The 122,403-nt window shown below is 47.6% G+C and overlaps 1 long non-coding RNA gene across 1 annotated transcript; it reads right to left on the reverse strand.

Annotated features, from left to right (window-relative positions):
• Nucleotides 1-16,532: 16,532 nt before the first annotated feature.
• Nucleotides 16,533-113,032, reverse strand: LOC146870341 (uncharacterized). The gene is made up of 3 exons (XR_014959379.1): nucleotides 112,881-113,032; nucleotides 19,474-19,744; nucleotides 16,533-18,710 (listed from the first exon to the last, which is right to left on the reverse strand). It is a non-coding gene; the product is annotated as an uncharacterized LOC146870341 (long non-coding RNA).
• Nucleotides 113,033-122,403: the final 9,371 nt, after the last annotated feature.

Genomic DNA, 122,403 nt, shown 5'->3' on the forward strand with positions numbered 1-122,403 from the left:
TTTCTAATTCTAATCACTATGGTTGCGTCTCATGTTAAGCTTATTTTGCACATGAATTCTCAGCGACATTCCAGCGAGCGCCACAGATATGCTAATTCATGCAGGCACCTGTTAGGGAAGGTTTGACTATGCAAGGGTGGGCCTGATCCGCATGCTAATTCTGATAAAAGAAGTTAGGCAATAATAAAGGCTGCTCCGGCCAAACAAGCACCGGTGGTGGATTTTATATGCTCAAATCTGCCTGTATGTTGTTAATTCATGTAAACCTGATCGTCGCTTTATTTGTAGATGCACTTGGAATCAAGCATTGGCAAAACCAATAGGTTTATATAAACCTGTTAGTTATACCGGCAATGGCTTTTGCTGTTGCTGTTCAACATTGGCAAAAAAAGAAAAAAAAATCCGATGTTTTGCAATATCAGTAATAAAAAAGCACGATGATGCATGTACTTGCTTGCGTTTGTGCACATATGCAGCATCTCGCAAATACAGCCAAATGGATGTATGACATTACAACGCGTGTCATTACAACGCGTGCAGTTACATCGCATGCGTTACAACGCATGCGATGTTACAACGCTATGCCATTACAACGCAAGTCTTTACATCGACTTGCACTAGATGGCGTGCTAACATTAGAGAAGTGTAATTTACTAGTCCAACTCCAGTCCACGTAACAGTAGGGAAGGTGTTGGGATAGTAAACTACACTATTCGTAATGTTAGCACGCCATCTAGCGCAAGTCGATGTAAAGACTTGCGTTGTAATGGCATTGCGTTGTAACATCGCATGCGTTGTAACGCATGCGATGTAAAAGCTGCGCGTGGTAAAAACCGCGTTGTAATGGCTGTTCCCCCAGCCAAATATCGTCACACAGGCATCAAAATGTTTTCTTGCTCATGCATCATGAAACAGCAGCCATTTTGTTCTTTTGTTTTAATTTTCTGTTCCTAACTGGCAGATGCGCGTCTTGGAGCTGTAAATGTAAATATATATAAAAAGTGCACTTAAACAAATAATTCTTATTTTTTTGGGCCTGGAGCTGCCTGACATCAAATTGCTGATGCTATGCGCTCCCCAAAATATTTCTTTTCTTTAAATAAAAGATCAAGACAGGGAGCGATGGGCAACGGTGGAAAGAGGGAGTCTGGGAATCCAAAGAAAGGGCCAACATGTGGCAGGAGCCGAGATAGGGGGAAGCAATGATGGGGGAGGGCAGATATTTGTGATTTTAACGAAAGCATCAGCGATCAGCGGGAGCAGCAATGAAGGGACGCAATGAAAGAGCTGAGCGGGGAGAATAAATGAAAATAAAAAACAGACAAAACGGCAAGTAGGGTGTGTTAGGGGCGCATTAGGGAGAATGTAGAGTATTTGAGAGGGAAAGCAGCACACAAAAGAGAGCGAAAGAAAGCACGTGCACTCACTATGAGTGCTTACATAAAAATATAAAGTAGCTCCCAGAATGTCAGCAGTGGAAGATACGTGTTGTCCAATGCAAAGGAAGGTAAAGATGCTATGCTCTCAGGTAGTGACAATCAAAAGAAGCAGAAGGAAAGTCATTGAACAAGGAGCAAGCAAATGAGATTAACAAAACTCAACCGATGATAAGCAATGAGCTATCCCAAGGTATACTGTAAGTCTACAGTAAGTCTACAACAACAGAGCTAAAAGGTAACAAGCATTTTCAATGCAATAGGACTCGCATTTGCGAGAGTTTAAGCTATCGGCATTGTAAATGATAATGCCTTTTATTTATGTTTTAAAAACCAACACATAAAAAAAGGCATTGTCATTTACAATGCCAAGAGCTCAAAGTGCTCCAAATGCGAGACCTATTGCATTGCAAATGCTTGTTTTCCTAATAGGCACCAACTAAGAACAGAAAGGCACATGTAACCTAGTAAAGTAAAAGCACTATAACAATATAAAAAGTATACACCCCAAATAAAGCGTTGCGGGCTAGTAAACTGTATGCGCTAAGCAGTTGTAAGACGTACGTACGAAAACAAGTTTGTAAATGTATTAATGAAAGAGTGCGCAAAATTGTAAAAAGGTATACACTACATAATTAAGTGCCACGAGTTGCACGTTGCGGTATCCTTCCCACGAGTTTATTTTTTAGCCTGTAAATATGGTAAGCATAAGAATATCTCGTTAAACTAAAGTTAAAGTGTACTGCAGATGGAAGCAGACGTATAACAAACAGCGTTTGAAGTATGATGCCGAGGCTGTGGCTACACGTGCACACGCCAGTGGGCTGAAGCGCTTCCCCAAACAGATTGCATGGCGGCATGATGCATGTAATTGTGCGCGTGCTCACCATGCAATCCACTTTTGGGAGCACTTTGAAATGCCCCTCTTACTAGAGTCTCGCATAGCGATTGCGTAAACCTAATAGCTAGGCGAGACCTAAAAACGAGTGAGAAAATGTGTGTGAAAGAGGGAAATGGAAATAAACTGGGATGCCAAGAGAGCACAGGTATCGCTAGAGGTGGGAAGAACCTGGGAAGAGCTATTAAGAATGCTGATGGCAGACGAAGAGCTATAGGTGGCTGGTTGTCCCTGGTTTAAACAAGCAGCACTTGTGGTTCCATATTGATGGGACTGGAACATGTCCACCCTGGACCAACCACCTAAAGCTTCACAAAGAGACAGACACCACACGGAGCGAATACAACGTACAACTTTAAATTGCGAGGTTACATAAGTAGATATGAACAACTAATGGCAGGGGCATTACAACAATACACAAATGTAAAAACATAAGACATTTGTGGACCTTGGGGGGAGGGGGCTGAGTTGGGGAGATGTTATGCAAAGGTTTAAAAGCAATTCTATGCAATGTTTGAAAATGTATGTCATGATCTTCTCACATAATCTGGACCTTTAAAGCATCCTGGCCAACTGTATGCATGAAAAGCAAAATGCTAGTTGCATGTATAATTTGATGAATACAGATATTTCTTGTTGACGAATAACTGATGATACATGCAATATGTGTGTGTTGTATATATGTTGCATCATTACATTTCAACTAAAATATGTTTGAGAAAAGAAAGGGAAATAAATAAAAATAAGAAACAAAAAACAAGAGTTTTGAGAGGGGATAGAGGAGAAAATGGAGAAAGATTGTTTGATGGTACATGAAAAACAAAATAAGAGGAAAAGGAAGAGAGGGTAAAACTCAAAAGTCGTTTTCATCTCTCTCCAAATCATTTTCACCGACCTACTTCTGCATGTGATTGGTTTAAGAAAAGCAAGAATTACTACATAATGTGGTTTAGCCAGTTGTAAGGCATATAGACTGGAAATATGCACGTAGGCTCCGAAAGAGCTGGGACATTGCAACAAAAGAAAATGGTCAGATGTATTGTTAACATTTTGAGCATATGCTTTACTGAGCGAACGCCACATTAAAGCCACGATATCAAATGCTGAATAGAAAGAGCAGTGCATTGTGTCAAATCAACCAATCAAAATACAGTTTATGTGTTAATTAGCATATATAACAACTATCGGTACTCTGTTTTGTTTCTAAGTTGAGAAATGAGTTGCCATTGAAACAGAACTCCCTCAGCTCTCAAACCTGTTCATGAAGAGCATGGTTTCAAAACCTTCATGAAGTGGTGGAAAGATGCTTGCAATGAGAGAGACCTTGCTGTACACATTGTTCTTTGGAAAATATAGAAATACTTTATTCTTGTGCTTAGAACCACACTGATGCTATTCTTGAGTAATGACACCCACGTGTTCTTTTACAGTGTTTAAGTAAGTGAATCTCTGGGGAGTCCTACTTACTACACATATGTGTGGTACTAGAAACCCGTCTCTGAACTCCTCCTGGAAAAGTCATCTTTCAAAGTGTTCCAAAAGTTACCAGAGACGTAATACAACCCCTACTCCAGTACCCAAATATGTGTTCTCCCACAAACACTCACCATCACCCTCTGCTTGCCCCCGCAATTAGACAGTGCCCGACAGTTGATGCCACAGATAAACGAGCTCACGGCCTTAAGGAGCAAGAGCGATGGGGGCATCACCTCCTCCCCAGAACTCTGTGTACTTTGTGGACTTCCCCCAGCCTGCTGCACATGAATGGAAGCCATGTGTAAATCTCCAAGGATTAAGTTCATGCTGGGGGAAAAGAGGAACTGTCTCTAGTTCCGAGCTCACAGGCCCCATCCCATCCCACCACCATCCAGCCTTTGATTCCATGGGATCATGTCAACGTTTAGTAGTGAATACCGCTACCGAAACCTGACATGGCTGGAGTTTATTGGGCCACTCGCTGTGACATAGGAGGCAAATAATGCATGTTTGAAATGCCTTTTATGGCACTTCAGTGATGGCTTTAATTCCCAACAAACCTGTAATGGCTTCTCTTGATTACGCATTTTTGAATCAGCGTTATTGTCTTAGAATTTGTAAAATGTCATCAAAGGTAGGGAAACTTTGCATAAATCCAATGTATCATTTTTGGTAATTAATTTCCTGCCAGAGTAAGTTAATAAATTCAAGAAACAAAATAAAAGTAAGCGTATTATGTAATCCTGGATTACTTTTCTTTTCTCAAGATGATTTTCCATGAAAAGTAAGATGTATACGGCCGAGGCACATTCAGAAGGTCCAATGTGACTCACTATTGCCACAGTGGTTTCCGTGTTTCTGGATAGCTCTGCAGGGTTCCCAGACACATAGTGGACAGAACCAGTTCAATGAATTCCATGCTTATTGATGACGATTCGTTAAGGAAAATTATACAAAATACATACAAATCTAGATTAATTCTAATGAATGGAGTGGCACAGAAGGACAAAAATCCATCCATTTTAGATGTCGAGCCTAAAAGAAAAAATTAATTGACTCTTGCTTTATGCTGACTTCCACATTTTCTATGCCTCTCACCCTACTTGCTGGTCCAGTACCACACGAGGAAGTGGCAAACTTGTAGATCCTGTTCTTTCTTTGAGTTCGGTGAAAGTTACAAGCATGATCTGAAATTACAAAAGATAAGCTAGGTCCCTGGGTGCCGAGTTCTGTCGAAGGATCACTGAAAGGGGTTGGGCTTTCGTTGCGTCCATCGTCGATGTCTACTCAGTGACTGAGACAAGCGCTCAGTCCCTTGCTCAAATGACACCACTTTTATTTAATTCTGTCATCAGGAGACTAATTCCAAAACGTCATAGTAATAGCATTGTTCTGGGACACTAGAGGCCATCTCTTACGATTATTCCCCTTCTTTACTTCGTCTAATGGTCTTCCTTAAAGGAAATGCTAGCATTTGCCTGAACAGATGTGCTGCAGCCAATGTGTAATGCCATTGAGGTGGCAATGTAAAGAGTAAGCTTGCAGATAATAACAAGATTAGTTGGATTGTCCTGTGCCGCACAATCAAAAATGGCAGCCAGGTGAGGAAGCAGTCAGTATTTTTGCTGTTCGACCAGTGCAACCATTAGTTGGACAGGATCATGGCCCCACTACCAGTAAGGCCATCTAACCTCAGTTGCATCTCAACTGAGATGCCAGCTTTCTTAATTTGCTCACTTACTTGCAAAGTACTACAATTAGGGGAGGTAAAACAGCAATGAATCTCTATTTAAACAACCCTCGGAAAATACTGGCCCTCTTGGCTGCGACATAGCAGGGGTGTAACGCAGGCCCCTGTAGCCCCTGCTATACAGGAGGGGTCCCAAAGTTTAGGGGGTCCCAAACCTTGAGAGGGCCCCCATTCAGCCCAAGGGCAATGCATATCTGTGAGATGTGGGAGACTCAGGGGCCCCATCATTTTGTGTTACACCACTGCCACGTGGAGATTTGTGCCCTGAATCAGGGAACATTTGAAGAAAGTCAGGGAATCCATTTTGCATAAAGAATCCTATGGACCTGGCGCTGTTTGTTGCATAGTTCAATGAGATATGACAGACAGAGCAGGGTGTAACTCCTACAGCATTACAGGACCAATGTGTCGTGAGCAGTTGACCACTGTGTGTGGCTCCTCCAGTCTTCAGTTCCATAAACATTACTTTGTTCATGCTCAACCACACTCAACACCAAAGCTCCCATTCAATATGCCATCTGCCAGTGCCAAATGTCACAGAAATTCAAAAACGGTTTCTCTGCCATTTCAATAAGTGTCAGTCGATGATTTGTAGCACTTTCTTACTACACTGGTGTAGAACTACACGATAAAAGAGAGGAGGGCTCTCATCCTGTTGTGATAGGTTTAGCACTGGAAACATATAATGAGAACCTACCTCTTGCTTCCACCAATCAATTTTAATGTAGCAGGCGTAAAGCAATCCAAAATTGTTGTGACAATTATAAATCTTCCGCGTACAGCAACCTAGGAGTTCTTATGCTTTTTTGGTTGAATACTGAGATTATACCCTATAAACTCTCAAGCCTCTAATATGAAGAAAGGAACTGAAAAAGAGCAAAGCAGGTGTCAGAGGCACTGACCTTATCCCACGCCTTATAATGCACATGTCTTTCCTTGCATGGATGCTTTCCTTTCAGCCCATGTCTCCTGCTAGGCAAGTTCTCATAGCCACACACAGAAGTATTCTCCTTTGAACAGGATTCTATGCAGCATGACAGGAACCTTGCAGTCCATCTTACTGAACAGCCCAATGGTGATTGGTAGACCTGGCATCCTTGGTGCGTTTCTCGATAACTTTTTGCCTTCAGACCTGTTTTTGCTGACTTTGTTTTTGCTGGCCTTAGAACTCTACACATCTTATCACTGCTAATCAGTGCTAAAGTGCGTGTGATCTCTCCATAAAATGCGCTAAGTTGGCTCATACCCAATTGGAATAATTTATTGACTTGTAAGTCCCCAGGAAAGTTACACTACCTGTGCCCGGGGCCTGTAAAGTAAATGCTACTAGTAGGTCTGCAGCACTGATTGTGCCATCCACTTAAGTAGAACTTTAAACATGTCTCAGGCAGCCATTTCAGCCTGTGTGTGTGCAGTTTTAACCTGCCATTTCGACCTGGCAAAGTAAGCCTTTTGCCAGGCTCAAACCTTCGGTTTTAATACATTTAAGTCACCCGTAGGGTAGGCCCTGGACTGCCCATAATGCATGCTCTTTTAAGTTGTACATGTCCTGGTAGTGGAAAACTCTTACATTCGTTTTTCACTACCTCAAGGCCTAACCCTTCTATAGGATAACATTGGAGTTACCTTATAATATTTTATACTTTTAATTTCTGTTGGGAACTGGGAACCAGTTATGTTTGGTGTCTCTGGAATTGGAATTACATTCTAATTTTTGTTGAAGTAGGATTTTAAATTACAATTTTGAAAATGCCACTTTTAGAAAGTTGGCATTTATTGCCATATCCATTTGGTGCCTGCAGTCTGTCTCTGAGACATGTGACTGCGTGTGGAGGACATTTGGGCTTTGTGAACTCCTCCTAGACAGCCACATAAAATGGGGAGCTTAGGTGTAACTGAATGGGTCATCACTTGCAGGATGGGAGGGAGTAGCTGCGCCCAGCTATACTTACATTTCAATAGACTGTGTCCTGTCTCCTCACAAAGTGCTGCATACTGCCTGTAGTTAGTCTGGAGCCACGGCCAGGAAGTCAGGGCACATGTGCACTTCAAAGGTATGCCTCTAGAAGCTTCTCCTCTTTTCAAAGGCACAACTGGGTAGACATACTGGACATCACAAACCAACTCTTCAGTACACTTCTGGCCCTGTGGATACTCTGCCAGGAAGAAGAAATACTGTGCTGCTGAAATGACTGGCACTCTGCTGGACTGATGCTCTGAAGGAACTGTTGCCCATCTGTGCTGACCTGCTGCTTGCTGCCTCTTGCCTGGGTAAGGAGATAACTGGGCCTGCAACTTCACCTTTGAACCCAGAGCACCAGAGTGAGAACAAGAGCTAGTCTGCTGGCCTCCTGCTCCGAACCTTAGGCTCATAAAAGGTTACCCAATATCCTGCACAGTCCCTTGACACAGCTGCAGCAGGTTCCTGACCCCCAAGTGGTGCCCATCAGGTCCTAGACCCTTGGTGTGTCTCACTGTAGCTGAATTCAAGCTTTTGCACTCTTCATGAGCGCAAATGGGCCAGTTTGCATCAAGACATCATTGTTTGCACCGCGAATCAATGTATAGCTCCGGAAGCCGCAACTTTGCGATACAGCTTCAACCTCTAGTGGGAGACTACCAGTTTGAAGCTTCAGCAACACCAACCCATGATGCCGTACGACTCTTCGTGCTCACCAACTGAATCCTGCAATGCTCTTACTGCTCCTTGCAGCCCTCTCCAAAGCGAACAAGACTCTTGGCACGAACTTGAGAGGGTAAACTTTAGTGCACCTAACCTAGTGACTGTAGCCAACCAGTGCTCCATCCGGGTGAGACCTTAAGTGTGACTTTGACCTAATCCAGCACAACCAGCTATCCCTAGTTGGCGCTTTGTGCTTTTTGGCAATATTTTCAGAAAAATCTTTACAAATTCATAACTCCAGTTCTACTAATTGTTTTTTTGCCACTTTTGTCTTATTTTATTCATTAAGGTCTGCTCTATTTTTTTTATTTGGTGCTTGATCCTTTTGGTGTGTGGTATTTTGTGGTATTTATATTACTGTTTGAACTGTTTCACAAATACTTCACACATTGCCACTACGTTCAGCTTGACTGCGCTGTGCCAAGGTACCAGGGGGTTGAGCACAGGTTTATTTAGGGTTGGCTTGTGCCTCATACTGTCAAGGATTGTGGTTGTTGCTTGACCAGGGCCCACACCGTAGTGAACCAGTTGCAAAATTTCTCACAGTGATGAAGAATGGTCCAACAGTGATGCGTTTGGTGTGCACACAACAGACATGCCATGTCAGTGTGGATTCCAATTCTGGAGTTTTCTTGCAAGAAAGAAATCTCAGCAGCTGGTTTCTCCTCACCCTGCTTTCCTGAAACAGAAGGGAAGTGCCACTGAGTTTCAAGCAGGTGAATTAGCAACCTTAGGGCAAGTCTTTCAAACAGGTGCCTCCAGTCAGGTCAGATGTCTTAGAGATAGTATCAAGTAGATCAACAATCTGGGAGACTTTGCCTGAATACCTCAAACCTTTTTTTATATTGTTAAAAAAGTTTGTTTTTTCCGTGGAGGTGAGTATAATTTACAATTTAAAAAGTCATATTTCATGAGCTTAACATCTTATGGAACAAGAGGACATTCATGTCACTGTCATTTGCCACGATGCAAGTATTAGAATAAGTTGGCATCTTATTTGAAAGTTCTTGTTGAGATCTTCAGTAGTTGAAGAGTGAGACTATACATAAGACTTATGATTTTGTGTTATATGCGGGGTACAATACTTAAAGATAATGCTTTCTTTTAATTTAATTTAACAGTTGACTTTATTTCCATAGAAAAATAATTTTGATGAAGGTGTATTTTGTCCTCAACCTTTGAATTTCAAACCTTGGTTTAGGGTTTCTAGCAGCTGCTTGATATAATTTTTAAATAAGGATGTTGTGAGAATGCATCCTTTTTCTTACAAAACGTTTATAACATTTGTATATTGTCCACAAGCAAATTAGCAAGCCCCTTCTTTCTCAGAACCTTACAAAGGACATTAAACACAAACGCTGTCACGTGCATTGTTGGTATCCTCTCTTGCTATGTCTACTGGAGTGTCCTATGTCTGACCCGTATGTCTGACCCGTATCCATCACGTGCTCAAAAAGTGGATCTGTCAATAAAGATCCTTAGGTCTTAGCCCCAAAATGGTAGTATTTACAGTTATAAATGGTTATACAGTATTACTACTTGCATTTTAGTATTAACATTTAAGACATAAATCAAGTGTATTTAAATGTATAGTTTAGTAGGTTATGGTTTCACAAACCCTCATGATGGCGGCCCACAGAGCTGAGGTTCTATGAGAACTATAGCTGCCTTCTTAGTTCAGCGCAAAGAGTCCAGCTTGTGGTGGAGGGTGGCACAAGGAGCAGGAAAGCGCTCTGGACAGTCGGCATTGTACGCGAAGTGCAGGCTGGGCGTCACAGACAATCGTCGCTGTTGTCATCATGGGCAGTCAGGCCAGATCTTCATGATGGCACTCACCACTAGTGGTCGATGCTGTAGTGTAAAGGGTTGGGTTGACAGAACTTTGTTTTAGAGGGCATTGTGAGCGCCAAGATTTTGCACCAACAAGCCTGTTTGCAGTTGCAAAAACTTCAATTCAGCTTCACTGGGCCACACCAAGGGACCAGGACCTGAGGGGCACCAATTGGGGATCCACCTGGATCTGAGTGCTGGTTCAGGTGGTTGGAAGCCTGTTATGTCATGTTGCTCTGAAGAAGAGGCCAGCAGACTAATGCATGGAGTCACTTTGGAAGTCCAGGGTTCGTGTGCAGGTCCAATCCCTGTGACTCAGGCAGGAGGGCAGCAGTGCAGCAGGACAGCAATCCAGCTGTCCAGCAAAGCAGTAGTCTAACAGGGCTGTGTCGAGCAGAGTGGCAGTCCTTCAGCAGCACAGCAGTCCATTTTCCTGGCAGAGTCTCCACAGAACTATTAGTGAAATTCAAAATACCGTTGGGTTTTATATCAAAACTAAATCAATATTTCACATTCAACCCCGATAACATCAAGATTCAACACCACACTTTATGTTTTTCTATATAAAAAGGAATATCCCTTTATTCATATATCCAGTATTATCTGAAAATAATTTAAAAATCCAAATGATACAATATCAAAGGTCACAATTGTTAAAACACATAAAACACAAACATTTAGAAATCCATCATATTGTGTTCCTTTCTGCTAAAGGAAAGGAATTATAGTCTACAAAACAGTACAATTCATTATATAAGCATATAAACATAGACAAGGAGAGAACAGTAGACCATTGCATATGTCTTTACAGTCATCAATCTTTCTAGATCATTGGTTATGCCACAGAGTATCATCAACTCTTTAATATTTACTGTGTTCTTCAATGTCTTCCAGATTTGATGTTAATTATGCATCAACGCGTTTTGGTGGGTACCCTGTGTTCAAGGCCACCTTCTTCAGGATAAATCAATTTCTCCCATAGTCTAATTAAAATCAGATTTACTAATCAACTTTTTGTGCAACACATGCAATCTTGTCACGTGTTCATATGTTCGCAAGAAGTCTCAGTCGGAGATAGGCCCGAAGGGGTATCTTCAAATTATCCGTAAAAGCGGAGGAGCAGGTACTAATCTGTGATATAAATAGGGGGTGTTGTTTCTTTTTTTATATAGGACCTATGTTTCCTAAGTTTGCCTGATGACAAAGTCCTTCCATTTATAAGTGTAGGAACCTGCCAGTTATTGGACACAATAGTCATCCTCCTCTTCCTACTTCTATCAATAAGAACCTTTTGAAAAAACGGGATGCGTCAGTCATCCTCCTCTCAGCCTCATCTTGGGGCAGTCTCCCCAGGTACAGAAGTGTACTTATGTGTTGGTGTCCAAGGTACAATATTTATACCAGGTGTCTCCTTTGAAGTGGCAGAAGCTTCAAGAGGTTTTATTTTAAAGTGTACAGTTTTTCTACCTCCCTCGCCATAGCTCTAGACTAACTACAGGGGGCTATGTAGTTTTTTGTGTGGCGACAGGATACAGCCCATTCAAGTGTAAGTAGGTTTGTGCTCAGCTCCACCCTCGCATCCAATAAATGATGGCCCATCCAGGCACCGTGGTTCGGCACTCAGAACAGGATTGAGAGGCTTTGCATGTTCCTCACCAGGCTATGTAATGCAACCTTATGGGGAACATTTAAAGTGTGCATGACTGTTTGGCCGGCTCAAAAGGGCCAGCCAAGGAGTAATGCACACTCCCTCCTGCTCTGGCCAGCCCAGCCCCACCCAAGAGCCAATGACTTCAACAGGAAAAATAGAATGATGATAATGATACGTTATTATCATTTTATTTTTTATTTTGAGCAGTGAGGTGACAGTCCTCTGCCTTAGCGGAGGCACCACCACTGCTTTTCTCCTGTTACTGGAGAAGCAAAAAAAACAAAGAGCCCATAAAACTGAAGCATGCGTGGAAGAACTCTAACAGTTCTTTTTCAAATGCATGTTTTCCTTTGGGTACAGCACTTTTTAGTAGTGGCTCTTTCTTTCAAGTGAGCATCCTTAGCTGAACTTTTTCCGCTCAGTTTCTAGATCAACCCTACAAAGATGCAAACATGTCAGCTTCAAGTTTTTACTTGAAGTTCAAAGCTAACCTGGGTCCACACAGCTAGAGTATTTGACCTTGCAGACACTGAACATTTCACCCTTCAACAATGTTTCTCAATACAAACAGAAATATTTCCTGATTACCAATAATCAGTTTTTACAAGTACAAGGAAACGCTCATCTGCATAGAAGATACTTTCATTTGATAACCTTAGACTTATTTTCCTTCTTTTTAACTAATTATATGAACACACCTATAAACAATGATTTGTAGGTCTAAAGTTCATGATTAGAATCAGTGGGACATATTTTCAAGCCCCTTGCATCACCGGAGCATCACTTTTTTTGATGCTTTGGTGGTGCACAGTGCAGGCCCATATACACAAGGCTACACAAATTCACCATGCATGGCTTTTTATGGCCTTGTAGATAAGGTGTAAGACCATGCAGCCCAAGTCGCTTCTTTGCTTTACATTGCGGCAGAGAGGTGTGCCATGGGTTTTGCTGAGAGTGTTCCCAGGCAACACCCATGAATTTTGACACTGCCCCAAATTTACAACATAGCTTGAATCTGGGACAGCATTAAAAACTTACTTCTCTCCAGAGTAGGCGTAACAAGGCAAAATGTTTACATTTCTCCTAGTTTTTTCCTCATTCTGCCGCACACATAGAAGACGGAAAAATGCCTCTTGTGATCGCTTTTGTGCAGGAAGGTGCCCCCTTCTGCACAAAAGCAATCATGCCTATAACACAGACACCCTTGCAACATGGTACAAGAGTGCCTGCATTGGCACACAACTGCAATTCCTGCGCCAATGCTGGCTGAAAGGGCAGGAATGCACCATATTTTGTAAAGGCAGTGCATGTCTATCCGTTTGAATTGGTGCAGGGCAGCACAGCAAAATTACTTGCGGTGCTGCCTTCCGCCAATTCTTTTTAAAGATGCCCCTGTATTCATAATAAACTGGAGTGAGGTGGTCACTCTAGTGTAAATCCTCCGGGTAAAACCACAGCAGTTGATGTGGACAGCGTCTGGAAAATATTCACACTAAGGGGTCCATTAGGATGTAGGGCGGTGGGACCACCGCTGCGCCGGCGGTGCGGAAAAATGCCTTTTTCCGCCCGCTAGCAGCGGACATCACGCCTGCCATATTAGTATGGTCAAACATAGGCCAATTTCCGACCGCCGCGGTGCGACGCGCAAGGCCATCAAAGTGCGCCCCACACCGCGGCAGTGGGAGCAAATGGATGACTCAAGCAAGCAGACACACCGCAGCGGAGACACCGCTCAAGCAGAGACGGCGGAAACTTGACAGCGGAGCAAGAAACCAGAGTCCTGGTCCACACAACCCGGACACGACCGCAATGGACCCAGCTCTACACGTCTTTCCGGTGCTGTGCCTGCTACATCACCAGGAACTCATGGCCCGCTGGGAACGATGCCGCAGGTACGCAATAATACAACACACAACCCACGGCCTGACACAGGGTCCAAATCCACATTAGACACTCTAGGGGGGACAGAGACACATCCAAAAAGGCACCATCACCCACCAGCCACAAAGTCACCCCGCTGCATCCTGGACACACAGCTACTGCCACCATGCAGCAATGTCCCGGTCACGTCACCGCAGGGGCGAACACAAGCAAATACATGCGCACAATGCAGAAGGCAGGGCCAGTGCCAGGCATGGGCAGGGGACAAAGACCACAGGGACACACCCACTCCCACCACACACTAGCACACCCCATGAAGGCACATGACATGTGCCCCACCTGTGCACCCCATGCAAAACAACAAGCCAGGGCAATACATACCCTGCACCACACAACAAACAATCATGGAGACACACAATGCAGGAGTGGCTGCACAGGAACACACAACACACAGCACAGTAGCACAGGGCCAGGGAAACACACACTACACCACACTCAGGGAAAAAGCAATGAGGACAAGCAACAAATGAACACACACAAGGAATCAACATCCAAATGGACACACAGCCTGCACAGTCACACATACATATCACAGACTGACACACATATACACACCCCGCATGCCAACAGCAATGAAGCACAACAAATAGGGAAACCAAAGTGGGCTGCACACAAATGGAAGGCCATGGAGACACACAACAAGCATGTGTACATCACATTAACACAAGGAAAAGTGCACAAATCCCTCACACCATCAAAGTACACATGGCTGGCACAGTCAGTTAAATCAAACCACAGACAGCTCAGTGCAACAACACAGGGAGACAGCAAGGCAAACTATGTAGAGGCACAAGGATGAAAGGATGAAAGGAAGTCCCTGAAGTCAAACTGGAAACAGCCACACATCCATACAACTACTTCACAGGAGTACTCCAGCAGCACTACACACAGGGACCATCTACACACCTCAGGACTGACAAACACCAGTAAGAATCTACACACATACCCCCCTCACACCAGCAGTACACAACACCAGTGCCAGACACACTGAAGGCTGCCAATACTTGACAGGCAATACACACACAAACAAACACACACCCTGGGCTCAGCCACAAACATCACACACACACACAGGGATGCCACCACAAATGTGGAAACAAATACAACAGACAAACACATAACCCAACAGAAACACACACAGAGCCACAACAACAGACATGCCCTGTGCAGCTAAACTGTGGAAAGGCAATGGGAGCAGAGACACAACAGGAGTGCACAACCTCATCACTCAGGAACAATGCACAGACAACATACCACAACACACCCAAGAAGTGCACCATCACAGAACAACACAGCCACAGCAAACAAACAACAGATGCACAGGCAGAACAATCACATAGCAAACATAGCCTGACATCAGGGGACGCACACCAGGAAATCACAAGGCAACATACACACACAGCACTGTATGCACAACAAGCTGTGTGTGCACACCAAGCATACCAGACACACACAGACATCAGTGACAGAACAGCAACCCACACAACACCATACAGCATAGCACAAAGACAACAGCACACCCAGGAAGTGAAGCAATAACACAAACAACACACCTACATCCAACACAACACCCAATAGATGCACAAGTCTGGGACACCAAGGTGGAAACAACTTGACCACGGGACTGGGCAGCACACACAGTTGAACTGCATAGCAGCAACCATGACTGACAAACAGCACCAGAACATCACACATGACCCTCTGGGGAAATGCACTGAGTGACACATTGACCCTGGCCAAAGAACTGCACCACAAAGCACAGTGGCACAAATAAAGTCATGGGGATGCACACACACATACAAACCAAGGGGACAGCTCACAGCAAAGTGAAGTGTACTGCATGTCAGTAGGGGACATGGCAGGAGTGTAACATACACAAAGAGAGGGAGTGCAGACTCACCATGGGTAGGCAGCTGAAGCACAGATAGGGGATGGCATGACAACACACACAACATGCCACACTGGAGGCAAGAAGGCACCATGGGACAGCAAGGCATGAGAAAACACAACCACAATGGCAGTGTGGAGCAGCAGGTCTGCACAGACCCCACAAACAGCCACCAGACACACGGATGTGCAACAAAACACAACACTGAATTGCCAGTAACACCCTCTGCATACTCACAAGTGACAAAAACAACACGTAGGAGTCAGACAGAACTGCAAGGACACACCAACACACTGCACAGTGCACAACATACAACTCACACATGGGCATACAACCACATCCACAGGGATGAACAATCAAAACAACAGGCACACAACTCCAGAGTGACATGGGTGTAGTTGACATTGCATAGGCATGCACAAATCAACACTCCCCACAAACTCACCCCCTTCACACTGCACACTACCTTGCAATCCAAGAGCACACATTGAAAGTAAGCCATGGGACTAGGGTGACAGGCCATCACAAGATGACCACACACATAAACCACTGGGCTCACATATAGGAAGAACACACACATGATGACCCTGGACAGCCTGCCTGCAATACTGTGTGCAGAAACCCACCCTGTGCTGACAGTCCCCCCCAACCTGACATGTATACAATAGAGCCAACATGAACTAATCAAGTAAATGACAACTACAAACCATTCGAAATTGACACAGTTGCCACCACAAGCATCTGTGCCAAGAAGAACTGAAGATCCTGTCACCCCTGAAAAAAAGAGAGCAAGTGAGCCCAAACATTGACCATGTTGAAGTGCCACACAGACCATGTGGCACAGTAAACCATTTACACACAGCAAAATAACTTTATTGAGTAAGGACACTGACAAAATAGACAAATGGAGCAACTGTCTTTATTCATAAATTGCACAGATAGTCACCATGAGAAGAGAAGAGTAAGGCACAAAATGCAGAGTATGTCCATGAGAAGCTGCACAGGCAAGGGCAAACCGCAGTGAACAACAAGGCCAGTGGCCAGGGCAGAGTGCAGAGCATGTCCATGAGAAGCTGCACAGGGAAGGGTCCAACAGAGCAGTGAACGGCAAGGCCAGTGGGCATGACAAACTGCAGACTGAGTCCATGAAAAGCTGCACAGGGAATGTGTGAGACTGTACCTTTCCATGGCCAGCAACACAGTCAGGGGGCAACAATGTGCAATACAGGCCCACCTGTGTGAGACACAGGTGTGTGAGGGTGACTAACACTCAGACTTGGCTGTCAGGCGGACTGGGAGCTGGCTGTGTCTCGGGGACTGTCGGGGCACTTAAAGGGGGAGAGAGCGGAAAAGCTAAGGTAGAGCTATCAGTGGCTTGGCAAGCTGGAGGGCTGTTTGGACCGGGTGGTGTAGTGGCACGTGGAGGTGGAGTCATGCAGACGAGAGTCACGGTGTGGCTGGGAGATTGTGGAGGGGTGCCCTTCCACTTCTTGGGGATCCTAAATGGCTTGCCTGACTTGGGATCAATGGGAAGTGGTGTGGGCACAACAGGCATGCACACCACCACTGCTACAGCAGGTGCAGTCGCTGGCAGCCCCTCTGGTGATGTGCTGGACCCAGCGGAACGCTTTGCCTTGCTTCACCTCTGTCCCCCTGTAGTGGAGGCCGCGTTTTAGATACATACATTGCTATGTTAGCATAAGCGCGTTAGATGTTAGAAACGCCATCTTGCCTCTTTTGCTGCTTTTGCACACGACACTGCAGAGACATGTTATTATTTGATAACTGCTTGCTTGCCTTTTCTTCACATGAGAACTGTCTGTTGTTCACATTCTTAGACATGCACTGCGACCTTGGTCTGAACATTGAGTGCAGAAACAGTCTGAGCCACCAAACAATGTATTTTTTTGAGTTCAGGTTGATCGGCCCACTCTCTAGCCATAACACGCACACAGCTGCAAATACCTGAAAGTCGAGAGCCTTTAATATTGCAGTTTGCATGCATTACACACACATTCTGGAGAAGAACTTTTCCAGGCGCAGAGCAAAGCTGATCCTGTGATGTGATTCACCTAAGCTGATCTTTACGGATTGGGGTTCTGAGGTGCGTTTTTGGTACACCACAATTCCCTGCAACACCCCCTTCCCCTGTTTACTAGGTATTACCCCTACAGTGCCCTCCGGCCCCTGCATCACTGGGCTTGGAATGGGAGTCAAGGTGGTTGGTGATACTGCCTTAGAGCCCTTCCTAGGTGTACCCTTGGCATGCACCACCTCCTTGGTGGGCACAGACACTGTACGATTATCTTTGCGCGATGCTTTAGGTGCAGTAGAGTCCTTGGATGGGGATGTCACTGAGGCATGTGTGCCTGAGGTCTGCTGCTTTGCTAATTGTCCACAAGTGTCGCCTGACGGGCTTTTCTCCCTGCGCTCTGGGGTGCCTTTGGTCTTCTGTGGGTATGGTGTCTGCGCACGGGACCGCTTGGGTTGCTGCTGCTGTGTGCTTTGTGTACTGTATCGTGATGTATGTGGACCGTGGTCACTATCGTCAGACGTGGCCACTGCCCGGGGGGGGGACAAAGGGACTGGAGCTGGACTTTGAGAATGTGCCTGTTGCAGGGCAGACATCACTGTTGATGGCAAAGCCTGGACTGTCTGGTGCAGCCCACCCACGTCGGAATGTATGCCCTCCATGAAAGCAACCACCTGGGCCAATTTCTTGTCGTGGTCAATGAAGGCATTGATGAGAGCTGTCTGGCCTACACACAGCTGGCACAAAAGGTCCACAGACTCAGCACTGATGGCAGCTGGAGGACAGGGGCAGGGGCAGCGGTGCCAGGGGTGAAGGACATCCTTTCCCTCTTACTGAGGCGGACACAGGCAGCACCAGAGGAAGTGGCTGGGAGGGTGGGCAATGGCCGCTGTGTGGTGGAAGTTGATGCAGAGTCCCCGTTCCCTGTGCCCTCCAACATGGACACATCCCAGCTGGCATCGGATGATGTGGTGCTTTGCGTCTCAGGCTGGGACTCCTCCAGCAGACTCCTGTCCCCTTCTGATGCGCTGGTGACATCTGTGTCACTGGGCTACTGGGCAGCTGTGGTGCTAGTTTCACCCCCACTGGTGTCCATCTCCTGTCCCTCCGTAATCACATGTGATGCTGCATGGGAGAGAGAGATGTAGGTTCAGGTCAGACGCAAAAACAGAACAAACATATGCAAGCAATGCATGACAAAAGTAGAGCAAATCTACATGTTGCACACCACACTGTGCAATCACATTGTGCCAACTCACTACATAGACTCAAGCAGTGCGTGGAAACTGGAAACTCAGGCATGAGTGAGCCATGTGATGACCACACAGCACAACACCCTGCTTGTGGCTCTGTTCAAACAGACACACAACTAGTTCTGAGCAAATCTAGGGACATGATGGGGGCACAGTACTTGTTGCCAATGACAGCACTGGATGGAACAGGAGGGGACAACACAGACCCAGACTACAACATGACAGTCCACAATGGACATTAGTCCATGCCACACACCATGTCGTACCTTGGGGACAATAGAATGCTGCACATTGCTGTAAGATGTCTAGCCCTCCCCAATATGGGCGCATGCAATGGACGCATTGATGTACGCACAGTCAGATTGGGCACACTGCTGTTCCCTCCCATGGGATTCCCAAGACTACACCAATGCAGAAGAAACCTGAAGAGCACGACTAAGGATGTAATGTGAAGGCACAGCATCCAAATCTACTTTGCAAGTACAGGTAGGGCAAATGCATGCCACAGGCACCCAGGCCAGCAGCCACTTACATGCCACAGCATCACACTACCAACATCACAGAGGCCAGCGCTGGCACAGGCTCTGTACACATGCAGCCACTCCCATCCAAAGTCAGACTTCCCAAATGCTCACCCCTGGCTTGCTGCTGATGCTCCTTCAAATGTGCATCCAGCTCAGGCTGTGTCACTGCCAAGATGCGCCCCATTAGTGGTGTCATGCTGCGCCATGCCAGATGGCCAGTGCGAGGAAGCAGCCCCAGGGTCATCTCCGCCACATTCTTTGCCAGCCGGCTGATGTCGTCCCATCTCTTGTGGCTGTGGATGCGCAGTTGGTTTGAGACCCCCAGGGCTCGCACCTTCGCTGCAATGGCCCTCCACACGGCCTTACGCTGGTGTACCTTGAGCTGCAGGCATGGGAGACGAGAGGGAGAAATGATCAGGGACACAGTGCCATGTACAGACATCTATCAGTATGGCAGCAAGATACAACATCATCACATATCCAACGATAGGTCAATCAGAGACTATATTACAACCCACATGGGACCCCTGCATGGGAAAAGCTGATGTTAAAGCATGCAGGTGTGAGGGGGAACACAGTCCCTGCACATCTCACACACATGCAGGATGCCAGCAATGAAACACCCACATAGCCTGCCCACATCTCCAGTCCATTGTTTGCTTGAGCAACACATACATCACATGTCAACCTGTGTTTGTGGGTGGACTCACTGTGTCCAAGACTGCGCAGCCATCAATGTCCCTGTCTTGTGAATATTTGAATGTGTCATGGTGAACACATGGATGGACATAAGATCACAAATCCAAGATGGACCATAGCTGGAGTGATATGTGACAAGACTGATGTCATACTCTGTAAGTTGAGTGAGTTGTCCTTGTCTTTGTAGGCGGGGACTGTGCAGGCCAGCTGGGCTCACACTGAGATGGATTACAGGGGCACACACAGACATCCAGCCAAGCAATCACTGTCCTGACTACAGCATGAACAACCTCCTGTGCCACTGTTTGGTTGACAACACAACACAGGTCACTCATACATACATGTGCAGGGAGGGAAAGCTGTGGCATTGGGTACACAAACCCTCCCACTGGAGACAGCATGTCAGGCAGTGCATGACACTACCCCACACTCCCAGGCACATACTGCATCAGTCCACTACATGTGTGGCCCCCTGCCATACCACACAACTGTTGAAGACTTACCATGACATTTGGGGCACCATATAGCCTTGGGTACTGTGTGAGCACCTCGTCCACCAGGACCTACAGCTCCTCGCTCGTGAAGGGACTGGCACGGATCTTCTCTATGCTTGCCATCACTGTGGACGTGAGACAACAGCAGGGGATTTTGGTGGCAAGGGTTCCCAGGCAGCAGTCCCTGGAGGCAGCAGCAGGTGAGGGGTCTCAGGCAGGAGGCTCTGTGAGCAGTGGCAATATGAGGCTCACTCCCACATATATGGCTCCTGGGGTCGTTTCAAAGGTGCCAAGCTGCAGCAATTGGTGGTCCAGGTCTGACTCTTTCAAATGCATCCAATGTTCGCCTCCGCGGTGGCGGAGCACGCCTACCGCGATCTTCAAAATTGCATTATGTCACCACAATCATGGCTCCCATTGGCTGTAAGGGCATGCTCCATGGCGGTGCTACAATGCTGGGGCCTGGGCTGCGCTACCGCGATGGTGCATCTTTCAAATGCAGCCAGTGACCACCTCCGCGGTGGCGGAGCACGCCTACCGCGAGCTTCAAAATTGCATTATGTCACCACAATCATGGCTCCCATTGGCTGTAAGGGCATGCTCCATGGCGGTGATACAAAGCTGGGGCCCGGGGTGCGCTACCGCGATGGTGCATCTTTCAAATGCAGCCAATGACCGCCTCCGCGGTGGCGGAGCACGCCTACCACGATCTTCAAAATTGCATCATGCCACCGCTATCGAGCTTCGCATTGGCTCTAAGGCGAGCTCCATGGCGGTGTAACACCGCAGGGGCCCGGTGTGTGCTACTGCGATTTTAGTGGCGGAGCCTGCCAACCGCCATTTCCACATGTCTCCATGCCTATGACTATTGCACTTGTGTGAATAGGGGTGCTGGTGACACATCGCCGGTGCCAGGCAGTAGCTACCGCGATATGAGTGCTGTAGGAGAGTAGGATCTGCACTTATGTTGCCCCCACTTTTTTTCTGATGTTTACACTGGTTTCTGGCTATAGTCTGGCTGGGTCCCTGCTAATCAGGGCCCCAGCCTCTCTGTTCTCTCTAAACAACTTGGAGTGCACATTAGATGCACTAGTGATTGGATACTGTGGTACCTTATGAGCCCCTAGTATATGGTACCTTAGGTACCAAGGGCATATGTACTTTACAGGCCTACCAGGGGCTGAAGCATGTATTATGCCACCCCTGGGAAGCAGACTAAATCTGACACCACAGGCCTGCTACTGCAGCCTGGGTGAGGTAGTGTTAGCACTCCTCTCTCCTTACACACACATATAAACCTATCAGTCACCCCTAAGGCAGGCCCTATCAATCCTGAGGGCAGGGTGTTGGGTTCCATGTGAGGGGGTGTCTCTGCCTGAGCAGGGCCCCTCAGCAGCTCTCAGAGTCCATCCTCTGTGGCTGTTTGTGGATGCGGTTAAACCATATACTCTTAAGTGCATTATAACCTAGCGGTAAATGCTAACTTTGGAATGGCTGCATCAAAACATGTCGTGTTTGGTGTCAAACGCTTTGGAATCATACCCCCACACCAGTAACTGGTGTGGGAGTATGATCCCACCTTACTAGAGGGATAGACATGTACCCACTGTGGAAACACAGTAGAATCCTGAAGAGCCCTGGCATCACAAAATGGATGCCACCAGTCACAGACACTGGGCTGGCCTCCTGCTGCTGACTGAAACTCGCAGTGGAGGAGGCCCAACAATAGGCATCCTGTCACAGGGAGGTGTGGTCACCTCCCAGACAGGGTTTAGTGTATTGGGGCTGGGTGGGTGCACTCCTAGAGTGCTTTGAAGTCCTGCACTGGGGGAGCAGTAGGCTCCTCTGTGCATATGCCAGCTCAAACCGGTTCGGGGCTACCAGCCCCTGCTCGGGTGCGAAACTGGACAAAGGGAAGTGGGTGTAGCCACACACTCCCCTGACCCTCTCATAGGTGGGGTCATAGAGCTAGTCCCTCACTTCCTTGTAGCATAAGTTAGGGAACCCTTGCCATTGCAAACTAGATGTCCCTGGGTGACGCTCTGAAGAAGAATCCTGGACCTTCGACCTTCCACTACCTCTGGAGTCAAGGAGTGACTCCCCTGCTTGGCAGGCACCCAATCTTTGAATCAACAGTCGCAAAGTTTCCCGCTCCCGCCAGAGTCCGAAGTCCCTGCAGCCCCAGAAGTGGATTTCCTGACTTTTCCAAGGCCATCGTGAATCCCCAGTGACGCTGAGGCAAGTGGACCCCACGAGTGACGAGGAACCGCAATACCTGGGTAGCAGGCACTATTTTCAAGTGCAACCCCTTCACGACGTTCTATGAACCTGTACTTTGGACAACATGTGGCCCAAGTCTCCAGCAGGATTTCCACCAAAGATCCGAAGCCTACCCCGTCCCGAGTGACCGTGGGCCTCTCTTCAGTGAATCCTCCAGAGGCATCTTTGCGATCCCTTGCCGATTGGCTTGTGGGTCCCCTGAAGACTTTTCTACAAAACCAAAGGACTCCCCTGATTGCTCCAGGCCTGCCCTGACTTACCCTCACTGGGTGAGTCCCTCAGATCTTGCTGGTCTGCACCGCTGACTTTTTACACTTTCCAGGAGACTTATTGTTGCAAAGGCTTGTTGACTCTAATCTGGTTGCCAACACCTCAGTAAGCTGCAAACTTTGTGGGACACGCTGAATCCAGCTCCTGGTCATCGTCAATGCCTCCTGGACCTCGTGGCTGAAGAGTCAAGACACCTGTGATCACCTGAAATCACCCGACGACTGTGGGCATCCATCTTCCTTGCTCCGGGTCACTGCCAAGTGACTTTGAACACTGTCCCCTCTGCTTTCAGGTCTTCCTTTTGCTGAATCCAGCCTTGGATTCCACCGGACACTTCTCCTGTCTTCACAAGCAGCAAGTCTTCTTTGGCTCCCATTAAAAACGACGCCGCAACCCGACACCAAAAGACACCTATGCACCCGGCTTCCCTGGGTGAGGTAACTCCAGCACTACGGTGCTCCTATGTGTGTTGGCTCTAGAACTTCTTAGCCTGTAAGTGACTTGCTTGTAGACTCTCCCGAAGTATCCTAAAACTTTCAAATTCCAACTGCGACTTGCTCCATTGAAGTCAATTGGGATCCGCGGCTGTGTTCTCACACTGCATGCGTCTCCCGTGGGTCCTTTACTTACCTGCCTTGGGTGGATTAGTGAGGCTCCAGCGCTTCTGAAGGCCCTAGGCCTTGTCCCCTCGCAAGTGGATATTCCTAAGTCTCTTTTTTAATATATGGTCTGGTACGCCCCTAGGGCCCCAGCCATATTTGTTCTTAACTTGTTGCGAAATGTTGATTTGTGCATATTTCCTTGACTTCTAATCTCATAAAGAGATTAGTAGAGTGTGTCTAGCAATAAATACATATATATTTTATATATATACCTGTGTGGTGTCCTTTCATTTAGTAATTCAAGAGATTATAAGGTAAAACAAGCTGCTTTACATTCCTCAGAGACTTAGCCTGAAGGCTGCTCTCCACAGCTACCACTAGGATAGCTTTCTTTAAAAGCTTGTCTTAAACCTATCTACCATAAGAGTCGAATTGTACTGGTGCAAGGTGGCCACTTTAGTGACCAGCATATACCAGGCCAACTTCTCACAGTACACCAAACATCACATAAAATATGATACCGTTTTTTTAACATTTGGAAGCTTTGGCATTAATATGTCACGGTATAGCACTGCACTGAGAAGTACTTATTAATAGTGATAGTTTTTAAGCATGAACTTAAAACCATTCCTGACCCCATCCCCGCACGGGGACAGTGAGAAGAGAGAACAAGAGGCAAGACAGTTGTCATGTGAGCCCAGTATGTGGCCCAGATTATTACAGAACAATGTTTTAGTCTATTAAATTGAACACAAATAGATTTTGTAAAGCAGGTAATCTGAACTCGTGCATTTAAAAGTGCTTTCATACATGATTATAAAGAAAAAAGAGCTTTGGTTCAATAAAGTATTTGCCTAAGATCACACAATTTAAGTGGGAAGCTATATTTGTCCAGGGTTTCTGGTTTCCCTTATTATAGACCTATTTTTCTCTCCTTTTTATGTTAATGCTTTGCTTTTACGTTTTTGTGCATTTTTCTGCAATCCATAAATAGCGCAAACTCGACCCATAGGTATTGGAGCACTGTACATGAGCACCGGTTATGTCACACAAACTCACATTCATTTGTAAGACACTGGGAGATTAAATGATAAGGCACAATCACAGGTTGTTCAGCTGACGCCAACCCTCGAACCTGGTGCCACATCCTGAGTCGAGCACATGTGGCAGGCAGAAGCCTCATGAAAGCTCGGCTCGCCTTGGGCTTGAGGTTCTACCAGGACCCTGAGCTGAGCCAATCAGACTTCAGCCTGGCTCGAGCGTTAAATTGCTCGCACACTTTTTGCAGGACGTGGCAAACCCAGTATAATTTTTTTTTTAAATCATGTGCTCATGTTCAGCAAAAGGGCGATTTCCTGCGCATACAGTGTGTAACAGACTAAAAAAGGCAGGGATTTCAGAAAATGTAATCTTCACTTATAAGCACAAACAATGACACTTCTAACAATTGTGACAAAAATGAGAAACTGAGATTTTGTTCTTTAGCCTCTTGTCATTTTGAGGACACTTTGCCAGTAATGTCATGTTAGAGGGGGCGTTTATTACTGCACTGCAGATGTGCACAATGACACCTGAGAGCACAGGTCTAGGGCGCGAAATAAACCAGTTTGAAAATGGAATGTCAACGCAGAAGTTCTGAACCACTACTGTGTGTGCTCCCAAATCCTTCTTGGAACGCTTCCACGTTGTGTAGTTCAGCGACTGCCCGTATAGGGCGTGTTAACGGGGCGGTGACGTGGGGCAGAAGAGGGGTAGGGTGGGGGCATGCAAAATTTGGCATACGGCCGATTGCAGGTAAGTTACGAAACAAATAAAGAAAACGAATTTCGTTGCGCGCGCAGCATCGCCAAATGCGCACAACAAAATTTGTTTTCTTTATTTTCTTCGTAACTTACCTGTGATGCAGCGCGGAGTGCAAAATCCCTCCCTACTGTCACGGACTAAAAGATCTCACACACGCACACTATCCATACATTCGCTGGTGGGGCCCATAACACCAACACACACTCAGCATTAGTCCGTGCGAGAGGCGATTATCCTTCTAAGCGCTGAATAATGAGGGAGGAAGATACCACTTTACCCTAATGAGCATCCAACCTACAAACCCTTCTTATACTCATTAGGCCCTAGATTCCACATTTGGTATTCCCCTCATAACCGGGACGGATCTGTTAGTTGTAGATTTAAGTGAATTTCTAATACTCTAATTAACCTTTTCATTAACACATTTCAATGAATAAACAACCCAACTCATTTCTGTAGATATTCAAATCCAAATTTATATTAATATTGCAGATTAAATCATTCATTTGATCAAGTTGCCATTCATATTTACCTATTCTGGCTAAAGTCGTCCTCTATGTCAAATTTTGCAGTCTCGCAAATCTATGCCCATCAATTTCAGCAGATTCAGTTCATCAGGAGTTTGGGCATTAATTCAGTCCGTCAAAGATTCAGGCTAACAGCTGTCCTGCAGTGTCACCGTCCTCTCCGTCAGCATATCATCAGGAAATCTAAGGAGCGACATTCCGACCTCTCTATTCTATGGGTATTTATAATAATTTCAATAGCGAAATGTAACAAAATTGAGTTTTAAACTGTTCTGATTGGCTGATCAGGGGTCAACCTCTCCGTTCCCATAAGGTTTAGTCCATGTTGTCGGGATACTTGCTGGTTCCGGTTGTTTAATAAAGTCTTTTGTCTGTAGCGCTGGCACCATTCCCAATGGCCTTGATAAGTACAGCTTGCCTGGGGTCAGGACAGGGCCATTGTCGCTCATCTTTTTAGCGCAGGCGCACTTCACCCAAGCCTGGTTCAGCGTCGGCAGTCGGGTTAGGCACCAAAAGCAGCCATCATTCGATAGGCCAGAATAGTTAACTTAAGCAAAGAAACACAAAAACGTAATTAATACATAGAAATGACTATTTAAATGTTATTCCCTCGCTAATAGCCATATGTGTGTGTATTTATCTAGCCACAAGCAACACTCAATGCGGTTTATACTTACTAAATAAAGCACGAATCACAATTATATCACCAAAGCGACATATATCATGCAATGTTCTAATTATCTATCATTAGCATACGTACGGAATTTAGTTCACGTCATTAATTAGGCCATGCAGATGCAAATCCCGTGTGTATTTTGGTCATTAATAAGGTTGATTTAGTTATTTCCACATCACTCCAAATCGTTAGTACAATTATAATTAATTAATTAATCTAATTAATAAAACGACATGCAAAATGGGGTGGGTATACAAAATTTTGCATAACCTGCTCCAGCAATCCCCCCTTTGGTGATTTTATCACCACACCACCCACAATTTTGTTCTGTCTTTACGAAATCTTTAAAATGTTTTCTTGCTCTTAATCATAATTCAGTTTCACCTACGTCTTCTTCTCTTTTTACTGATTCATACATACTCTCCTTCCACTCCTCCAATTCTATTTCTTCAATTTCTCTTTCTTGTTTCTTATCTTTTCTTTTTGAATTTTCTTTTTATTATGTTCTTATTTTTCTTGTTTCTACAGCACATACAACATAATCTTATCATTAAAACTATGCAGATTACACATGTTAGTGGAAACAATATTTTACCTATAAGAGTACTACCTATTTTTACTAAGAAATTCTTAATAGCAGCTATTTTCTTTCCAATTCTATCCCAAACACTTTCAACCTCCAGTGGTGCAAGTTCATCATGCAATTCAGTAATATTCTTAATATAAGTTTTCAGATCTTTGCTTTCGTCAGGAATGTAAGTACAACAATGTTGAACTTTCAGCATTCCAGACTCCACCCTCTTTTGCCAATAATATATCAAGGGCAAGTCGATTTTTGCATTACCATAGCACGCATGGCTACCATTTCAGTGTTAACCAATAAAAATACTCCAGCGGTGCTTGTTGACAAGCGATCCACTACTGTTGATAATTTTCTAATTTTGTTCGCATTCAGAGTTATTCCCACTGCTGGTATCAATGCCTGAAAAATATTACCTACAATTTCTGCCCAAGATTCTCTCTTGGTTCTAGCTCCATATGACAGATTTTTGGAAAGACCAGGCCTACATAACATGTGCCATACCAATGGTCTGGCAAACGATAATATGCCCTGTTCCCGCAAATAAAATATAATCCAGGAAAGACAGGATCTCTTCCACCTTTGAATCCCCATCCACTCATGATTCGATACGTATCATGGCACTCACTATTACCTAGAAAATAATTATCATACGCAGTTTGATTCCTTCGAATGCAAAATTTCCCTTTCTGAGGCCAATCTAAAGCTATAGTTGGACTAGCTTCTCCTTTCAAATGTTTTTCTTTCTCTATATCCCAGATTGTTTTCTCCACTTTCCCTTCTGCTGCTTTTCTTTGCATTTTCAATCTTCTTTCCTCAACCATGTCTAAGAATGTCTTTTCCTCCTTCTTCAAACTGCATGTTAGATTGTTTCTAAAAATATATTCTAATGTTAGTTCCTTAGTTTCTAAAAAGAATTCACCTAATACCTTAGCAGGTTTTACTTTGTTCAATTTATTATAAGAAGGCACTTGCGCAAAAATGTTATCTACATCTGAAAAATAATATTCTAATTTCCCTGTCTCATAAAACAAACTAGCTATTACACTACATGTTATTCCATATGTTGCCGGAAGGTGATGATATGTCACTCCCTCAGAAACAGATGCAGGTAACTGCATAAATACGTAGCAGTCCCGTACGTCCATTGTCTTTACATATTCATACAATAATTTTGAAAACACATTATTAGAAAAATCTGTTATTGACCTGTCTTTATGCAAATAATTATTATCTATTCTAGTTGGAACTACCTTTGGAATTTTCCCTATATTAGTTTTGTTCTCACTATGTCCTTCTAATGTATCTATAGTGGCCTTAAAAGAAATGACAAGAGCAAGGATGCTCCATAAAAGCATTAATAATCCTGTACAACAACAACACATTTTACACCATCTTTTCATGAATGTACATCTACCTTTACTACTTTCTATGTTAGCCATCTTGTTAAACTGGACCGTGTCTTTTGACTTAGTCTCTTTTACTTCACAACTAGTTTTTCTAACCTAAGGTTCTAACACCTATTTGGTTCTACCAGTCACTATCTTTTAATTCAATATCTTGTTTTCTTCATCAATAATTTTCTTAACTTATTCAGTTTGGCATCTCATCGTTCTTCACTGTCCTCTCGTCTTCTAAATATGGATTTTCCTGAACTTCCGTTTCTTCCTCTCCAATGTCGGACAAGAGAACTCTCAGGATTTCCGATTCTATTTCATCCTCAACCACTTTCAGTACAGTCTCCTCTGGACTTCCTTGACTATCTGCCTCTTCTCCCTGTTCAGGCAGAGCCACGTACGTCCATTCTGGTGACTTATACTTCTGGTTAGGTTTCCTTGTTCTTCTACTCTCTTTGTCTTCAGTTAATTCGTCTTCTTTTGATTTTTCTTGACTTGTCACTTCATTCACCTGTTCAGCTCTTGGTGAATTCACTCTTGTCAATCGATATCTCAGTTTCCTTATTTTATTGGGCCAAACATCATCTCTTGCAACTCTTTTTACTTTGCTCCCTTTGTCATTCTTTTCATTCCGCCAAGCTCTCTTTCTTAGAACTCGACCTTCAGGTATTTAATTTTCACTCTCTTCAGACTCTGTCTCAACTTGCTTTGTCTTTTCAGCAACTTCAGCAACTTCTTTCCATCACTTGTTTTGTTTTCCCTACTTCTGTCCCTCCTCAGGTCTCCGACACGCAATCTTCCTGCTGGCTACTTGTCCCTTCACCTAACTGGATGTTGCAGTTCCCTACACCTCCTCAGGGGTCTTCCGCAGAAATCTGTCGCTCTCTCTCTGTACCTGTCCCTTGTTCACTTAGATTTTTACTTCAGGTGGAATTTCTCTCAGTCTCTCATCTGGTACTTGCTTTTCACGAATTTCTTTTGTTGCGTCTTCAGTACTCTTTCCCCTTTTCTTCCTGTGTTCCTTCTTGGAACCCTGCGCTTCTTGCTCGTTTCCAGAATCGCTAGATTCGGAAATCTGCAATCTTCTTCTCAGAGCGATACTTCTGGGGACTAAAGCTGATCTTTGTTCTGTTTCCCCCCTTTCAGAGTTTCCTTGTGTCTTTGACCCCTCGTCACCTGATTCAGTGCTTGATTCTGATTCATCAAAGTATTCTTTTCCTGTGCTGTCCACCGGATTTGGAATTCTCAATGTATGACTGGCATAGATCCAGTTTTTCAGTCCAGCACACTTCACAGCTGTGGTCGTGGTCAAAATAACTTGTCGTGGTTTTCCCCACCTTGGAACCAGACAATTTCTTCTTCTGTGGACTTGCTTCTTTTCAAGTGTGGTGGCATCTGGTCCAACCTGATAAAACACAGAATGAACTGCGTCAGCCAGGCCTTTACAGTATTCCAACACCATGTCATCAGTTATTGTCATCAGCTTGTTGACTGGTATAAACACATGTCTCATTGCGCGTCCCATGATTATTTCATGAGGACTCAATCCTGTAGTTCTGTCTGGAATTGACCTTATTGTCATTAGTACTAGAGGCAAGACATCAGGCCATTTCATACCTGTGGCCAAACACATTTTCCCTATTCTATTTTTGATAGTACCATTCATCTGTTCAACCACACCAGAAGCCTCTGGTCGGTAGGCACAATGTAGTTTTTGTTGTACATTCAATGCTTCACAAATTAATCCTACAATCTCATTATGAAAATGTCCTCCTCGGTCTGACTCAATTGTCACTGGGAACCCGAACCTGGGGATAAATTCTCTCAACAGTAGCTTGGCTGCTGTCAACCCATCATTTCTTCTTGTTGGGAATGCTTCCACCCACCTGGACAATAGGCAGACCTCAGTCTGTTACAGGGAGGCATCTCAATGAAATCTACTTGCATTCTGGTGAAAGGCCCTCCTTCTCGACCTATTGTTCCCAGACTCACTACTGTCTTCCTTCCAGGATTGTACTGCTGACATATTAAGCATCTCTGACAAAGACTTTCTGCCACAAGTCTGAATGTTGCATTGTACCAGGTCTGCTTAAATGACCTGATCATGACATCCCTCCCAATACGTCCCTGGCCATGATACATCCGTGCCATGGTAGACATCATGCTATCAGGCATAACAGGTCTTCCGTCTCGATAAACCCACACATGATCCTTTTCCCTTGGGGCACATCCTGCTTTTACCCACTGTCTCATTTCCTCATCTCCTGCCTCATCCTGCAATTGTTTTACTTCTTCCCAAGTTCCCACAATGTTAGTGAACATCAATGAGCAAGAAGACATTTCTCTTTCCTTAGCCCGATTGACCGAATTCTGATTTCGTGCACAATACTGTGCCATGTCGTTTGCATACCTGTTCCCGGTGGCAATATAATCACCACCTTGACTATGTGCAACACATTTTACAACAGCCAATTGTTTAGGCAGCTGTATTGCCTCAAGCAATTTTCCAACCACTTCTGCATTCTTAATGGGAGTTCCACTCGAGGTCAGGAAACCTCTTTGTAGCCATAGTTGGCCGAAGTCGTGTATGATTCCAAAGCCATACTGGCTGTCAGTTATCACAGTCACTCTCACACTCTTCCCAATCTTGCATGCTCTAGTCAAAGCCACAAGTTCAGCTACTTGAGCTGATTTCACTCCTTTCAAATATGATGCTTCAATTACTGCTGCGACTGTGCATACTGCATACGCTGCACTCAGCACTCCTTCATCTGTTCTCAAACATAACCCATCAACGAACATCACATAATCACTTTCTGGCAAAGGTACGTCCTTTATATCTGGTTGTGGTTTTGTACAAAAATCAAGTACATCCAGACAATCATGATCAACTTCGTCTCTTACTTCCACAATCTCAGCATCAGGCAACAATGTTGCAGGATTCACATTCACACATCTTGCAAGACTCACATTAGTTGCACCTAATATGACCTTCTCATACTTAGTCAGCCGACTGTGTGTCATATACGGAGTACGACTCCTGCTCAACAGAATCGCTACATCATGAGGTACAAACACTTTCAAAGGATATCCCATCACAATTCCTTCACTCTGCTCCAAACTTCGACATGTTGCAGCCACCGCTTTCAAACATCCAGGCAAACCTACAGCTACTGGATACAGCATTGATGAAAAATATGCAATTGGTCTTCTCATTTTACCATGTTTCTGGGTCAACACTGAAAGTGCACATCCATTCCTCTCACTGCAATACAACTCAAATTATTTTTCATAGTCAGGCATGCCTAATGCAGGTGCTTCACACAAACCATCTCTCAATTGTCTAAATGCTGCCAATTCTTCTTTGTTTAACTCAAGGGGATCTTTCACATCACTTCTCATTAATCGTACTAAAGGCTTTGCAATCAGGGAAAAGTTACCAATCCACTGACGGCAGTACTCTACCATTCCCAGAAACATTCTCACTTCTCTTTGAGTCATGGGAGCTCTCATTCCTTTTATTATTCTGATTCTGTCTATGGTTATTTTCCTTAATCCTTTCTCAATGTTGTGTCCCATATACTGTACTTCCCTCTTACAGAACTGTAATTTTGCTGGTGACACTTTAAGTCCATCTGCCAAATGATTCAGCAAGGCTATTGTATCTACCTCACAGGCTTCACGTGTTTTTGACGCTACCAAAAGGTCGTCAATATATTGAACCAATACAGAACTTTCTGGCATTTCTAGACTCTCCAAAGATCTCTTTAACAACTGATTGAATATTGAGGGGCTCTCTGTATACCCCTGTGGGATTCGGCACCATGCCAAAATACGCTCACAAAAACGAAATGCAAAAATTTGCTGACTGTCATGGTGCAATGAGATGGAAAAGAGAGCATGACACAGATCAATTACTGTGTACCATTCTGCATCATGGGGAATCTGATATAAAATCACTGATGGATTTGGTACAATGGGACAACATGATACAACAATTTTATTCACCTTTCTCAAATCTTGCACTATCCTGAATTTCCCATTAGGCTTTTTCAGTCCCATTATCGGTGAATTACATGGACTACTCATTATTTCTCTCAAGATTCCTTGTCTGATCATTTTCTCTATCACAGGAGTTACACCTTCAATTATTTCAGGTGTCAATCTGTACTGTGGAACATTTGGATACGTTACTCCTTCTTTTACAGTTATTTTGACTGGATCTACATTTCTCATTAGTCCTACATCTTCTCCAGTGAAATCCCAAACCTCTGCCTTTTGAGTTTCTCAGTTCTTTTGGTAATTCATCAGGGTTGAATACAGCATATGTTTCAGCAACTTCACTTTCTCTGTTAGCTAGGGTCATTTTATACAATACATCATCATCTGGTGTTTCAAAAGCGATTCCATCCGGACTACAAAATATAGTGCAATTCATTTTGCACAACAGGTACCTACCTAATAAATTCACAGGACTGGTGTCACACACCACAAAGCGGTGCATTTCTGAAAAATTCCCTATGCTGACTTTCACTGGTTCTGTAAGATGTCTTAATTTGCCTGTTGGACACACCAACTACTTGGATCGTTTCATCCGAGAGAGGAAGATTCTTAGCATCAGCTGATCTAACAGTTGATGGAGTAGCACCAGTATCTACTAGGAAAGTAATATTCTCATCATTAACCCTTCCATCTACAAAAGGTCCTGTCTGGTCTACTTCTGGAGTTGCGCCAAGTACGCACTCTTCTTCCTCCCTTTGGCACCGTCAATAGCTCTCTTCTGCGTCACTCTCATCGCGTTGCAGCCAATACTGCGAGACAGCGCTAGCGCGTGGCAGTTTATTTACCTGTTCTTCATTGTAGAATCCCGATTCACTACTATACTTCTGTGTGTTTCTGCTCTGTGGAAAAGGCGGCTTTGGCACCTGATTCTGTGGGGGAACAACTTGCTGCTGGTGCTGCAGTTGACCACTCACCTCATGCTGCACCTGTGGGTTCAATGATGGATTTTCATTGTTAATACTCGGGGGAAATTTACACTCGGATTTCCAATGCCCTATCCTGCCGCAATTATGACACAGGAATTTCTTTTTAGCTTCTTCAATGTTCCCTTTGTACTTCCCATTATTAAATTTTGGCCTAGTCCCTGCTTGTTCCACCAATTGTGCTTCCTGTCTCTCCGCTACCTTTACCTGTGCCCACATTGCCTTCTCCTTTAACTTCCGCTGTTTTTCTTCAATTTCATCACTGAAGTATTTAGCATGTCTCAATACTTCATCTATTTTCTTGTTTTGCCAATCTACCGTATGCTGTTTAATCATATCACCAATTTCTCGTCGTAGACCATATACAAATCTGTATACAAAATGGCTCAAATCCTTTTCACTCAGATTCTCGTCTCTGCTAAACTGCTTAAAAGCTTGTATTAGCCTCTCATAGTATGCATGTACTGACTCTTTACTTTCCTGGTGTGTTCGATCAATTTTTACCCAGTCTGTTTCTTTAAGGGGCACTTTATTTTTCAGAAATACCATAACCTGCTCATATTTCTTCATTATCTCAGGGTCTGGTGCTCCTGTTTTAGGATCCCTTGGATATTCCTTGGTTGGCCAATTTATCATCAGCTTACACTCTGACCATAGATCTGCTGGTACTGTTATGTCAAACAGACTATTCAAATCAATCCATAATACTTTAGACAATTTCACAAATCTGTCTACCTGTCTATACCACTCGACGGGCTTTTCGCGTAGTCGAGGGAAGTCATTGGTAAAAGACAAAATATCCTGTCTCGTCCATGGGACATGTACATATCCTCCTCCTGGAATTTCTCTCATAGGGCATTCTGTCACTACCTTCTCCTTTTCTCTTACAGGAAAGGCGGAAAATGTCTTATCTGAGGCATCATCGCGTTTTCCATACCACCTGCTTCTCCATTTATCCACGTATCCCCATTTTCTCAGTAAAATGATTATGTCCTTAATTTGACCTGAACGTCCTGTGGTGTTCATATTTTCAATATCCTTTTCAGTGAATTCTACCCGATAAGGTTTCTGTAAGGCTTTTACCTTTTCAATATCAATACCCATTTCATTTGCTACTTCTTCTAACCTTTCATGCAAATTTTTTGCTCTCCAGGTCACACTTTTGCACAGAAATAATAATTCTTCATCCTGATAGGTTTTCAATTTTTCTGTCGGGATAGTCCCTACAATTAATTCTTCTAATATCATTCGTAACTTAGCTACATCAATTGATTGGGATTCTTTGTCTTTCCTCTGCAAGCTTCTCAACCATTCACTTAGCTCGTCTGTTGATGGTCCTACTGGTTTTTCTACACTTCCGTGTCCAAAATCATTCTGTGTTTCTGACACTGTCTCTATCATTGTCATGCGTCTCTCTGCACAATTCTGATCTACAAATGGATTATTTGTAAAATTTGGTTCCATTACACTCATAGTTTGCCTCCATGGATTCTCATTCTGACTCACTCTTGGTTGTTCTACAGGGCTACTATTTCTGTAAGGGACTGTCAAACAATGCTCACTGTCCTTTTGTTTTTCAAAAATAGGCATTACTGGACCTATCGTACTGGAACAGTTACAGCTTCTAGATTCTTGGTCAATTCTCTTATTTTCTCAGTTAATTCCAGGGTTGTTTTTGCTAATGCTACAGAATTTTCTCCCTCTGTTCTTCCTTCTGATCTCTTTTCTACTTCCCTGGTACCACTGTTTTTACTCAAACTTAGGGACTCTGGTTCCGATTTTATAATTTGCATTGTTTCTCTCATTGGGGCACTTGGAGTTAACATTTCTGGTTCTGATCGATACGGTGGTGGATTCTTATAAAACATATCATCAAGAACATCATCCTCAGACTCATTCGCTCCATACCCTCTTGACTCCAAATTATGCCTCTTTTCTACACACTTTCGTCCTTCATTCTCTCCTACAGTTCTTACAGGGAACACACCCTCAGTCATGCTCGCATCTCGCCATCTTTTCATTCGATCGCTATGCGTTTCGTGTCCGTATGGTCTTCCAAACCAGTACCTATATCCTCTACCACTTCTTTGTCTTTCTCGTTCATGCATTTCGTCTTCCCATTCTGTCAAAGCCTCAAACTGTGTTGGTCTAGGTCTTGGTTCCAAATTCATCATCTTTTCCCGTAAATTTCTTAAAACCGCCAAATTAAATGAACCATGCTCTGGAAAAGCCAATACTCCGTCGTCCTTGGTGTATCTCACCCAATTATCTAACCAAATACAAGTATGATACCCATATTTCGCAATCCTAAAGGATGCAGGGGTTTTCGGTGGAGGAAGTAACTGTCCTTCCCTAGACTTAACTGGTTTATCTTTCTTAAACCACTTCTTAATTCTTCCTAACCAGGTTTTCTTCTCCTTCTCTGGTGGGTCGTAATACATTTTCTTGTCTTTCGTGCAACGCTAGTCCCTCTTTACAACTGTTCCGCTAATCTATCCAATCACAGCGCGACTTCATACTAACGCACCGATTCAGAGCGTCCACGTCACTGTCCTCGAATCCTAGCGCGACTCACACTAACGCACCAATAAGGAGCATCTACGTCACCCTGTTTCTTCTCCAATCCTAGCGAGGCGTACACTAACGCACCAATCCGGGGCATTTCACAGTTCTGACCGACTGTCCAATCCCAGTGCGGTCGTTCTGACGTCAGCAGCCGCTGCAGCAGCTCCTGCCCCTGCTTCTGTCTACCCCTCCTTTACAAATCCGCTCAGTAAGTTTCAATTTCTACACTTCTGTTAGTAACAACATAGAAACATCTCCATTGTCCGCTTCGCTAACCAAGGAACAGCAAAAAAGACCTTTCTCACGAGAATTCCGTCTTTCCCGAGAGCAGCGCTTACCTCTGCCCTACTACGGAGTTGATAAAGTAGCACATCCCTCTACTTCATCCTTCTAACAAGCATTAGCTAATTGTTTCTCTAGTATTTAAGACACATAGTTGGAGACCCAATGCTCCTGAGAAATAAACCTCGAATTTTGCAATCAACCCAAATGTCTTTGCATTCACACTCGTTCACACAAGAAAAATGTAGTACATTCACACAGAATCCTGTCTTTCCCGAGAACAGCGAACAGTCTGTTCTACTGCAGAATTAAGACATACGCTAACAAAGCAGCGCTGACCTCTCCTTTGTCCTTCTAACAAGCTCAGAGAGTACCTATTACCTTTCTAGTGATAAGCGTTATCGGAATGCCAGTTGAATCCCTGGTACCTAAGACCAGAACTTCACAGGTAACCTTCGCTATCATACACACTTCTCTCACACAGAAAATGTCTCTAATGACAACACACGACGATGTCACCGAATCGAACCCAGACAATGCGCCGTGCAACTTCAATTGTCACACGTTTCCCCTGTGTACCTACGGGGCAACAACAATTCCGTCTTTCCCGAGAGCAGCGCTTACCTCTGCTCTACTACGTAACCGTTAAAAATTTCCGACTTCCTACATCCCAGAAGCCGTGCAAACAACATTAAACTCACCGTAACTCAACATAGAGTGTTAGTACATAAATCAATACCAATCAATAAGCAATGTACAAGCAATAATCACTAAACCAAACAATAACAAACCATCATACTGCTACCAGAAAAACTGATGCAGCGCGGAGTGCAAAATCCCTCCCTACTGTCACAGACTAAAAGATCTCACACACACACACTATCCATACATTCGCTGGCGGGGCCCATAACACCAACACACACTCACCATTAGTCCGTGCGAGAGGCGATTATCCTTCTAAGCTCTGAATAATGAGGGAGGAAGATACCACTTTACCCTAATGAGCATCAAACCTACAAACCCTTCTTATACTCATTAGGCCCTAGATTCCACATTTGGTATTCCCCTCATAACCGGGACGGATCTGTTAGTTGTAGATTTAAGTGAATTTCTAATACTCTAATTAACCTTTTCATTAACACATTTCAATGAATAAACAACCCAACTCATTTCTGTAGATGTTCAAATCCAAATTTATATTAATATTGCAGATTAGAACATTGGAATGTGGAGCACTCCATTGTAGACAATGGAGTGCTCCATGCTTCTACGGGCCGGTAAAGGCCCGCAGAGCAACATTCCAATGTTTTAAAAAAGCCTCTTGAAGTTCGAGAGGATTTAAATCCCCTCGAGCTTCGAGAAGTCTTTGTTTAATTTGTTAGAACATTCTGCCCTCTAGTGGCAGAATGTTCTAATAGCCTTATAGCCCTTCGTAGCAGGGCTATACCGCAATTAAAGTCCCGCTGCTTTTGTTAAAGTCCCTCGCCTTCGGCTCGGGCCTTTAACGCTGCAGCGGGCCTTTAATAGCCGGTATAGCCCGCTACGGCGGGCTATAAGGCTATATTAAATCATTCATTTGATCAAGTTGCCATTCATATTTACCTATTCTGGCTAAAGTCGTCCTCTATGTCAAATTTTAGCGGATTCAGTTCATCAGGAGTTTGGGCATTTATTCAGTCCGTCAAAGATTCAGGCTAACAGCTGTCCTGCAGTGTCACCGTCCTGTCCGTCAGCATATCATCAGGAAATCGAAGGAGCGACATTCCGACTTCTCTATTCTATGGGTATTTATAATAATTTCAATAGCAAAATGTAACAAAATTGAGTTTTAAACTGTTCTGATTGGCTGATCAGGGGTCAACCTCTCCGTTCCCATAAGGTTTAGTCCATGTTGGCAGCATACTTGCTGGTTCCGGTGCTTTAATAAAGTCTTTTGTCTGTAGCGCTGGCACCATTCCCAATGGCCTTGATAAGTACAGCTTGCCTGGGGTCAGGACAGGGCCATTGTTGCTCATCTTTTTAGCCCAGGCGCACTTCACCCAAACCTGGTTCAGCGTCGGCAGTCGGGTTAGGCACCAAAAGCAGCCATCATTCGATAGGCCAGAATAGTCAACTTAAGCAAAGAAACACAAAAACGTAATTAATACATAGAAATGACTATTTAAATGTTATTCCCTCGCTAATAGCCATATGTGTGTGTATTTATCTAGCCACAAGCAACACTCAATGCGGTTTATACTTACTAAATAAAGCACGAATCACAATTACATCACCAAAGCGACATATATCATGCAATGTTCTAATTATCTATCATTAGTATGCGAACGGAATTTAGTTCACGTCATTAATTAGGCCATGCAGATGCAAATCCCGCGTGTATTTTGGTCATTAATAAGGTTGATTTAGTTATTTCCACATCACTCCAAACCATTAATACAATTATAATTAATTAATTAATCTAATTAATAAAACGACATGCAAAATGGGGTGGGTATACAAACTTTTGCATAACCCGCTCCAGTACCTGCAATCAGCCGTATGCCGCATTTTGCAACCCCCCACCCTGCCCCTCCTCTGCCCCACATCACCGCCCCGGTAACACGCCCTATACGGGCCGTTGCTGGTGTAGTTTCAACATCTAAGGAAATTATCGTTTTTCTCCGCAGAGTGGTGGGGCATCATTCCAAAGTCTGTCTGCTTGGACCACCTATGTACTCCCTACATTATGTCTTCTGGGATTTTCACCTGGATAAGACGGATGATCATTGGTATTGGTAATTGATCAATCCCTTTGCAGCATGCCTCGATCCTTACCCGAACAATTGTTGTATCATTGTCATCTTATGTGGGGGCTGGTAAGGTGTGCCGCTCATAGATTGGATATGTAACAGAAACATTGGTTCCTGCGGAAAAATACAATAATCTGTTTTAGTAACAGTGTGCACAATCGCAATGAGGAAGGGTTATGGTGATGCCAAAAGAAGAGACCATATACACCTCTGTTCAGAGATAGTTGTTTTATATAGTTCAACAAGTTTCCGGGTATATACAAAAAGGAAAAAATAGTAGTGCGTTGTGTCCCCAGTGTAAATGGAACCTTAAAACAAGAGTGATAAATTTGTGACATATAAAAAATAGGTTTCCACAATCTTTAAACGCGACCATCCATAAATTTACAGTAACAGCCACTTCTGTATTCATGGAATGGCAGATGGATATCTATCTATCTGTGAACAGAGGTGTATATGGCCTCTTCTTCTTTTGGCATCACCATAACCCTTCCTCATTGCGATTGTGCACACTTTTACTAAAACAGATTATTGTATTTTTCCGCGGGAACCAATGTTTCTATTACATATGTATTACCCTGGTTCCTTGTGAGTAGGGTGTCCCTAGTTCTTGTTTTCGACTCATAGATTGGAAGCATTTGCCTTGAATATCTGTGAACAGTTTGTCACACAAGTGCTCAGAGTCACTCTGTGCACCACTATACAGAGCTGAAAATATCTGCCTAACACATATCAAGGTGAAAGATACCCCCATTAGCTTGGAAAATTGATTTGGCTAATATTATTATTATGCAGAGGAGCACAGGCATGAATGTTGCAAATTGCAAAAACATTTCCTTTCAAATTGAATTAACCAAAAACTATTTGCTAAATGGAATATTACTGTATCGCCCGCCGGGGACAAGGGAAACATTTCTTTTTAACGTAAACACCCTGATAGAGCATCTTGTCAATAGCTCGGATTATCTACTATTGGGCGACTTTAACTTCCACCTAGAAAACATAAAGGACAGGGATACCATCCAACTATTAGGTCTCATGGAGACTATTGGTCTGGACCAGAGAGTTGAGGGTCCCACTCACACAGCGGGTCATACACTCTACGGGATTTTTACAAGCAATTCATATTTGGCAGTAACAAACACTCTTCCTCTGCTATGGTCAGACCATAAGGCTGTGTATAAGGCTGTGTCAGCCCACCACAACCACAAAAAGAGGCTACAGCATTACTCATAGGAACCCAAAAATGCAGAGCATGGGCAAAATAAACACAGAAGAACTCGAAAAGACCTCGCTAGATACACCTCCTATAATAAGTGTAGATCCCAATCAAGATGTTGAAATAGCTAAACAAAAATATACAACTTGGTTAAAAAAAATACCATAGATATCTTAGCACCTGAAAAATTGCATAAAAAAATGTTGCAGTACCCCTTCTTAAGCCAGGTTCTCTTAGTGCCTGAGAGCTCAGAAACGAATATGCAGGAAACTAGAGCGAGCCTGGAGATTCAAGTACGATCCTATAGATAGAGAGACCTATAAAAAAGCTATTGCCAAATACAAAACCCTCATACAAAGAGAGAAAACAGAGTACTTCACCGAAAAAAATTCTCTTAGCAGAAAATTCAGCCAAAGAACTTTTGAGTATGATAAAAAATGTTATCAAAAATGGTCTTAAACACTGATGGCACAGCTAATAGGACCTTCTGTGATACCCTCACAAGTTTTTTTCAAAGTAAAGTCACAGAGGTCTTCAATTCCTTTACATGAAATCACAACAAAGAGTCTATGCCACTGTTGGAAACGGCCCTTTTTGCAGGGTTATCCCCAAACTTTTTGCTTCTTCCTCCTTTATTTTTTCTGACCTGTGGTTGTTGGCAATAGGACTCTGAGCACTTTACCACTGCTGATCAGTGCTAAAGTGCATATGCTCTCTGTCTAAATTATTATATTGATTGGTTATCCATGATTGGTATATTTGTTTCACCTGTTAGCCCCTAGTAAAGTGCACTGCGTGTGCCAGGGCTGGTGATTCAAATGCTACTAGTGGGCTGCAGCACTGATTGTGCCACCCACAGGAGTAGCGCTAAAATGATGTCTTAGGCCTGCTTGCAGTGCCTATGTGCAGTCCAGGACTGCCATGTCGACCTGGCCAGTGCACCCACTGACCAGGCCTTATCCTTCCCTTTCTGTACATGTCAGGCATCCCTATGGTGGCCCTAGGTACCCCCCTGGGCTGGGTGCAGTGTATCTCAAAGGTAGGGCATGTACTGAGGTGTGTAACATGCCCTGGTAGTGAATCACAGCCATTTTCGTTTTTCACTGCTGAGAGGCTATCTTGCCCATAGGATAGAATGGGGAAGGCTGTTTACATGCCTATCTTCCCATAAGGGCAAGATAGAAAATCCAAGTTTGGTATCTCTGTGTTCAGAATTTAATCATACATCTTTTTAGCAAGATGGTTTTTAAATTCACTGTGTGAGAATAGCACTTTTTAGAAAGTAGCTATTCTCCTGTTTAACCTTCCTGTGTGCCTGTGTGCTGGTTGGCTGACTGGTGTCAGGTGATGTGCTAGGTGGCTCCAGGGGCCTGGATGAGTCAGCAGCAGGGTGAATAGGGAGATCTGCTTTAGATGGGTGGGAGGAGTAGTCCCTGGGTCTGAATAGGGCTGCCCCTGACAAACACAAAGCTGGCTCCACCCCCTGCTGGCCAGGCTGAGGACTCTGCCTCTGCTGGCACAAAGAAGGCTCCACCTCCTGCTGAGCGTCTAACGACCCTGCCCCTCACTCTGAAAGGAACCAGGTGCTCCAGAGCAGAGCACACCCAGGAACCGGTTTGAGCAGGGGAATCCCCCCACTGAAACACAAGAGACAAAGACTTGGAGGGGTATAAGAAGAGGACCCCAGACACCTAAACTTTAGATCACTTTGGAACTAAGAAGAAACCTCTGCCAAGGAGAAAGCTGGAAGAAACTGAAGAGGAGAAGACTGCCTGCTTGCTGTTTTGCTTTGCTGCCAAGGAGAGGGGAAGGACTTTGCTGTGTCCCCTTCTTTTGATTCTGATCTCCAAGGGCCTGAGAAGAGCTGGCTCCCTGTTAAGAAGTCCCAGGAACAAAAGGACTTCACCACCAGCTCCCCTGGAACTCTGCTGAGAGAGTTCTGACCTGCCTTGGAGTGCTTGCCCAGTCTTGGGGCTTCAGGAGGTCGTTTTGCTGTGTTGAGGGAGCTGGGAAGCAGAAGCGTGAACAAGAGTGACTGGTACCCAGCGCATCATCCGATTGCGTGTCGCAAGACGAGAGTGCGTGGAAAATTTCATCGCGGCACCATCGCAACACGCAGGGTCTCCGCATCGCCGAGTGCGTCGAGCATCGTCCCGAAGCGTGAAGCTTCCTGCCATTGCGAGGGTTGTCGCAGAACCAGTTTGCGGGCCGCACCACTGCCGGTGCGTGAAAAGTCTCCAATCGCTGCGTGCGTCGACGCAGAGTCCCGTTCCGTGGCGCATCGAGAGTTGCGGCGCCGGAAGGCAACGCTGCGCCACGCATCGCACCACATCGAAGAGTGTCGCATCGAACCTGTGCGTGAAGCTTCCCCCTAAGAAACCTACGCAACGAAAGCCAAAGGTATCGCATCCTCCCCCTACAGATCGGAGCCGGCGCATCCACCTCTGCTGCGTGAAGCAGGGCTGCTGCAAAGCCTCCCCAGGATCTCAGGAGCATCGCATCGCCTTTGCCATCGTCCTTGTTATAGCTTTTGGGAACCTTATCGCAACTACAGGTACTGTTGGGCACGAAAGTGTCGCATTTTGTGCATTGAGAGTCGCATTGTGCAGGACACTGACTTTGACATCCTGGAGTACTTTCTGCAAACTCTTGAACTATCCTTAAAGTAACCTTTTTGAATTATATGTTGGTTTGTCTGTAATATTTGGTCTTGTGAAGTTTTTAGTAAAGATACATTATTTTTCTAAAACTGGTGTGGAGTAAATCTGTGGTGTTTTCACTGTGTTACTGTGAGTGTTGGTACAAATACTTTACACATTGCCTTTGATAGCCTAGACTGCTCAGGCCAAGCTACCTAGAGGGTGAGCAGGGGTTATCTTAACAGTGTATCCCCCTTTCCCTGACTAGAAGCAAGGGTCCCTACTTGGACAGTGGTACCTACCCTGCCAACCAGAGACCCCCAGATCTAACATTGGTGGTCAGCGGTGAGGATTGAACTTGTATTTGTACTTGACCCACAGTAATTGGTGTACATCACTAGGAGTGCAGACCAATAGACAACCACATACTGTATTATTTTTGATTCTATTTTTGAGTAACTCTTCAAGAGCATCATGTCTCAGGTGGCAACAAGTGAGAGGGCAGAATTGGAGTTTTCCATTGAGGATTTGTATTCGTACAAAGTTGAGGAGCTCAAGCAATTCTGCAAAGACCTTGGTTGCCCTGTGAAAAGCGGATCTAGAAAGGATGTGCTACAAAGATTCTTGAAGGCCTGTTGGGAGGCCCAAGAGGAAGATGATGCAGATGAAGAGAATGGTTTTATTCCCCAAGATCTGCCCGTGGGCAGAGCAGTCTCAAGGGCTGGCAGCTCCCATTCCAGTAGGGGGCTCACTCCAGAGGAGTTGGAGGAGAATCAAAGGGTGAGAAACCATGAATTGGAAATAATGAAAATGAAAATGAAGCAATCGGAAGTAGACAAGGCGGCGGAGGAGAGCAGGAATGCCCGTGCCTCGGAGGAGAAGAAATTGCTTCTGGCCCATGAGTTGAGGATGAGGGAGCTTGATTTGGAGCTCGAGAGGCTTGAGGCCATGAGTGTCTCAGCTGAAGAAGAATGGTTAGCTCAAGAAGTGAGCTTTGCTGAGTTGGAGGTGGAGTCCAGCTCAGATGGTGGCAGCAAGATTGTAAGTTCTAGTGCTGAGAGAAAGGTACAAACACCCAGAGATGTGGCACCTAACTTGAGGGAGGGGGTTGACATACACCAGGGGGGTCAGGTTTATGATGTAGTTCCAGTGGAGTGCAGTGTCCCTGAAGTGGATTGGGGAACTGGCACAGGGGACCATATTCCTAGTGGTGGGAGGGACACTCTACTGACCCTAGATGAGAGGTACAGGGAGAGGGGTTCCCCCATGGTAGAAACCTTGGTGTGTGAGTGTGAAGACCGCCCAGAAGAGTGTGAGTTGTGTGACAGATACAGTCAGGTACTGTCTTGCCAATCTCAGGAGAGTGGTGTGGGGTACTTGTGTGAGGCACTGGAGGGTGAGGCAAACGGTAGCTTGGTTAACAACTGTGGGGGGCTGTGTGATTCATTTGTTGGAGAGCATATTTTAAGTCCCTGTTTTCCAGAGCTATGCCAACACCCGGTGGAGTGTGAGTTCTCTGGTTCCAGAGAGCTTGCGTTGGAGGCAGACCTTTGGTTGGATGTCAAAAGGTCTGGAGAGGCATTGGGGAGTGATCCCAAAAGGAGTGGCCCAGATATCTTCCAGACCTGTGAGGTGGAAGAGGTTCAGGGTAGCCCGGTTAGGTCCCAGTGTAGTGGGAGGGGTGTCGGGGCTCACGTCCTGTCTCAGTGGAGAAGGGGTGAGTATGGGACTGTGGGTCCCAAGGTGCCCGAAACCCAGTCTCAGGGCCTGGAGGGTTTCTTAAGGGAACACCAGGTTGGGGGCCTAGACCGTGCTAGTAGGCCATTTGAGGAGGATCTCCTAGTGTCAGGAGAACCTGGAGCCTCTGTAAACAGAGCTCCAGTGGTTCTGGTGTCTGGCGGTACCGCTCCAGTGGGGAGGGTGCAGAAGTCCAGACTGAGGGGTGAGAGGGGGATGTGTTCCCCAGTGGGAGAACCAGTGGGTCAGGGACCGGCCAGAAGGGCTGAGTCCCCTAGGAGTGACCATGGTGACACCACTTTTGTCCTGGGGGATCTTTGCGCACTGTCAGGTGGACAGGGGCCAGGAGATCTGCGCCAGGCAGACTGTCACGAGACACATGAGTCATGTGTCACCCTCGGGGAGATGCTGTGTGAGTCCCCGGAAGTCCTGGCATGCCAGGCAGGTGTGCAACCACAGGGTTTATTCCCTGGGTTGGGAGGCCAGGTTCAGGATCTGCCTGACCTGGAGGGAAGGACATCTGTAACCAGTGTCCTGACCGGTTTGGCTTCCAGGGGTACCACTCCAGTGGGGAGGGTGCAGCACTCTGGAAGGGGGTGCAGAGGGAGGGAGTCCTCGCCTCTGACCCCGGTTCACCTGGAGGGTTTAGACCCTAGGTTGGAGGGCCAGGTCCGGGGTGTCCCCCCTGACCTGGGATCCCAGTTGCAGGATAGAACCCCTGAACTGGTGGGCGAATGGTGCAGGACACCTGCCACAGGTGCCCTGACTATTCTAGAAGGGGGTACCGCTCCAGGTGGGAGGGTACAGAGCCCCAAGGAAGGGGAGGACTGGGTATGGAAAAGCCTACCCCAGCCTCCTGTCCAGCCACCGGATACAGGCCCGGGGCTGGTGGGTCAGTGCCAGGTTGTCAGACCCGACCTGACAGGAAAAGAAGTGGACAAAGGGTGCCAAGCACCTGGGGCTACTGCCCCCCACCTTCTGACGCCACAGGGGTTTGAGGGCCCTGAGAGGCATAAGGCCTGGGTCTCATCCCTGACCACTATCACTGGTCACTGCGGCTTGCTGTCTGTCTGTTGGGACACATCTGTGAGCAAGTTAAGGCTAGGTGCTGCACAGGTGGTGTCCACAGGTGAAGAGAAGGGTTCCACATGGGTTGGCTTGGTGGACCCTGAGAGTATGGATGGAGAGATCCAACCGGGTTCAGGAAGGCGTAGAACAGGAATAGTGCCCTGCTGTTTGGGCCAGTTTCCGTGTTCTATCGCCCTAAGCAGGGAATCCCATCGAGGTATCGCTTGGTCTACCCTGGCTTTAGGCTGGAAGGGGGTTGTGTTGGAAACGGCCCTTTTTGCAGGGTTATCCCCAAACTTTTTGCTTCTTCCTCCTTTATTTTTTCTGACCTGTGGTTGTTGGCAATAGGACTCTGAGCACTTTACCACTGCTGATCAGTGCTAAAGTGCATATGCTCTCTGTCTAAATTATTATATTGATTGGTTATCCATGATTGGTATATTTGTTTCACCTGTTAGCCCCTAGTAAAGTGCACTGCGTGTGCCAGGGCTGGTGATTCAAATGCTACTAGTGGGCTGCAGCACTGATTGTGCCACCCACAGGAGTAGCGCTAAAATGATGTCTTAGGCCTGCTTGCAGTGCCTATGTGCAGTCCAGGACTGCCATGTCGACCTGGCCAGTGCACCCACTGACCAGGCCTTATCCTTCCCTTTCTGTACATGTCAGGCATCCCTATGGTGGCCCTAGGTACCCCCCTGGGCTGGGTGCAGTGTATCTCAAAGGTAGGGCATGTACTGAGGTGTGTAACATGCCCTGGTAGTGAATCACAGCCATTTTCGTTTTTCACTGCTGAGAGGCTATCTTGCCCATAGGATAGAATGGGGAAGGCTGTTTACATGCCTATCTTCCCATAAGGGCAAGATAGAAAATCCAAGTTTGGTATCTCTGTGTTCAGAATTTAATCATACATCTTTTTAGCAAGATGGTTTTTAAATTCACTGTGTGAGAATAGCACTTTTTAGAAAGTAGCTATTCTCCTGTTTAACCTTCCTGTGTGCCTGTGTGCTGGTTGGCTGACTGGTGTCAGGTGATGTGCTAGGTGGCTCCAGGGGCCTGGATGAGTCAGCAGCAGGGTGAATAGGGAGATCTGCTTTAGATGGGTGGGAGGAGTAGTCCCTGGGTCTGAATAGGGCTGCCCCTGACAAACACAAAGCTGGCTCCACCCCCTGCTGGCCAGGCTGAGGACTCTGCCTCTGCTGGCACAAAGAAGGCTCCACCTCCTGCTGAGCGTCTAACGACCCTGCCCCTCACTCTGAAAGGAACCAGGTGCTCCAGAGCAGAGCACACCCAGGAACCGGTTTGAGCAGGGGAATCCCCCCACTGAAACACAAGAGACAAAGACTTGGAGGGGTATAAGAAGAGGACCCCAGACACCTAAACTTTAGATCACTTTGGAACTAAGAAGAAACCTCTGCCAAGGAGAAAGCTGGAAGAAACTGAAGAGGAGAAGACTGCCTGCTTGCTGTTTTGCTTTGCTGCCAAGGAGAGGGGAAGGACTTTGCTGTGTCCCCTTCTTTTGATTCTGATCTCCAAGGGCCTGAGAAGAGCTGGCTCCCTGTTAAGAAGTCCCAGGAACAAAAGGACTTCACCACCAGCTCCCCTGGAACTCTGCTGAGAGAGTTCTGACCTGCCTTGGAGTGCTTGCCCAGTCTTGGGGCTTCAGGAGGTCGTTTTGCTGTGTTGAGGGAGCTGGGAAGCAGAAGCGTGAACAAGAGTGACTGGTACCCAGCGCATCATCCGATTGCGTGTCGCAAGACGAGAGTGCGTGGAAAATTTCATCGCGGCACCATCGCAACACGCAGGGTCTCCGCATCGCCGAGTGCGTCGAGCATCGTCCCGAAGCGTGAAGCTTCCTGCCATTGCGAGGGTTGTCGCAGAACCAGTTTGCGGGCCGCACCACTGCCGGTGCGTGAAAAGTCTCCAATCGCTGCGTGCGTCGACGCAGAGTCCCGTTCCGTGGCGCATCGAGAGTTGCGGCGCCGGAAGGCAACGCTGCGCCACGCATCGCACCACATCGAAGAGTGTCGCATCAAACCTGTGCGTGAAGCTTCCCCCTAAGAAACCTACGCAACGAAAGCCAAAGGTATCGCATCCTCCCCCTACAGATCGGAGCCGGCGCATCCACCTCTGCTGCGTGAAGCAGGGCTGCTGCAAAGCCTCCCCAGGATCTCAGGAGCATCGCATCGCCTTTGCCATCTTCCTTGTTATAGCTTTTGGGAACCTTATCGCAACTACAGGTACTGTTGGGCACGAAAGTGTCGCATTTTGTGCATTGAGAGTCGCATTGTGCAGGACACTGACTTTGACATCCTGGAGTACTTTCTGCAAACTCTTGAACTATCCTTAAAGTAACCTTTTTGAATTATATGTTGGTTTGTCTGTAATATTTGGTCTTGTGAAGTTTTTAGTAAAGATACATTATTTTTCTAAAACTGGTGTGGAGTAAATCTGTGGTGTTTTCACTGTGTTACTGTGAGTGTTGGTACAAATACTTTACACATTGCCTTTGATAGCCTAGACTGCTCAGGCCAAGCTACCTAGAGGGTGAGCAGGGGTTATCTTAACAGTGTATCCCCCTTTCCCTGACTAGAAGCAAGGGTCCCTACTTGGACAGTGGTACCTACCCTGCCAACTAGAGACCCCCAGATCTAACAGCCACCATTGAACAACTCCCGTACAATTTTGGATAGGTTCTCGTCCCTTAAAAAAGAGGAGTTTCTGAAACTTATATAAGTCATGCAAATCAGGGTCCCCACTAGATCCTTGCCCCCCACAAATTGTACACCTAGACCCCAGGGTCTTTAAAGAACAGCTTACAAAAATCCTGAATAAAGTGATTAGTACAGGATATATTCCCTCCAAATGGCAGGCGGCATCGATCCTGCCCCTACTGAAAAAAAGCAATCTTGACCCCCTGGAACCGAGTAGTTACAGGTCCATATCTAGACTTCCTTTCCTGACCAAATAACTGGAAAAAAAATTAAGTAAAGAACTGATGGCATGGATTGACAGTAATAATGTGCTGGACCCATCCCAATACAGTTTTAGAAAGGCACACAGTACAGAAGCTGCCTTTCTCACCACCTCACCTCAGAAGAACTCAGGTAGATTATGGATAATGGTGGTCAAGCCGTCCTAATATTTCGGTCGGCCTTTGATATGGTCAACCACACCGTTTTGATCAACCGACTAATGGAGTTGGGAATAAGAGGCGCAGCTCTGACTCTACTTAAAGACTTTCTAACTGACAGAACAAACCATGTAGCCTTGGACAATTTTACGTCAAAAGAATTCAGCTTGCCTTGTGGGGTACCTCAGGGCTCTTTATTAATCCCTAAACTCTTCAAACTGTATGTCGCCGATTGAAGGTTTCTCAGTAGTGTCCTACGCTGATGATACCCAAATTGTGGTGTCAATCTCCAAAGATTCAAAAATCAGGAAGAAGTGGGCCATAGATTCAACTCCTTTATGGTCCAAATAGATCGTTGGATGAAAACAAATTGCCTAAAATTAAACGCCGATAAAACAGAGGTCCTACTATTCAGAAATTATAGATTTAGTTGCCAATTTGGTGGCCTCAGAATATGGGCCCCTAACAATGCCAATACAGAAAGGAAGGAACTTGGGAGTTATCTTTGATGATAAACTACACTTTGAACATCAAGTAGAAGCACTCTCATCATCTGTATTTTATACACTAAAACTAATAAAGAAGATCTGTCCATACATTCTGAATGAACTTCAAAAAACAGTTGCCACCTCTCTGATTCTAGCCAAGTTGGACTATGGAAATGCCCTCTTTATTGGCATCCAGAAAAAGTTGTTACAAAAACGTAAACACTGCAAAATGCTGCAGCTCGACTTCTCACCAGAATTCCCAAACATTAGTTGGTGGCTCAAGCATTGGTCAATCAGCACTGCCTACCTTTAGCAAAACGTCTGGAGCTTAAGACCTTATGCATAACCTTTAAAGTACTGTTTAACTCAGGACCAAGCTATTTTTGTGCACAATTTGCCTGGTACTCCCCAGGCAGAAAGCTCAGCTCTTCAGACGCAATGCCATTATCCCTTCCAAGAGCAAAGCGTACTAGCTGGGGTAGCAGGAGCTTTCTATTGAAAGCATCTACACTATGGAACAGCCTGCAGATGGCTGTAAGGAAATGCTCCGACTTCCTGGCTTTTCGGCATTCAATAAAAACCTGCCTGTTTACATGCTAGTATTCAGCAGCAACCAATCTCCCATCAGCACCACATAAGAGAGCAACAGCACCAAGACGCCTCTGGGCATTCGAGTGCTCTATAAAAAACAAAAATCAAATCAAATCAATAGTTACACGTTTCTTCTTCAGTAAGTACCACATCCATATTAATAGTATCTTCTAAAGTAGGTTCCACATCAAATGCATAACCCACTTCTCAAAAGATCCGGTCCCAGGCCCTGGGATGTCACTTTTAGGCAGTGGTGGCTGCTCGGGCTGTTGTAATGGGGCGGTGAGAGATTGGGTTAAAGAAAAGAAATGAATAAAAGAAAATATCACTCACCTGCTGGTGAGCCGGCCACCATGTCTCCTCCATCCTCTGTCAACCGTAAACACACAGGCTCCCAAACTCCCCGTGCCTATTATGACGCAACTGTCACCAGCATGATATTAGCGTTGTGATTGGTCTGAAAGGCCTGGTTCGGCTCTCAGACAGAGAGTGGGAGCCAGTGCATTTTCTCCACCCAGTCTGTGCAATTCAGCCGGGTGGAGAACATGCTAAGTGTGGATGACTGTTTGCCGGCCGAAGCTGGCTGGCCAAATCGTCATGCGCACTTAGGTACAACAACCACTCCTCCCCCTGCTTGCTGTGACGACAGCCAAACCGTACCCCAAAACTGACTTCAGTATGGAAAAAGAAAATTATAATAACATTGTGTTATTATCATTTTATTTTTCCTTTTCTACACTGCTGAAAAGCTGGGGGACGACGCTCCTCCACCTTAGAGAAGCAACCGCCGCTGCTTTTAAGCTGAAGCTCATAGGTGCTCTGATGTGAACAGTGTACCTATGCGCTCCTGCCAGCATCTGAGGGAGGCAGCAGGGCTATAACCTGCACCCTTCCAAGTGCTCTGCAGGTTCAAGGACAGCCCGGCTGCAGACAGTATTACAAACAACATGTTTACCGTTACTAAAAAACTAATAACACCAAACAAACCAACACCACTTACAAATGCCTAAAAGGAGCACTTCATCCTTAATTTCTGGTAAACTACCCCAAAATGTGAAATGATGAGGGCAGACACCAACACGAGTCAGACCACCCATGCTGGCGGATCCTGAAGGGGGCTCATTCACACACTTCAATGGCTGAAGAGGGCGACCCGACGCCTCTTTTTGTATGTCTTGTGTTGTGTGTGGCATTCGTTGTGCGTTGGATATTGTCCTCACGTGAAGTACTGCTGAAGCTTTGTGAAACCAGACCTAAAAGAGGGTCACTGGCACATGCAAAAAATGTTGAAGGACTCTGACCCTACATGAATATGACTGCATGCATACACAGCAAACCATACAGTTCAGAAATTAAAGTTGAGAAATGAGTCTTCTGACGTTGACATTCAGTACGATCTCACTGACGTTATTTGAGGCGAGGTCATATATGAGTTCAGTGTCTCTGCTGAGGGTGATCCTTCTTTTGTATAGAGACATCTGTCCTCAGGCTATGAAGTGCCGGAGTGCCTCGAAGTGATCATAATAAGTGAATATGTTTCCTGAACATGACCTGTCAGACTTGTGATTAACTGAAAGGAAAGCAAGGTTATTTCTCCATTTATTTAGAACCATTATAAACATTTTACTCAGCCGAAAGTAAAAATTCTTGGACATTTGGTTTTCACATTTTAGAAAACTCTGCAGAAGTATTTCTAAAATGTACTCTGTAGTGTTGTGACACTGACGCGATACGCCGAGGCTTACGTGTCAGGTCACGTGAGATAGTTAATAAAAGTCAAGTCGCGCACGCACGTACGCCAGAACGGCTACGGCGGCGGACGATACTAAGCAGGCTCTGTGTCCCTGTCTCATCATTAGTAGGCCAGGCTCCATGCGGTGTTCGTGCGATCACCCCGCACGACATTACAAAGTGCCGACGAGGGTGGGCGTGCCCTCGCCTCTGTGCTTCGCGGGTGTGGTGGCCGTGCAGCGAGCTCCGCTCGCGGTGCTCGTGCCCCCGCGTCATTGACCTAGGTCTGCGTCAGGCCCCTGGTGCGGTGTCCGGAGCGCACACCTGCCTACCGGCTGTTCGCGCACCACGCGTCTGTGGCCGTGTGTGCAAGCGTCCGTGAGACTTCCCCAGCGCGCGGATCACCACGTGGGGTGTCCTGCCTGATGCCGGCCTGGAGCGCTGTCACGCGCCAGCAAGGAGCAGGAAAAGCTGTCAGCCTGGAGCCTGCGTGAGTAATGAGCCCTATCTCTAGGCAGTTGTACAGGGACTCACCCTAGTGGAAGAACTGGAGGGTGCTGGAGGCTCGTTCATCAAGGCCCCAAGTGATTTTCACAGCCCAGATATCACGGGGGAGGTCCCAAACCTTGAGGTCTCAGTCTGCCACGGGGAGAGGAACACTGAAGGAAACCACACCTACTTCAGCAACAGGTCTAGCCTAGCGCAGGCAGCCCACGCGCAACATGACGAACATTCCCCCAATTGAGCCGTTCACAGTAGAGGGGTCCCCGTCAGCGGTGGCAGCCCGATGGAAAGATTGGGAGGACAGATTACGGATCTTCTTTGAAGCCACAAAAGACCATAGGGACCAGAAACGCGTGATGATCATTCATCTCGGGGGGAAAGACATTCACAATATAGTCAAGACGCTCGTGGAAAACACCCCCAAAACGCATACTACATTGATAGCCGCGCTAAATGAGCACTTCGAGCCAATGGCAAACGGCGATTATGAGCGATTCATATTCCGCCAAGCGCGTCAGCTCCCCGAGGAGTCGCTAGACAAGTTCCATGCCCGCCTCAAGAATCTAGCAGCCACATGTGGATTTCGGGACGAGACGGAAGAAATAAGAGGGCAGATAATACAAGGGTGCGCATCGGTCAAACTGAGGGAGCGAATATTGGAGGAATCCGGTAAACCCCTGGCAGAAATACTAACAATGGGCAGGACGAAAGAACTGTCGAAAGCGTGCACCGCGCACATGGAAGCTGCCCTGCAGGTAACGGTGAAGGTGGAGCCAGTCAACGCAGTAGTAGTCAAGCCGAAACAGAGGTGGCCCAGAAAAGGGGCGGGTGCTGTCGCCCCAGAACAACTGAAGTCATGCGGATACTGTGGTGGGCCGCTACATGCCGCGGCAGAATGTCCCGCGCGAGGGAAGAAGTGTCTGGGGTGCGGGCGCTTCAACCATTTCGAAAAGGTGTGCCGGTCGAAAAGGTTTCGCAAACCCCGCCAAACAGTAAATGCTGTGGATGAAGGAGAACTAGGGGCCAGCGACATGGATGACGGTGGCGAAGAAGAGAAAGTGATACACCGGATACACATGATAGGCACTGCAATGCGCAAGACGTGATGGCTCCTGCAGTGCAACGTCCGGGTAGGATCGCAAGAAATCACCACAGTGGTGGATACGGGGGCCAGCATCAACATCATGGCTGCTGCTCTGCACAGTTCCATGCACCCGAAGTCGGTGCTACACCCGTCGACAATAACGGTGTTCGCGTATGAACAGGAGGAACCGTTAAAGGTGTGTGGGAAGTTCAAACCCACGATATCTCATGGAACCCGGTCGGTCACGTCAAACATCTACGTCACGGAGGACGGGCAAGGCATGCTCCTAGGCTGCCGAGCAGCCGAAGACCTCGGAGTAGTGACTTTCGCGTTCGGGGTGCACCAAGAGTCCATGCACCACATCCTGGAAGAATTTGAAGCGGTATTCCAAGGGATAGGCAAGTTCCGGGGCAAGGAGATCCACTTACATATAGACAACACCGTTCAGCCAATAGCCTTGCGACACCGGCGAATAGCATTCCATCTCAGGCCATTGGTGGAGGCTGAACTGAAGAAGCTTGAGGCGGCCGGAATCATCGAAAAGGTGTCTGGACCTTACCCGTGGGTGTCTCCCATAGTAGTGGCAAGGAAGCCCAAGCAACCAGGCGCAGTCAGAATATGCGTTGACATGCGACTCCCCAATGTTGCCATCAAAAGGGAGCGCCACAGCACCCCCACCATCGACGACCTCATCAGGGGGAGATGGCGGGTGCCAGGTTCTCGAAGTTGGACCTCCGATCAGGATACCACCAGCTGGTTCTGGATGAAGCGTCTCGGAATATCACCACGTTTTCTACACACGTCGGACTAAGACGTTACACCCCGTTGAGCTTCGGAGTATCGAGCGCTGCCGAGGTGTTCCAAAATGTAATCCAGGAGCTCATCGCTGGGATTCCGGGGGCAATTAATGTCAGTGACGACATTATGGTGCACGCCAAGACGGTTGCAGAACACAACGAGCGACTACTCCAAGTACTACGACGGATAAGAGAAGCGGGTCTCACGTTACATCGAGAAAAGTGCGAGTTCTTATGCGATAAGCTACAGTTCTTCGGGTACACTTTCTCAGCGGAGGGAGTCAACCCGGATCCGGAGAAAGTGAAGGACATTAAAGAAGCGGCTGCCCCCACCAATATCACGGAAGTTCGAAGCTTCCTAGGAATGGTCAACTACTGCGGTAGATTCATCAAAGACCTGGCCAACCTAACAGCACCCCTGAGAGAACTAACGAAAGAATCCACCGGACGTGGGGCAGCGAGCATGCTCGAGCATTCGAAGAAATCAAAAATGCGCTTTCAGAAGCAACTACACTCGCATTCTTTGACCCCGCTAAGCTCACCCTAATCGCCGTGGATGCTGGGCCGGTCGGACTGGGTGCTGTCCTTCTACAGAGGACAACGAGTCAAGAGGAATGGGCCCCAGTGGCATTTGCCAGTAGGTCACTCACCGAGACGGAACAAAGGTATTCTCAGATAGAGAAAGAGGCCATCGCAATTCACTGGGGCTGTCACCATTTCCACTTATATGTATACGGAAAACCCTTCGTCGTGACCACCGACCACAAGCCCCTGGTGGCGCTCTTCTCAGGCACATCCACGAAACCGCCACTGAGAATTGAGAAGTAGATGCTCCAGTTGCAAAATTACAACTGCAAAATAGAATACCAGCCGGGGGCACGGAATCCCGCTGACTATCTTTCGCGTCACCCTCGCAAGGCCACTCCACAGGAGATGGAAGAAGCGGAGGAAACCGAGGAGTATGTACGGTGTGTCACTGCTCGGTCGTGTCCCATACCGGTGTCCATGGCCAGTCTGCTACGTGCCACGGATCAAGATGAGTGTCTGCAGAGAGCCAAGCTAGCTGTCCAGAATAATAACTGGAATAGATCCAGAGAAGAGTGGAAGAGCCTGACGCCCCGGGCGAAACAGATAATGGACAGTCTTTACCATGTTAGGGAGGAATTGACCGAGGATGACACCGGATGTCTGCTAAGGGGGCACAGGCTGGCCGTCCCGACTTCCCTGACTCAAAGGATGGTAGATCTCGCCCACATCGGTCACCAAGGCATGGTGAAAACCAAATCGAGACTACGCTCCAAGGTCTGGTTCCCCCTCATGGACGACTTAGTAGAAGCCACAGTTCGGGCCTGTCACGCCTGCCAGATCACCGGGGAAGCACCCAGGCCTGTCCCCATTGTCATGGAACCTCGTCCAAGAACACCATGGTCCCACATAAGCGTGGACTTTGGCAGTCTGCCGGATGGAAGACATACTCTAGTCGCCATAGATGATCACTCGAAGTATCCTGAAGTGGAAATACTGGCGGCCCTAAGCGCCAGCGAGGTGATTCCAAAACTAGAGAAAATAATGGCTACCCATAGACTGGTAAAGGAAATTAGAACGGACAATGGGTCCCCCTTCCAGAGCCAAGAGTTCGCATCATATCTGCAAGCTCTGGGTATTCGTCATCGACGAATCACGCCCCGCTGGCCTCAAGCAAATGGGGAAGCTGAACGTTTCATGATAACCCTTAACAAGGTGATACGCATTGCACATGACAAAAGCCAGTCTGTGGAACTCGCCATCTTTACTTTCCTCCGAAGCTATCGCCAGACGCCCCACTCTATTACCGGAACGGCCCCCGCCCACTTGATAATGGGAAGGGTGGTCACTGATGCAATACCACATCATCCAGAGTGGAGACCGGAATCCCCTGATGACAGCGCCATTGACGCCAGGCGCCAAAGGGCATATGCGCATGCCGACACCCGACGCCGCGCAGTGGTGCCGGACATGGTACCTGGGGACACGGTGCTCATCAAAAGCCGAACGCCCGGCAGCAAGTTCAGATTGAGTTTCGAAAAAGAGCCGTGGACCGTGGAAGAAGTCAAGGGTACCTGCGTTACAGTGAGGCGAAGAGGGGAAAAAGTGACTCGGAACATTTCGTACTTCAAAAGGATTCCGTCCTCCATCGGAACGGGAAGCTTGCATCAGGATCCACCCCAGGATTGCCCTCGGAGTGAGGATGTATCGCCAGAGCCTACGGAGTCCATGGACCTAGCGGTTGGAGGAGCTGCTTCCCAGTCTTGGGACAATGACTCACGGTGGCCTGCCCGACGGCCAGATGTGTCACCGTCAAATGAAGCGGAGGCCGCAGTTGCCGGAGGTGAGAGTGGTAGTGATGTCCCTGCGAGTAGGAACTCTGGTCTCGTGCTGGACAGTGGAGAGTCGAGGTACAACCTGCGACAGCACCCCGAGCCCTCTCGCCGACTTAAGGACTACGTCAAGTAAGGTTGTTTTGAGTTGGTTTAATGGGCAAGTAAATGTTAGAGTTGGGGATGACGTCAGGATGAACGGGACTCTCCAGTCTGGGGTATTGAAATTTGTTTTGAAATGTTTTTGAATTTTTGTGTGTTGGGGAGGAATGTAGTGTCGTGACACTGACGCGATACGCCGAGGCGTACGTGTCAGGTCACGTGAGATAGTTAATAAAAGTAAAGTCGCGCACGCACGTACGCCAGAACGGCTACGGCGGCGGACGATACTAAGCAGGCTCTGTGTCCCCGTCTTATCATTAGTAGGCCAGGCTCCATGCGGTGTTCGTGCGATCACCCCGCACGACATTACAGTACTCTACATTTATATATGTATTAAAAATATTACAGATGGGCATAATTTCAAGACACTGCGATCGGCCGCAGCATACTTCTATAGTAATTGTTCTGGACACCTTTGGTGTCACTCAGTCCTTTTTAAGTCTCGTATAGGCAGCGCGCATGCACTGTCTCTTCGAGACATCTAGTAATTCGTATTGCGAGGGTAATCCCACCTGCTGCTTGCAATTGGCTTATTTACGATTTCCGGCCTCCCTATTGGTTGTTGGTCCGATGCATCACTTCTGGTTTTATCAGAAGCAGCACCGACCAACTACAGTTTCATTTCGCTGCAGCTGTATGTATTTCATGTTTAGGGACTCCTTGTTTAAACAATTGTAGGCTTTATTTACGCTGTCAGCATACAGTTTGAAATCCTCATTTGTTGTCCTTCATTAGATCTGTGGGGCGCGCCCTGTATTCTTTAATAAACACGGCATCCGGCGCGTTTATTTTGTTTTTTAATTAAGCTCGGATCAGGCTCGTCTTCTGTTTATCGGGTTGTCATTTGTCAAAAATATTAGCGCTTCCATGTCGCCTTGGTAAGGAAGGCCGCACGCATTTCTTTTTTCTCTACGGCATCATAAAACTGAATGTCTTATAGGCTTTATTTTTCAGAGTGGCGGGTCACCCATAGACGCATGCTGTCCACTTACAGTTTGAAATCCTCATTTGTTTTCCTTCATTAGATCCGTGGCGCCCTGTTTTCTTTAATAAACACGGCACCCGGCGCGTTTATTTTATTTTTTAATTAAGCTCGGATCAGGCTCGTCTTTTGTTGTTGCTCATTTAAACGATGTCATTTTTCAATAATATTAGCGCTTCCAGGTTCGCTATTGTAGGGAGGCCGCGTGCATTTCTTTTTTTCTGTATTGCATCTTAAAACTGAATGTCTGTCTCCGTCACCGCTGCAAAACTCCCTGCAGGTGGGGCACAAAAGAGCAGGCTGCCTAAATGGCTTTCACTCAGATCCATAGTTTCAATTTCATCACGAAGACACCATTATGAAAACTCCACACCTCCCTTTCCTGTGCTTTTGTTTTGTACACATTGGTTTCATGTGCTTTATTGTGCATGCTTTATTATGGGCAGCAGCCATGCTTTAGCACACAGAATGGCGCCCGCTTGGGAAGGTTACACACATTTCTTTTTTCTGCACTATACACCTCGGAGCTGAAGGGAACCAGTATGCCTCGGTCACCACTGCAAAACCCACTTGAGGTGGGGCACAACAGATCACGTTGCCTAAAATGGCTTCCAACCGAAGCCAGGCTTTTATTTTTTCCAGTTTTTCCATCCAACTACAGTGATTACTTTCTTAAACTCTCCAATCTCCCAATAGCTTGCCACAAGGTGACGGCCCTCTCACGGTAGATCGGGTTAAACACTGGTGTGTCGTCCAGTATCAGACCACAAAACCATGGGGTATTACCTGTATAGTATTGTTACAATGCCATCTTACAATTTACAGCGTTAACTACGTGTGCACAGAGCTTTATCAAAGTGCACGGAATGCTATGCTCAGATGTACGGCGTGTTCATAATGTTTCCAACTCTCCACAAAAAACATTGTTATGGGTAGGTGTCCAGGGAAGCGATTGTGTGGTTTTATTGCCCCTCGTCATCTTTTGCAATTCAAGCTGTATGAGTATTGTAGTGTTGGGCATTAACACAGCTCAGTGGGAATGCTGTATGTTACTGCGTGCAGCCGGTAGGTCCGTTTTTGATTGTTTGGTTATTTCTGTCTTTAAGTTCATACTAACCGTGTGACGTCTCAAACTGCTCCCTTGTGACAACGTCTCACAACTGTCACTGGAGCTATCTTCTCACACAACTGGCTAGTGCAAGCTTCTCAAACATGTATGCCCTGCCTGCCATCTTCTGACACAACTCACTACTGACGGTTTCTTACATTGGCACAAGTGCTTCATAGTGCATGCTTCAGACACTGTACACCCGTTCCAAGTCCTTACATTACACACACAGGCCAACTCTTCCCACGGCACACCTCGGTATCACCTTCTTGCGTTAAACACCTGAGAAACTTCTCAGACTGTACATTTGTGCCAGGCTCTCAAACTTCACCCCAGTACCACTCCCTGATCGTCACACTGCTCATGAGTGCATAGTCCTGACACTATACTTCAGTTCCAGCTTCTCACGCTTCTCCTTAGTGTCATTTTCTTACATACTCATTATACTGCACACATTTGTTAGTTTTGCACCATGCACTAGAGTTCTTATTCTTTGCGCTACTAACCGCTGCACAGCACACCAGTGTAATCCCCTCTCGCTGCTCATTATTCAAAATAGCCCCTGCACAGCACAACAGAGCAAATATTTCACACCAAAACAGACTCCTCAAAAGGTCCATTATTAATCAATACAATGAGTACGAGAGGAAGTTTTCACTGTGTTCACTAGTGCAAGCTCTTCACATATCCACCATTGCCAACCACCCACTATCATTTTTGTATTTTCACTAATCATCTGTGCCAGTTTTGTATACAGTCCACCAGTGTATGCACCTTATACGTGCAACTAGTGAAAAAGTACTCACACTGCCCATCAGGGTCCGCTTCATAGCACGCTTATCCGCTCAGTCTCCACACAGCAGATAAGTGTGCAGATAAGTGTGCAACAAACTTCCTGATTCAGTGAGGAGTAATCTTAAACCACGATTTATAGAGTACGTTACACGATTAACCCATTCATTCATTCATGTAACAATTCAATCATTCACTATGCGCTACATCACTGCCAAAAAGCGAGTGGAAGATATATCTCAACTCATTTGAATGCCGTTTATTTGGCTAAGGACAAAAAAACGCTCACTTTATTCATTACTGAGAACTTTTTCCACTTCAGAGTATATTCGAATTAAACAAGGCAGGTGGCCTAAAAAGGGCCCCGATGTCCCTTGTTTTGGGGGACCTGCCTTTTATGAAGGGAAACTTTCGTTTTCATAAAAATAAACTCCTGATTAAATAGTGCACGTGTTAGCCTTCCTTCTCGTTCACTTGTGCTGCTTTCTCTAGGTGGCGCTCCTTTCTACTGACAGTGCAGCAGTTGCAGTTTCATCGATGCCTAGGGGGTCTAAGGGCGGCACTGCTCCCCAATTATGGCTATCTAGGAGATTTGAAGTGGGGACACATTTTCTCTCCTTGCTTTGTGGCTAATGATCCTGTTCTATGCAGTAGCATAGCAAGATTCTGGTCCAAGCAAAAACATTTGGGCCCTTTAACTGTCGAGGTAGTAAAAAACGGCAATTATCAGGGTTTCATGTGACCCGGCGCCACTGCACCCGCTGTATCAATGGCAGTGATTCCTTGGCGTTTCTGCAGATCACCTGTAGTTCTTGGGCCTGGACTTCGCAGCTGCTCCCCCAGGGTGTGTGCGCGCTGCTCGAATCGGAACTGTCGCACATAGACAGTGGAGGTAGGTGTGCTGAGCACCCTCAGAATAATCATGTTTCAGTTCAGAAGGTGGCATAACTAATAAATATTCATTTAAATCATGTTCATATCTTGTCAAATTTCCTGTGGCTACAAAGACACAGGTCAAATGTCAGGCTATGTCATCTGATAAATTGTCACTTATTCTTTTAACATGGAGATTGGAGTTTACTTTTATTTCTCTGGCTATTTGTGTGGTGAACTATCTGACAATTTTCCTTAGGTGTAGGGAGTGCGAATAAATAGCCTGTAGGTGTAATTTTTTCAAACAAACAACATTTAAATGCCTGTAAATGAAATGTACAAATATTTCAAATTATATCAGCTGATAAGAAAGCGCAAATGAAGCACAATTGTTGTGATTAGGAAATGTGATGTGATGCAAAGATTTTAATAGGATCTGAAGATGTCGAGACACTTAACTTGCTGATGTGAAATTATTTCTTTTCCATTTATTTTCTTTTATAGCAGTCGCGTAACGTTACACCACACTTTACTTATACACATATTAAGCTAAAGTGCAGTTTGCTGAGATTGTAACAATAGTAAATAAATAGAAAAAATAAGGCAGCAGATAACATTTTTACCCTTTATTGATGTTTGTGGGAGTGGCGGCACGCCCTGCTTGAGCTTTAAACGTCTAAATCTAAAGTGCGGCATGCTACCATTGCAACACGTGTCAATAAATAACAAAACAAAGGCAGGCAGACGCCACATTTCTTTTTCATTTACAAAACCAATAACGCTCCATTTAACTAAAGCATGCGAGACCTATTGTATTGCAAATGCGTGTTATCATTGTTGTTCTCCTTCACGCAGCGCTCGGAAGAGTAGGGGGACTTCAGCCAACAGCTACATTTAATTGTTATGCATTTGGCACACAAAGCAGGGTCTGTCTGTGGACTTCCAATGAGAGGAAGGCAGGCGTGAACTTGTGTCAAAGTACTGCCATGGACAAGGTGTATTCACCCGGGCAAGAGATCCTGGGACCCCAACTTTTTCCAGCCAACCTATGAAGGCAGAGCTCCAGACAACATGTCCACTCAAAGAAAAATCTCAGACCCCTGCAACCGCTCTGGTACAGTTCAAACTGTTGCACAGGGTCAGCGGGGCAGAGACCTTCCTGAGCGAGAGGTACATATGACCGATGTTCTTACTCTCCAACATTACTTCAGAATTTACTTAGGAGTGGAGGTGCTACACTGTTCCAGGCACAGCAGAGTTTGTCTGATTTCTGGCTTCTGAAGAATGCTTGCTTTTCATACATAGCCATAATAAGTATGAGTTTTATGATGATTGCTATTACAACTAATAATACTACAAGTAGTGCTAGTAAAATTACTACTAATAATATAACTTGTTTTCATAGAGTGTTACATATCACATTTTTACAGTTTCTAAACATTGCAAATTATGGGCGTTTGTGTGTTACTGTTCTCTGATTTAACGGTGCGCAATGTTCTACTTTACTAACCTCGGAAAGATAGAAGGCTAAGTTCTCTCCATATCACCATAAAAGTATATCAATGAAGAGATGCTGATCGGCACAATGAAGCGACGCGATATTGAGGCGTAGGGTTACGACTACGAGTATAGATGGTTCAAGCAATAGACATCCTATAAGGCCAACAAAGGGATAACCTGTTATTGCTTTCTTGTAGCACATCATACCTCATGTGAACTCTGAGTTCTTTTGCCCGAACTACATGCAAAGTCATATGCTTGGGCAACTGTCTCAAGAAACCAAGAGTTGCTCTTAGTACACATGCATGTACTTCCTATCCCAAACTCTGGGGATTATGTGAGCTTGCAAGTCAATAAAACTCTTGGGCTTACATCCATGCCCTCAACTTTACAGGAAAAAACACTGATCGATTTCTGGACGACTGTAGAAACCATTATGGTAATCCATGACAGCAATGCAGAACTTGTTTACATTACACATTTTACTTAAACTTGCATTCTTCAAGAGTGTGTACTTTTTCCTGTAGATTTTTGTGTGCAGCATATCACTCTTACATTGTATTCTTTGAAATAAATTGCTTCTATATGCCTTTGTGAGTTCAGGTTGTGGATGGGTGTTTATCAAGGCCCACAATTGAAAGCTCCGGAGTTGAGGCTGAATGAAGTGCTTGTTTCTTACAGTGCCTGTCAGTGGGTCATTAAGGTGTTCAAAATACATACTTATCCAATCCCTGCCTTCGCTCCGGATTGCATAGAGCAATAGTCATGTGTGTCAGTTTTAACTATGATCTGTGCAAAAGTGTTTGAAGGAGGTACACAGCTGTCAAAATATTGGCAGGGGAAGTAAAAGAAGAGGATTAGCTTACAGGTGAGTGGGTGTGTTGTGTTACATAGGGGGATGTGGAAATAAATGTGATGCAAGGAATTACATCCAGGAGAGAGTGCAAAGAGTATGCTGAAGAGGAAAGAGGTATGTGAGATATGCAGATGGAGTCTTTTAGGAAGATGTTGAGATAAAAGGGCATCTGAAGACCACGAGCGTCCAGCAACCTTCGTTAGTAATGCTTATTTTACAGTATCATTTTTTCAGAATTGAAAATTGCTGTTACTCATTTGTTTGACAAAGGTAACAAGCACTAGCAAAGTCCATATGTCTGACTTGTTTAATGTGCATGTCCGTTAACCTCCAAACAGTTTGATTCCCCAGTGTTGCTTTAGCGATCTGCTTTCTTCCTTTTCAGAATGAGTGAAAGAGACACCCAGAGCTTCAGCAAATGGGTACTGGTGCTCACTCTCTGCCTTATCACACTATGGGGACGACTCACGTCGGCGTCAACACACCACAAAGTGCACTCAGGTAGGACGGAGCGCCGCGCCCCCTCTCTAGTATGTAACGGTCTGTGTTGAACATGGGCGCGCGCGCCCGCGCCTTCTGTAATCTTGAAAAAGCGCGTGCGCGCCCGGGCCCATGTCAGACGCTGAACATTGGTGGCAAGGTTCCATAGTGCCAATATCGGCAACCGTTATCATAGCATACATCAGTACATAATCATAATAAAACACATGACACTGAATGTAAGTGGAGAAATATTGCTGCAGGTTTATTAGCATAATAAATATGCAAACACGGTGGGTTATCTTACGGGCGATCCCAGGGCAGGCCAGCCCCATGCCGCCTGCCCGTCTGATAAGCCTAGAGTCACCATGGCAACGCCAATTGGTGACCACCAAATGTTGGGAGGGTCCACCCCTCCCATCCGTGGACCTCCAGTCCACATGCTTCACCACGCCCCCCCGTGCTGGGTGGGCGGAGCATACATGGCAGCCCCCGGTTGCTCAGACCCACAACCGCCTGTCGGTTAGCGGGGCGCCGTAGGTCTTCCAGTGGACACGCTAAAAGATCCCTGGGTATCCTGGCTTAGCACCACACGGTGCTGCTGCATGCTATACCCCTTGGTATGTGCAGACCCTGGATCGCCCTGTAACTCCTCCTGCAACACAAAAGTGAAAGTTGTTAGAAAAACCTTCCCCCCCCTTCTTGTCCCTCCTGATGCCGGGTAAGCGGATGGGCGGGCAAGGCAAACGAGCGGACAAGAGGGCGAGGAGGGGGCGGGGACCGAATATGTACCCCCCCCTTGGCTCCTCCCCGCCGGAAGCAGCTACCTGACTGGGGTCTCCCTAGGTCAAGCCCAGGGACACGACCTCCCACCCCTGTGCCTTCCTGTGGCACTAAGGCGGCCGCCCTCAAGGGGGCGGGCCGCTGCGCAACCCCCACCCCGGGCAGCCTTACATAGTGCCAATATCGGCAACCGTTATCATAGCATACATCAGTACATAATCATAATAAAACACATGACACTGAATGTAAGTGGAGAAATATTGCTGCAGGTTTATTAGCATAATAAATATGCAAACACGGTGGGTTATCTTACGGGCGATCCCAGGGCAGGCCAGCCCCATGCCGCCTGCCCGTCTGATAAGCCTAGAGTCACCATGGCAACGCCAATTGGTGACCACCAAATGTTGGGAGGGTCCACCCCTCCCATCCGTGGACCTCCAGTCCACATGCTTCACCACGCCCCCCCGTGCTGGGTGGGCGGAGCATACATGGCAGCCCCCGGTTGCTCAGACCCACAACCGCCTGTCGGTTAGCGGGGCGCCGTAGGTCTTCCAGTGGACACGCTAAAAGATCCCTGGGTATCCTGGCTTAGCACCACACGGTGCTGCTGCATGCTATACCCCTTGGTATGTGCAGACCCTGGATCGCCCTGTAACTCCTCCACAGCCTTGGGAGTGGCCACCGTCACTACCAGGGCCCCCCACCAAGGTAGACCTATTTCCTTACAACCTGCTGCAGCCAAAGCTTCCCCTAGGCCCAGTAGGACCAGTCTATTCGCAACCCGCAGCTGCTAAGGCTTCACCAAGGTCAAGTAAAATTAAATTCATGCCTAGCGTGGAGAGGTGCACCCCATCACCCTCCAGACACCCTTGTGGTTTGGCGTGTAAAAGGCCATGCCTGATGAAGCCAAAGCCTCTTAGCTCAGTGAACTTGCACATGGCGCTATTAACTTTTCTCCTTGACACCTCAATGGCTTCTCCTGAGCGGGCTCCTAGCCAAGGTAGCCTATTACTAACAGCCTGCTGCAGCCAAAGCTTCCCCTAGGTCCAGTAGGAAAAGACCCGTGCCTAAACTAGGGAGGTGCACCCCATCTCCCTCCCGGCACCCTGAGGACTTGGCGTGTATAAGACCATGCCTGATGAAGCCAAGACCTCTTTGCTCTGCGCAACTGCGCATGGCTCCTGGTAGGCCATCATACCTACAGCATACTGATACCGGGCATCTCCCAGGTCCAGTCAAAACAAGTCTACGCCCAACCGGGCCGGCGGCCAGCGTGCACCATCAGGACAGGTTCCCCCAACCTTTCTAAACTCCACCGTGGATTTGACTGAAATGACCTAAACCTAAATAGGCGATGGTCCAAAGTTGCCTGTGCATGGCTAAAGAACAATCCCTTTGACAAGACACTCCTGCCTGGCCGTGCCAATGCGGGAGGAGGTAAGCGTTGCAGGCGCCCTTACTTCCTCTTCCACTCAGCTGGCGTACGCCCATCATATTCCATCAGTCACCACCAACTGTAAACCCTTGCCCTCCCAAAATTCTGCTAGTATACCAGGGAGAGACAGGACAGGGTGCCCACAGCGGAGAACCAACGTGTAAACTTCTTCTCTATTTTGGATACCGGGAAAGCCAATTAGTCTCCTGCTAAATAGTGGCTATCATAGTGTTACCCCGGGGTTTCCCTTGATCATATGGACCATATGCCCCCGTTCTTGCGCTTCACCTGATTGTTAACATGAACCCCAGCGCAGACCACCGGCCTATGACCCATGTTTGGCCAAGCCTGAGCTAAAACACTTCTGAACAGCATGAAACAGGCTAACCACCAGCATTGCATTCTGAATGTTCCTGACGCGGCCCAGAAACATGCGCATAACTAAAGCAACTGGCACCATGCCATAAACGTATCAATTCAGCCTTCTATGAATGCAAAATGTGCTCTGTATTAGTGTTCCCTCCAAACCAGCCGCCCTAACCAGGCAACCCGCACCCTCCTGGCACTGGCACACTCCCGCCCCAGCTGCCCTAGAGTGCCTGGTCGTGTGTGGCCACAACCTGCGTTTTATCACTGACGTTATATCGGGGTGTGATGACACTCAACTAACTCTACTGCTGAGGGCCCCTTGCACCATCGTAAGTAAGTCTTTGCACACTTAGTGGCCAAACGAGGGCCCGCCGCCTACATCCCTAGCTGCCAAGGTTTCATATTGCTATGTATGATTTTTTCATAATGACCGCGCCCCTGTGGGTGACATTCCAAGACTATAAATGACACTACAGTGGGAGCGAAATCCGTCAATGATACGGCGCATGTCCAACCTACCCATGCGCATTACTGAAACATGTTAGGGCGGCGGGACCTGTGATGCTGACTGCCGGTATAGTTCAAATTGTCTCGCTGGCTCCAGAAGTCAACCCCATCATGGGAAAGAACTCTCCCTCAGACTGTGCCCCTAACTGTATTTGCATTGAGTGGTCCTATAATGAAATTAATCAAATTGTGTGCTTGTGTGAGGCGTCTGCGAAGCATGGCTCATGTCGTGGCTGCTCAAACACGTGACGTATCCTGTGCTGACCTCGACACTGTGGGACTGTTGTTCAATGGACATGCTCATCTATGGCCTAATATTGGTCAAACAGTGCAGCACACGACAACGGAAATAAATTCCACTGTATCACACCACACTTACTTTAGGCAGTGCATAATTTAAAATTAACTGTCAGGCCAGGGCACCCGTCAAGAACCACTCCAGCTTCCTTCACCTATTCCCAGTGCCAACGCTGCCAAGTACCTGTGTGTAAGTGCGACTATTCGAGGTCTTCAGCCATCCCCCAATTAATACAAACATCATGGGCAGTGGTCAGCCCGGTAGCCACTGGACCAATATGTGGTACCTTCAGTGAGCTAGAGCTATCATCTATCTTCAGCAACGAACCGTGACCTGCAGCGCAGAGTGGTTGAGGTTCTGCTCAGTTACTCTTTGTCAACTGTGGAAGTCTGACCTGATGAATTCTGAAATTAGTGAACTCAGCTTGGAGCAAGGCATTAAGACAGAATTGGGACCTCTGTGGAAGGGAAGGGGACGTGAGACCAAACATTTGCTCTAACACTAATGCATCCCGCCTATCAACTGCCCACCACATAATGCACCTACCGTCTGTGCGTTATTAAATATAGCAGTAAAGCAGAGGTACGTGTGGCTACTGTACCCAAGGCTGTAATGTGCCCGTAAATAAGAAACCATCAACGTGATTAATGGCCCAAACCATGTCCCGGGGACCAGTTCCCGAACCTGACCCCCCTCACCATTTTTGCAAAACTTCTCAGACATTCCCCACAGACTGCTGCAGATAGAACAATTATACTGCTGTATGACCAGTGGGCAAAGATTGGGTGCTATGCAACAGCCGCATCAGCCAAACCTACACAGATGATCTGGGTTCAAAAACACATTGAACAAAGCAGCCAAAGTTTAGACTGCTATGTGTGACCGTTCCCTAAGTCAGTGTAATTCGTGAGAATGCACCTATGAGTGACACTTTATCGCGAGCGTAATCAAAACAAGACGACGGCGAAAAATTCTCAGCACTTGCATCAGTTTGAGAAACAAAAACCCCTAGAGGATCGCACCCCTGCCGCAAGGCACCAGAAGCAGGAGGGCCCTTGGTGCGAAAAGTTCGCTGTTTGAAAGGGCAGACTGACTGTGGTATGTGATCAGCCGCATGGCCGACATTCCTTTTAGATACCATTTTAATCACACCTTTAATGAAGCTGCAACTGTAACTGGAAAATTTTCCTCACAAGAGACACAAACTCCATCTCTCAATTGTGCCAGTATCGCAGCACATCTTAAAGCTCAGAATTGGGCCAACAATCCCTACGCATTATCAATACTCATCTCCTTAAACCGAATGAAAGCCAATTCTGTGTGAGACCCAGGGCATTTTCCTTTGCAGTTAGAGGCGGACACTCGTTCCCACACATACAGCAAAGAACCTCGGCAGCAATTGTTTCCTCAAATCACTCTGCCTCCCAGGCCTGCGCGGGGCCGGGCACCGGCCCGCCGAGAATATTGCAGCGTTAGGCAATAACTATGGCATGCAGGCCGGGCACACCGCACATTTACTAGGTGTCCCGCTCCTTGAAAGCCTGCATGGTCACCATTCATAGCGTTACTCTAATGCACATTGAGAAATACATTTTGATTATACAAATGTCTGTGTATGTGAGCGCAAAGGTGTTGAAATGTTAAACTTGAGCTCCAATTACATGACATACTGAGCACATATCCTCGAATCTCTATATTTGCTACGCGAGGAGCACTACCTAAACCAAGCCCATCTATTGGCTGATCGGTGCTTTTAATTGCATATAGTGAAATAATTCCCCATCATAGCTCAATTGCAGGCCAACCGAGAGCTATTCTACCTCATGTCAGCCTGCGAATACGAAAGCTGGGCTGTCCCCCCACACCAGTAAACAGCCAATTCACACAACACCTGGGGGAGCCCTTAATAAACGGCGAGGATGGAGGAAATGCACAAGATATACAGCGACCTCCTCAGAATGAAGGCCCCCCCCCCCAGCTCTTTTTTTTTTTTTTTTTTCCCGATATGTGTGGCAAAATGCGGCCTCTGTCACTGCCTCAAGCTACGTACTACCAAAGGACACTACCCTACAGCCAAAAATTATTGGGAGATAAGTGCCTCAGCAACAACTGTCGCTCCGTTGTACATGTGATGGTTCTGGAATGATGAGGCTGTGAAAACCTAATCAGTCACCTTGAAGTTACCTCCCCATACAACTGACTACCAAACTGCACTTCATCACCGCATTGCCCCAATGCGCACCCAAATGCGAGCTACGGTCGACACATCTAGCTGAGAGCCCTAATGTGACAGAGCACACAACGATATGAGAGACACTTTTCCGTGAGCATAATGAGTAAAGGGGGAGAAAGCATGTAGCGATTAGGCGATGTAGAGACCGGTGCCTGACAGGACAGTCCTTAACGTGCACATAAATTCCCAACTTCCAAAAACTGCAACAGACTGGAAATGGAGGTTAACAACCAACACTTACTATTAGTAAAAACAGAGGAGCACTCGAAGGCCATTCATAAATAATGTTCCCAGGGCTCCACAACCTGCAGTTATAATCACAGTCAAACAGAGCAGCGCTACCTCCCAGTGGCCTACATAACCTATGGCACAAGTCCTATGCTCGACCCACAGGATGAGACAGAAAGTGTTTTTTTTTTTTTTTTTTTTTTTTTTTTTTTTTTTTTTTGTGCTGAAGGACGATCATGGTGAGGGAGGACGACTCCGCAAGCTTGAGTTCGACACGCCATTTAAATAAACAACAATGGCTCTACCGGACTTACCACCGCCGAGCGCCGCATCAAAATTGAAGAACTATTCTCTTCAACAACTTAAGGACATTTGCGAGATATACCGAGCCGCAGGGCGTTGCTCCAGTCTTACCACCACATGACCGGAACCCCACACCCTCAGGTGTTCCTACTGCAGCGCCCACCCCGCTCTTACTTATTATCTTGAATGGCTAGCGACTGTCTGATCCGAACCATCGAAAGTTCCACTTATCTGAATCAAAATTGAGAAAATATTATATAAAGAGGGGGGGGGGGGGTTTATGCACTGCCAGCAGCCTGCCAGGCCAGTGCACCACACATGCATCACCCTCTCTCTACCTGCCATCGCGCTCTGTGCTTCTGGGATGTAAGAAGCGTGCACTTGCATATCAACAGACCGATCCCGCAGAAGCACACTTCCAAAGCCCACACATGGCCGAACCCGAATCTGAGAGTCGGCATGAATGTGCACCTAAACCCCCCTCCTACCACGGCCGGGGTCCGAACCGGCAGTCACCTGGCATAGAAACCTGCTACAGCACCAGCCAGAGGTCAGCAATCAAGGACAAGCCAGGCGCAAGCGAGCTCGGGCGGTCCGCTCTGCCAACACCTAACCACACTCTCGCGACCCGCCTGGCCCGCTGCCCCTGCTGAGTCCCGTTACCCTGCAACAGTGTAGGGGGGGGGCCGCGAGAGAGCCGCGACATCGTCCACCATAGGACGCGCAGGCCTCTCAACGCAAAACGCTGTCCCCATTGTCCGCTGCGCCATGCCTGGATGGATGAGGCCCGTTGCCTGCGCCCCGCACCACAATCTGCAGGACTCTGAGGGGTCACATGAATAGCCTAGAAACACCGCAGGATGCGCGACACCGAGGCCCAGGCACTCGCCCCTCCTTGCAGCGAGAGGCACCACCGGACCTGAGATGTCCAAATCAACGCGAGGCCAAGACCTGCTAGGCGTCCGAGTAAAGGAGCCCCGCCTGGCAGAACCGCCACACGCACCAGCTGTGCACCTTCCCTCACCCGCAACCGCGTCCGGCACTCCGGACACTGACACAATGAATCATTATTCTACTTAGAAAGCATGAAGGATAGCAGATAAGATAAGATAACAGAGCGCCTACATAGCCCCAGTTACGTTACAAGGGGACGCACATTTATATGTTGGTCACGGGGAGATTGTGATTTGCCCCGAATCACAGGAAGATCAGCGACAAACCAAGCTCGAACCCAGGTCCCCAGGTCTGCACTCGAAACATTTCAAGGAGGGTTGTACCCACAGCCGAGTCTCGAACACGGTTGCTCAGCTCCGCAGTCTGCAGCTCAGACTGTTGAGCCACGTCCTCTCACTAGCGCCCTATCCATTAGCCAACTCCTCTCGCCTAGTCGATCCGCGATCTACCGGACCATACTATAATATCGCGCTAGCTTGCCCCAATCCAACTAGGTATCAGAGCGCTATACATAGCCCAGTTCCGTTACAAGGGGACGCACCTAATGAGTTGTTGGGCACGGGAGGCTTGTGGATGCCCAGCATCACCGGAGGTTCAACGAGGCGAGCAAAATATAAGTATATTTATATACACATTGCGCTTCTCCAACCAAGATGGCAAGACGTGACCACCTCAGTGCCGCCTCCAAAGCCGCCGGTCTAACCACTGTACTATCGGCACCCTGCAGTATATATAGCGCGCTCGACCCAAAGGTATGGAGCGCTTTGCATTGCACCGTATTTACCTTACACATTCAGGCATAATGATTACACTCCCCATGGCAGGTACTCTGCCTTTGTTGTTGCATATATATATATGTATATATATAGCGCGTACTCGACCCGATGGTATTGGAGGGCTATACATGACACCGTATTTACATTGCACATTCAGGCATATGCTTTTCAATTCCCATGGCTGATACTCTGCTATGGTGTTGCATATATATATAGCGCGAACTCGACCCGACGGTAAAGGAGTGCTTTACATGGCACCGCATTTACATACACATTCAGGCGCGGGGAAAGTAAGAGATTTGCCAGCGATAGCGTGCACGTGCCTGAGGCCACACCGCCTCTCCCTATAATGCCTACGCTGAGGCCCAAACCTGGATTCCCCAGATCGAAGCCTCCCGTCCTGCCTACTGGGCCCCCTCACACCAGGGACACCGAACGTGCACGCGACCTCGAGGGTCGAACTCTCTCCAGCGCCAAAGTCGGCAGCGTGGCCGGCGGACCACATCCTCTCTTCGACAAGTCAATTACGCTAACTTCCATTACCAATCATGGGTGGCTGCACTTGCAGGACTCGAACCCGTGACTTGCAAAGTGAACATTTACCCAAGAAATGCCCATTCAAATCATTGAGAAGTCTCTCTCCCGAGATCTACCTGCACAAATCAGGAGCCCTAAGGCCCCAGTGACTCTGATGGCCTGCGATGCCCGACCGATGGGCCACCCACGCGCGCCCCCGCCGCACGCGCAACCTCCCAGGCCGACGACTTGGGCCTGGCTCGGCGCCCGCACCCCCCCACGCCCGTGGTATTCCGACCACAGGGCCCCGTCGCCTGGAAAAGCTCAGGGACAAGGCCGGAGCGAGGAGAGGGGGCAGGTGAACTCACCGCAACATGAGGCTCCGAGGCGCGCGACGATGGAGCTGCGACCGGCAAGGCAAACGAGCGGACAAGAGGGCGAGGAGGGGGCGGGGACCGAATATGTACCCCCCCCTTGGCTCCTCCCCGCCGGAAGCAGCTACCTGACTGGGGTCTCCCTAGGTCAAGCCCAGGGACACGACCTCCCACCCCTGTGCCTTCCTGTGGCACTAAGGCGGCCGCCCTCAAGGGGGCGGGCCGCTGCGCAACCCCCACCCCGGGCAGCCTTACATGTAATTAGCAGATCAGCGAACCATTTGCCAACTTAATGAACTGGAAGCGAATCAGAATATCAAGATTTTGTTTTCCAAACGTTAATCTAAGTCTAATTGAACAACAGGATGCACAGAGGATTCGGCGAGCGTTTACAGAACCCGGTTTTACTAGATTCGTTGAATTTATATTTTCTTTTTGAAAGCAGGGCTGTCTCCATTACGGCGAGACAATGGTCTGATTAGAAAGCAGGGTTTAATTAAAGCTGATAACAATGGTTCCGAATTCTGCTTTGGTCCTTGTAGTGTCCTGCGAGACACGTTCCAGTGTCTCACAGGAAGCTGTAACCCCAGCCACTCCCTCGAGGGCTGGACACACTGCACCCCACACCCATCCATCACGGGTGACGTGGCCCCGTCAATAAAAGAGCCCGAGTGCACGTGCTCGTGGTCATGCCAGTTCTAGTAGCATACTCACTGTGTTTGCGTGATCACTTTTCATAGCATGTGGGCCCCGGCCCACAACACCATAGTCCTCTCTGCGGAGTCACAGTTTACCGGGAGAGGGTGCATTTGATGTTTGTTCAGATTGCTTCTCAGCCCTAACACACATACACACACACACACACACCAGTTTGCCTGCCTAACAAATCGCGTTTAGTGTCAATAGGGCAGCCTGTATATCGTCTCCCATATTGGTTCGAATATTGCCGGCCGAGCTTTGCTGATTCACTGTTCCGGTGTTTGTCTGCCTGCGAGTGCACGGAAAAGTCAATGAAAATGTAATTTGTAAATGTCCTTCCAGTACTTGAGAACATTTCATTTGCCTCAGTGAAATTGAAAAACAGAAGTTAACATAATGTTTATTTTCCCTCGCGCATCAATTTTAAAGTTGCTCACGAGGGAGAGTTCTAAGAGGCGAAACATAAATACATACATGCCAACATTTCAGAAGAGCAAAGTGGGAGATTTAAATAAAAAATAAAAAAAAATCGGGAGATTGGGGCCTTCAATCGGGTTTCTGTCATGTATGGACTTTGGAAGTGTGCTGCTGCAGGATCGTACATTTGAAAGCAAATTCACGTGTTTTTTTTTATCACCTTTCAGAAGCATGGAGCGCAATGGCAGGCAGAGAAAGAGGGGGATGCAAGAGTTGTGCACTGGCCTGGCAGGTTGCGGTCAGTGCATACACCCCCCTCCCTCCCCCGTCAGCCCGGGCTGAAACAGCTTCCGGGCACACACACAGCCCCCCCAGTACTTCACAGGTGTTTAAAAGACCATTCGGTTGTTAATGGGGCTTTGTTGGTTTTTCACCCCTTCTAGAGCCCCTGCATCGCCATTCTGACTATTGCTGGAAGAATTAGCACGTTACACATTACCAAGCCCTGTCAGCTGAAACCCCGAGGAATCGGGTTTTTGCTTGCAGGAATCGGGAGGCGGGAGACTAGCCTTCAAATCGGTAGTCTCACGCCTGAATCGGGAGTGTTGGTATGTATGTAAATAGCTTTATTTGTGATAATTTGTAACGATGGAATTGAATTGTTTGAGGCTGAAATTAAGTAAGAGACTGTTGAAGCTATGTTATGCCTCAGAGACAGAAGAAAGAAACATGTAAAATCCATATTTGATGTTTATGTTTTTGCCCGAGGTATAGAAGTGCTGAATGTGCACACAAACCTCTTGTTTTCTTAGCACCAGTAGTCTTCCATGACCTCTGCTGACCACACGCCCTTCAATACTATTTTATTTTAGTTAGAGATTTTGAATACTGTGTGTGATACCCAGAGCATCAGAACCCTTTAAAGAGAGAAGCAACTGAATGTTAAGAACTAGACGCTGATTACTTACAGAGCTGCAGTAAGGAATCTCATGGGATGAAGAATTGTGGAGTTACAAAAGCTATGTGTATGTCCAGATTAAGCCTGGGAGAAATGTGGTTATGATCATGCCAGAGAAATTCCCCTAAATACTAAATTTTGCATTTTGCAAAATTCTTGAAATTACTTGCAATTTCCCACTATGCAAGTCCCTCTAATGCGTGTACACAAGAGAATAATTTACAGAGAAAATTTCTTGCTAAGAGACGCTTTTTGGTTTGAAGCAGTGCCCGGTACATTATCTCGCACTTGCTTGAAATGAAACATATGAGATACTGGCAAACCACATTTCACTCTTAAACCATAATTTCACAAAGTTTCTATAGAATTTTGTGAAATTTTGCTGGAGAAAGTCTGAATTTTGTCCATCACCAATCTAAACATTAATATATTCAGTACACCAAGCATTTAGACAAATGATCCTGTACAGACCAAGGACATATACAAAGTGTTTGGTAGAACTAGCCCGGCCTAATCTGGAGCCTGTCTGGTCAAGTCACTTCTAAAACAATGAAATATACACTCAGTTCAATCAGTGTACAAAAATTGAGATATGTACATGGATTCAAGCCATAGTAAAGTACACCATGGTAAAGCAGTTTTCATCCTAAGTGAGAATACAGGAAAGAACAGTCTGTGAGACCCAATGAAAAGCAGAGCAATGCAGCATTAATACAAAACTATAAGGAGGAAGAGAAGTGCCGAGTAAAAAGCAGTTGCCTTAATCCTTTTTTTCAAGTGGTGAAAGGAGCAATATATTGTGGGTGATGTGTTCAAGACATTAAGAGCACTTCTAGAATGGAGCTCCCTTTTTCTTTTTATTGAAAACCGGGATTGCCAGGAGAAACATGTCAGTGCTAGTAAGTAAGCATGCCACCCCTAAAGTCTTCTTTTTCTTGGGTATTCAGATTTAAGAGTATGGTAACTAGGCATGCTAATATGCACATACATCTGCTCAGGGCATAAGTCCTAAAAAAAGAAGTGGGGGACGCTGATGTCCCAACAGGAAGTGACACCACGAAAGGTGGCTTGCGCCATCAGACTCATTGCCTCCCCTCGCTCACCCCTTAGATGCGATTGCATCAGAGAAGCCAGCGCGTGAGCAGCATTCTGAATGAGCTCTGATCTCGCCCCAGAGAGGCCAAAGAGTGAAATTGTTGCTCCATTTGCTCCAGTTATCGAGCTCCCGGTGAAAAAAGTGGGGGGACGCCGTCCACCCGCGTGCTACCCCGACTCGAGCCCTGCATCTGCTCTCAATGATGAACCATTGTAGGAATGTAGGATTCTGTTGCAGCAACCCCCCACTTTTTTTGCCAGGTTCCTGATGCACTTTGACTTGGTGTGCCATGGGTCCCTGCCAATCAGGTTCCCATGGTCTGTGTTCTCTACCCAATAACGGTACCTTTGTACCCCAACTGGCACCTGTCTGGCCACATGTAAGCCTCTTCTAAAAGGTACCATAAGTACCAAGGGCACTGTGACCAGGAAAGGCATCAAAGTGCTGCAGCACCTAGTTTGCCACCCTTAGGGGCCCTGCACCCTAACACCCACACACTGCCATTGAGGGCTGCTTGTTTTGGTGCAGAGAAGAGTGAAGAGCCGACATGACACACATCCCTGTGTGCCATGCCTGTAACCCACTGCCTAAGGCCTAGGTAAGTTACCCCTCTAGCAGGGTGCACTAGCCCTAAGGTGAAGGTACAGTTACATGAGCACTGTACCCCTACAGAGTCTAAGTCCATTCTTAGACATTGTAAGTGCAGTAAAGCCATAAAGAGCATATGGCCTGGGAGTTGGCCATTACGAACTCCCGAGCTCCATAATGAGTTTACTGAAGTCTGGGAAGTTTGATAGCACATTTCTCAGCACATTAAACCCACACTGATGCCAGTGTGGGATGTAATGTTAAGTGCACACAGAAGGCATCTTAGAGATGCTCTCTAAAAAGCGATCAGCCATGGTGTGGTTCCTGAATGGCTGCCTGCCATTTGCCAGCAGCCGACAGGTTTCTGGACCCCTGGGTAGAGAACCTCTGCTCTCTGGGTTCATAAACAAAGCCAATCTTAGGCAGGGATGTTATGCCTCCTCCCCCAGGATGGGATGGGTCCACGAAGGGGAAGCTTCAAAGGCCTGCTGCCTTTGTAAGCTGTCGCTGCCTTTTTATGCCCCACAGCAATGGGTTCACTGGTTCTGACCCCCCCTTTGGGTGGGAGAATCGGCAGGAAAACAAAGTTAGGAGGCGAGATATGCCCACCTTTGCCAACCCCACCCTTCAGGTGGGGGAGGTGAGGTGATGCACACATCTCAGTCCCCTTCTTTTTGAAGATGAGGAGACCCAACCACTGGAGGGCGGCATAAAAGGGGGTGTACTCACCCCAAGGAAGAAAACTATTGGTCCAGACCGGCCCAACACTGTAACACCCCTAAATGTCATATTTAGGGTGATCCTGAACCTTGCCTCCCTGGATTCCTGCAACCTACGAAGAAGCAGGATTGAAGAAGTTTCACAGCAGACGAGACTGTAGAGAAGAACTGACTTGGCTCCAGCCCTACCGGACCATCTGGAGTTTCCAGAGATCCTGCACCAAAAGTTGTCTTCTCTTGCAGCCAGCGACCTCCAGAAACCCTGGGAGGACTGTCTGCCTTTAAGAAAGACCAGATTGTCTGTGAACAGCAGCTCTATTCAAAAGAAACTCTAAAGAAAGACTCTGAGCATGCTGAGGACAAAGAAACTCGATGCCTGGAACCACCGCTTCACCTGTCGCCCACGGCCCGAGTCCAATTGGCCCACCGGTCCCAGCAAGGTACCCCAGTGCTACAGAGTCCGGGTCCACAGGCGGTGGACACATCCAGGACTCCCCGATGTCGCCTGCAGCCTCTGCACAGAGACCTCCCCAACCACGAGTGGCCCGTAAGGTGAAATCCAACCTCAAAAGGCACACCTGCATCCTGCGTCCTGGAGAAGAGGACCTGAGCGGCACCTATATCCCTGAGCCCTCAAACTTACCTGCCCAGCTGTTGGTTCCTCCCGGAAGACTTTCTGGACCGAGCCTGCAGCCTAAATCCTAAACCAGCAACCTACTTAGGATTGTATTGGGCTCCCAACCCATCGTAAGCACCCTGCACCCGGCCGCTCCTACGCTGCTGGTGGTGTGGACTTGGTGCCAACCTGGAACCTCATTTGCCCTGACCTTAACACTAGGAGCTTGGCTCCCAAGATCGAGTGGCCTACCAATGAGCAGCCACCAACCGAAGTGCTCCCATTTTGCTAACATTGATTGGCCTCTGCACTCTGCACCCGGCCTCTCTAGTGCCGCCGTTAGTGTGATTTGAGTGTCTATCTAAACCTTGGGGAACCTTGGTTCTAACCCCCAAAAACTATTCTTACAGGTTGTTTACTTACCAGCAAACCGATAACCTTCTTTTCCCCATAGAAACCATTGTTGTGATGCTTTGTTCCTAAAAATGTTGTGTTGAGCTAACTTTTGTATGAAAGAAAAGTAACTATATTGCAAACCTGAAAAAATCTTACTTACCTTGTATTGTGAGATTTACGGTGTGGTAATTAGGCATATCAACTGGAGTAGATAATATAATCCAAAATTAATCTAAAATTATTCCAAAAGTTGTTAGTAAGTAATTTAAACAGTTTTTGAAAAATGCACAAACTTGTAATGATTGTAAATTCAACCACAACTTCATTTCCTGATAAAGTCTTGCATTTGAGAGTATATTTCACTTACTTGTACCAAATTCTCATTGGTTCTAGAAATAAAACGTAAGTGTACCTTTTTGATACTTAAACCGAATTGGTCTGATTCAGACTCTGAGTGTGTGCCATAAGTCTTGATTGAGTGAATACAATAAATGCGTAACACAACCTCTGGTTAAGCCTAACTGCTCGCCCACACTGTGAGAAGTTGGCCTGGCATATGCTGGTCACTAGTTATAGTGGCCACCTTGCACCAGTCCAATTCGACTCTTGGTAGATAGGTTTAAAGACAACCTTTTAAAGAAAGCTATCCTAGTGGTAGCTGTGGAGAGCAGCCTTCAGGCTAAGTCTCTGAGGAATGTAAAGCAGCTTGTTTTACCTTATAATCTCTTGAATTACCAAATGAAAAGACACCACACAGGTAAATATATCAAATATATATGTATTTATTTCTAAATATACTCTACTAATCTCTTTATGAGATTAGAGCCAGGTAAACATTCAAAAGATCAACAGTTCTCAATAAATTAAGCACAAATATGGCTGTAGCCCTAGGGGAGTACCAGACCATATACTAAAATAATGGGTTAACAAACTCGACTTGCAAAATGAAGAGGCCTAGGGCCTTGGGAATCGCTGGGGCTTCACTTCTGCAGTGTTAGCAGGTAAGTAACCAGCCCACAGGAGACGCGTGCAGTGTCTAAGCACACACGCGGGTTTTCAATGCGTTTCAATGGCAAATGTCGCGGTTTGTAAATTACAGTTTTAGGGCACTTCGCAAAAGTCAACAGGCAAGCAACTTACAGGGTAAGTATTTCGAGAGCCAACACACACTTGGGCACCGGAGTGCACGAGTTACCTCACCCAGGGAAGCCGGGTGAATAGGTGTCCTTTGGTGTCGGGTCGCAATGCTGTTTCCAATGGAGATCACTGGATACTTGCTGCTTGTGACGACTGGAGAGGTGTCCGTTCGAATCCGACGATGGATTGGAGTTGCAGAAGACCTAGAAATTGAGGGGACAGAGTTCAGAGTCACTTGCCAGTGACCGGTGGCCAGCAAGATGGATGACCACAGCTGTCGCGTCTCTTCAGGTCGGTGATGGTGTTTTGTCTCTTCGCTCAGGAGGTCCAGGAAGGCTCGACGATGACCAGCAGCTGGATTCGTGAGGTCCCACAACGTCTGCAGCTGTCGACGGTGTCGGCACCCGGATTGGAGCCAACAAGCCTTGGCAGCCGCAAGTCTCGTGTGGAGTGAAGTTTGGCAATGGTGCAGACCAGCAAGGTCTGATGGACTTACCCAGCAAGGGTAAGTGAGGGCAGGCCCAGAGCAACCAGGCGAGCCCTTGGAATCGATGTGGAAGTCTTCAGGTGAGTTACTAGCCAACGGGCAAGCAACCGCAAAGACGCCTTTGCAGGAAAAGTTTAACAACAGCCCACGGTCACTTGGGACGGGGTAGGCCGCTGAAATTCGGTACTAGACCTGCTAGGGACTTGGACAACAAGTGGTCCAAAGCACAACTTCGTTGGACATAGTTTAGGGCTTGCACTCGAAATCAGTGCACGGTTCCCTGGTATTGCTGTTCCTCGTCACTCGTGGGGTCCAGATGCCACAGCTTCACTGGGGACTCAAAATGGCCATCGAGAGGTCAGGAAATCTGCTTCAGGGGACGCAGGGACTTCGGGCTCCGGCGGGAGCGGTAAAGTTTGCAACCGTTGTAGAGAGTTTTGGTGCCTGCCAAGCAGGGGAGTCACTCCTTGACTGCAAGGGAGATTCTTCAGTCTTCCAGAGATAGTGGAACGTCGAAGAGCCAGGATTCTTCTTAGTTGAGCGTCGTCCAGGTGTAATCTAAATTGCATTGGCAATGTGTGGTATCTTATAGTGAAAAGATGGGAGGGACTAGCTCTATGACCACTCCTCTAGGAGGGTCAGGGTAGTGGGTGGTTACACCCACTTCCCTTTGTCCAGTTTCGTGCCAGAGCAGGGGCAGGTAGCCCCAGAACCGGTTTGAGCTGGCAAATGCACAGAGGAGCCTACTGCTCCCCCAGTGCAGGACTTCAAAGCACTCTAAGAGTGCACCCACCCAGCTCCAATACACTAAATCCTGTCTGGGAGGTGGTGACACCTCCCTGTGACAGGAAACCCTTTGTTGGGCTCCCTCCACTGCGAGTTTCGGTCAGCAGCAGGAGGGCAGCCCGGTGTCTGTGCTGGTGGCATCCATTTTGTGATGCCAGGGCTCTGAAAGATTTCTACCGTGTAGTACAGTGGGTACATGTCGTCCCATCTAGAAGGGTGGGATCCTACTCCCACACCAGTTACTGGTGTGGGGGTAGGATTCCAAGTTGTTTGACACCAAACACGACATGTTTTGAGGCAGTCATTCCAAAGTTAGCATTTACCGCGAGGTTATAATGCACTTAAGAGTATATAGTTTAACCGCATCCACAAATAGCAGCAGAGAATAGACTCTGCCAGCTGCAGAGGGGTCCTGCTCAGGCAGAAGCACCCCCTCACATAGTAAACCATGCACCCTGCCCTTGGGATTGATAGGGCCTACCATAGGGGTGACTGATAGGTTTATATGTGTGTGTATGGTGAGATATAGGAACCTATACCTCTGTGAGGAGTGCTAACACTACCTCACACAGGCTGCAGTAGCAGGCCTGTGGTGCCAGATTGTGAGTGCTTCCCAGGGGTGGCATAATACATGCTGTAGACCCTGGTAGGCCTGTGAAGTACCAATGCCCTAGGTACCTAAGGTACCATATACTAGGGGCTCATAAGGCACCACAGTATCCAATCACTAGTGCCTCTAATATGCACACCAATCATTTAAGGGAGTAAGCAGATAGGCTGGGGTCCTGGATAGCAGGATCCCAGCCAGACTAGTCAAAAACCATTCAAACACCAGGGAAAAAGTGGGGGCAACCATATAGTCAGATTCCACCTTCCTACACACACCACCACACATTTAGCCTCTGCTATACCTCTGGGGACTTCCTGGACTCTGTGCATACTACACCTTATGTTGGTATAGTATATACAGAGTCAGCTTCCTACAGCCATCTCAGAAGAGCTGCCACAAGGGGATGTGGGAGTTGGGTGGCATTATGAACAAGGCTTTTGCAGGGCCTCTCATGTCTGTTGCAAAATCTCTTTATGGGACTATAAAGCAAGCCTAGCCCTATTCTTAAAATGACGAATCACTAGATGTGGCAGATGCTATTTTTAATGGCATTTTTGCCTTTCCGTAGATATACTGCTTTTTCCAAACGATAGATAGCCAATAGACGTGCCAGCCATTGGTAATAAGATGGAGGGGTAAGGTCAAACTAGGCTGTGGTCAAAATATGGAGCTTTCCTGAGAGGCTGGAACCTTATACGCACGACAGGGAGTGATATATGAAAAAGGGGTCAAAATATTTGTAAATGCAACTATGGTTTAGTAAGTGTTAGGTTTTAAGGAACAAATCTGTGCATCTATAGAAAATCGTTAGTGCCAATGTCTGTTTGAATCTGGTGTAAAACATGTATGCTTTTTTGTTGTTGTTTTTGTTTGCGTTGTTTCTCCTTTTTAATCATGGTTATATGATTTATCTGCTGTAAATTATGGAAATGTCTGCTTGCCTCTTATTGCTTAAAATACAATAAAACATTTTTTTAAATAAGATTTTACCAGATCCTGTAGCCAAATTATTTTAACTTTCCTTGGGGGTCATTTTTCTTTACTTAGAATCAGGTAATTGTGCCACTAGGCACCAAGTGGGTCGCTTCATGTTTAGTGGGAACTGTGGAAGTTTAGGAATGCGAGAAAGAATACATTTGCCATAATTAAGTCTGTAGGAGAGCTATGTATTTGACCATACCTTGAAATATCATCCAGAAATGAAAGAATTCCTCCCACTGATAAGTTTTAGCTGATAATTGACATTTAATCAAGTTATTTATAAATTTCATCATGTGAGGCAGCTGTATAGCATAAAACTGAGGGACTTGATTTACAGCCCATAACGTTTGAGTTTAGACAGTTTAGGTTTGATCTGGAGTGGCAGAGTGGTTGTATGAGGTGAGGAGAAACTCAGTGTTGCTGAGGTTTAATATTACATACTAGGAAATTCCCTGGGGTGGATTAAGCTTAGCCTTCAGATATAGCAGAGCAGTTTCTGCATATTCTTGATATAAAATGCAAGAATCCTATGGTAGAGGGCAAGGGGTATAATCTATAGGTTTGAACTATAGGGCAAAGAGTATCTGTGCTAGAATCGAGCTCGACAGGCTCCTTGTTTCGGGTTGAAATAGTTCAAGAATGAGCAATCTTCTTTATTCTGCTATGAGCAATTTATAAACTCGAACTTAAAACACTTCAGGACCTCGTCTTTGATAACTTGCCCTCTCTCAAAGTTCATATAAGGATATCATTGCCAACAGTGTGAAATGCCGCCCTCAAATTGAGTGGAATCAGCAAGTATTACTCTCCATTATCAAGAATGCAGAAAGCATTGAAAGCAATTTACAGAATGTCTGTTCCAGGTCTACAACCAATTCTGATTCCCAACTGGGATTTGTCCAGGAGGTTATTTTCAATAATGAATCGTTTTTGTTGACACAACTTGCCAGAGCATTTATAGTCGCTAAAGAGTCATTCAACAGTTATTTTTCCAAGAGGTTTTTTAAGATAATGTATTAATGATTTATTTAAATCCACTAAAACATCAGATTTTTTACTGTATGTAAAATGAAGCTAAACTTAGATGATGGTAATAATGGATGAACAAATATATAAGCAGAAAATGTACACAATACTGCAAGCGTAGGTGCTTCAACAACAATATAGTCATTTCTTGTGTGCGTTTTCAAAACTATTAGGCTTACTCACATTGAGGAGTATGTGCTCAAAACCTCCTCTTTTCCTGTTTATTTTCTGGACATATTGGGGTAAATATTGTAGCTATACATGGCTTTAATTGGGCGATTATTGTAGATTTTTTCAATGGAGGCCATGAAAAACCATATATGTACAGGGCTGGCCTTTGAAAGGTGTCTGGCCTGGGCATCAAAATGATTAGTGAATCAGATAGCTAAAAAAACATGACCCACATTTGCAAATCCAAGCAGTAATAAACTTGTAAAGGCAAGCTAATGGAAGGGGAGACTGCATGCATTTGTCCTTGATGCAACCTCGGAGAAACCAATGATAAAATATAGCCCATCATATCATAACACAGGCCCTCAAACAGCCAAAATAGCAGCTCACACACTGACCTGTGGAATCAGCCCCTTGGGTTCTGCCAGATTGCCCCATGTGCCAGTCCACACCTTGTATGTGTAGCATTGATCAAAGCGTCTATTTGGTTGAGTGACCTAATGGGACTTTAAGGCACTCATGACTGCTGGCGTCCCTCACTAAATGAAAAAACACATATGTATCCTATTATAGACTGCAAAACCTTCAAGAAAACATGAGGTGATGTCACTGTGTCTTTGAGATGCTATGTGCAAATGGAACCCACATTTTGTTAGTTCATTTTGAAGATACACCAAGCATCTCCCGAACTGCTTTCGTCAAAACTTTGTGAACATGAACAAAAAGTGTCAGTGTAAAGGGGCTGTCAGCTCATTTGAATCTATTTTTATATATTTAGTAATCATTATCTAAAACCACTAATATAATTGTTAATATGTTGTGTCTTTTACCCTTGATTGCCGGTTAAAAAGACCAAGTTTCAGACTTTTCCCACAGTGACCAATTCACCATTAGTATAAAAACATGTATTCTTAATTATACAAGCAACTCATACTAAAATTTCACCCTCGATAGATTTGTTGGAATATTTGTAACATGATTCCAAATTCCTTGGATGTTATGATAATTTAGAATTGTTTAAATCAGCTGGACTTTTGTTCAATTTGTTGGTGTACTTCACTGGTGATTAATGTTGTTTCGTTAAAAACAATATATTTAAAGTCCTATGGTGAAGTAGAAACCCTTGCAGGTCCTTGCATTTTTTCAATGATTACGTTACTGAGGTAGTGTGCAGACCAACATTAGGCAGTTTGGAACTTTTTATCAGGCTGTCCCTATAAACTAAGGAAACCTTGTTTCCTGGCAGTGTGAGATTTTATTGTAATATTATAGCCCTGTGTGAGAGATGACCGAAAATCAGTACCACGTGTGTTTTGACAGTTTTAATATAGTACTGCACGCTCTATCCTTGTTTTGCCTTACAGAAACCACTAGCTATCCACAACACATTGTATAATCACACGTGGTGCGTTACCCCTTTCTCACTGATACAACCCCATTGTTATACCAAACACCTTAAGGGTCTGCCTTCAGCAGCGCCATTCGCTCCTTGCCAGCCCTCACCTCACACTTATTCCCTGAGCCCTTCCTTCTCTGCAGAATCCGCCTACTGTCCGCCACTCAGCAACATTGGTAATCCCAATGGAATTGAAAAGCTGCAATGTCTTTCTTTGTAAACTTCAGACAGTTTTTTTTCTTCAAAATTATGCAGGCTTCCTAATTTTTCAGTGTCGTAAAGAGTTAGAAATAATTGTGCAAAAGAAGTCCAGCAAAATTGTTGCACCGTAGACAAATCGGCCATTTTGATGAGAATTATCTGGCAATGTTTTTTCAATGAGGCTGTTCTTCAAACACATTATTTCAAACAAACGTCTGCAAAATGTACAGAACGTTATATCCTTCAGAAGTATGTAAACCTTTCAAAGCTTCACAGATGATAATTAAATCACCCCTTTGCTCTATCTCACATTAGGGAGGGGGCCTCAGAGCCCTTGCTCCCAGTCTCTACGAAACACACAGCATGGAGGTACAAGAACAACGAGTCCTGAAAGGCTTGTGATTGGCCATATGGGACAATAGAAATTCTGGTGCTTTCATGGACTGAACAGTGAAGCAAATGTAGCGCCGCCTTATAAGAATCCCTTACTTAGATGAATAGCCAGTGCAAGGGGCCGTGTTGCGATGCATAGCAGCAAGAGTTGGTCAAATGGACGTTCAAGAGTTTGTTTATGCACATGAAACCGCTTTTCAAATATCTAGGCAAGATCCTATACTTGCCAAAACACAACTTATCTCATGGTTGACTTATGGAAGGGTCTTGTGAAGTGTCTACAAATGGAATGAACAAGAAGATATGACTGCTCAACTCTGAGAGGACCTCTGTAGGTCAGTATCAAGTCTGACTCTGGTATATTGGATGTGAGAAAGGTCAACACAAGTGCCAAGTGTAGAGGACCAGAAAGAGTGAATCTGCATGTGTGCCATTGTCCTCTTCCCATACAAGTGGAAAAGGAGATGACTGCATCCACTACAGTGAGACAAAAAACAGAAAGCTAAATTTCAGAACCCTGGAGAGCACCATATGAAGGAGATGAGACAAAAGAATTTAAGGGCTAGATACACGAACGTTATGAATAACAATTTCTTAATTGCGATTTCCTGTGAATCGCACTTAGGAAATCGCTATTTGTAAGGTATGAAACTCTTTTGAGTTTCATTACACTTTTGAGTTTCATTAGTGATTCCTAGTGGGTCAGAAATAGACCTACATCATGAATATTAATGAGTTAAGTCTAGATTTTCGACCCATTAGAAATCACAGCCAACACAGGTATGGTGGCCTGCTGGTGTCTGTGATTTCTTTTAATTAAAGAAATCTTTTTTTTTTTATAAAGACAGCCAATTTCCTTTATGGAAAATGGGATGCATTTAAAAAGAAAAAAAATGAAACTTGAAAGTTTAATTTTTTACCTGCAGGCAATGGTCCGTGGGACCACTGTCTTCTCTTGAAAGATATTTTACCAACTATTCTCAAAGGTGAAGCTGTCCTCTGGAGCCCCCTTCCCATTTGCAAATCCGTTACCACCATTTTTCAAATTGCAGTAAATTGTAAATATTTTCCAACCACATTTTGGTGGCAAAACCTTCGTACATACCATTCCAATATGGCATTAAGAAGTGGCACCCTCAACATGCCTCTTCCAAATCCGAATTTCAAAACCCAAATTGCAATTCGGTAACAAATTACCGAATCACAATATGGGCTTTGTACATCCCAAAAAGCCTTTTTGTGGTCACAGAAGGTCTGATTCTGTGACCTCAAAAATGAAATGGCACAGAGCAGTACGATGGGCATGTGACCCAGCAAGAAGACGAAAGCAGTAAAGTAGTGTTGCACTGAGCGCGCTCTCCCGCAGTCTTTCCAGCAGGAGGTGGTGCTTGTCATTGTTAAATACCTTTGGGGCACTAACTGCTCATATTCACATAGACATGGGAAGTAGAATTTAATATCTTAGATACAGCGGCAACTGATAGAGAACGATCTTGACAGTGACTCAAGAAAGGAGGATGAACCTTAATACTATGACGGCGTCTTGGATCTGTTGGAACTACTCATGATTATCAAATGTCGGTGTCGAAAACATAGATAGTTATGTCTGCAGCATGTTGGTATAGTCATAACCCTCACACTTGCCCTATACCTCCTCATCCGCACATTTCCCCATACTGTATTCCTCATTCTGCAAAAGAACCAACGTACACGATTCCTTTGTAGTGGTCATTTGTTGGCCGCAGTTTATTTGGAATACAATGACAACATGCATAAACTTTGTTCTTTTTGCTGTCTAGTCTCTTTTGGCCGTTCTGGGTCATTTTTCTTTGGTAGGTTGGGTTTGGGCTCTCTTTGCACAGGAGAGGGAGTCGCTTCTGTCCCCGGAGTTAGGCCACGACTCGCTACCTTGTCTGATTCTTGTGCCCTGCCATTCGGCGGGGGCTGGGCTGCGAGCGCCGTCTCCATTTGCTACCCCCCGCCTTTTTGGTAAGCCGCCTCACACAGCCGTGAGGCATCTGAAGGTGAGTGGTATTACCCGCTGCCCTTAGACCAACTCTCCCAGCCGTGAGGCATCCCAAGGTTAGTGGTCCAATCCTGGCACACCGCCCTCCGGTGTACCTCCTTACCAACCATTATCCGCGTAGTCCTCTGCGACATTGTTGCTCCTTAGGTGTGGGTGGGCAAAAGATTCTGGTGGTGGTGCTGCTCCCCCGCTCCGGCCGTGAACATGGGGCTTACTTGGGGGAGCAGGACTTATATCCCCCCCCCTTGGTCATCTCGCCTGGCCGTTGTCTTCTCCCCATTGGGGGGTTTGTATGTTGCTTGGTCCCCCATTGGCCGGGGGGGTCGGCGCCTGTTCGGCGGTCACCCGGGGGAGGGAGGCAAGGCCAGGTTGTTTTTTCACACCGTGCACTTCTGCGTGCCAAAAACTGCCGGTGAGCCGGATTGTCAGGGGGGAGGGGCACATGATCGTTATGGCGCCGGCTCTCTAGTCCCCTTCGTGTGCAGCCTCTGCAATAACCCTCGCACTTGCCCCATACCTCCCCATCCGCACATTTCCCCCATACTGTATTCCTCATTCTGCAAAAGAAACAACGTACACGAATCCTTTATAGTGGTCATTTGTTGGCCGCAGTTTATTTAGAATACAATGACAACATGCATAAAGTTTGTAGTTTTTGCTGTCTAGTCTCTTTTGGCCCTTCCGGGTCGTTTTTCTTTGGTAGGTTGGGTTTGGGCTCTATTTGCGTGGGGGAGGGAGTAGCTTCTGTCCCCGGAGTTAGGCCACGACTCGCTACCTTGTCCGATTCTTGTTGTGCCCTGCCATCTGGCGGGGGCTGGGCTGCGAGCATCGTCTCCATTTGCTACCCCCCCTGGTCTTACCCGCTGCCCTTAGACCAACTCTCCCAGCCGTGAGGCATCCCAAGGTCAGTGGTCCAATCCTGGCACACCGCCCTCCGGTGTGCCTCCTTACCAACCATTATCCGCGTAGTCCTCTGCCTCGCCGTCTGGGAGGCTTCCGTCTCCCGGCGGCTCCAGAGGTTGCTCCAGAAAATTCCCATGCCTTCGTTTGTCAGGTGCACACCGTCCTTGGCATATAATTCCGGGCATCCTGTGTGAATGACCCGTGTCTGATCCTCGCCAGACCATTCGCCCTACAGAACTTGCTTACTGTGAGGTTCAGTTTTTTGCGGGACTTTTCGACTGCCTTCTGCGAGTCTGCCCCGCGCCATTCGTGTCTGCTGATTACCTCTGACCACACGATTGCAGAGCTCCTGAATGCCCTGGCCGTTTCCGTGAGTTCTTTCTGTATGTCGTGAAGGAGCGTTCTCCTCCCGAGTCTCGCCAAGTCGTTGACCCCTAGGTGGATGATGAGTGTTAGAATTGGGGGTCTCTGGTTGGCACAGGTAAGTACTTGTGACAAGCAGGGACCCTCTCCTCTCGTCAGGGCAAGGGACTTACTCTTTAAAATAACCCCTGCTCAACCTCTAGGTTGCGTGGCGCGAGCAGACAAGGCTAATCTCAGAGCGTTATGGGTTAAGCATTTGTAAATACACACAGCAACTCAGTGACAACACCATACATGGACACCACACCAGGGTTTGTATAAAAATAAGTATTCTTTATATAAAAGGCTTAGCACAAGACCCAAATAACGTTTTTAAAAGGAGGCCACAATACTATCTTAGGAAAGAGCGTTCCTTGTTACAAAAATGCGTATCTTTATGTCCCGTGCGCTTCGCGCTGACTGTGTGGTTCTTTTTGGGGAAGATCGTATAAAAAAAAAGAGTTAGCTAAACGTTGCGGACTCGCGGGTCCGATGCGCACACAGTCAGGGGCGACTCTCACAGTACCTTTGAAGTTCGTAGGGGTCAACGCGGATGATGCCGCAGGTGAAGGTGTCCCAGGAGCGTGCGTTGGCTCTCCTCCGGTGCGGGCCCGGCTTGGGTAGATACCTCGGTTCGCGGCGTCTGGGCGGGGCTGCAGGGCGAAGCGGACGGTCCGGGTTGTAGCGGCTTCACTGTGCGGCGCGTGTTGTGCGTCGTGCCTTGGAGCGGGGATTACAATCCAAACCCAGCGGCGCAGTACGGGGCGGCCGGTAAGCCTCGAGCGTACGAGCCGTACCCTTCGGTGCACGGCTGCGGGTTCGGGTTCTGGAGTGCGGCGCCAGGGGAGCCGGTACGCTTTGGCGTACGGGGCGGATTCTCCTTGCGGGGCGCTCCGGTCCTTAACTGCCAGCGGCAGGGGCGGCGAGACGAGCAGTGCGGCTCAAGGGGGGGGGGGGGGTGCAGGGGGTGTAGGCGGCCCGGCAGTGGACAGTGCAGGTTACGGCTCGTACAGAGCGGAGCCACACGGTGCGGGCGGCCACAGACATGGCTGCAGAGCCAACAGGGTTTTGAGTCGCACTTCGATCGCAGCTCCAGCGGCAGGGCAAGTTTTGAGGCAATGTCCAGCGGCTCTTGAGGCAGGAGGAGTCCAATATTCCTGGGACTCCGTTCAGGGGGCAAGCTCACCCACAAGCCCTTGGAGATTAGGTTGAAGCACAAGTTCTGCAAAGTCTCTTTCAGTCTTTTCCTCTCCTTTCTCAGCAAGGCACCCACTGCAGGCCAATCCCCCAGGTCAGGGACAGTACTCCTCCTTCAGCTTTCCCACGTTCTTCTAGTCGGGCAGAGGTTCTTTGTGGTTCAAGCAGGATCTGATTTCTTAGGAGCAGGGCTCCTATCTTTATACTGCATTTCTTTTGTTCTTTGAGGCCAGGGGGCCTTTGCCTTGTTCAGTCCAGTTCTTGAGCACTTTGTTGTGGTGACTTTGGGTTGTCTTTTCAGTGTGCAGGGCAGAGACATCAGACGCTCCACAGGAGGTGGAGCCAGCATTGTGGTGGCAGAGCATAGCCCTATTCAGAGTCAAGGGGCACTCCTCCCACCCATCCTGGTGTAATCTTTCTATTCACCACCTGGCTGCCCAGACTGTCTCCTGGAATTCCCCAGCCCTGTCACTCACACAAACCAGACAGCAGATACACATCAGAGCAGAGGCGGGCTGAAATGGTTAGGCAAGCAAATGCCAACTTTCTAAAAGTGGTATTTGCAAACACAGAACATTAAAATAAACTTTGCTACAAGATGTATTTTATTATTCTGAGTTCAGGCATATCAAACTCGATTTTCTACCATGTTCCCAGAGTCTGTTAGGATCATAGGATGTAACAAGTCTAACAGCCCATTCTGGCCTATGAGAACAGGTAGCCTTACAATAGTGAAAAACGAAAATGGCTGTAATTCACTATTAGGACGTGCCACACACATCAGGGCTTGTCTACCTTACACTTACAATGCACCCTGCCCTTGGGCCTACCATAGGGGTGACTAATATGAAGTTAAGGGAAGGTTTAGGGACTGGCAAGGGGGTGCCCTTGCCCAGTCAGCATGACAGTACCAGACTGCACGCAGGTTCTGCAGTGGCAGACCTTAGACACATTTTACAAGGCTGCTTCTGTGGGTGGCACAACCAGTGCTGCAGGCCCACTAGCAGCATTTGGATTTACAAGCCCTGGGCACTCCTGGTGCACTTTACTGGGGCCTGACAGTAAACCAAATAAGCCAATCATGGAATCCAATCAATGTAGCAATTTACAATAGGGAGAGCATATGCACTTTAGCACTGATCAGCAGTGGTAAAGTGCCCAGAGTCATAAAACAGCCAACAACTGGTCAGAAAAAATACAGGAGGAAGGCAAAAAGTTTAGGGATGACCCTGCAAAAAGGGCCAAGTCCAACAATGAGCACATCCGGGTGCCATGCCGTGTCCGTCCGCAGCTCCCTGAGGGTCGCCGGCAGCTGTTCCCATCTCATCCCCGGTCGGCCAAACCACCGAATGCACGTGTCCACGGGCCCCCCCATTGTCTTGTGGCCCCCATGCCGCCACCATGTCTGCATCCGGGATATGAAAGAGTGCCTCACCACCCAGACCAGGCACGGTCTCCTTCCTGTCAAAGCAAGGAAAACAAGACACTCCCAGCTCAGTTGCGGTGGGGAATCGCTCTTCCCGCTTGATCTGTCTCGTGCATCAGAGCAGCTGGGGTCTCACATATGTTTTGTAGGCCCGTGACTTCCATCTCCCTATTTCCTGAATCCCTGATTCGGTCATCCTGTGCAGTGCCGCCGTTGTGGCAGCTCCTATCCTGAAGGAGTGGGACCCGAACGCTGCCGGTTGCAACCCTGCTTTCCCAAGTGCTAGGCTCATGACCGCTGTGAATTGGAATCTGCTCAGCTGTGTTCCGTCCCTGTGTTTGAACAGGGGGCCCTCCCCAGCAGGCCGCACTGCCATGAAGGCGAGCAGACAGCACTCGGCGCAATACCTCTGATCCTCGATACATTGAAGTCTTACCCTAGCTCCTTTCCCTGCTTGGTCGTTTTTTGACCATCTTAGTAGGATCTCTACCCCCGTCGCTGTGGGGGTCACGTCGCCTGCCTGTATGCATTGCCCTGCTGGTCCCACCTTTGCTGGCGCTACTAGCTCACTGAGGCGGAAAGCCCCAAAGAAGGCGGTGGAAAATGCGGCCTTAAATAGCAGTAGCTCAAATTCTTCAGTTATTACGTCCCCAAGTGTGCTGAGCAGTAAACGAAGCCTCTTGAAATCTATGGGGTGTCTGGCGTCTTTCCTTGGGCCCTCCTTCCACCTCCACCCCTTCATAGCTGCCTTGATGTAGTGTGATGCCACTGGGTCCTGTCCTGTCTCTAGTTTTGCGAAATGGGCCATGGCGGCTAGGTGGGCCTGTGCCCACAATCTGGATTTCTTGGCTTCAAATGCAAACTGTATGAACTGCTCTGTGGCCCTGCGCGTAGCTCCCGTGTCGCCCAGTGACTGTAACCCGCCTACTTTCATCACCGTCTCCATATACTTTTTATATCTTTTGGCTGCTTCGGGCGCGAGTGCGTGGCGTACCAGCTCTGATAGGTCTATTCCGCCAGATCCCACAGCTGACCCGGGAAAGGAATCATGCTCTGTTCTGCCCTGGGCGCCAACTTCCTGAACCTGTCTGTCTGCTCCCTGGACAGGGCGTCTGCCACCTCGTTCTCCACCCCGGGACGTGGCGCGCTCGCAGGTCTATGTTGCCCTCCAGCTGTAATGTAACCAGTCGGCGCATTAGTCGCAGCGTGTCAGGGCATCTGGCCGACCCCCTATTAATGGCCTGCACTACCCCATTATTGTCTGACTATAGTGTCAGTTTCATGTTGTGCAATTGGTCTCCCCATATTGTCAGCACCACTATGATGGGAAACAACTCCAGGAAGGTGATATTGCTGGTTATGCCCTGTCTGTGCCACCTCCTGGGCCACTGTCCTGCGCACCATTTGTCCCCCAGTATTGCCCCGAAACCTGTGCTCCCTGATGCGTCTGTGTATAGCTCGATCTGCTTGTTGGTCACCCAACCTTCTCTCTAGATTAATGAGCCATTGAAGTCTGTCAAGAAAGCGTCCCACATCGCCAAACCCCTCTTGACCTCGGCCCCCAGCCTGAAGTGATGATGCTTCTGTGTGAGCCCGCGTGTTAGTTGTGTCAGGCGCCTGGCGAAAACCCTGCCTGCTGGGATTACCCTGGTTGCAAAATTCAATTTGCCTATCAGCCTCTGAAGGTCCCTCAACGTTGCCTTTTCTCTCCCGCACATCCAGGCTCCCGCCGGAAATCCTCTACCTTTTCTGGGGGGAGCCTGGATGTGCCGGCGACGGAGTCGAGCTCTTTTCCTAGGAATGTGATTCTGGTCGCAGGACTCTCCGTCTTATCCCTTACCAGGGGAATCCCTAACTCCCCTGCCAGTTCCTCAAAGGCTGCCAGTGTGCTCCTGCACTCGGCAGACGCTGCCGGGCCTGTGAATAGGAAGTCGTCCAAATAATGGAGCTTCCCGCCCGCCGGATGCCTGTCATGCAATGCCCATTCTACGAAGGTGCTGAACACCTCAAAGTATGCACACGATATTGATCATCCCATTGGCATTGCTTTATCTATGTAGAGCCTCCCTTCCCTTTGGAAGCCTAACAGGTGAAAGCTAGTTGGGTGTACTGGAAGTAAGAGGAAAGCGGACTCAATGTCCGCCTTTGCCATGCGGGTCCCCCGCCCTGTTGCCCTGAATAAATCTATGGCATTGTCAATTGTGGTGTAACTTACTGAACATACCTCTGAACTAATCCCATCATTTACTTGCGTTCCCTCAGGGAATGATAAGTGGTGGATAAGCCGGTATTGCCCTTGTTCTTTCTTTGGGACCACCCCTAGTGGCGAGATCACCAAACCTTCGCTCATCCGAGCGGGGAGGGGGCCCTCGATTCTCCCCAGCTTCCTCTCCTTCTCGATTTTCTTTGTTACCACCCCGAGTGCTCCAATGTGGATTTTAGATTCGTTTTGCTGCCTGGGAGGAGGGGGCCCTTGAAAGGGATGGGGAAACCTTCTGTGAACCCGTGTACTAAGGTGTCCGCGTCTGTCTTGTTATGGTACCTGTTGGCTGGGTACTGCCTGGGTATTAATGGGAGACCACGCTAGCCTAAAGTTTTGGTGCCCCTCCGGACCCCTGGTGGCCCCCCTGACCGCGTCCCTACTTCTTTCCTTTCTTGTCTCCCTTGTGTTCCCTCCTGCGCTGGCATCCCGCTGCTGGGTGCTCTCCCCCGCATGAGGTACCGATGTGCTGAAATTTACATGCTGCCCCGTATGTCCATTCGTTTGTCTCAAATTTCCAGCATATTGCTGGCGGGCCGCTGTTGTGCGCTGTCTTCCCTGCTCCAAATTGCCTGGGCTTTTAAAACTGTCTTCCCCTTCCCCTGTGGTTGTGCCCGCGAAAGAACTGCTCATTTCTGCCCCCCATGTCCTTGCTTCCCTTGATACCATCATCTTGTGGATGAAACCGGATACATCCTCTTCATTCCCGCCCATCTCTGGGTGGGTCTGCATCTTTAGCCTGAACCCCTTGTCATACTCAAGCCACGCGTCGCCGGGAAATTGCCTTTGTGCATTGTGGATGTTAGCTTCATATAGCCAAAGGTCGGCTGCGCAGCGCGGGAATTTCTCGACTATTATGCATGCCATGATTCGAAATGCGTCTAGCCAATTGGCAAAGTTTCGCTCTTTGAGTTCCTTTCGCTTCTCCCTCTTTCCCTCATCCTTCTTATCACAAGTTGTTAAGTCCAGCCCCTCTAGCTGTATTTCTAGTAGCGGGAAGATATCCACAAATTATTTTCTCCAAATCCTTTCTTTGACTGCCAGTGGTATCAGGCTTGCGAGCCCTGTAGCCCTGGTGGGCATTGACGCCGGTCCCGGAGAGGGCCATGCATACTGTTCTGGTGTCAGCGCTGGGGGCGGAGGGTTGTTAGCCCCTCCTGCTCCCCATGCTACCGCCGGTGACCCCTCTTCAAACCTAACGTTTGCCGCGCCTTGGCCAGCCAGTGCTGCCCGGCGCCCTTGCCCTGGGTCTATTAAGTGCCATGGTAACCCTGTCGTCTGCTCCTCCTCTGTGTCCTCCCTTGTCCTAGTTCCTCCTATGTCGCCCCGCCTCTCGCCCGCTGGGCACCCTGTACCCTGCAACCCAACATTTTGCATTAACATTGGTGCCATTGTTCTAATGCATTCAGCTTCGATTGCGCTTATATGCTCACCCGTTGCTGGTATGTTCTCTTCCCCCAAGCCCGGTCCAGCCGCCGCCGTGGAAGCTGAAGGTGGCCGGGCCGACTTCCGGGTTGCTTTTTTGTGGGTTACTGCATCTGCGAGCTTGGCTGGTGCCCTTCTTTGCCTCTTGGCTGGTGGTGCGGCGTCCTCCTGTCGCTCTCGGCCGCTCGGCCCTTCTCCGCCGTTGTCCCACAGGTGGGGCTGGAGCCAGTCGCTTCCATGTATTTCGGATGCCTCCCTTATCCTTTGCAACAGTTCATTTAGGTCCTCTTGCTGCCTCCTACCCCCTTTTCTCGCCATCGCTGGGAACTCTCCAACGCCGTCCTCTATAGATGCCCCTTGACCTTGTGCACTAGCTCCCTGAAAAAAGGGGGCGAGGAGGGGATGTCCCTGGCGGGGTGCTGCTGCCTATTATGCACCAACCTGCTTTGTCCTGGCGGGGTGCAGTCGCCGAGGTTTTGCACCAAAACCAATCGTTAAAAAATATATTCCTTTTAGGGCGTAACTGCCCCTTCACCGCTGAAGCGCGACTTAGCGCTCGTATGGGGACAGCAGCCTTCGAGTCCACGCTGTGTTGCACGGCTCGCTCTCTTAGGGGCTCGTACGGGGACCGCTGCTTTCGGGTCCCCGCTAAGTTGTATGGCTCGCTCTCTTTTTGCCCCTCAGATGATGGCGGGCTCTCGCGGGACTGCGGGCGAGGCGGTCCTGTTCCGTTCAAAGCCCCACCTCTCCCGGTCGCAGCTTCCTCCCTGCCCCGCGTGCAGGGTTGCCAGATTGGGCTATTTCTCGCACAATTGGGCGATATTTTTCCCGATTGTGCGAGAAAAAATCGTGTTGGGCGGGCTGCCGAAATTTGGGCTAGAATCCGCCGAGTGTGCGGCGGATTCAAAGCTTTGTGCGGCGCCACCCCGCCCACGCTGCAGCCGATGTTTGCCTTCCTCATCACACCCCTTTCTGACCTTTAGGTGTCTGTGCCCTGCGGCCCCTGCCCACAAGTAACACCTGCAGGGCCGTATATCTTTGCAGGCGGGAAGCTGCTTCCAATGAGGGTCCTGCTATACCAGCAGCGACTTCCCGACCTGCCCCCAAGAGTGTGCTGACCTGCCCTGGGGTTCCTGTGACCCAATCGTGGGTCAGATTATTTACTCAGTGGTGTTGTGGTGGGCGCGTCAGGTAGGGTACTGGCCCGCCCCATACCTTTGCCCTTTATCTTTGGGATCCCCCCCCCCCACTTCCTCTTTTTCAACTTCGGAGCTGAGCCTGCGACTACGAGGGACTTCGACTTGTAGCAGCCTCAGCCTGCCCTGCAGTCAGCTGCTCCTCCCGGCCCCAGCCCCTCCCGGCCCCAGCCCCTCCTCTCCTGTGAACTCTGCAGATTGCACCGGCGGCCCTCCCCAGCAAGTTTAAAGGTGAGGCAGGTGTGTCATTTTAAATGTATGCGTGCCAGTGGTCGAAGTGGGCGGGATAGGCAGGGCACAGCGTGCCCCTACTTTATTTGTATAGATTCCATTATTGGCAACCCTCCCGAGTCAGGCGGGAGACTACCGATTTCAAGGCTAGTCTCCCGCCTCGGGCTTGGTATTGTGTAATGTAAATTCTTCCAGCAATAGAGAGTGGCGATGCAGGGGCTCTAGGAGGGGTGAAAAACCAACAAAGCCCCATTAACAAGCAGTTTCAGCCCGGGCTGCCAGGGGGGGGGGGTGTACGCACTGCCAGCAACCTGCCAGGGTTCACAACCCTTGCACCCCCCTCTCTCTGCCTGCCATTGTGCTCCATGCTTCAGTAGGGTAGGGGAAACACCGTGCATTTGCGTTTCAAATGTCCGATCCTGCAGCAGCCTCGGAAATAAAAAGCTTCAAAATATGAAATCAATAATGAAATAAAGGAAGACGGAGTGTTCTTAAAGTGGGCAGATTTTTTATTCAAACCACAAAAACAGCGTCATTTTACTGAGTTTGCCAGTGAAGCGCTGTTCCCCGCCCCCCCTGGCGAAGTGCGTCAAACCTGGAGGTATTGCATTTCAAAATGTGTAGGGCGGCTTTGTGTTCACGAATGTGGGGCCATATTAGCAAGTAACGGCGATAACATTATCGCCGTTCCTTGATAATATGCCCCGTGGTATTTTTAAACAATACTGCTTACGTTTTGTGAGCATATAAGCATGGGACATTGAAATGGGTCCTTTCTGGGCCCTGTAGTATTCAGGCAAAAATACTCGTTGATTTCTGCATAAATTTAAAAGCGTTAAGTTCACCATGTTGTTCCTGCTTACCTTTCACATGCTTTATTTAATCTTTCATTCCCTATGAGTGTTTGCTTTTTCCAGGGTGTTGTTACTATTTCCCCCCAAGCCTTTGATTATCCTAATGTTGCAAAAAGTGTTCATTTGGATAGAAATCAATAATGATTATTAAAGAGAACCACCAGTCATGGTATTAAGTTGTAAATTGTAAGTTTGTGTTTCTCCAGATCAATCACTATTAAACTATACTGCCTACTAATATGACAGAGCGCAGGTCAATTTTTAAGAAAAGTGTTTTTCCCCCAAAATGGCAGCATCTCAGTAGCCAAGTGTTCCGCCCAAACTGGACAAGACTGGATAAAATGTAAACAGCTCGCTAAGAGCGTAGCAGTCATGTAAATTCTAAATTAATGTTGTTGATGTTTTTTGTTCCGGTTAGTATTATTTTTTGTAGTTATTATTGTTTTATTTTACCATTGTGTTGCAACTAGCATAAATGGTGAAAGAATCCATCATCGTAATACAATCCTCATATTCACTTATTATCTAAGGTGTATTTCCTTTCTTTCCTCCACTAACAAGGCATGGCAGATTATATTCTTGGCTTCCTCCAGCAGCCTGTGGCCCTGTAAATTATTATGTAATGCCATTTGTTCAACCACCTGCCAGTCCCATCCTTCAGGGGAAGATGTGACAGACTCCATAGAAGACCAAATAGTAGCTGTCACTGATAACCACCTCGGTGGTTGCGTGTGTTTTATGTATTTTTTTTTTTCACCACAAATGGATAAACGGGTACACTTGTAAAGCAGATGCCCTAAGACATTGGTCTGTTTCGGGAAGTGATACTGGTGACATGGGTATCTATCTATCATGATAGTTTTTAAAACAGCCCTTGTTTTCTTTCTTCTTACCTGGGGTTCCAGAAGACACTTAAAAAAGTATTCATATGGCCCACTACCTAACACACTTTTTAATTTTGCTTAATAGCTGTAAAAAAGATTCCTTTGTAGAAGTGCCTCTTGGGACAGGACATTTTAAATAGATAGTATGAGTGCGCAATGCACACGACAAACTGCATCATTAAGAGGTGCTATAATCAAAAAACCAAGGGTAAGCTTTTCATGAACCTAAAGAGTTGATGTGGACCTGCCTGAATGCGGGCTTGCAGAGTACACATTATTGTCCACAAGCGCTCACCCTACTGGGTTATCTGTCTCACCTACTGTTCTAGGTGGTGGAACAGCAGAGACATGGCCTGAGAGAGGACCAGTGGTGCTCGGTGTAGTGGACCTGCACTCGGCAGTGCAGTTACCCCGAGAGCAGCACAGTCTTACAGGATAGGAGGGAAGAGCAAAAGTAACATAGCCGGCTCTGAATGTAAATAGAAGGCATGGAGCGAACCAGGAATTTGTTCCTTGAAGCTGTTCAGATTTTCATGAACAGGAAGCAGTCTCCTTCACTGCTAACAAACCTTCCGGAAGCTGAATATGACCCAACGTGTCCTTGACATGAGCACAGTTATCCCAGTGCCACCTTTACATTATTGTACATGGTCCCACCATTGCCTGTAGTCTTCCTCCTGTGTGTGCATCTTGGTGCAACTTAGTTTTGTAAAGTTATTATTACTATTTGGTGTTCATTCAAACGGCATGATGAACCATACATTTCTATAGATGACAAGATTGTACCACACCGCGTGGTTCATGCAGTCAGTTACAAAATGCATCCTGTTAAAGTTCATAATATCTGAATTCCCACCGTCCCTAACAGCATAAAAGACAGTGGTTAAATTACTTTATAGTTATGTAATATTTGGCTGGATAATCAAGCAAAGGGTGACATATGGATTCAGGCTCTATTGATAATAGTGGCTGTTTTTGAAACCCATTCCATGTCTAAAGTATTCCACAGTCTTAAGTACCAATTTCAAGCAAGGGCATTTTTCCTTATCCAAAGAAGCTGCCAGAGTGTTTACCACCAATGCCAAGCAATTGCACATCAGTGCTCCGCCGGCCTCTGTTTGATGTTTCAACAGAGGGGTCTCTGCCCAAATTAGACGCCTATCTTCCTTGGGAGTGGGTTTCTTAATATTGTTTTCATGGCAGTTGTTGTTTTGTTTTAGAAGGGTTGTATTTGTGGGCAAATGAATTGTGTGCTCATGATTTATATGGCTGTAGATACCAGTTGTCCAGTGCCTTATAATTAGGGCTCCCGGTTTTATGGTATTTATATTTGTGTCATGTCTGTATTTATCCATATGTAATTTTTGCAAATTTTACCTGTATTTATCCATATTTATTTTAGGTTTTGTGAAATTCCGATGAAATGTGTATACCCTATATTTGTTAACCCCCTTGCCTGTCAATCCGCACAGCTATTGGCCTGGCAGTCATGATTGACAGCATTTAGAATCACTAAATTTCCGTTTTTATCCACATTTAAAAATAAATACAGACAGGAAAATAAATGGTTCTCTGTCTGTTTTTATCTGTAAAAATCCAGTAAAAGCGGAAAACAGGGAGCCTTACTCATAATGGGCATCTCTCCCCTCCTCTAGAATCTGTATCTTTAGTATCTCTACAGTATGTTCGAGGTGTTGCCTAATATTTACCCATTCAAAGTGGAGCAGTGGTTCTGAAATGGATGGGGCGTCATCTTAGTAGCGCATAGATATAGTGTTCCTGGTGCCTGCAAACATTAATTTGACGTTGTGTAATGAAACTGGTGCTCATGTAAAGTGTTTCAATATCTTTTGTGCCAGTTCACACTATACAAAACCGTCCCAAAATACAGAGGTACAAAGTGAAACCAGAATGCCTGGCTAAATCTTGGCTTCCTGCTTAAAGTGTGCGATCTTAGGCAAATATTTTTTTGCACAAACTTTCTTTATTGTCTTGTATGCAGGTACTTTTGAATACGATTTCTGAATATTTGTTGTATGAAAACTTATTGTGTTTAATGTAATAGACTATAATGTGTCTCTATAATAATCTGGGCCACCTACATCGTGTACATCACTCTCTTGCCTCTCAATTCCCTAAAGAGACTTTGGTTCTGTTAATATTTCGGCAGCTTTATAGCACCATGACACACTTTCATATATAATCACAATTGGCACTTGCAACCATTGGTCTTTGCACTCTGCAGAGAGACAAAATAATCTAAACCCCGCAATGGCTCACATATTTGAATTGTGTCCCATTGGGAAACACCAGCCCACAATCTGAACTCTGAGATACCTGCGAGCAGCAAGGTCACAGCACTAGATTAATGCACAGTATGAAAAAAAACTACAGACGACAAGCAATGTGGTGGCTAAACAAAAAGAAATGCTATTAGGGAAGCAAATTAAGTCAAATGTGAACATCATCTTTCGCACACGACTTGCATAACTTATTAATATTCTTGCTCTATGGCCCTATTTTCCCTGGCCCAGAAGAAGAAGTTTGTGCACCTTTACCAGTCAGAACAATTTTGCCCACCTCAACCTGCCACTGCCAGACTCTGTGATGCTGCTATTCTTGGCAGTGCCACTGCCAGACTCTGAGATGCTGCTAGCCTTCACCATGCCACTGCCAGACTATGGGCTGTTGCTAATCTTGGCAGTGCCTGGCCCAGAAGAAGACGTTTGTGCACCTTTACCAGTCAGAACAATTTTGCCCACCTCAACCTGTCACTGCCAGACTCTGTGATGCTGCTATTCTTGGCAGTGCCACTGCCAGACTCTGAGATGCTGCTAGCCTTCACCATGCCACTGCCAGACTATGAGCTGCTGCTTATCTTGGCAGTGCCTGGCCCAGAAGAAGAAGTTTGTGCACCTTTACCAGTCAGAACAATGTTACCCACCTCAACCTGCCACTGCCAGACTCTGTGATGCTGCTATTCTTGGCAGTGCCACTGCCAGACTCTGAGATGCTGCTAGCCTTCACCATGCCACTGCCAGACTATGGGCTGCTGCTAATCTTGGCAGTGCCTGGCCCAGAAGAAGACGTTTGTGCACCTTTACCAGTCAGAACAATTTTGCCCACCTCAACCTGTCACTGCCAGACTCTGTGATGCTGCTATTCTTGGCAGTGCCACTGCCAGACTCTGAGATGCTGCTAGCCTTCACCATGCCACTGCCAGACTATGAGCTGCTGCTTATCTTGGCAGTGCCTGGCCCAGAAGAAGAAGTTTGTGCACCTTAACCAGTCAGAACAATGTTACCCACCTCAACCTGCCACTGCCAAACCCTGAAGGATGCTGCTACATTCTGCACTGCCTGGAGCATTTTCCACACCTCACCCTGCCACTGCCAGTCCCTGAAGGATGCTGCTATTTTTGGCAGTGCCACTGCCAGACCCTGAAGGATGCTGTTAATCTTGGCAGAACCACAGACTGAGATGCTGCTAGCCATCACCATGCCACTGCCAGACTATGGGCTGCTACTTATCTTGCCAGTGCCTGGCCCATAAGAACTCTTTGGCACAATTGAACTTTCCACTGTCTGAACAAGGATCTACCATGCTGTTGCCTGGCAAAAAACAGGAGATGGCGCTTGTGTGAGTCTGCAGAATGCACTTGCACTCTATCAGGTATCAGCTCATGGGAACGTCAAGCAGCAAGCCCTGCACCCCATGCCTCGAACTGCTCTCTTCTGATGAGTACCACAAAGTACGAAACATACGTAATTTGCGTATGTAAAGAGATGTTCAGCATTGGCCTATATTGCCGTTATTCTGGGGGGGCCTGACGGGAGTATGCAAGCTGAAGAGAGCACCTTTCCTAAGAAGAACGTTTCCGCACTTGCAGTCCCCCAAATTGAACCCAGAATATTTTGGCCCGACTTGCTCCACACCATGCGATATCAAGTGAGTGACAGTTTTCCTGACAGACCAACTTTGATTTCAGTGTACAAAATGTAAGTTATCTGATTAATGTGGGAGGTAAACATATAATCCATGAAATAGAAGTATATTTGTGAACGTTGTAGTCAGGCTACACGTAAGTTAATGGAGTGGCAAAATTGGGCTACTTTTTGCTACTTTGGGCTACCGTTTCGTTGCTTTTGGGCTTGAAAGTTGTGAAAAAATCTGGCAACACTGCCCGCGTGACCCTGATGTTCAGAGGCGCTGCCGCGAGCTTGGGAGGTGATGCGGCGGTAGCTGCGCACCCGGTCCATACCCCTGTACCTGCTGCACGGCTCTCACCGGACAGTTCTTCCGATCTTCTTCGCCGGGTTGGCTCCGGTTCTCCTCGACGCCGTCCTCCGCAGTCTTCTTTTAGATCTTCTTCGCCGGGTGGGCTCCGGTTGTCCTCGCCGTCGTCCTCCACCTCAATTGGTGGCGTCCAGCCAATGGCAGCCGGAAACCAGTGCCTGCTTCGCTGTCTGCCTGGAAACCTAGGGACTGCACCCTGGTCGACTCCGGACTCGGACAGAGCTTCGCCTTCACTTGATCCCAGGTATAAGAAGGCTTTGCAAAAGATTCTGGTGGTGGTGCTGCATGGAATGGAATTCAGTATTGACAAAGTGACGGGCGCATTGACTCTAGGACAGGGAAAGACCGATGATAGAGCAGACACACTGATAGGGAATGAATCACACAGGGAGATATGACACTGACAGTAGGACAGTTACGGGGTCTACCTTTCAGCGGTGCAGCTGGTGCAACTGGTGCAGTGACACCGGGGCTCCGAGGTGATATGGGCCAGAGAGGGCGCCTTTGTTTTGCTAGTGCGTTCCCTGAGCCTCGCTCTTTGTTGTCTCTTCCTACGGAGGGAGTAGACACTGTCATGAAGACCGAGACAGGCTCCAGACAGGCACATATAAATAAATCCAAGGCTCGCAATTGCAAAGTCAGGAGTGACCGACAAAAGGGTAACGAAAATAGACTCAGACCATGAGAAAAACGAAAGAGGGGAAAGAAACAAAGGAAAGATGATGGTGTAAAAACGGAAGGAGGAGAGGGAGGAGGTCAATAGAGCTAAAAACAAAGATGTCAGAAGATGCGGAAACGAGGGCAGCGAAGGAGGTGAGAAAAAAGACAGGTCGGATATAAATGAGGGAGGAAAAAGAGACAAGTGGGAAGAAATGGCAAGAACACCCGAATGAAGAGCACAGAAGGCAAGAGAAAAAGGTCAAACTTCATAGGGAATACAGAAAACGAAAAGAAAAAATGGACGAAGGAAGGAAATATGGAGGAGAGATTGGAGGAGATATTTGAGGGTAGAGAGAAAGTGAGGGATGAAATAAAGATGCCAGAGTGCGAATATAAGATGCGCTTTGGAGGTGAGATAGAAAAGGGGAAGAAGAACTGGAGGAAAGAACAGAATGAGAGTAGAGAATAATTAAGAAATTGATAAGAAGGTTAAGGTGAAAAGAAAAGGAGATTGTGAAAAACAGCAAGCAGGAGAAATATCAAAACAAGCATTGGCAAACCCAATAGGTCTTCCCTATATGCATGCTATTGGCTAGGGCAATGTGTTTTAGCTATATTGTATACCATTGTGGCTGCTGTTTAGCCTCGCTAAAAGTTAGTGGCATGGAGTGGAGTGGGATGAGGTGGAGTAAATTGGGGTATATTGGAGTGGGGTAGATTAGGGTAGAGTGGAATGGGGTAGACTGAAGTAGAGTAGAGTGAGGTACAGTGTATTGGGGTAGAGTTGAGTGGGGTAGATTGGGGCAGATGTGAGAAGGGTAGAGTGGGGTATAGTGAGGTAGACTGGAGTGGGTAGATTGTAGTGGAGTAGAGTGGGTTAGATTGGAGTGGAGAAGATTGTAGTGGAGTAGACTGGAGTTGAGTGGGGTAGATTGGGGTGGATTGGAGTGGGGTGGATTGGGGTGGTGTAGATTGGTAGATGGCTTCCAGACATGCTGTTCCGAGGTGCAGTCGCTGCCTCTTCCATGAGCTCTTCAGCCCTGGGTGTAGAGTGGGGTACATCTTTCGACAAGGCGAGCTTCTTTCTGGGGCCAGGAGCAGCTCTGAAGGGGAGGTAGGTGGATGTGAGGTGGTGTGAGTTAAGTAGGGGGAATGAGTGTCCACATGGAACAAAGTTCACCAGTGGGGGCGCAGGCAGTGCTGAGGCGGATGGAGGGGCAATGCGGTGACAACCATTTACTCCTAGTCTTACCCTGTAAAGCAATTCTTTAATGGTTGCATTGTATGGAGGTAGTTTCAAAAGGTGCTTTTACTTTGTGCGCTTAGGAGCTTGGTTTGTCGGAAAGCCTTCGCTTAATGGTGTTCACTTTGTGTAGAGTTAGCTCAGTAAAGCAGTCTAAGGCACAGCAAAAGTTTTTGGAAGAATATAATAAAAACCGCACAGAATGCCAGGGATATATTGGTGACAAAACATGGGCTGTAAGTAAATTGTGCCAGGACCTGCCCTGGAACAACAGCCACGGCTGTCAGCATTGAGTACAAGTACAAGTACAAATGTCTTTATTCGATTGTAAACCTTACAATCATAAAAGCGCAATTCATAAACATACAGTTAAAATCAAACCATCCATTTCATTTGTGAGACAAAAAATGTACATAAACAATATAAAACAAGAGTAACAGGCAGAATAAACATGTTAAGAATATAAATAATTATAAGGTAAAAAAGTTAAAAATGCCTAACGGCAATAGCAGCATAATTATCCCTCCATACGTTTCCTGAAAGTAATTGCTAATTTCAGAAAACTGCATACAAATAAGGTGCAGTCATATTTCAGGAGTTGAAGGTAGTAAAGTGCTGGTTTGATCTGTGCAAATTTCAGTTCTTTCAGGCATGGTTTAAGATATAGCCTCCGGGGTACTATGTAATAAGGGCAAATAAATAAAAAGTGTGCCAGATCTTGCGGAGACTTCCCGTCGCAGCCGCAAGCTGGCAACACTTGACCTCGATGGGCCCCACTCGGTACCGCCAGTAAGAGATGAAACAGGTCAAAACGGAACCTTGTTAATAGGTAACGTTCGTAGCCAGTCATAGGCCATGACAGATATGGTTCCATTTGAAGACAGGTTTTAAGTAGAACATGTTTCCTAACACTGTCTTTCTGGAGCTCAACCTCCTCCCGGACAAAATACCTGGTTGTCATGAATGGATCTTTCACAAAAATGACATCTGATTTAGTAATAAAATTTGGGGTTAAAAACAGGTCAGGCCGTCCTATTTCAATAAGACAATCGTTAATATACTTCAGCCACGGGACCTTGAACCTACCATCCCATGTTAAAGCTTCTTTTAGTATATCATGGGTAAGAGGTATGTGGTTATTTAGCCAACAGTTCATCCAACACAATAGGGGATTTGCTGCTATTCTGTCACTAAGGTAGGGCACACCTAGCTCCTCGTGTACCGAGAAGTTTCCGGTTCCCCTTGGCAGCCTCAGTATCTTCTTCAGAAAGTTATTTTCTACAACCTCCAGGTTCCGCGTCTGGCTGTAGCCCCAGAGCTCGCTTCGGTAACAAGCAACGGCAACGCTCTTGGCCTGGTATAATTTAAGCAAGGCAGCCACCGGGCTATTGCCCATTTTTCTCGCGAAGCCAAGTATGGCTGCGTTAACGCGGGTTACCTCGCCCTTCTTCTTAAGAACAGCGGGGCCCCAAGATAATTGATGATCAAGAAGGACCCCGAGGTATGAAAAGGTTTTGGTAGTTGGAATTGTTTCCCCATTTATGTTAAAAAGATTAGATTTTCGTGACCCTAGGCCTGTCTTCATAACATAGGACTTAGAGTTGTTAATACTTAGGCCTCGAGACTCCATGAAATCAAAGAAGGAGTTTAAAAGTATCTGAAGGCCGATTGCTGTCCTTGAAATAAGGACAGCGTCGTCCGCGTAGAGCAGAACTGGAACGCCTTTTCGGCCTACATAGGGGTAATCCGCTCCAGTTCTTACCAAGTATTCCTCCAACTCGTTGATATACAAGTTGAAGAGGAATGGAGCCAGGATACACCCCTGTCAGACACCCCGGTTAATTCTGATATCCCCCGTCACTTTCAGGTCTTGGGTATATCGGACGTTAGCTCTTGTATCGGAGTGCAGGTCAGCCAGTAAGTTAATTAAATTCTGCTCAACGCCCATCTTTAACATGGTGTCCCATAGTTTGCCTCTGTCCACACAATCAAATGCGGACGATAAGTCCATAAAAGCCATGTGGATGGTTCCCTGCCGGGCCAAGGTGTATTTACCTATAATCAGATATAGGTTCAGACACTGAGTTACTGTCGAGTGGCCAGGTCTGAAGCCGTATTGTATTGGGGATATAACATTATTCTCATTTGCCCATGCAGTTAACCTGTTCAGGATTACACCCCCTACCACTTTGGCTACAGAATTGATTAAAGATATTGGCCTGTAGCATAACGGGCTACTACGATCGCCCTTTTTAAACACGGGCACTATAGTCGATAGCCCCCACGACTTTGGACATCCAAAGACCGCAGCTGCATTTACTACAGCAGTAAGGACAGGGGCCCATAATGAGATACAAGATTTAAAAAGGTCCGGAGGCAAGCCATCCGGGCCTGGAGCCTTATTACTAGTTAGTCCTTGAATGCCCTTTTCTACTTCATTAACTGAAAAGCACAAAAAATTCTCCATAGGAGTTAAAAAGTCATTTTCTGCCTGTTGCTCATTGCTTTTAAAGATTGCACTAAAGTGAGTGACCCAGTCCTCCTCTGGGATGTTAGTACCTAGTGCAGTGTCACTGGGATTATCAAACAGGGGTTTATTATTAATTTCCCAGAATTTGCTGCTATTGCCCAGGACTGATGGATCAAGCAGAGACTCCCAGGTACAATCCTTAATTTCTTTTTTCCGTTTAGCAAGTGATTTCTTGTAAATCAGTCGCAAGTTTTTAATTTGACCTGAATCTCTGGGTTTGGTTTTTAGCGCCTTTCTCAGGTCTCTGCTTGCCTTAGAGCATGCGTGGTCAAACCATTTAGGATTGTTTCTAACTTGTCCCTTCTCTGGAACTATTAACATAGATCCTACTGATAACACCACAACCTCAAAAATGGCTAAGGTTTGCTCTGGGGACATGGATGGTAACACACAAGCAGCAAGTTCCTCACCACATGACTTATTGATTTCAGTGTACGGGTTTTCATGATTTACCAAATACCATTTCAGTCGACGTTTACCATTTATACATTTTAAAAGTTCCCCGGCCTTCACAGTTCATTCGCTGTTTGAATACACCCCCACCCAATCTGATGGTTAAGGGATTATGGTCACTGTAAATGTTCGTTTGAATGGTGAATCTGGAGGCCTGATTGGCAAGGTCAGCAGATAATAGTATATGATCTATAAAAGACCCCTGACCTAAGCCTTTAAATGTTGGGGCATCAAAGACCTTGGACTCAGGCACCATGGACATAGCTACAGATAGGTTATTTTCATTCAACAAATCGTTGAGACAAGTTCCACGCCTGGAGTGGTCAAAATGAAAACCATTCACACTATTACACCCCAAAGATCCCATGGGGGTAACTCTTGGGTTACCACATGGGTGTACATTAAAATCACCTGCGATCAGTAAGTTACGTGACAGTGTACCTGCTCCCTCTCTCAGCATCTCTTTCAGAAGCAGTATATTACATTCCCCTTGGCTGTTTATAGCATTGTAAAAATTAATTAAAGTCAGAGCATGTTTGCCTTTCTTCAATTCGAGCACCTGGATATTCCGATTTGCATGATACCGATTGCTTATTTGGCAGGAAAGTGCCAGATTAATGAAAATAGCCAGGCCCCCCTTTGCTCTTCCACTAATTGAGGGGGCTGCTGGTCTAAGAAAGCTTTGGTAGCCCTCAATGAAGGCATTATTATCTTCCATCCATGTCTCTTGGAGGCATATAACTGCGCATTTCTTAACAAATGCCAACCATGCAGAGTCACATATTTTATCAGCCAAACCTGCTATATTCCAGGAGACTAAACTCGCATTACAAGCATCACCAGACTCTATTCCAGTGACGACTTCTATGGTTATATGTTCTAATAACCGATTAAATTGTTCTACGTGTGTGTCTCCCATAGTTTCTATTGTAGAAGCGTTTGGTTCTACATGGGTTGGAGGAAAATTAAAAGCCTCGGGCAGGTCATGCAGTGTACTAATGTGCTCATGTAATACGGAGCTGTCCGTTAGAGAGTCTACATCTAGCTCTACCTGATTGTTGTTATCTAATTCAACAGTTGAATTACCCACCATTATTCGAGATTCTAAACAGACTACAAGGTCACCCATCTTGTCCGTTGATAAAGGTTCTTCAATTAACCCTGAGACGACACCCACCTCAAGTCAGTCATTTTGGTCCAACCCGCTCAGGCATTGAAAGCGGTTAGCAGTTTCAGCCTGGGAGCTGTTTACCAAACTAAACGCCCCTTCTCTCCTCAATCTCCCTCCCCCATGGTGCACTGAAAAGTGCTCTAAATGCTGACTGTAAAAAAAGCCAAGAGGGCGGAGTGAAATCCCCGGGTCAATGCTGGGGCGGGACGTGGCTCGAATCAAAGCTGTTGTAGCAAGGTGGGGGGTACTAAAATTAATGATGACACAATCCCCAGGAATATTTTTAGGTGACAATCCGATCCAATTAGTTCTGGAAGTAGCCAGAATATGATCTGCCATAGCCACAGGAAAGCCACACTCACAGTTAAGCCATGCCACGGATTATTTTTCAGGGAATCATGTGATTCCACGGAGCGATAAGGCCCATCCTCTCTGATAGGTGGCACATTAGTCAAAACTGCCACATAAGGTGCGCAATCTGGCGGCAGATTTGGTTGGGAGAGGCCATGGTTATTAAACTTCCCCCTCCCAGGATTCCTAGTCACATTCCCCAGGGCATATGGAACAGCGTTAAGGGGGGTACCATTAGGGCAAGAAAGCGTGGCTGGAATAACAACACTAGATACATCCCCAGAAATAGGTCGTATTAAATTGCCAACAAAGCCCTGCCGTTCAGTTGCAGGAATGGTCCTACTCATTGGCTGTGAGGGGGTAATCATGCCCGCACCTATCTGACCGGTATTGGATGGATCTTTAGAGGGATGCATACTTTTATCAGTCAAACTCGCAGTCCCAATTGCCACAGCGGGCGATTGAGGGCTGTTGATGGAATTAAATCCAGATTGCACCAATTCGCCCAATCTGTTCACTTCCCTAGATACAGCCTCGAGTTTATCTAAGAGTGGTAAGATAATTTTATCTAATTTGCTATCAATCATGCCAATTAGCAACTCAAGCTGATCTGGGGCCAGTGTCATGTGGGTAAAATTAACATCATTATTTGAACAGATATGCTCAAAAGAGCCTGCATTAGAGGCAGAGACAATGTTCTTTTTACTTTTACGGCCCCCTTTCTTGGGCAGAGCAGGTCTATTTAAATGTGACCCTGATCTTAACACTCTGTGCATTTTAGGGACCACAGAGGTCAAAACAACAGTATCATTAGGAGACCTACTGATATCAGATACCCTGGGGGGGTCGTTATCAAACAATGGAACCTGTGTTGGCTCGATTACACATATACCCTCCCTCAGTGGGGAGTCTGTAAGAGCCAAAACTTGGCTATCATCAGTGGAGTGGATCTCAACAGGGACTTGTAGGCTTAATGGCTCTAGGCCGCTATTGCTAGTCAGACCTAGGGATAGTCTACGTTCCTTATTTATTTTATCTACAACTTTGACTAAATAATTATCAAGTGTAGAGACTATAGGGCGAGAAGTCCCATTTGGCTTGGACATGTTGCCTTAGGATTAAGAATAAAAATGGCAAACACAAAGAAAAACTGATTAAAAAAGCACTTACTGTGAAATGTTACCAACAATAAACATTAAACATAAAATAATACAATTCAATACCACTGGTAAGACCCTTAAATGGGACCACAAAGTGCAGAAGCTCAACTACACGCCACGGGAGCGCAGTGTGTAGTATGCAAGTGGCACGAGCCTAATAAAAGCTGTACGACAGTCTACAGTCCACAACGTGCAACAAGATGCCAAATGTCCCAACGTTTACGAATATCACAGTACCTTATTACAGTGTCCGTGTCACGACTAAAGGGGGTGGCCCTGCCTCCTCCTGCCCCGGACGGTCACAGACGGCCCGCCCTCTGCCCGGGCTCAGCCCGGCGTCACCCGCGCGCGTCCCGCGACGCGGAGGGAGCCAGTGATTTTAAAACGCCTCCGGGCACGCTGGTATCCCCCAGCTACGGCCGATGGCGTGGGCCAGCCGGAAGAAACAAACAGCGTATGCGCCCCCGTACACTGCGTCCCGCTCAGGACCCGAAGAATCAAGTGAGTGATGGCAGGGTTAGAGCTTCGGCCAATGTCCCCCGCTCCACCGAGGGAGCCAGTGATTTTAAAACGCCTCCGGGCGCGCATTGAGTATCTTTTCTTCTGTGTTAAAACGGTGTTTTTCTTCTTCTTGGGTGTTAGACGGCCTCTCCATGTTATCTGAGCCAACTGAGAGGAATCAACACACTGCAGAGTAGTGAATCTTCCAACCCTAGTGGAAATTCCTGCTGACCAATCACAAATGCTTTATATAGGTTCTAGAAAATCGGTTCTAAAAAGTGAAATTCAATTTTACAGCTAAGGAGAAATAACCAGGCAGCAAATAGGTACGTAAAGTTACCAATGGAAAATTTTAAACAGAAGTCACATAAATTGCCAGTTCTCATAGTTCATTGAAGGCACCCTAAAGCCATCACCTATAATAAGTGGTAGCATATTGTGCACACAGTTACTGCATCACAAGAAACAAAACCGCAGCCAGTGGGCAGTACTCAAATAGATTCCTAACCATTTTTGTTTGATGTTGATGAAGAATAAACAAATATGCAATTTCTGAGCTTACAGACTAAGTAAAAAAAGCCAACAATGGAGAAAATGTGCTGGTAAGAGAGTGTGGTTACTTCTTTGGCCTGAATAAGTTGCTCAATGAGCAGATATACTCAGGCCATTCAATGTTCCATGTTCCTTGCTATAGAGAGGGACCCCTCCCTCCCTGATGTGCGGGGACAGACTCTAAACAGAGAACGCGCTGTCACCCCACCGGGCACACTGTGGAAACCTCCCCATGCATACAGAAATGTAAACCCAGTGCAGGTGACCTCAGCAGGCCCCATGTTAATGTCCCTTTGCTTTGATCCTCCCCCAAACCTCACCCTATCAGAAGCAAACATTGAGTCGGCCCTGCCAGAATTTGAACTCGTGGAGCGGAGCCTGGGAAGCTTTCTAGCTCCCTTACGAATGCAAGCACAACACTCACCAAGCAGCTCTGGTAACAAACTCTTACCAGGGTCCCGAGCCTTGGGTAGTACGATCGCTAGTTGCCCGCCTACACCTACTATCGGAGCAACGACGTGCTCCGGTTTATCCCCGTCAACCCGGATTAGCTAGCTAGGGGGTCTTTAAGTATACCCCAGCACTAGCTAGCCAGTATACCCCCTACCACCTCTGGCACACAAACCTCATTGGCCAGACGGTAGTGCACACACTACCTTTAGTTTATGGTCCTGACGAAGTGCCAATTGACCCGATCTGGGAAGCTATGGCACGAAACATGTTGACCTTTCACACCACATCAGCCCTGTAGGAACATTGCTCCAACACAAGGGTTCTTTCACTATTTTAACCAGGCAAGAGCTCCTAATTAATAAAATTCACTAGCATAGGACCGCTCTGAACCTTTTTAACCCACTGTACCCGTGCACTACCCAGCCCCCACACCCACACGCACCCAACAGCTTCTTCAAAAGATCCCCGATAAAGAGCCCCGGTTCCGGGAGCCCGTCAGGCATTGCAGCGCCAGCCCGACGAGGGGCAAATGCCCAAATGATGAAGCATGACATCCCTTGGGGTGTGTGAGGGCATTACGAAGAAAGACCTGCCTGTCCCTGTTCCTTTCCCCAGGAACTGCTCACCTCTCTGTCATTGATCTCCTTTGGGAGCCAGTGAGCAGGACCTTATAAACTTGGTTCTCGTCCCTCCCTTGTTGACAAACAAACTCTTACCGACATCCCGATTACATTCAGAATGTAACTTCCCCATGTAAGCACTGAAGCATGAGGAGAACAGTAAGCATGAAGCGTCCCGATTAGTAGAATCAAAACCAGCAAGGACTCTGACCAATTGAGCACGGGTCAGTCAGGTCCATATTGAGCTCAAGAACTCCACGCCTCATCCTGGTGGAATGAAACATTCGTACCTGAAGACACATGAACCATTGCATCTGTAAGTATCAAGCATTGTGTTTTTATTTTTCCAATACACCATTCTTCTAGTGAAGACAAAGGTCCCCGATTAAATAAAACAGTTCGAGACACACATCAATCACAGAATGTAAAACTTGATCAAGATTGCACCTGAGACCATGCGAAGTGATTCGCTGAGAAACCGGGCATTTAAACCCAATTCAAAATCGAAAAGGCACCGGCCTCTGCAACAAAAGAGAGCACCAGAGCGAGTGCCTGCTTCAGACCCAGGGGGACCGGTGAATGCCATGCCAGAACTGGATTTACGAGGTCTCCACTGAGACCAGCACAGCGCGCTGAGCCCATGGCACTTGGGCAGCGCTGTAACTTTAAAGCAAGGTTGAAGTTTTTGTTTTCCCATCGTTGCTTGAGACGTTTAAAAGAAGTTTCACCAAAGCGAATGAACACAGTACTTTGCCGATGAATAACTGATTAGAGAAACACACAATGAAGAGCAGGAAATAAAATGCCTACAGCCAATAGAAATGAGGAAAAGTAAAGTGACAAGCACAAGGACCAATAAAAAGTGAAGAAGAAGTGAAGGCAAGATATAAATCCTTTTTAAGATATATTTATTACTATAAATTTCACAAGCACAGTGCAAGCGCTGTGTAGTCAAAACATAACAAGCATTTGCAATGCAATAGGTCTCACATTTGCGAGAGTTTGTGCTATTGACATTGTAAATGACACTGCCTTTTATTTATGTGTTTTGAAAACCTGCAAGTGGTGCGCGTAAACACACACTTTGCAGGTTTTCTTAACGCATACATAAAAGGCATTGTCATTTACAATGCCATATTGCATTGTAAATGCTTTGGGCACGTTCACGCTACATAAAACTGCTATAAATATACATAAATACTATAAGATTGCTGTGTCCGTTACCGTGGCTGCAGGGTATGCAGTGCTGTGAGCATGGTAGCAGTGCTGTGCTGTGCCCGTGCCTGCAGGGTGTGCAGTGCCCCTTACGATAGCTGCAGGGCATGCAGTGCCACCCCACATGTTCCCAATCTGCTGCTCTGGTCGGGGGCTGGGCTCTGCCGGCCTCTGGTTCATGGGGATCTTCAAAGAGAACCTGCTCTTCCAGTCCAGGTCTCATTAGCCACCAGTGAAGGGGGGTTGGGCAGGGGCGGTGTTGAATACCCCTGTCTGGGGGGGGGGGGGGGGGGCTTGTGTTTACTGCTGGAGAGGAGGCGCAGGGACAGAGGAGCAGCTGGAGACAGGGGCCACTGGAGCACACGTACCGAGATTACAACTTCAGTGCAGTGGGTTTAAGGCACCATTGTTTGCGGAGCTGTGCATTTCCACATGTGGTTTTATACTGGAATGGAAGTCACTTGTGCAGCGCACTGATGTCCTAAGAGTGCTTTGGCGCTAGACACATATATATTTCATTTATTGTTACCTGCCAGAGCTTTTTTTTACTGTTTATCACAAAAGCAGAAGGGGCCTGATAGAGGGAGAAAAAAATGTCACACCTAAGAAAGCTCAAACCTTGGCAGCTATGGCCCATAATTTCAAATGCTTTGGGGAACACAACTGAAAAACTGAACGTGTCTGCTGCACACCTATATAGAGAAATCAAGTCAAATCGCCACCCTGTTTTAGCACAGAAACAATGCTGTTCTCGTCCGCCCCTTGCTCTACCTTGTAACATTGTGCTGTGCCGTCGATCATGAGGAATTAACATCACCTTGCCTCATGTTTGCAGAAGTGGAAGAAATAGGAAACCAACATGACATCGAGCTGCGCGTTCCCTAATAGTCAAAAGTACGCATCCGTCCGCTCTCTATTATGTGCTAATTCCGGATGCAAATCATCATCCTCGCTATGTTTTAAGTTATTGAAATACTCGAAAGTTATGTTTGTAAAAATTCAACTAAATAAAAGCAAATTCTACTCGTCGGTAATGCTATATTCTGCATATTATTAGTTCTTCAATTTACTTCTACTTCAGGAACAGATAAGGTTATAAACGCGGATTGTGGTCTGTTTACATTTGGAAGACGACCCCGCGCCATTGCCATACGCTTATGGTGGGCATCATTATATTCATGAAAACCCTTTTTTTAACCAAAAGTGGCACCATGTTGTTAACCACTGCTGTGCCGGTTAGCTGGTTGTGCTTTCACTGCCAGAGCTCTCACAAAGTTTCCTATGCCAGGGCATACTTGAATAGCTCGTCCAGGCCAGGTATTTTCCTTGCATCATGGGACTTGAAGTACCCATGTCATAAGGATTACAAACCACTGACAGCAATGTTAACTACCTGAGCTGGATAAAATACGCCCCTGACCAAGGCGGTTTACAGGGCTGCTGAAGCATCCCTTGGATTAGGAAGCCAGGACACCACGCACTAAAGCTGGTGTAGGTACTGTAGAAACACATAAGAACCCACGCGCCATTGTTTCAGGCTCCACGGGTATCTTTCTCCAAGAGGCGGTGAACCCGCCTGAAAGCCTGTGAGTGGCGGTTTCACCAGCTTCAGCAGTGAAAACCAAAACAAACATTTGATATTACAAATGCAGAAGTAAACAACATTCCGATGCTATTGAAAATACCATGCAGAATGTTTTCAATTAAATGTTTTCTTTCCCTCTGCCTATAAGCCTGTTTTATTTAGTAAGCGCCGTACGCACAATACTAACAACATAGCCTCTCTGTGTGCAAACACACATATATAGATTCCACATAATTAACAAATATAACATAATTTGATGTAGAGTTGAAGGCAATATTTAAACAAGTAATTGCGCCAGAGGAGTGAGGGTGGACGGGAAAGCAAATACAACGGCAAAGCGGCAGTGACGAAGGGAAGTAACATATAATAAGTATGGATAACTGCCAAAAGACCGATTAAGCTTTGCAATGCACAGCTGCTCTGTAGCTGAACACAAAACATCACAGAGTGCTGAGATGATATTTCATAATCTGGCTCCTATCCTCACATCTGTGGACTATAACAAGCCCACAATAAGCCACACCCAGGGAAAGAAACCGGAACAAGCCCATCCCCAAAATGACGTTATTATGATACAGATGTGGCTTAACATACAGAGCTGCCGACTTAGTGACTGGGGAACCAGGTTCGAGTCTCTGCTCTTCTGTGCGTACCAAAAAAAAATGCCAATTGTGAAAATAAAATTGAAGAATGGCAGATTTAGCGGCAATGGTTGAACTCCCTTTAAATAGTAAACTAGGTCAGTGCAAAGCGAATGCTGATCGTAACGCTAAAATTAAACCATGGCAGACTTGAAATAGGGACGGAAGCTGGAAATGGTTGAAATCCCTAAACACTAAACAAGATAAGCGCGAAGAGCATTGTTGTTGGGATCAAGCAGCGGCATGCACAAAAAGCGCGCGCCGAAAGTTTTAACAGAGCTGCTGACTTAGTGACTGGGGAACCAGGTTCGAGTCTCGGCTCTTCTGTGCGTACCAAAAAAAAATGCCAATTGTGAAAATAAAAATGAAGAATGGCAGATTTAGCGGCAATGGTTGAACTCCCTTTAAATAGTAACCTAGGTCAGTGCAAAGCGAATGCCGATCGTAACGCTAAAATTAAACCATGGCAGACTTGAAATAGGGACGGAAGCTGGAAATGGTTGAAATCCCTAAACACTAAACAAGATAAGCGCGAAGAGCATTGTTGTTGGGATCAAGCAGCGGCAAGCACAAAAAGCCATTAATCAAGCAGGATGGCTCTGTCTCCCTTCACGCCCAGGGAGGAGGGAGATGCGAGCAGAGCATCAAAGGGCTGGGTGAGAAGGGAGGGGGGAATGCAAGGGTCAAAGCTGTGAAAGTGAAAGTAATCGAGCAGAGCATCAAAGGGCTGGGTGAGAAAGGAGGGGGGAATGCAATGAGCAGAGGAGCAGCTGTGCACGTGCATGTGATGATCGTGCACTCAAGGTTTAGGCCAGCCAAAAGACTGTGGGTAGCACTTTGAAAATCCCACATATAAAATGTCTCTTCGAGCCTTTGGCTCACGAGACCTAAAAAGGGAATGAAGATAAGGACAAGCAAAAGAACAGAGCTAAGAAATAGCAAAAGGGGATAGGTAGGAGAAGGAAAGGGGCAGAAATAGAAAAGGTGGAGAAAATATAAAGAAGAAGATAAAGCAGAGAAGTGAACATAAGCTGTAAATGTGAAAGGAAAAGGGAGGAGTGGGGTGTAAAGGACGTAGAGTAAAGGTTTTAAAGGGAGGTTGCTAGATAGAAGGGTTGAAGATAGAAGACAGAGGGTCAGGTAGTATTGGTGAGAGAGGAAAGAAAAAGAGGCAATGGTAAAAGGAGTAAGTAGTGGAAAAAATGTAAAAAGGAGGGCAAAGCTGAGGAAGAGTGAGCAGACAGAGACAGATCTTGTGGAAGCAGAACAAGTGAGAGATGACATATGGATGGAGATATGGAAGAGAGACAAAATACAAAAATAATGACTAACTCAGAGACCCATAAGCACAGGTGTAAATATAATTAGTAGCACTAGTGCCTTGGATTGTGAGAGGCACACCGCACCAGAATTAAGCCTAGCTTTTAATACAAATCTGATGGGAAAAGGGAGTCCATCTTCAATTCTTGCGTTAGGACTATTGCCAACCATTCTACCCCAGTGGCCAGTAATACACGCACACTAGATTAAAGACACAGACACCGGCATACAGACTCAATAACTCAGGAAGAATCGCCTGACAAGGGGGCAGGGAAATACAAACACACATATTGAAAGACAATAACCAGGACAGTGACACACCGACATTGGGAACGGGAGACATGCTCACCATTACAGGGACCATCACACACTAGAGCACGGGTACTCGTAGCCTTCCTTGGTGGCCCGCGGACCTTGCAGACATCCTACCTGTGTTTTAAAAAAAATAATTAAATAGTGTTAGCAAACACTGCCGGTTGCAGCAGCCCGGACTCAGACTCTGCTCTGTGGGGGCCGGGGGATTCCAGTGATTGTCAAAGTGGAGATGCAGGGGCGCTAAGAGGTGAAATACAACAAAGCTTTATAAACATGTAAATGGTCTTTTAAAGACCTGTGAAGTACTCGTGTGTGTGCGGCTGTGTGTGTGCGCTGGGAAACGGTCTCAGCCGAGCTGAGAGCTGACACACACCCGGGGTGAGATGACAGAAGGAGGGAGACAGAGGGAGAGGGAGGGAGACAGAGAGAGGCAGTCTCGGGGAGACAGGGAGGGAGACAGGGAGAAGGAGGGAGACAGAGGGAGACAGAGAGGGAGGCAGAGAGGGAGGGAGGCGGAGAGGGAGGGAGACAGGGGGAGGGAGGGAGAGGGAGACCGAGAAGGAGACAGAGGGAGGGAGACGGAGGGAGACAGAGGGTGATGGAGGGAGGGAGACCGAGGGTGACAGAGGGAGGGTGACAGAGGGAGGGAGACAGAGGGTGACGGAGGGAGGGAGAGGAAAGGAGACAGAGAGAGACAGAGAGAGGGAGGCAGAGAGGGAGGGAGACAGAGGGAGGGAGGGAGGGAGACAGAGGGAGGGAGACCGAGGGTGACAGTGGGAGAGAGGAAGACAGAGGGAGGGAGACAGAGGGAGGGAGTGGAAGGGAGACAGAGAGAGACAGAGAGAGACGGAGGGAGAGGGAGGGAGGGAGGGAGAGGGAGGGAGACCGAGGGTGACAGAGGGAGGGAGAGTGTCAGAGAGAGGGAGGGAGACAGAGGGTGACAGAGGGAAGGAGGGAGACAGAGGGAGGGAGTGGAAGGGAGACAGAGAGAGACAGAGAGAGATGGAGGCAGAGAGGGAGGGAGACAGGGAGGGAGACGGAGGGAGGGAGCGAGACAGAGGGAGGGAGAGGGAGACTGGCAGGGAGAGGGAGACAGAGGGAGATGGAGAGAGACAGAGGGAGGGAGAGGAAGGGAGAGGAAGGGAGAGGGAGAGAGACAGAGGGAGGCAAAGAGGGAGGCAGAGAGGGAGGGAGACAGAGCGAGGGGGAGAGGGAGACTGGGAGGGAGACAGAGGGAGGGAGACGGAGGGAGAGGGAGGGAGGGAGAGGAAGGGAGAGGGAGAGAGACAGAGGGAGAGAAACAGAGGGAGGGAGACGCAGGGAGGGAGACGCAGGGAGGGAGACGGAGGGAGGGAGACGGAGGGAGACGGAGAGAGGCAGTCTGGGGGAGACAGGGAGGGAGACAGGGAGGGAGACGGAGGGAGATGGAGGGAGATGGAGGGAGACAGAGGGAGACGGAGGGAGACGGAGGGAGACGGAGGGAGACAGAGGGAGACAGAGGGAGACAGAGGGAGAGGGAGGGAGACAGAGGGTGACGGAGGGAGGGAGATGGAGGGAGACGGAGGGAGGGTGACGGAGGGAGACGGAGGGAGGGTGACGGAGGGAGATGGAGGGTGACGGAGGGAGGGAGAGGGAGACAGGGAGGGAGACTGAGGGAGGGAGACAGAGGGAGATGGAGGGAGACAGATAGGGAGGCAGAGAGGGAGGCAGAGAGGGAGGGAGACAGAGCGAGAGCGAGGGAGAGGGGGAGAGGGAGACTGGGAGGGAGACAGAGGGAGGGAGAGGAAGGGAGAGGGAGTCAGGGAGAGGGAGTCAGAGGGAGGGAGTCAGAGGGAGGGAGTCAGAGGGAGGGAGTCAGAAGGAGAGAGTCAGAGGGAGAGAGTCAGAGGGAGAGAGTCAGAGGGAGAGAGTCAGAGGGAGAGAGTCAGAGGGAGAGAGTCAGAGGGAGAGAGTCAGAGGGAGAGAGTCAGAGGGAGAGAGTCAGAGGGAGAGAGTCAGAGGGAGAGAGTCAGAGGGAGAGAGTCGGAGGGAGAGAGTCGGAGGGAGCCAGAGGGAGGGAGCCAGAGGGAGGGAGCCAGAGGGAGGGAGAGGGAGGGAGGGAGAGGGAGGCAGTCTGGGGGAGACAGGGAGGGAGACAGAGGGAGACAGGGAGGGAGACAGGGAGGGAGACGGAGGGAGACAGGGAGGGAGACGGAGGGAGAGGGAGGGAGACAGAGGGAGAGGGAGGGAGACAGAGGGTGACGGAGGGAGAGGGAGGGAGACAGAGGGTGACGGAGGGAGGGAGACGGAGGGAGATGGAGGGAGGGAGAGGGAGACAGGGAGGGAGACAGAGGGTGACGGAGGGAGGGAGACGGAGGGAGATGGAGGGTGATGGAGGAAGGGAGAGGGAGACAGGGAGGGAGACAGAGGGAGATGGAGGGAGACAGATAGGGAGGCAGAGAGGGAGGCAGAGAGGGAGGGAGATAGAGAGAGGGAGACTGGGAGGGAGACAGAGGGAGGGAGAGGGAGGGAGGGAGTCAGAGGGAGAGAGTCAGAGGGAGAGAGTCAGAGGGAGGGAGTCAGAGGGAGGGAGTCAGAGGGAGAGAGTCAGAGGGAGGGAGTCAGAGGGAGAGAGTCAGAGGGAGGGAGTCAGAGGGAGGGAGTCAGAGGGAGGGAGTCAGAGGGAGGGAGTCAGAGGGAGAGAGTCAGAGGGAGGGAGTCAGAGGGAGGGAGTCAGAGGGAGGGAGTCAGAGGGAGGGAGTCAGAGGGAGGGAGTCAGAGGGAGGGAGTCAGGGGGAGGGAGTCAGGGGGAGGGAGACAGGGGGAGGGAGACAGGGGGAGGGAGACAGAGGGAGGGAGGGAGACAGAGGGAGGGAGGGAGACAGAGGGAGGGAGGGAGACAGGGGGAGGGAGACAGGGGGAGGGAGACAGGGGGAGGGAGATGGAGGGAGGCAGTCTGGGGGAGACAGGGAGGGAGACAGGGAGGGAGACAGGGGGAGGGAGACAGGGGGAGGGAGACAGGGGGAGGGAGACAGGGGGAGGGAGACAGAGGGAGGGAGGGAGACAGAGGGAGGGAGGGAGACGGGGGAGGGAGACAGGGGGAGGGAGACAGGGGGAGGGAGACAGGGGGAGGGAGACAGACGGAGGGAGACAGAGGGAGACAGGGAGGGAGACGGAGGGAGGCAGTCTGGGGAGACGGAGGGAGACAGGGAGGGAGACAGGGGGAGGGGAGACAGGGGGAGGGAGACAGGGGGAGGGAGACAGGGGGAGGGAGACAGGGGGAGGGAGACGGGGAGGGAGACAGGGGGAGGGAGACAGGGGGAGGGAGACAGGGGGAGGGAGACAGGGGGAGGGAGACAGAGGGAGGGAGGGAGACAGGGGGAGGGAGACAGGGGGAGGGAGACAGAGGGAGGGAGACAGAGGGAGGGAGACAGAGGGAGGGAGGGAGACGAAGGGAGAGATGGAGGGTGACGGAGGGAGGGAGAGGGAGACGGGGAGGGAGACAGAGGGAGATGGAGGGAGATGGAGGGAGACAGGGAGGGAGACAGAGGGAGATGGAGGGAGACAGATAGGGAGGCAGAGAGGGAGGCAGAGAGGGAGGGAGACAGAGCGAGGGAGAGGGGGAGAGGGAGACTGGGAGGGAGACAGAGGAAGGGAGAGGGAGTCAGAGGGGAGGGAGTCAGAGGGGAGGGAGTCAGAGGGGAGGGAGTCAGAGGGGGAGTCAGAGGGGGGGAGTCAGAGGGGGGGAGTCAGAGGGAGGGAGTCAGAGGGAGGGAGTCAGAGGGAGGGAGACAGGGGGAGGGAGGGAGACAGAGGGAGGGAGGGAGACAGAGGGAGGGAGGGAGACAGAGGGAGGGAGGGAGACAGAGGGAGGGAGACAGGGGGAGGGAGACAGGGGAAGGGAGACAGGGGAAGGGAGACAGGGGAAGGGAGACAGAGGGAGGGAGAACGGGGGGAGGGAGACGGGGGGAGGGAGACGGGGGGAGGGAGACAGGGGGAGGGAGGGAGACAGAGGGAGGGAGGGAGACAGAGGGAGGGAGGGAGACAGAGGGAGGGAGACAGAGGGAGGGAGACAGAGGGAGAGAGACAGGGGGAGGGAGACAGGGGGAGGGAGACGGGGGAGGGAGACGGGGGAGGGAGACGGGGGAGGGAGACGGGGGAGGGAGATGGGGGGAGGGAGACAGAGGGAGGGAGGGAGACAGAGGGAGGGAGGGAGACAGAGGGAGGGAGGGAAGGAGACAGAGGGAGGGAGGGAGACAGAGGGAGGGAGACAGAGGGAGGGAGACAGAGGGAGAGAGACAGGGGGAGGGAGACAGGGGGAGGGAGACGGGGGAGGGAGACGGGGGAGGGAGACGGGGGAGGGAGACGGGGGAGGGAGATGGGGGGAGGGAGACAGAGGGAGGGAGGGAGACAGAGGGAGGGAGGGAGACAGAGGGAGGGAGGGAAGGAGACAGAGGGAGGGAGGGAGACAGAGGGAGGGAGGGAGACAGGGGGAGGGAGACGGGGAAGGGAGACAGGGGGAGGGAGACAGGGGGAGGGAGACAGGGGGAGGGAGACAGGGGGAGGGAGACGGGGGAGGGAGACGGGGGGAGGGGAGACGGGGAGGGAGACGGGGGGAGGGAGACGGGGGAGGGAGACGGGGGGAGGGAGATGGGGGAGGGAGACGGGGGGAGGGAGACGGAGGGAGGGAGGGAGATGGAGGGAGACAGAGGGAGGGAGGGAGACGGAGGGAGCAGTCTGGGGGAGACAGGGAGGGAGACAGGGAGGGAGACGGGGGAGGGAGACAGAGGGAGGGAGGGAGACGGAGGGAGGCAGTCTGGGGGAGACAGGGAGGGAGACAGGGAGGGAGACAGGGAGGGAGACAGGGGGAGGGAGACAGGGGGAGGGAGACAGGGGGAGGGAGACAGAGGGAGGGAGACAGAGGGAGGGAGGGAGACGGAGGGAGGCAGTCTGGGGAGACAGGGAGGGAGACGGAGGGAGACAGGGGGAGGGAGACAGGGGGAGGGAGACAGGGGGAGGGAGACAGGGGGAGGGAGACAGGGGGAGGGAGACAGGGGGAGGGAGACAGGGGGAGGGAGACAAGGGGAGGGAGACAAAGGGAGGGAGACGGAGGGAGGCAGAGGGAGGGAGACAGGGGGAGGGAGACAGGGGGAGGGAGACAGATGGAGGGAGACAGGGGGAGGGAGACAGAGGGAGGGAGACAGAGGGAGAGGGAGGGAGACAGAGGGAGGGAGACAGAGGGAGAGGGAGGGAGACAGAGGGAGGGAGACAGAGGGAGAGGGAGGGAGGGAGAGGGAGACAGGGAGGGAGACAGAGGAAGGGAGAAGGAAAGAGAAAGAGGGTGACAGCGGAAGGAGGGAGGGAGGTAGACAGAGGGTGACAGGGAGGGAGAGGAAGGGAGACAGAGAGAGAGAGGCAGAGAGAGAGGCAGAGAGAGAGGCAGAGAGAGAGGCAGAGAGGGAGACAGAGGGAGGGAGACAGAGGGAGGGAGACAGAGGGAGGGAGACAGAGGGAGGGAGACAGAGGGAGGGAGACAGAAGGAGAGGGAGGGAGACAGAGGGAGGGAGACAGAGGGAGAGGGAGGGAGACAGAGGGAGGGAGACAGAGGGAGAGGGAGGGAGGGGAGGAGGGAGAGGGAGACAGGGAGGGAGACAGAGGAAGGGGGAGGGAGACAGAGGGAGGGAGACAGATG

Source organism: Triturus cristatus, chromosome 1_1 (assembly GCF_964204655.1).
Source record: "Triturus cristatus chromosome 1_1, aTriCri1.1, whole genome shotgun sequence".
Taxonomy (NCBI): Eukaryota; Metazoa; Chordata; class Amphibia; order Caudata; family Salamandridae; genus Triturus; species Triturus cristatus.